Consider the following 129,922-nt stretch of genomic DNA (forward strand, 5'->3'; position numbering starts at 1 on the left):
ATGGAATGGAGTGGAATGGAATGAAATGGAATGGAATGGAGTGGAGTGGAGTGGAGTGGAGTGGAGTGGAGTGGAGTGGAGTGGAGTGGAGTGGAGTGGAATGGAATAGAATAGAATAGAATAGAATAGAATAGAATAGAATAGAATAGAATAGAATAGAATAGAATAGAATAGAATAGAATAGAGAAAGAGGAGAAGAAGAGAAAGAGGAGAAGAAGGGAAGAGAAGGGAAGAGAAGGGAAGAGAAGGGAAGAGAAGGGAAGAGAAGGGAAGAGAAGGGAAGAGAAGGGAAGAGAAGGGAAGAGAAGGGAAGAGAAGGGAAGAGAAGGGAAGAGAAGGGAAGAGAAGGGAAGAGAAGGGAAGAGAAGAGAAGAGAAGAGAAGAGAAGAGAAGAGAAGAGAAGAGAAGAGAAGAGAAGAGAAGAGAAGAGAAGAGAAGAGAAGAGAAGAGAAGAGAAGAGAAGAGAAGAGAAGAGAAGAGAAGAGAAGAGAAGAGAAGAGAAGAGAAGAGGTTGTACAGAAGCTAGCATGATCATCTAGTCCAATTGCCTGAGCATTCCAGGGCAGACCAAGTTAAAGCAGGTTGTTAATGGCATTGTCCAAATACCTTATTCACTGATAGGGTTAGGGCACTGACCACTGAGATCCCTCAAAAGCCTGTTCCAGTGTTTGACCACTCTCTCACTAAAGAAATGCTTCCTAATGTCCAGTCTGAACCTCCCCTGGCACATCTTGAAACATTATCTTAGAAGATAATAAACTGTTGAAGTGTTGCATGACAAGCTCAGTATTTAATGTAATTTTGGTTAACAGAGAGAGTTTATTTCCATCCTAAGAAATTAGTCTTAGGAAAAAGTTAATTACACAGAGTTTCAGTAACACATTTCATGTGAGAAATACTATCTATATTTGTCCTTCCTTTTAGTATGGTTAGTCAATGTGATGGATGACAGACAGTTCTGAGCCAACCAGGAGTGCTGTCATTCACACCTACTCTGTAAGCATGATCATGTATGGCAGTGGCCATAGTTGTCTTTCAGACGAGAAAGGCTTTGAAGAATAGAAAGTAAAATGTCTGCAGAACAATGTAACTGCATTCAAAGCCCTCTCAAATCCTTACTTGGTCAAAGTGACCTTCAGAGTCAAGCACTCTAGCTTAGGTAGCAATTTTTCCCTGTGGGAAGTGTGCAGAAAATAATTACAGTTATAAACAGTTGTACTATGAAATAGATAATTGCTGCTTCTCACTTTATAAATGACTGTACAAGGAGAGATGGAGTAGAGAGTAATGGAGTAGAGAGCAACTACTTAATGCCACCTTTAATGAGCAGTTGTAGCACAGTGGCCCCTGTTTCCTAATCAATTGCTCTTTTTTACATCTGCGTGGTACTGTGGGGGTTTTGGAAGCAGGTCTTGATAGCACTGCTAGTAGTGAAGTGAACTGAGAAAGAAGCCTCCTCACTAGTCTTCCAAAGTATTAATATGCATGATGAAATGCATTGCATTGCTTGCCAGTCAAGAGCAACTTGTCAAGACTCTTTTCCTGGTGTTTTCTTGCGCTGTGCTATTCAAAGCTAAGCAACAGGCAGTATCTTGTTCTCTAGTTAAAGTCTGTGCCAGAAAGTTCTGCACAATCCCTGAAGTTCTCCAGAGCTTGCTGACACATTTCTTCACAGTTTAGCATATTTACACCACATCAAACCACATCAAACCCGAAGAAGACAACTTGTCCTTTTCACTGTTTATGTTTTCCTGGTGTGTGTATCACTTTCATGATAACCATTCCCTCAAAGATCATAGAAAATCTGGCTGAGATCTGAAGCAGGCAGTTGTCCTCTGTGTGGTTAAAGGAAATCCAGGAGGAATGATTTCACAAACCAGCTCTACCTCCAGCCAGATTTGCCCACCTTTATCTCTCTTCTTGCAAAAAAAAAAGCCAGATGAAAACAATATCCTATAAATAAATGTTGGACAGCAAATGTATTCCACCTTCAGAAAACTATACAGACTGAAAACCAGTTTAGTCTTTCTTTTCCTTCTTTTATTTTGCTTGGTCAGAGGTATGCAGATGTGTTGTACTTCTAAACAAGGCTGAACTGCACTGTAAAGAGCCAGGAATGCTCTGATCTGTGTTAGTGGAATGCTATGAAAACCAAGCTGCAACATGCATGTTGCTGTACAAATGCTAGTGGTGGTTTATCAGCATGATTTCCACACACTCATCTCCTCCAATCCACATCAACACTTGCAAACACCAAATACACATTGAGTTGTACTACTGGAACACTTGTATCTATGGGAACAGATTCTAGTTAGTGTAAGTTTGGCTTTAATATTATTCAGTAATACATGGTGAGACCCTGGGACAGGGTGCCCAGGGAGGTGGTGGAAGCCTCATCCCTGAAGATTTTGAAGCAGGCTGGATGTGGCTGTGAGCAACCTGATGTAGTGTGAGGTGTCCCTGCCCATGGCAGGGGGATTGGAACTGGATGATCCTTGAGATCCCTTCCAACCCTAACAATTCTCTGATTCTATGATTCTATGATTCTGTGATTCTCTGATTCTATGATTCTGTGATTCCATGAGTCTATGATTCTGTGATTCTATGATTCTGTGATTCCATGAGTCTATGATTCTGTGATTCTATGTTTCCATGAGTCTATGATTCTGTAATTCTATGATTCTATGATTCTGTGATTCCATGAGTCTATGATTCTGTGATTCTATGTTTCCATGAGTCTATGATTCTGTGATTCTGTGATTCTATGATTCTATGATTCTATGTACGTTTTAAATTCCAAAGGAGGAAGTAATTGTGTGAGTTATGTCCAAAATGCACTGCTCCTGCATAAAAAATACTTGGTTTCACAAATATGGGATGGGGAATGGCTAGGCAACAGCTATGCAATGTAGAATAAGCTTTTGAGGCTCATAAGCTAAATGGGATCTAAGGTTTTCAACTACTTCAGATATAATTTTGTGAATTTTTGGTTGCTTTATACTGCAACCCATTTGTTTCAGATTCAGAAGGGGAAGCATTTCAGAGTGAGGCTGCATCCAAGTGTTTACACCATCAAGGCTCTTCCCTTGCTGTTAAATCTCCAAAACATATCTGTCTTGGGTGCCTATCAAGACAAAGTGGTTGATGCCTGATAGCATCCTCTCTTTCTTCTCTGGATCCAGGCCAATTCCTATTGAAGTCACCAGAAAGAATCCCTCCAGCCTGAGCAAGAAGTTAAATTGGGCTTTCTTGAGCTTGTGGTATAGCCTTGGGCAAGACACAAACCCTCTGTCCTATAATTAATTTATCTGCATGCTCCCTTCCAGTATCACAGCAAGGCAAGTTAATACTGCATTTGGAGTGTGCACTTCTTTTATGGTGCATTTCAAGTAGTTCAAAGCAAAGCCTTATTTTAGGTACTTATATATCATTATAAACCTGAGATCATCAGATGCTAGAAGCAGATAAAATCTGCAGGGTGCACAGGGATATTACAGAGTTGTTGGGTATTGGGTTTTTTCTTCCTATAAGTTAATTAACTTTCTGTTCACTGTATCATCTGGGAAATGGACAGCATAAGACAGGGGCTTGTTAACAAGAACATAATAACCATTTCGATTGTATCTGCATTTTCTCCTAATGATGGCTTTAAAGTTGTGATACACAAATGCCATAATGCTGCATTACACTGAGTTTTTTAAAGGTCAGAGTAAATGAGGATGGGTTCTGCTTCTGAAACAAGAACAAATACCTTTTTGAAATCATCTCCTTTCAGTATACACTCAGTTTTAGGCAAGAAACTTTCCATTTCTGAGCAAATTCTTAGGAAAATTAAGCAATAAAATGTATACTTGCACATTTTGTTTCAGCTGGCACTTGGTTTGAAGGACAGAGAAAGGATTGGAACACTTGTTTACAGACCCAGGTTGAAGCTATATCATGCAACAATCAGATCAATCATAGCATCAGGCTTACTGGCCAAAAAGTACTTAATTGTTTTTGCAACATGCACCAGTTCTGAGTTGGGAGGATGTGAGAAAATTAGTAAAGGAAATATTTAACCTTTGTTCCCAAACACCCAAGGTAAGCATCATAACCAATCCCTGAAATGTAGTTAATGTGGGGAATTGTCTGAGAGTCATCTGACTAAATGAATGTTTACTACACCAACACAAACACCTGAGCTTAGGCTTTTTTAACAGTCAGCAGAGATCTGGCTCAGTTGCTGGATATGTCTCATCCTAAAGCAGATGCCTACCTTTGGTCAGATTAATTTTGTCCTGTGTGACACTGATCATATTTACTCACCTTCCACTGACTACAGATGGTGACTAGGTGACCCTGGTTACTTGTGTGACTGACTCACGTGGAGGCATCTACATGGCAGGCATTAAAATGTCAGATGAATTAATGCTGACCCTTGTAATAGCATGAACAGAATTTGTGTAAGATTCAGCTGCACGCTGAACAGATCCAATAGAAGAGCCTGGGCAAGACAGAACTTAAATTAGACAATGGATTAAGTTATTGTTTTGGCATAGGAAAGACCTTGGGACAAGTCTTTGTTCTCAGTTATTCAAAGCAAAGGACTGAAGTCAGTATATATTACACTCTATCAAAGTCTACTAACTTATGGGCTACTGTAGTTACTCTTGTGATGTGAATGGCACTGAAATTGTTTTATTATTATTCCAGGGGAGTGCAGAACTCATTTGAAAATCTCTAACAGTTCAAAGGGATGGGGAAGAAAAAGATTAAAATATTTTGCTCATCTCAGTTCCACACCTTTTTGTTGCTCCAGTCTGTGCCTCCAAGGCACATTTGAACATCTAACCCTTTTGATCCATCTGGTGGAATATATCTAAGCAGAGCAGGAGGAATTTAAAGGGGAGTTGATTTATTTTACACATTCATATAGCTTTCTGCTATCTGCTTACCATGGCACACCCCTACCCTGTCCCTTGGCACGCTCATTGAATCAGTGTCAGACTGCCTGAACATTTCTTAGCCTTAGACCCTGAAGGCTACATTCAGAGATGGTCTAGCAGATGAATATGGAATCCAGTGTGGATCTAAGGTGGTTTACCTGACTGGCAAATTAGCTGAACTTAGATCAGCACTACAGTTATTTCAGCTCACTACTACAGTTACTTTGAATTTACACAAAACTCAGTACCTGAAGGTGGCAGCACGATGAGCAAATCAATACTCAGCCATCGATGGCTGCAAAACCCACTCCGTGGCCCTGCAATTATTGTTAAGTGTTAATTTAACTGGAGTGCCACAAAGGGCCTTTCAACACGTGTGGCTGAGAGTAAGTTCTGTGGTAGCAGCTGGTTGGAGGTTGTGCACTAAGTGTTTGCCCTGTTTATCTCTGCTGAGCTGTAAGATTTTTTCAAGAGAACATCTTTTCCCCTGGATGCCCTTTTGGCAGGTTTGCTACATGCTCCAGGTTTGCATGGATTATTGTAAGCACCACACACCAGAAATGGTGAATTTGGGACATCTTTTTTTGGCCTTATTCTTTGTTTCACAAAGGTGAATTTATAGAACATAGGCACTGTAATCCATCATAGATGGCTTGCCTTCCCTGTCCAGTTTAAAGCCCTCTTCATAATCTGAACACTCTATGGAGTCCCTGCTTGTCTAGAAGGTTTTTTTGGTGGCTGTTTATTTTTGGAGGGGTTTTGTTTGTTTGCTTGTTTGTTTGTTTGTTTGCTTGCTGGATTGCTTGCTTGCTTGTGGTTTTTTACCTTCTTCTTTGCAGCTAAAAGCTCTGTGTAGGCTGGATGAGTATAGAGAAAAGAGGAGATGAGGGTTTCACTCACCACTGTCCCTGGGCATAGAGAGCCATGAATCACTCATCTTTACGTGAGCAATGTTTTTAAAAACTCCTTGGTAGCAAATACAAGATACTGAAATGAGGAGGGGGAAAGTTTCAGTAAGCTTAAGATTATGAGATAAACCTTTTACTTATCCAGACTCAAATCAGAAAAAGCAGAGAAGAGGCACAGGTTGCTCTTGCAAAATCATTAGGACAGCCAGAGGGAATCTGACTTCACCCCCAGAGGGACTCAAGCTTTACTACATCCCCATCTCCTCATCAAAAACAGGCTTGTCAGAGAGAGCAAGCCCAGCCTTTCAGACTTGGTTAACCAGGGTGAACCACCCCATGCAGGGTGGCATGGCTATGGGATGGTAAAGCAATATGTGGGCATGCTCCCCAAAGCTTCCTCCTGCAAGAAAGAATTTGCATCGGTCCTTAATAATGGCTACACCTAAATGGTGCCAACTAGCCCTTAGCTCTTCCAAGACATTTTCTGGTAGACAGAGACAGATTTCAGCCCAAGAGGACCCTCTTCCTCATGTAGTGCAGGCCTCTGGTTGTCAGATTCCTGGAGAAGAAACCTCCAGACCAGTATTTTGCTTTTGGATCTTGCTTAAGCTGGTGAGAGAGCAGACACCTCTCCCCGTGTGCTGCTGTCTCAGAGGCACCCAGGAACCAGACAGCTCTGGAAAGCACAGATTATCTAATTCAAAAAAGCATTTAGGAGAAAGCATGCCTTAAAAATGTTGAAATAGTATGAACAATAACTTAGCTTACCTGCTTGACACATGTCTTTTTCCACATGAAAATCCCACAGAAGGTTTGCCTCTGTCTTGCTCCATCTCCCATCTGTCAGTGCTGAGATGGGTAAAATGCCTTTTCTCTCATGTCAGACCTGAGGTTCTCCACATTTTCACATCCTCTGTCTTCTAAGGCACACTTCCCAAACCTGACCAAACTAGTCTAAGCTAATCCCACAGGGCAATACTTCAAAAGGCCATTTTTTTTTCTGCTTAATTTTAGTATTGCAATTTACCCTCATTATTTTTAGTTCCTACAGCAAGCATTCCTGCTGTTAACAGATAAGCCAGGGAGACACTAACTAACAGCTCTGTCAAGCTGTCTGTCCAACTTCAGTGCAGTCAGGAGAGCTGTTGCTGAGTGTTGAGTGCTTCTACAACATCTGCATTAGCACAGGAGAAATGACACTGCCAGCCTGATAGTTGTGCTAGGGTTTATCTGTTTAGAATGTTTTGTTGTCAGTTCTCTCTGGCAAAAATCCTCGCAGCTGTCAGAGATCCACTGCACTGCTTTTGGCCCCAGCTCTGCCAAAGCAGAGTTAGCCCAGCTCTGGTGTGGTTGTAGCTGTGGTTTGGTTCTCACCTGGGCCACGTTGCCCTCCAGATGTGCCTGGAAACTGTGATGTGGAGACAACACATCAGAATGTATTGCAAAGAGACCCAGAATAGCTCAGTGGGATTACCTCAGCTAATGGCAAGTGTTCCTGGCCTGCCATTCCAGATAAACAGAATAAAAATAATTGGTAGACAGAGAAAAAATACATAGAACAGAGGGCAAAAGGTAAACTGAGCAGAAGTGACTGCCTTCTGTTTCTGAAATGGACTTGGGCTTGCAGAAGAGCCCTGAGTGTTGCAGAGTGCACGAACTGGAGTATGCAGAACATAGTTCTTCCCGTGCTCCCTGTGCAATGGCAGTTTGTTTGTCTCCTACCTCTGTATCAATTCATCTCTGGTGACTGAAGGGCAGGAATCCTACCTCTCTACTCCTCACAGAATCATAGAATCATTAAGGTTGGCAAAGACCTCCATCAAGTCCAACTGTCAACTCAACAGCACCAGGACCATTAAACCATATCCTGAGGTGCCAAACCTACAAGCTGTTTGAGCACCTCCAGGGACGGCATCTCCACCACCTCCCTTGGCAGCCTGTTCCAATGCCTGACCACCCTTGCAGCAAAGAAATTTTCCCTAATATCCAACCTAAACCTCCCATGGTGCAACTTGAGGCCATTTCCTCTCATCCTATCGCTAGTTACTAAGGAGTAGAGACCAACACCCACCCCACTGCAACCTCCTGTCAGGTAGTTGTAAAGAGTCCTCCTTCCACTCCTTTCTCTCTAAAGAGCAGTACTTTCTGTTTTCCCTGTTTCTACCCTGTGCTTTCACCCAGACTATGACTAGATAAGCCTTTCAGATGCAGTTGAGTGATAAGAAAGGTTGTCTAATTATCTGCTGCCTGAAAGCTCTTCCAATGGTTGATTTAACTCCTTGTATTTTAAAATTCATTTAAAGTTTTGTCTATTTATGTGCCAGATGAAATTGTGTCAGATATTTTGGTGAATGGAAATGGATCTGGATTTGGAGGGGGGGGGGGGGAATGTGGAAATAAGTCAGTCCAACTGTAAATGAGAACCTTGGAGCCTTTCCAGCATTCACAGTTAAAGGTGTCCAAGGGTGTTTTATAAACCAGAAATGTACATGACCGCTTAGTCATAAGCAAAAAGTTTTACCATTGCTTCTGGCTGCTGCACCTCCAAAAACCATTCACAGTGTGTTTCTGACAGCGTGAAAGTGGCTGCAATTAATCTCAGAGGCTTTCCCCATTAAAATTATAAACAGCAATGCCTGATGAGCACAGATATTAGAAGTTTATTGCAGCCTTCATATAAAAAACTCCTTTTAATGCATGTGCCTGTGCTCAATGTTCTAATACAGAGAAACAGACACTTTCTATTGGTAAATATTTCCTTTTGCTAACCTAGAAGGACCAAGGAGCACAGCACAGGTATTTGTGTGCGCTAAAGCACATTTGTGCTTCTGCTTTTACGGACTTTACTCAGAGAAAGCCTCCAAAGGAGGTGTTTCTGTTGTATCCGAACCTCCAGTCATTAAACAGATATCAGGCTTCCATGGGAACTGAGAACCTCAGAAAAATTGTTTTTAAATCAGGGTGACTTGGCTTGGGAGTTTACATTGGCTTCTGTCCAAGCAGAAAGATCCAAGAGAGCAAATTACACCTCCACGCCCAGTTAGAAAGTCTGCAGGTATTAAGTTGTTTGTTAAGCAGAGTCATTGCGTTAGTAATTTTAGCTGTGTTTGTTCTTTGTGGAAGGCAACAGGCTCTTCCAGATCGTTTCAAAACACAGCAGGGCAAAACTTGATCTTATTAAAACTGAGTTTCTACACAAAGTGTTGTTTCTCGCTTCACAGGTTTCCTCTGCTCTGCTCAGCCAGAATGGTTGCTAATTTCTCTTTCCCTGTGCAGTGTGGTTTTTCACAAGCATTGCTTTCAGAACCTGCACTCAAATCCTTCTCTTTAGGGAGAACAACCAAGCTCACAAAGTTGACAGCAGACTCCTTTGCCTCGTGGCCCATGTCTTCTTATCCTTGTTATTACATATTTCTCCCAATCAGAGGGGAAACTGTGCCTCTCTCTTGCAGAAAAGTTGTGCTGCTATTTTCTTGTACATTTGACTGCTTGCACAAGGCCTGCAAAGCAGATAAATTATTTGTAAGCGTCCTGAGGCTTCTGAATTTCAAGGTTACAGAAGCTGTAGCTCAGTTCTTATCAATGGATGCCTCAGGATAGAAGCCTGGGCAGAAATATTTCTATTTTCTGAAGGGATTTGGACTCAGAAAGCAAGGATGACCAAATGATTACAAGAACAATTACACGCTTTACTTGGCAACTAGCTGTTGTGCTAGGAAATTACTCTTGGAACTCCAAAATGAGTGGAAAGGTCTAGAGCTGTTATCTTTCCTCTGTAACAGCAGTGAAACATCCTAGCTAGTTTCAGTGAAGTGCAAGACTTGCCCCAACTCACAGAGGTGTGACTGAAGGCAGAGTTTAGTTCAAAGGCTGATATACGTGGAACCTACAAGCCCAGCTAGTTCCTCTGGCTCTGTCAGTCTGCTCATTTGAGGAGGAAAAGCAGGATTGTGTCTTGCAGAGGGAAATATTGCTTTAACTCTTACTGTGTTAAAACACAACACAACAGAGAAAGTCTGCTCTGCAGGTGCCTCCAGTCCCTAGCAAAGATAAACTTCCTAGCAGAAGACTCCACTGCAATGCAGTGCCCTCGGTCTCCCCTATGTCTTTAGGGTGCCTGAAGACTACTGTCAAAACCTTATGAGAGATGTAGCTGTGGCAAGGGGACATGCAGCAATTGCAGGCACAACTCTCTCAATCTTCCTTGGCCTTGCATACCGCTGCAAAATTGCTGTGCAGGCTCCTGTCCCTCCAGTGAGGAGCTCAGCTGTCCCTCAGGCTCAGTGACAACTGCTGACACTTGCTAGGGAGGTGTGAATTATGCCAGCTCTCAGGGGTGATTCATCCTTCTTGTACCCATGTCTCCAAGCATGCTCCAAATCAGCATATTTCAATTCACATATGGCTTCTAGGCCAAAAAAAAAAAGGTTCAGCTGCCATTGTTGTGGATTGTACAGCTCCTTTCCAAGTTCAGGAGGCTGAATTGGTAATCTGCAAAGGACAGGAGAGCTTTTCTTTTGCCTTCCCCTACCTGTGTGGAACTTCTGATATATTCAGCTGCAGCACAGCCACTGGAGCTTGTTTTGCAGGCTGTGCAGAAGTGGGCTGGTAACACATCTAACCAGAGCATAAGCCTTGAGGCTTCTTTTCCAGCCAGCTGTCAAAGCTTTGAAACTATCATGTGTTTAAGGCACTGAAAGGGCTGTGCTGCATGAGCCTGATGGAATGCACGGTATTCATTTCTCTCTGCAAGCTGACATGTCCTGCTTGGTGAATTAGAGCTATGAAGTAAAAGAGAAAAGAAGCTGCAAAGGAGTAAGAGCCTCTGCAATTGTGCAAGCTGCTTGAAAGCTTGAATTCACCAAGCCAGATTTTGGGCCTTCATTGAAAAGACTTTCAGAGAAGAGCACTTGGTCTTTATTAGAATAGAATAGAATAAACCTTTATTAGAATAAACCAAACCAAGTTGGAAGAGACCTTCAAGATCATCATGTCCAACCCATCAACCAATCCAACCTGGCCAGACTGCAGCTCGATAGTGCTCAACTCCAGAATGATTAATAACCACCATTCTGAAAAAAAAAGAGTGTTTTCCATTTCATAGATAGCTTGAACACTGGAGCCAAAATGTGAGTAGATGTCTGACCCTGTGTCACAGAAAGTGTCACAGAGGGAATGAACCACGTGTACACCCGAAGCACAGAATCATCCTCCTCTCTCCTTAGGAGTCAGCTTTAGCTTTGTGCTCAGCATCCAAATCTGCAAAGGACTCTCTGACCAGTTTGCAGCTAATGCTGTAGGCAACGAGCTTGTATGGCAAACAACTTAGGAGTAAGGGCAGTTAATTAATTTTTATATTTGCTTTGAGTCTAGCCAAAATGACAATGTGATGCTGCAAGGTCATTGCAAAGGCTGCCGAAGAATTAATCTCAGCATCTAAAGACAAAGCTTAGAGCTGGACCTGCCATGCAGCTCACGTAAGTCATACAGCACTGCTTCTGCAGTCACACCATGCAGAGTAACTGCTGTAAGTGGTGCAGTGGATTTCTCCAGAAGGAGGGATGGAAAGCCAGCTCACTGCAGGTCTCTAGCTGATGCTCTGACTTGCTAAATGTCATCATTCTAAGCTCCCTCTGTAGTCACTGGGAGGAGATAAGCGTCTCTAGCAAGTAATTGAGATCTTGGACGCTCTGATTCATCTTCTGCAGATGACTTCCTCTCCACTGACTGCACTGCACTGTGTTTCTATTTGATATACACGAGTTGGGGGCATAAAGTCAAACGAACTGAAAGTTCCTCCAGACTAGCCAGGAGAATTCCAGTGTATGCTTCCTCTTCCTGTCTTGCTTCTCCCTAGTATCAAGTGACAGAAGGAGAGGAAATGGCCTCAAATTGTGCCAGGGGAGGTTTAGGTTGGAGATTAGGAAAAATTGCTTTCTGGCAAGAGTAGTCAGGCATTGGAATGGGCTGCCCAGAGACATGGTGCAGTCACCATGCTTGGAAGTGTTCAAACAAAATATAAGCATGGCACTTCAGGACATAGAATTAAAGTTACATAGAATTACATAGAATAGACCAGGTTGGAAGAGACCTTCAATAGTAGGCATGGTGGTGTTAAGTCAACAGTTGGACTAAATGATCTTAGAGGTCTTTTCCAACCAAAATGATTCTAGGATTACATTGCTCTATGAAAGTCTGCTGTCGGTGGTGTGCAATTGGCCATCTATGTATTCAGACCTAATTGCATAGTCTAGATGCAAAGAGATGGGAAACAAGGAGCTCTTGGTTAAAAGATGGAGACTGCTTTTGCAAACAGAGACTGAGGAAAACATCTTGCAGCCCACAACATCTTCTATGAGGAAAAGTGAGTTGTGACTGCTGCTGGTGTTACCACTTGTGGCTGGAAGCATGCACCATAACTATGGACACGAAGGGAAGGTTTTGGGCACATTTTGACATTAGAGGCTGGTTGGTTCTGTCGGGTTTGGTTTGTTTGGATTTTCTTTTTCCCCAGAAAATGAGATAACTCCCAAACTGTGCTTGAACAGGTGTAACCACAGCAGCTAATGTTTTGCCAGTGACCAAATCAAAGAAGAGTCAAAATGTTATCCACAGTGGAAGCTGGTTTGGATAGTTTTGTGGGGCTTTGTTTGGTTTTGTTCATTTTTTTTTCAAGCATTGCCTTTTTATTCATGATAAATCATGATTGAAATCTAACAGGATTAGGATTATGCCCTAATCTATGGCTTTGGTGTAAACTGAAAGAGCTCTGTTCACTGTTGAGGATGACAGCCTGCTTTTTTGCCTTCCTAGCAATTTCCATACCAAACTACTGGCTGTGTCACTGTCTTTCTCAGCAGTTTCCTAAATCCAGTTGGACCAGTTGAGTGAGGTTGATTTATGACTCTTCCTTGAGCTTTTTTGATCAACTGTTAAAAAAAAACCAAAAAGAAAAAGGCCTATCAGGGTAGTAGAATAGACTAGACTAGACTAGACTAGACTAGACTAGACTAGACTAGACTAGACTAGACTAGACTAGACTAGAATAGAATAGAATAGAATAGAATAGACCAGGTTGGAAAAGACCTTCAAGATCATCACGTCCAACCTATCGTCCAACACCACCTAATCAACTAAACCATGTAACCAAGCACCCTGTCAAGTCTCCTCCTGAACACCTCCAGTGATGGCGACTCCACCACCTCCCCGGGCAGTCCATTCCAATGGGCAATCACTCTCTCTGTGTAAAACTTCCTCCTGACCTCCAGCCTGAACTTCCCCTGGCGCAGCCTGAGACTGTGTCCTCTTGTTCGTATTTTACAGAAAGAGAACCAGCAGCATTCATAATCCAGCAAGTTCTGGGTAATGGCACCTGGTCCCATCATCCAGAATTCCTTCATTCTAACAGCTTCATTTCTTATAGATTCTTTGTGTGCCAGGGGAGGTTTAGACTGGATGTTAGGGAGAAATTCTTCACAGAAAGAGAGATTGGCCACTGGAATGTGCTGCCCAGGGAGGTGGTGGAGTCACCATCACTGGAGGTGTTTAAAATAAGACTGGATGAGGCACTTGGTGCCATGGTTGAGTTGATTAGATGGTGTTGGGTCATAGGTTGGACTCAATGATCTTGAAAGTCTTTTCCAACCTGGTTAATTCTCTATTCTTTGCATTTCTGGTTTTGTCTGCTGTTCCCTGCAAGGCTGGAATACCTGAGCAATCAGCTTAGAAGGGGAAAAAAAACCTTGTATTTCCTTCCAAGAGAGGCTCTGTTGCACCCCACACAAAGGTTTCCCTGTTTCCTTATTGCTATTATAATTTTTGGTGCCATCACTACTAATGTAAAACATTTAGAGTGCACTGTAGATTTTATCAATATGACTAAAACCAAATTCCCTTTGCCAAAGAGGCCTGCCATTAATTAACAAAATAGAGTTCCAGAATCAGTAAGGTTGGAAAAGATCTCTTAAGATCCTCAAGTCCAACAATCAACCCAACACCACCATGCCCACTAAACCATGACAGAGACAGTTACAGGCACATCAGAGGGTACAGAGAAGGGCAACAAAGCTGGTGAGGGGTTTGGAGAGTATGTGTTATGAAGGGAGGCTGAGGAAACTGGGATTGCTCAGACTGGACGAGACTGGAATAAGACCTCATTGCTCTTTACAGCTACCTGAAAGGAGGGTGTAGTGAGACCAGACTCTTCTCCCATGTAACTAGTGACAGGACAGAAGGTAACAGACTCAAGCTGTGCCAGGAGAGGTTTAGACTGGACGTTAGAAAGAATTTCTTTACTGAAAGGGTGGTCAGCCATTGGAACAGGCTGCCCACAGAGGTAATGGAGTCACCATCCCTGGAGCTGTTCAAAAAACATGTAAGCATGGCACTTTGGGAAAGGTTTAGTGGCCATGGTAGTGTTAGGTCAATGGCTGGACTTGCTCTTAGAGATCTTTTCAAATGCTAACGATTCCTTGACTCTATAATTCAAAGGTGAGAGGGCAAAAAGGATATATAAATACATAGTGAGCAGAGGGGGACATCTTTGTACAGTGTGCAGCATCCTGTGTATTGCTCCCTGGATCTCTGCAGTCTACCCAGTGCTTTGCTGAAGCACCTTTTGGGTTCATGGTCCTTTCTAAAGCTAGTTTGGTAGACCCACACTTCTCAGGTACACAGCTGAAACAGCAGACAGTTTGGCTTTCTGTCTGTCTGGAGTTTGGCTTTTTCACCTTAGGAGTTCAAGGGGGGATTGGACTTGGCACTTGGTGCCATAGTTTAGTAGTCATGAGGTCTTGGGTGACAGGTTGGACTTGATGATCTTGGAGGTCTTTTCCAACCTTATTGATCCTATGATTCTATGTGGGGTACAGCAAGTGCTAATCAGTGTCCCCCATGTTTTGGTAGGTGTGCCTGTATTGAGTGTGCTAGCAAACCACACCTCTCCATTTTCACCTCTCTCATTCCCCATCTAATTACATATGCATTACATACTCTTGAGAAACCAACTGGAGAACTTGCTAATATCATGACAACTCTTTCTTTTGCTGCTGCTGTTGTGCTGTTTGAGGCATCCATTTTACACCTAACAATGAGTAAGACTTTTTTTAGTGTCCAACCTTTGCTTCTCCTGACAGCATTCTTTATCCATCACAGTCACAAAGGTATAAACTGCCCATAATCATTTGCCTTTTTGTCAGAACTAGTGTGAAATCTAGTATTTGAAGACTTAGCCTTGTTCTTAATACCTGCTTGTCTCTTGTTGGCTTCACTTTCTCACCCTTTATCTTTCTGTATGAAGAAACCCAATTGGTATGAAAGTATCTTGTAACAGCCTTCTAGTACCTGAAAGGGGCCTTCAAGAAAGCTGGGGAGGGACTTTTGACAAGAGTTTGTAGTGATAGGACAAGAACAAATGGACTGAAGCTTGAGGAGGGCAGATTCAGACTGGACATTAGGAAGAAACTCTTTACAGTGAGACACTGCAACAGGTTGCCCAGGGAGGTTGTGGATGTTGCCTTCCTGGAGGTGTTCAAGGCCAGGCAGGATGAGCCCTTAAGCAACGTGGGCTACTGGAAAGTGTCCCTGCCAATGCCAGGTGGGCTGGAACTAGATGATCTTTAAGGTCCCTTCCAACCCAAACCATTCTGTGAATCTATGATCTTAGAAACTTCAAGTTGCCAATTTGCTAATTTGCAGCTTTTTCACAAGGTCCCAGTTCGGCACATCCCTAGCTGAGGAATGCATGGAGGGGGAAGCTGAGGAGTGGATGAGTGGATTCAGACAGACAGTTGAATATTGTCTGGAGTTACACAGGTGTCTTTCCATCATTAATTTGTGAATGTGTGTCCATGTACACTGTCATATTTCATGCTTGCATTGGGTTGATCAAATGATCATAAACAGCACCTAGAATTACCTAGGTATCTTCCACAAGTGAGGACACCAAACCAGAAAGTTTGGGTGTCTCTAGAGGTCTGGAGAGTGAAGATTCCCCATTACATGCACCAAGGAAGGACCTACAATGGTGGCAAATCTGTCCACCTGAGAGAGATCCCTCATACTGCCCCTGGGTTTGTGGGACAGACACTGATGAAACATGGTCACTTTTACATCTGTTTGGCTTAGGTCTGAGCCATTTTATCCAAAATGCCATGAGATCCAAAGCAGAAAAGTATCTGCTGGTTTCAAAATGTTTCTGGAGGCAATTTTCCAAGGCAAACCATCAGAAGTTTGGAAATAACAGATAAAGAAAATTGTCAACATAGACTCACAGAATGATAGGATGGTTTGGCTTGAAAGGGACCTTAAATATCATCTAGTTACAGCCCCTTTGCCAGGGGCAGGGACACCTCCTGCTAGACCAGCTTGCTCAAGGTCCCATCCAACCCAGCTTTGAACACTTCCAAGCTTGGAGCTTCCATAGCTTCTCTGAGTAACCTGTTCCAGTGCATCACCACCTCCATGGGGAAGAATTGCTTTCTAATGTCTAATCTAAATCCAGCTTCTTCCAGTTTGAAGCCATTACCCCTCATCCTGTCACTACAAGCCCTTGTCAGAAGTCCCTCTCCAGCTCTCCTGTAGCCCGCTTCAAATACTGGAAGTCTGCTGTAAGGTCTCCATGAAGCCTTGTCTTTTCAGGGATGGACAGTTCCAACTCTCTCAGACTGTCTTCACAGCAGAGGTGCTCCAGCCCTTTGATCATCTTTGTGGTGTCCTCTGGACCTGTTCTAAGAGTTCTATGTCATTCTTGTATTAGGGGCTCCAGAGCTGGACATAGTACTGCAGTGGGGTCTCACCAGAGAGCAGAGAGGAAGAATCACCTCCCTCTCCTGTATGCATGGGGAACATACATCTCTCCAGATCTTCCAGCACACATTGATTATCTAGTCTACCTAATTCTAGCAACTTAAAATAAGTAGGACTTTAAAAATGTGATGTGTCCTTTAGCTGACATCTGGCAGGGCAGATGAGCAGCTGGCAGCAGCTTTTGCAGCACTGTTAGCTGCCCCGTTATCATTGTGGCTTTGGGAGCTGTGGCCACTGTGGTGTGTGGTCTCTGTGAAAACTGAGAGCAGACAGCTCAGATTAAGGAGTTTAAAGAGGCACTAATTAAACTGGAGAGCAACAGAAACCCAGACGTTGCCTTTCCTTCATGTTACAGTGACCAAACTAGAAAACGGATCTCCTGATTCAAAGAAATGTTAAGGTTGAAAAAGACCTCTAAGATCATTCATAGAATCATGGAATCATAGAATCAGTCAGGGTTGGAAGGGACCACAAGGATCATCTAGTTCCAACCCCCCTGCCATGGGCAGGGACACCTCACACTAGATCAGCCTGGCCAGAGCCTCATCCAGCCTGGGCTTAAACACCTCCAGGGATGGGGCCTCAACCACCTCTCTGGACAACCCATTCCAGAGCTTCACCACTCTCATGGTGAAGAACTTCTCCCTCACATCCAGCCTGAATCTCCCCACCTCCAGCTTCATTCCATTCCCCCTAGTCCTATCACTACCTGAGATCTTGAGAAGTCCCTTCCCAGCCTTCCTGTAGCCCCTTTCAGATACTGGAAGGCCACAATTAGGGCACCTCGGAGCCTTCTCTTCTGCAGACTGAACAGCCCCAACTCCTTCAGTCTGTCCTCATAGGAGAGGTGCTCCAGCCCTCTGATCATCCTTGTGGCCCTTCTCTGGACACCTTCCAGCACCTCCATATCCTTCTTGTAATAGGGGCTCCAGAACTGGACACAGTACTCCAGGTGGGGTCTCACCAGGGCTGAGTAGAGGGGGAGGATCACCTCCCTTGACCTGCTAGCCACACTTCTCCTGATGCAGCCCAGGATCTGATTGGCTTTCTGGGCTGCAAGTGCACACTGAGAGCTCATGTTGAGCTTCTCATCCACCAGCACCCCCAAGTCTCTCTCCTCAGAGCTACTTTCCAGCCAGTCACTGCCCAGCCTGTATTTGTGCCTGGGATTGCCTCGACCCAGATGCAGGACCCTGCACTTGCTCTTATTGAACTTCATGAGGTTGGCTTGTGCCCACCTCTCCAGCCTGTCAAGGTCCCTCTGGATGGCCTCCCTTCCCTCCAGCCTGTCTGCTGCACCACACACCTTGGTGTCATCAGCAAACTTGCTGAGGGTGCACTCAATGCCACTGTCCATGTCACTGACAAAGATGTTGAACAAGACAGGTCCCAGGACTGATCCCTGAGTCCAACCTAACACCACCACAGCCACTAAACCATGTCCTGAAGTGCAATGTCTACAAAGTTTTTGAACACCTCCAGGGATGGTGACTCCACCACCTCCTTGGTTTGCCTCTTGCAGCACCTGAGCACTTTTTCAGGGAAGAAATTCTTCCTAATATCCAGTCTAAACCACCCTGGCACAACGTGAGGCCATTTCCTGTCACTCTATCACTTCTTAGGGTGACCAAATTACAGAAGTAATCTCCTGAGATCCCAGAAGAAAGAAAACCAGGTTGATTGTGTGAGAAAGACCTGGATAAAATTCAGACCTAAGTCCCTGCATTGTGTACACAATTAAGGGAAATTAATAGACAAATGTTTTTATAGGAAGTCTTTTAAAAGGGAAGCTTCAAAACCTGCCACAGTGGCTCTCTGCTTGCACGGAATCCCAGCTCTACCTGTAATCCTAGTAATTGCTTCCTTCTAATTAGACTTGTAATAGGTACCCAACCCAGTCTAGATGTTCTTCAGCAACTTGTCTGAGACGTCCATGGGCCACATTGCAACAGAAGCTGACACAGGAAGGATGGAGCAATGCACAGTGAACCTGTCCATCATGAAGTGACCAGTGCAGGGCTTGGTCTCATCCGCAGTTTGGGCACAGCTTGGAACTCAGGCCCAGATAAATCTCACCTGCCTGACTAAGCACCTGCCCATCAAAGGCAAAATGACAGAAAGAGAGTCACTTCAGATTTGTAAATGGCCAGCAAGAGCCATCTCTGGAGGCTCATCTTTGAGTAATCTTGGGCAGGTGGCACTTTATTGACTTTATTTGCGTTTGTGATGCAAATAAATGTGACTTGATAGGGTGCTTGGTTGCATGGTTTAGTTGATTAGGTGGGTTGGATTAGTTGATAGGTTGGATGTGATGATCTTGAAGGTCTCTTCCTACCTGGTCTGGTCTATTCTATTCTATTCTACTCTATTCTATTCTACTCTATTCTATTCTATTCTATTCTATTCTATTCTATTCTATTCTAGCCTAGCCTATTCTACTCTACTCTATTCTATTCTATTCTATTCTGTTCTATTCTATTATATTCTGTTCTATTCTATTCTATTCTCTTGGGCAGGTGATATGAGTTTAGGCTTTGGAGGGGTATAAAGGAAGGCTGGTCCACAAAGCAGGCAGAGTAGGCTGCATCATACCAATGGCAACCATGCAACTTATTAAATGCTACTCAGCCTCTAATGCTCCACAGTAGGCCCTGTGGGGACTTATTTCTCGGATTTAGGGATGTGAGAAGTCTCCACCACTTGTCCTTCAGCAGAACATTTGCAAGGCCAAGCAAGAGTGGCTGCTTCAGGTCTTGTGGTACAATATTCAAATGTGCCTGTGTCAGGAGCATAAATTAAAAGCATGATTCACATCATTTAGGACTCTGACTTCATGAATCTCATTCAAGCCTCTTGCAGAGGTATTTCTTGCTCTCCTTGATTATATAAATTGGGGAAACTCATTTCACCTACAGAAGCAGATTTTTCCCCTCATGGGACCTGTTCTAAAGTCCAGCAAACTCCAAAACATCGTTCCCCATGAATTCAATAGTCTCTGGGTCAGTCACTTCCCAGAGATGAAAGACAGAATCCAGAAGAACTGGAGAGCTAAAACAAGCTGATCTTTATTGCCAGCAACATATGTTAATCTTTAATGGTGCATAATGACTGCTCTTTACAGGGAAGGCTGACTCTTGATTAAAAGAGAAGTTTAGTAGTCATTCTTAGAAGGTATGCGCTTCATTTTGTTGTGTAAGTCCCCGTTGCTCAGTAGGATGCCACTGAATGACCTGGAGAAGGTGACTAATGAACAACGACTTGCTGCTTCTCATAAGAGAGTGCATTCAGTGAAACAATCACTCCTCATGTTTAAAACAACAGAAGGAAGAACTTTTATTTCTCGTTGCACACAACTAAATCCGAGGAACTCGTTGCCAGGGGATGTTTTGGTGGTATAAAAGTGTTAAAACAAATTAATGGAAGAAAGATGGGGCAGGTGTTATTGGACATAGCTGTATGGATGCAGTCTCCAGCTCATGAAGTTCCTAACCACCAATGACCCTTTTCTGAGAGTTCCTTTCTGGATCTGGCTGTTACACTAAGTGGCTGCCATTTGCCACTCTCAGAGGCAAGCTGGTGGGCTACAGAGAACTTCTGTCTGGTCTCACAGAATCACAGAATGTTAGGGGCTGGAAGAGATCATCCAGCCCAATCCCCCTGCCAGAGCAGGATCACCTAGAGCAGATCACACAGGAACTCATCCAGATGAGTCTTGAATGTCTCCAGAGAGGGAGACTCCACAACCCCCCTGGGCAGCCTGTTGCAGGGCTTGGTCACCCTCACAATGAAATAATTCTTCCTCTTGTTTCCATGGAACTTCCTATGGCTCAACTTCCATGCATTGCCCCTTGTCCTGTTATTTGGCATCACTGAGCAGAGCCTGGCTCCATCCTCTTGGCACTCACCTTTATGTATTTATAAACATTAATGTGATCACCCCTTGATCTCCATTTCTCCAAGCTGAAGAGCCCCAGCTCCCTCAGCCTGTCCTCATAAGGAAGATGTTCCACTGTTGGAGGTGTCTGTGGCAAGGGATGTGATACATTCTTATGTCATTATCTCCACTTAATAATTTTATGAAGATATCTTCTCACAACTTCAGTGTGCAGGCACAGACTATCTAAAGATCCTTGGCCAGATACAATGCTTCAAAGCTTTGTCTGAAACACAGAAAGGGTTCAGATGCCTACATTACTAGTCCTCACTAAAAAAAATAATGAGAAAACAACAATGCCATTGCATTAAACATGATGATGTGTGATGTGTTATGTAAATAAAATGTAAAGCTGAAGGATTACATTATGGAAAATACTAAAATACATATTTCAGCCTCACACTTGGTCATTGGCCTCTTCCCCAGACAGAGAAGGGCAATGAGGCTGGAGAGAGGCCTCGAGCACGAGACCTATGAGGAGAGGCTGAGGGAGCTGGGGTTGCTTAGCCTGGAGAAGAGGCTCAAGGGGAGACCTTCTTGCTGTCTACAACTACCTGAAGGGAGGTTGTAGCCAGGAGGGAGTTGGTCCCTTCTCCCAGGCAACCAGCACCAGAGGACACAGTCTCAAGCTGCACCAGGGGAATTTTAGGCTGGAGGTGAGGAGAAAGTTCTTCACAGAGAGAGTTGTTAGCCGTTGGAATGTGCTGCCCAGGGAGGTGGTGGAGTCCCCATCTCTGGGGGTGTTCAAGAGAAGATTGGATGTGGCACTTGGTGCCATGGTTTAGTGGTCATGAGGTCTTGGGTGACAGGTTGGACTTAATAGTCTTTGAGGTCTTTTCCAACCTTATTGATTCTATGACTCTATAATAAATGAAAAATTCTGGCATGGAAATATTTGGAAGGGGGGAGGAGGGGAGGATTGGGGGGCCTGGTGATGGGGGAATTTGTGCTCATTTCACCAAAGCTGGATGTTGAAATAGAAAGAACAGGGATCACTACTTAGGAACTCAGTCTTTCCTTATTGGTCAGAGAGTGTTAAAATACCACAGGTCTCCCTGTTCAAAGGGAAAAGGAAATAACTTAATTTTACTCAGTGACTTCCACATCTCATTATTACTTTTTGATAAAACACTGTCTTAGGGAAATGCTTTTGGCTTTCACTAGTTACTGTTGCCAAGGGGGATATTTTAGTGAGGGTTGCTGAACAGTATGGCTTCCCCTTTCTCATTGCCTCAACACTCACATGCAGGCTACACCACACAGATCTGCTCTGAAGAAAAAGACATGGGTACCAAAAGAGTTTGGAGGGGCAGGGCAGCTCCTGAAGTCATTGTCCATGCAGTGATGACTAAACCAGCAAAAACATCCCAGCAAACGGCTGCATCTTCTGGGGTTCAGTTCATACTTGAACAAGGCTGGATTCAGAAAGTCTTTGTGCTATTAGTCATGCAGTTCACACAGCAATCACTGCCTGAGCAGCCAGATCAGACAAGAAGCTGCATGCTTCGCTTGTGGCTCACATACCTGCTTTATAAAGTCAGTTGAAAAGAAGCTATCACACCCCCAGTAGTGTCATAGTGCTGTTTTGTCAGTGCTATGGAAGTGCAAATCCCCCCTGAGCCTCAGCAAAGGCAGCAGATGAAGCCCACTGCCCATGCCCCACACATACACCTGATCATTGCGATCTAAACCTGCCCTGGGAGTTCTGTAATCACCCTCATGCATAATCCATTAATGATACAGAGTGGAAGGGCTAGAAGGAAAAGCACTGGCTTCCTTCCTTTCCTCTGTCCTTCCTTTCTTCCTAGGAAGAAGGGGCAGTTAAAGGATTAGTTCTCCACCCACCACATGTGAGGGCATTGTGAGAAGCATCCGCCCAGCAAACCTCCTCTTACCTCTCCAATAGCTCAAGTGCAGTGAGAGCCACAGGCAAAGCATGCCTGTCTGTCTGTCTAATGTAATCTGTCCCTTGCATGGCTTGCAGATGGACATAGATGGCTAGAGCTGTTACACAGACTGGGAGGAAGAGCTATTCTTATAGTGTGCTAGAAATAGTGGTGGGACAGGGCACCATACCAGATAGCCTGGTCTGGTATTTTAAAACCAGAGCCAAGTGAGTGTGTACATATGAAGGGCTAAAATTGATAAGCAGTCAGTTCTGAGGTATGTCTGCTTCTAGCCAATGGAGAGTGGGATGAGAAAAGCTCATTAAAATGCCCTGCCTTTTAAAACCCACAGATGAAGAGCCTTAAGATGCCTCCTCTAAGCTGCTATCCAGTTAGGCAATACATGCCAGTGCCATTGAGGGTTTCACACAGCCTTCCTCAGACCCATTGTCTTCATCAGGTCTTGCCTTTCAGCACCCTCTTGTCTGCCCATCCCGCTCAGCAGCTTTCAGGAGGAAGGATCCAGGTGCAGAACTTGTGCATGAAGTTTCAGATAACACAGTCATCCATAGAACCAGGATTTTGTCTGAGCCAAAACGGGAGTGGGACCTCTCCTGGAAGGCATGGAAAAGAAATGAAAGTAAAAGTAGGATGACAGAGTGTGCTGGAGGGGTTTACTTGCCTTTGGATACCAAGAGCAGTAAGACTGGATAACAACAAAACATTGCTCAGCATTGAGAAAGCATGGATGCTTTAGGTACAATATATTTAAATTGAGATGGTGAGGTTCTCAGGTAGAGAGATCTCAGGTAGTGATAGGACTAGGGGGAATGGAATGAAGCTGGAGGTGGGGAGATTCAGGCTAGATGTGAGGAGGAGGTTCTTCACCATGAGAGTGGTGAAACCCTGGAATGGGTTGTCCAGGGAGGTGGTCGAGGCCCCGTCCCTGGGGGTGTTTAAGACCAGGCTGGATGAGGCTCTGGCCAGGCTGATCTAGTGTGGGGTGTCCCTGCCCATGGCAGGGGGGTTGGAACTAGATGATCCTTGTGGTCCCTTCCAACCCTGAATGATGCTATGATACTATGATAGGTTTCTTGTGTAATACTAGACATATATTTCTGGCTCATTTGGGGCTCATTGTGGGCTTGGCATAGAGGTGAGAGAGAGAGAGAGAGAGAGACAGGTAGATAGATAGATAGGTAGGTAGATAGATAGATAGATAGATAGATAGATAGATAGATAGATAGATAGGTAGATAGATAGATAGATAGATAGATAGATAGATAGATAGATAGATAGATAGATAGATAGATAGATAGATAGATAGATAGATAGAAGGAGGGGTGGAGGGAGCTGGGATTGTTTAGCTTGGAGAAGAGGAGGCTCAGGGGAGACCTCATTGCTCTCTACAACTACCTGAAGGGAGGTTGTAGCCAGGAGGGAGTTGGTCTCTTCTCCCAGGCAACCAGCACCAGAGCAAGAGGACACAGTCTCAAGCCGCACCAGGGGAAGCTTAGGCTTGAGGTGAGGAGAAAGTTCTTTACAGAGAGAGTCATTGGCCATTGGAATGGGCTGCCCAGGGAGGTGGTGGAGTTGCCATCCCTGGAGGTGTTCAAGAGGGGATTGGACATGGCACTTGGTGCCATGGTTCAGTCATGAGGTCTGTGGTGACAGGTTGGACTTGATGATCTTTGAGGTCTCTTCCAACCTTGGTGATTCTGTGATTCTGTGATGGATAGATAGATAGATAGATAGATAGATAGATAGATAGATAGATAGATAGATAGATAGATAGATAGATAGATAGATAGGATTTTTCACTGCAACTGCTAGCAAAAGGCCAAGAGCAGACACCTTTGGGTCTCACTAACATCCACATTGCAGAAGTGTGAAATGTCAGTACATGTTTTTCCTTTTCAGTTGAGAGAGCAAACTGACAATTGTACTGAGTGCCCAACAATCTAGCAGCACTGAAAGTCACTTAAATTATCCCTAAAGCCCAGGTAAAAAGATAATTCTCTTTACCATGTGCAAAGGTTAGCAAATCAGATGAGAGAGACACATTGGAAGAGAGAAATGCTCCAGTTTTATAATGTTATCCTTTATGCCCATGCATGCTTCTGCTCTTCCACTTGCACATCTGTGATAGTTTCTCAACATCTGTGAAACTATCACAACATCTGAAAGAGATACCTAACTTTGCACCATCAAAGCAGATTGGCTTTTGCATCGTGTAAGCATAGAGGTTCATGCTTTAGACTACCAGGCCAAGATTTTCTGGTTGTTTCATTTTCCAGTGGCTGTTGAATTTCAGTGCTTAAATTCATCTTCTGAAGGGATGCTGTGAGGCTCTTAACCAGCTTGGTTTTCTAGTTAGCAGGCCAGCACTAATCTGGTGATGTTTGACATCTTTGGAAGTTGTGCTTCTGAATGCATCTACAAAAGAAAGCACTGAGATGCTTGGACATGACTTTACAAGCCTTTTAGAAATGTTGCTTGAATTTGACCCTCCACTTGTCTCAGCACTGGACCTGGGTAGCTCCACGTTGCTCCTATACCTCCTTGAGTTTCTTTTTCTTGCTTTTTTTTTTTTTGGCTTTTTTTCCCTTCTTCCTTAAATCTAGACAGGCATCATCTCACTGAGCTACTTCATGACTGCATTGCTCTAATCATTCTAATTTCCACACACCTTATTTTTCTTCTCTACCTTCTCTTCCTTGCATCCTGTTTAACTTTTCTAGCTTTGTTCCAAGGATGACTTTCTGACTCTGTTCCTAGACATGATGACCTTTGAGGTCTCTTCCAACCTTGGTGATTCTGTGATTCTGTGTTTGGTCCACACATCTCCAGCAGCTCAGAAATGACAATGTTGTAATCACTGTTGTCAACAGTTACTGATAGTAAGGGGAGCTGAAATGAATAGGCTGCAAAAATCATCTGTTCTGAGAATGCTGGAAAATTGCCTTTGGCATAGTACCTAAATCAAGTTTGAACACTAAATTTCATACCAGACAGATGGGTTGATAATATAATAGATGGTGGTGTTAATAGGGCTGAGAGGGAAAAAAAAAGGAGAGAGATACTCATCCTAGAAACTCCTTTTCCTAGAGAGAACTTCTTTTGGAGTGAAATGGATGCTCAGCAGTCCAAAACAATCTGGAGAGACCTGTACTCCAGAAAAATGTTATCATAAAAGTGTTATCAGCAACAACAATGGTCCTGCTGATATCCAGATGAGATTCCCAAGACATATCAAAACATGACAAAACATAGACTTGTATATCATAAGCGTGGCAAAGTGTGCCTGTGTGCCTTACCTGGCAACTAATTCCCATGAGTTCTAGCTCCATAAAGGTAAAATAAGATATATCAGAGGTGAGTGCATTGCCACAAACCACATGTAAGATATAAAGTGCAGCAGGTGAGACCACTTTGCTGAGGTATTTCAGACAACTTGCTTCACCTTTCTGTGCCTTGGGTTCCTCATATTAAAATAGGGTGAATGGTGCTGAGCCATTGGGATGGGCTGCCCAGGGAGGTGGTGGAGTCACCATCCCTGGAGGTGTTCAAGAGGGGATTGGACGTGGCACTTGGTGCCATGGTTTAGTCATGAGGTCTGTGGTGAGAGGTTGGACTTGGTGGTTTTTGAGGTCTCTTCCAGCCTTGGTGATTCTGTGATTCTGTGACTTCTTCATCCTCTACTATGATTGAGCTAATGGCATTTCCCTTTTGCCTCCTCTTGGTGCTACAGGAACTCTCTTCTTTACCCTTCCATGAAGTCTGAATAGAGCATTGACAAAAGAGTTTAACTTTACTTTCCTGGGTGCTTGCCAGAGAAGAGTTTAGAAAAGTCTTAGGTTGGCTTCCTCTTTCAGAATGGAAGCCTGTGTTGACTTAGAAATGACAGGTCCTCCAGGCAAGTGCTGTGGAAACATGCTTCCTTTAATCATGATGGTAAAGTTACAGCAGAAAAGTTTAATTATTTAAGTTGCTGAGGTTTTTCACTTCCCACACAGGAGACTTTCACTCAAGGCTAAGTCTGAGACTGTGGTATTAGGGGGGTGTGTTCATGGTTATCTCATGTAGCTCCAAGCCTTTGCCAGAGCCCAAAGGGGCTGTCCTACCCATCCTCTGCCCCTGGCTTGGTACCCACAGCTTTTCCTCTACGCAATCATCTGCTCTAGGTGTTTAGTGTCTTGGAAAAATGTTTGGTTTACACCATTTGGGAGATCTAAAAGTTATTTTCAGCCAGTCACAAAAGTGAGCATGTGGATGTAATACAAAATTGTATAAATACATATATATCTTAGTTAAGGAGGAAAATGGGGGGAAAGTTAGAATTTAGAATAAACCAGGTTGGAAGAGACCTTCAAGATCATTGTGTCCAACCTATCACCCAACACCATCTAATCAACTAAACCATGCAACCAAGCACCCCATCAAGTCTCCTTCTAAACACCTCCAATGATGGTGACTCCACCACCTCCCTGAGCAGCACATTCCAATGGGCAATCACTCTCTCTCTGTAGAATTTCCTCCCAACATCCAGTCTGAACCTCCCCTGTTGCAGCTTCAGACTGTGTCCTCTTGTTCTGGTGCTGGTTGCCTGGGAGAAGAGGCCAGCCCCTGCCTGCCTACAACCTCCTTTCAGGTAGTTGTAGAGAGCAATGAGGTCTCCCCTGAGCCTCCTCTTCTCCAGGCTAAGCAACCCCAGCTCCCTCAGTCTCTCCTCACAGGGCTGTGTTCCAAAACCCTCACCAATTTTGTTGCCCTTCTCTGGACACCTTCCAGCATCTCAACATCTTTCCTAAACTGAGGGGCCCAGAACTGGACACAGGACTCAAGGTGTAGCCTAACCAGTGCAGAGTACAGGGGCAGAATGACCTCCCTGCTCCTGCTGGCCACACTGTTCCTGATACAGGCCATGATCCCATTGGCCCTCGTGGCCCCCTGGGCACACTGCAAATATTTAATATAAACTAGGGAAAAAAACCCACACATACAAAAAAAGTCAGAATTAAACTCCTCCTGGTTTAAAAAAAAAAGTAAAATAGAACAAACCAAACCAAACCAAACCAATGAAACCAAACCCAACCAACCAACCAACCAAAAACCCAAAACAAACCACACTAAAGTAAAACCAAGAAACAAAATGTTGCACTGAAAAAAACCCCAAACATTAAGATGAAAATAAAAACTGTACAAGATGTAACCAGTGTTGTAAAAGTGAAGAACAGAAGGGAATAAACCAGAATGGATAAATCTTTTCATTTAGGTCAATTAAGCCATCCCCATGAACCTGCTCTGGAAAGTCTCATACAAACCTGGTACGTTTATGCATAGGTCATTTCAGGGTTCAACATCCTAGGCTGTATTATGCTTACCTTTTAAAGGCACATTTAGCTCCTTTCATGTGTTTTCCTCTTTCTATCATGTGTTTTTTAACTGTTGAGTTAGAATTGGAAGCTTTAGCCTACATTAATGTTAGCCATGTAGGAAAATATCTACAACATATACCTGACTGAGATGCTCGCTCTGACTCCCCATTTCCCGGAGTAATTCCCACTTGGTAACCTCATCACATGTCCTGAAGGGAAGGAGTCTCGGGAGATGGAGATTAGCTCTCCTTCAGCAATGCCTTTTGCCAGCCTCCACGCTGAAGCAAGTTCTGGAGATGGATTTTTGCCAGCTGGAATTTTTTATCTGCAGTTCAGTTATGTCTTCATCGTTGGTGTGACTACCTCCTCCTTCACCCTGTGACACAAACATGCCAAAACAGATCAGAGAGTCATTAAGATTGGAAAAGACCTCTAAGATCATCGAGCCAGCTGTCAACCCAACCCTACCATGACCACTAAACCAGGTCCCAAAATTTTCCTGCTGTCATATCACTGTAGGATGCTATTGAATCTTCAACCCACCTGTGGTGAGAACAAGATTATGGGTAACATCAGATCATATCCATTCCATTTTCATGCATTTTGCAAATGACTGACAATAGCTTGGCCAGTTTTGTTCAGTCAAGAGCATTAATTTGTAGCAGCAATTGACAATCACAATGCTGCCTGAAATGTTCTCAGGTGAAGAATTTTATCCCATTTTGCCATCCAGCTGAGACACAGAAGATGTGAGATAGGGGAAAGTGTCTGTTGAAATTAAATGCACAGAGCAGCACTGTACTTTGTTATGACTGCTTTTGTGTGTATATTACACCACTCTCTTCTCTGCACATTTCCCTCTCACTGGGACATCTTACAGATGATATGGGAAGAAAAATAATCCTTGTGTGGATGACACCTGGCCAATTTATAGGAGGGCTGCCCTAGCACAGTACCTCTCAAAATATCAAAGTATGCTCTAAAAATGTCAAAGTATGAGGAGAATAGAATAGAATAGAGAGAGTAGAGTAGAGTAGAGTAGAGTAGAGTAGAGTAGAGTAGAATAGAATAGAATAGAATAGAATAGAATAGAATAGAATAGAATAGAATAGAATAGGAGGCTCCCTCAGCCTCTCCTCATAGGGCTTGTGCTTCAAACCCCTCCCCAGCTTTCTTGCCCTTCTCTGGACATGTTCCAGCAAGTCAACATCTAAACTGAGATTTAAGAAGGACATTGAGACACTTGAACGTGTCCAGAGAAGGGTAACGAGGCTGGGGAGAAGCCTCAAGCCCTATGAGGAGAGGCTGAGGGAGCTGGGGTTGTTTAGCCTGGAGAAGAGGAGGCTCAGGGAAGACCTTATTGCTGTCTACAACTACCTGAAGGGAGGTTGTAGCCAGGAGGGGCTTGGTCTCTTCTCCCAGGCAACCAGCACCAGAACAAGAGGACACAGTCTCAAGCTGTGCCAGGGAACGTTTAGGTTGGAGTTGAGGATAAAGTTATTCACAGAGTTGTTAGCCATTGGGATGTGCTGCCCAGGAGGTGGTGGAGTCACCGTCCCTGGAGGTGTTCAAGAGGGGATTGAATGTGGCACTTGGTGCCATGGTCTAGTAGTCGTGAGGTCTGTGGTGACAGGTTGGACTTGATGATCTTTGAGGTCTTTTCCAACTTTATTGATTCAATGATTCTATGGCAGCAACTGCCCCTGCTCTGGGGCACTTGCTCATTGATGACCTAAGTTAGATATTAGGAAAAAATGCTTTCTACAAGAGTGGTCAGGCATTGGAACAGGCTGCCCAGGGAGGTGGTGGAGCCACCATCCCTGGAGATGTTCAAGAATCATGTAGCTGTGGATATAGTTTAGTGGTCATGGTAGCTGGGTTAAAGTTGGACTCAATAATCTTGAAGGATTTTTTTTCCAAGTGTAATGATGCTATGATTCTATGACCACCTCCTCCGAGCCCTAGGACAGAGGCAGGTGTAAGTCAGGCTGGGGACTGTGCCAGGTGTGCAGGACCAAATCTTTTCCTGTGAGATGCTCAGAGAGTTGACTGAAGTGGTAAGGACATGGTTTAGCAGCAGACTTGGTAGAGTTAGATCATGGACTCGATGGTCTTCAAGGTCTTTTCCAACTGCAACAATTCTATGGTTCCATATGTGTGTGTATAGATACATTTGTGTGAGAGTAGGCTGCATCCCATAGTGATACAGAATACAGAATTAACCAGGTTGCAAAAGACCTTCAAGATCATCAAGTCAAACCTATCACCCAACAGCATCTAATCAACTAAACCATGGCATTAAGTGCCTCATCCAGTCTCTTTTTAAGCACTTCCAGTGATGGTGACTCCACCACCTCCCTGGGCAGCACATTCCAATGGTCAATTCCTTTTTCTGCAAAGAATTTCTTCCTAACATCCAGCCTAAACCTCTCCTGGAGGAGCTTGAGACTGTGTCCTCTTGCTTACACATCATTTTAAAAACTCTACTCAGGAACAGTGTTTTGAAAACAATGAGCCCACTGCATTAGGAAAAGGATGGTTTCTAAAGCACTCAGACCTGTTAGTTGCCTCATGCAAATGGAAGTCACTGGGAACTGGGCTCTTAGCTGCCTTTGCATTATCAGTAAGTGACTGAATATTCAGACAGCTCTCTTTTTTTTCCCCCCACTTAATCCAGAAGCAAATTTCAGATCACTGAAAATTCCCCAGGAAAGGGCAAATCTAGGTGTGATCCATTTAACATTGTCTGTCCCGCTGTGCCTCACTGACTCACTGCTGAGCACGCTGAGCTCAGTCCCAAATGCCAGCTGACAGCAGGGACACGCAGGAGTGGCTCTGACAGCCCCAACCAGCTGCAAGACAGCAAAGCCCCCGTGCCAAACAGTGTATAGCCATGGCTTGTTGCAAAACTGCTTACCCAGCACGGGGCCTCATCCCGAGAGGTGCTGAGCCCTCTTTTCCCAGCTTGCATTCAATCCTAGGAAATGTCCACACTATGGTGGGCTTGCAGGCTCAGGAGCAGTCATACTGCACTTCACTCCTAGTGGCAGAGTGGAAGCTCATTTCTCTTTTTCTTGCCCATTCTGTCATTTCTCTTTTTCTTGCCCATTCTGGGGCAATTCAGGTGTCCTGAGGGTGCAAGGAGGGACTTACAGCTCCTCTGCACCAGAAGCAAGGGACCTATTGCTGAGCAAAGTGGGGAATCCTCTTTGATTTCTCCGTCCCTCATGTATTTTATTTGTGCTTGTGCTATCCAAAATGAGGCCAGAAGGAGGCTGAGATGTTGATTTAAGCAGCTCTCCAGTTTCTCTGGCACAGGACATGTGTACATCTCCTTCTCCACCGTGCCAGTGAGAGCACAACCCATAGGAAGAGAAAGGTATGGCACAAGTTGGTGAAAACCGTCTGCTGCTTCTGCTTGAGATATTCCTATGATCTAATGAATAAAATCCAATATCCTCACCCTTCCCCCCCCCCCATTAAAGTTCCCACTTTATTGCCAGCCCCACTCTCTTCTGAGTGCTGCACTTCTGTGAGCAGCGTGCACAGAACTGACTTCTTCACGCCTGGAAGGAAACAAATGGACGTAGAATTTAACTCAAAGGAATCATTTCTTCCAGTCCATATTCTTCACACTAACACTCATTAAGCTCTTCTACTACACTTGGTGCAAGGAGAAAACTGGCAATTGCATTCAAAGCAATGATAAGTTACCACTTTTAATGATTCCTTCTGTTGTGAGTAATTTAGAAATCACTCCGTATCTTCTCGGCGGAGCTCGCCTTCTGTTTTTCAAACGTACCCTTTCGTATCCAACAAAGGGTTTCAGTGCAATAAGAATTAAGGTGTGTCCCTCAGCTTTTACCTGCAAGCAATAATAGTGTTGTCAAGCATTTCAGGTGAGACCAGCCCAGGATTTTGGGGTGGGGAAAGACACTGTGTTATACAGCATCTTCAGTGCTTCCCTCAGAGGGAGGCAGAGACACCTGGAAGGGCTGAGTATAAGGACATCTACCGAGTGTCTTTTTAAATAGACACCAGAGCCGGGAGGGGGAGGGGAGAGGGGAGCAGGCTTGTAACCATAACTCAGTTGGACTTGTATCCCAGAAGTCAGATGCCATGGATTGGCTCCCTCATCGAACGGCTGCTTTTCTGCTCCTTTTATTGGTAAGTCAGATTTTAGAACACTCTTTGCAAACTCGGTGGTGGTGCCTGTTGAGTCTTCCTCAGCAGACCATTGCATTTTACAGTGTAAACTGGCACCCTCCCCTAAAAAAAATAATTGTGTGAAACTTAGCATAAAACCCCAAAGCTGTGCTTGTTTGAAGCTGAACTTCTCAAGATCCTATACAAATAATCCAGTTTTCCTAGCTTGCTGTATGAATAATCTCGTCTTGCATTCAATGCTGACAGATGTGGCTTATCATTTCGGCTTTCAGCAGTCTGTTGGTGTTCAATATGTGACTTCTTCTGTTTAATGCTTGATTTTTCCAGGTGAATGTTTTCTGGGGTGACTATTTACGGAGTTACTGTCACCAGTAAAAAGTCTCATTATGGAAATCTTAGTAATTTGGCTGGGTAGACTTGGTTCTGTCTCTAGCTATTGTTTGATCACTTGAGGGAATATGAAGAGCAAAACTATTTTCTAAACAGATTAGCAAGAACTGACTAAATTCTACAGCTATATTCAAGAGGAAAACATGACATCTAGGGAGTCCTGAGCTGAGTTAAAATCAAGAGTTGGCCAATTATTTCATATTACAAAGAATTCCTGTCCTGTAGAGCCTTAGTGTCTGAGCAGCCATGTGCTGAGCAAGTGAACTCATGATGAAAGTGTTGCTCTCTGGGTTTGTTTTTCTCACTGTAATAGGAAAGTTGTGGTTAAGGTCAAGTGGTAGAGTTATAGAATGTGTTCATCAAGGGATAGAAACTACCCAAAAAGGACTTACAGGAATTGTGGAGGCTCTTCTGCTCCTGCAATCTGATTTTACATGGATTATTTTCACTCGTCTGTGCCACTGTTCTGAAACCAGGCAGAAAGTTTAAGGCCCTGAAGCTTGATAAGGGCAGGATTTCTGTTGTAGTTAAGTCCTTCTGTGGGTTTCACACAGTTTTACACTTTACACAATGTATCAGTAAGCTTAAAACTTTGTTAACTTCTCATTATTGGCCCCTCTAGGACAGTTACAATCAGGGAAACAGCGTTTGTTGTTAGAGAATACGAAATCCTAAGACTTACTTTCAAAAGATAATCCATTAATGTTAGGTGACAGCTCTGCAGACAGTAAAGTAGAACTAACCAGCACGGGGCAGCTGCCAAGCAAACAATGACACAACTTGGCAGAAGCCAGCTGGGCTTGGGATGAGTTTCTGCTTGTTTAATGCAGTGTGGAAGTCTCTGAGTTTGGCACACTGCACATCACACCAACATCCCGAACTTTCAGCTAACATTAGTGGCTATTTTACTCACTAACCTGGAGATGCATGCTCCTTGATGTGCTGAGCTTCAAAACCAAAAAGCTGACTCTCCTGTGTCTGAGATCTGACCATTCAAAAGTCATTTTACTGCTGTGCCTTTGCTCGGCCTCTCTGGAGCCCTTTTCATTCTTTGAGTATGTTCGTGTTACAGTTGTGACTGATGCAGGGTGTGTGTTGGGCCAAGAAAAAGGAGCACTTGTGAAAACTACCATTATCTTTGAATGGCTATCAAATATTTGAACTTTTACTACCCAGAGGAAAGAGCTGCTGCTGTTGTTGTTGTTATTATGCAGAGCAGTCTACATGGTGGCCTGTGCAGCTGAATAGCATCTTCCACCCCTTTGTACAAAGCTGGCGGGCAAACTGTAGAGGTTATAGGTTGGACTTGACAATCTCTGAGGTCTTTTGCAACCTGGTTGATTCTATGATGGTATGATTAAATCAGCTCTAAATGATGCATCTGATTTTAGTGTATTCTGAGAATCAGTCTTGGTGTCCAGCTTGACTAATCTCTCATGAAAACCACCTGTCTGAGCGGTGTGTCTGGTCGGGGTATCGTTAATAATCATGCCACATAAAAATGGCTGTGAAGTCACACACATTTTAGTGCACTTGAATCAAATAAAATACATAAAGGGGGAAAAAAAAAAAGAAAGGGAGAATAAAAGAGAGGAAACTTTCCAGCCCTGAAACTCCTCATTTTCTATCTGCATTTCACCATTGCTGGGACTGATTCTGCAACCCCTGCTCACGTGACTTCAAAGGCGTTATTCTCCTGAGTAAGGGAGTTCTCTCTGTGATACCTGCACAGACATGTTTTATGGAAATAACCTGTTTGGTCAGGTATGACTCCTCTCCTGCCAGCTATCATGTGACAGCTAATAATTGTAAATTCACCACATCTCTTATATGCACTTTTTGTCTGGCTGCATTTTCCCATGTGTTATCTACTCTCCTCTGCTGTTTTTTTTCCCTCTCCACTTGTTAGGCTATGGTTACCCCTCCTACTCATAAACTGGTTGCACACATTAAAAATTAAGGGGCTAAATCTTCTCCTTGCACATGCATGAGAAACATCTGCCAAGGTGAAGCCAGGAAGGTGCAGGCTCTTCTGCCAAAGAATTTTGTTGTAGGAAGAGAAACCAAAGCAATTCTGTATCCAGCAACTATCACCTACGATTAGGTTCTTCAGACTGCAGTTCTACATTCCTAAGTAAAAATGGTCCCTCAGTAAAAATGTATTTGCAGCTAGAGCACTCTATAAATGAATTCAGGTTTTACTGAGGAGATTTCTTGAGGAGACTTAGCATGACTAATTTGAACAACTGGAATTTGAATGATAATGGCATACACCCTGCATTGAAATTACTTTTCCATTCATTTTTTCTAATGGTGAAGCTCAGTTACTGTATGGAAATTCATTATCTCTGCGTGACTCAGTAGAACAGAAGCAATCCCAGTGGAAACTTCCCCAAAGTGGACAGTTCTTTGAATAAAATAAAGAAAACTTTGGAATAGATTCTTCTGAAGTGTTGTCATACTTCTGCTGAAATGGCAATGGGTTCTCTGTCCTTGGTGCAACACAAAACATTAATTCCAGATGCTAACATGGCCAGCAATAGAAGCACCTGACTTCTGCAACACAACATCAGAGAAATCAGCCTGAAAAAAAATCTTTCCTTTGAAACTGGAAGAAGAACATTGCTTAGTGACCTCCAAAATGAGAAGTGTAAACTAAAACACCTTTTTGGGTTGACTCAAGCAAGACCAAATGGCTTCTAGTTTAGAACATGAGGGTTTTGACCTGTGTTCCAGCTCTGCTTCTCTCTTCATATGACTTACCACTTTTAAAAGAGATGCAGGATGAGTAAAAGGAAGGGTTAGAGATTTCAAGCCTTTACTAGTCAGAGCTTTAGCTGAGTAACAAAGACCTTAAAGTCCCAAAACGCTGACACAACCAGAGCCACCATGGCACCCCAATGACTAATATAATGTGTGAGTTCTCAGCACTCCTCCCAGCCAGGCCAGGAACAATTCCGCTGTTGACTTCAAAGAGAGAGAAGCAGATCCTATATGAATAATGCTGGGAAGATGTTAAAGGTGTGTTCAGTCATTTAGATTCGAGTAGGTGGAGGAGGGAGGACTCCATAATTGCGTATAATATTGCTTGGCACTCAATTAATGATTAGTTAATTCTTGTTTGTAAATTGCTTTGAAGGTGCAGAGAACCATACACATCCTATGGGCCTCATTCTGTTCCCAGTTACATCAGAATATATCCAGAATAACTCCAGTGTGACTCTAAGGTGTCATTTTGGACACAAGGCTCAGACTCTGTATCATTGCAACAAGAGAGAAGCTTTCAGACAGGTCACTGTACAAATCACATTCACCTTAAACACATTTCCTGCCTCCACCTCTCCCAACCCACACAAGAAAGCTTGTGCAACAAGCCTCCTGCTTCTCTGCAGAGTTTCCATGATTTCACTGTCTCAGACACTAACAGGACAGCAAATCTTGGTGTCATTCTGACCAGCTTGCTTATCCCTCGGTCCTCAGGAGGAATTGCACACGTTCCAGTGGCTCCTATTGCTTTCATCATCATTAATCAGTAAACAGATGGAAAGTTTTGGATTTGGATAATAGTTTAGAAGGGAAATTTGTTCACTACCTAGAAGCATGTTGGAGTTAGCTGCTAGGAGGCTGTACTTCTCTGCTGGGAATAGCACTAGGATAAAAGGGGTTGTGCCACAAAGAGGTATTAGAAATAGACAACTGCTGATGATAGTGGAGAACCTCCATCCCTGGATCAAGCTGGACAGACGTCACTCCAGAACTGCTGAGGGTTAGCTGGTGAATGAGACAACTTTGTGTGGTGTCTGCCTGCCATCCTTCCATAGCAGTAACAGAGAGAGACATTCCAAGTGGAGACACGAAGTTCTTTGGGTCAGCCTTTTCAAATAATACCACAGACTGTACTACAGACTCTGGATTTAAACCCAGCAAGACTTCTTTCAAGAACCAGCATTAACACATAGCAGAGTGGGGGGGTTTCTCACTTAGTATGAGACAGATGTGAAAATACAGAGCCTAAATTTACAATCCCCTGAGTTACACATGAATGAGATCCTGACATTCCCATCATGGGTGCTCAATAACAAAGAATCAAACTCCAGTGTACAATGTGTATTCTTCACTGCTTCAAAACAGAACTCCCTATAGGCTGAAATCAAGTGGTTTATGAATATTCATGTCCTTTAAGAGCAGATTTCTTTATAGGCATAAGTCTTATTTCAGAATACTCAAGACAGCTTTGCAGTCAGCCCTGCTGAGTGTGAGGGTGATGTGACTGGATGTGAGAAGGGAGTTTCACTGTTAAATAGCAGAACAAGCCACAGGAAGCAGACAGCAGACAAGATTCACTGACATTGCTCTGGGATGTATAAACCATCACTTTTCTGGGTCAAGACAATTGCTTGCATGCCAGAAGAGATTTCAGCCCAAGGGTGGAGTAGATTTCACTGTACTTACTAAAGTAGGTACTCCTCTGCCCATGGGATGAGCTGATAAGAGACATTGGATCAGTGTTATTTCTGGTGGACTTCACCATTCAGGTTCTCTGGTGAGGGTGCAATGTGCCCCTTCTGCTCTCCTGTGTTTCCCCAGGCTCCAAAGGGCATTACAAAAGGACAGGTCTGAGCTGCACGAGTTCAAATCCACCTGAAGACATAAATAAACACCAAGACACAGGCTCAGATTCAAAGATGTGCAGATGCCTTTAGTTTGAGATGCACACGGTGTAATAATTTTCCTGCAGAGGACCTTTCTTAATCAATTCTGTCAATAGCTTGCTTAAAGAGACAAGAAAATAAACTCCTTAACTCTATGAATGATCCAATAAATGTTAAGGTGTATACACACCAAATGGGAAAACCCACAGCTAGAATGGAATGGAATGGAATGGAATGGAATGGAATGGAATGGAAGAATAGAATAGAATAGAATAGAATAGAATAGAATAGAATAGAATAGAATAGAATAGAATAGAATAGACCAGACCAGGCTGGAAAAGACCTTTGAGATCATTGAGTCCAACCTATCACCCAACACCATCTAATCAACTAAACCATGGCACTGAGCACCCCATCCAGGCTCTTCCTAAACACCTCCAGTGATGGTGACTCCACCACCTCCCTGGACAGCACATCCCAATGGCCAATCACTCTTTCTGTGAAGAGCTTCTTCCTAGCATTCAGCCTAAACCTCTCCTGGCACAGCTTGAGACTGTGTCCTCTTGTTCTGGTGCTGGTTGCCTGGGAGAAGAGCCCAACCCCCACCTCATTCAGAAGTAGATTAGGACAGCTACTATGTGCCAAGGTCCTGGAGAGTGCTCCAGGCATGATCAGAACGCTGGAGACATTGTTTTGTAAAATGGCAGACGGTGGACCTCTTACAGCACACTGGCAAATGGGGAAAAGAGGAAAGAGAGAGGAAGGAGAATGAAGCTATCCACTAATCTGTGGCATGTAAGAGGTTGTTTCAACATGAAGTGAGTGGAAGAAAAATTCTGTGCTCATCTTCCAGCCTTGACAAAACAATACAATAAATTTTAAGAGAGGGAAGGGCCATGAGGTAAAGCTACCACAGATAGTAAGATTGTCACACAGGTTTTATCCAAGTACAACTGACATCAAATCTACCAGACAAAACATGTCAGAGAAAATAATTACTGAACAGTACTGAAAAATTATAAGGACAGTGGAAAATGGGTAGCTGCAGCTCTTAACCACATTTGGTGAGAAAAGAGAAACTCTGCAACACAATTTGAGTCACTTGGCTCCTTTTTTTTTTCCCCTAATGATGAAGGAAGCAAGCATCCAGCCCTGCAAATCCCATACCCTTCATCTTTTATTGTCCAAAGAGACCAGAGGCAGGTTTAAGTCCAAAGGAGATGTTCTGGAGAGGTAAATCAACCAAGTGAACTTCACTTTGACACCTCATTCAGGAACAAGATTAACCATACTGTGACTTCTTTTAAAAAGGGGCTCATCAAGAAGTTGAGGATTTTCTATTGCTTTCAATGTAAAGATAATTGCATGTTGTGTCTGACCCAGCCACCTTTATTTGCTCCAGATTTTGGTTGCCCAGTTAGATCTCAAATCAAAGCCCACTGCACCGCCTGATGACTGAAGCTGGCTTTCTATCTTAGAGCTCTTCAGACCTCAGTGGGAAGTGTCAAGAAAACCTTTGCATTATTTTTGGTCAAACTACAGAGTTAAGTAATCCAGGTCTACTGTGGGCCTTCTAAATAAGAAGAAATAAAATAATGATAATAATAATAATAAATACTCCTTTCCTAGATTCCTTGGCACACTTCTTAATAGCAATTCTTGCAAACACTTCTCTTGTCAGCTGTGTTGGAACCTCTTAATCTGTGAAAGCTGCCTTCGGGTGCAGGTATAACTTGACATCTGCTGCGGCACATCCATTCAAACTCACAGTTCTGCCTCGAAAGACAGAATTAACTTTAAAGGTGTTAACTGTCAAGGAATTTAAGTGATGGATGTAGGGGGGGAGAAAAAAAAATCACAAAGTAGTTTCTGGAAATCCTGTAGCCATTGCCTAGATGGGCTCCTGGAGGAGACCTGAGAACTGGTACTGCTCCAGTCCTGCAGCACAGCAGTGTATGGCAGCTAACTGGGTTTGCTAACTGGATTTTACCCTGCACTTTTATATGCTGATCTTACTGTTCTTGCCTTGCAGGTGCTCTTGGATTACAGCAGAGGATTTCATGTAGAGGTAATATATATATATATATTTCTTCAGAAACCCATTTTTTTCCTGCTCAGATGAAATGTAATCAATGCCAAAATGAAATGGAAAATACTGAAGTAAGACATTTCTGACACATGAAGATTGAAAACAGATTTAAATATTAAACAGTTGCAGGTAATAACCTGCTCAGGAGAAGTTCTGAACCTAAGTGAGTACCTCTTACAAGGTAAAACAAGCATGAACAATCTTAAGAGTTTGGTACTTGCTAGACATATAAACCCACACACACACACAAGATCTCTTTTCTCCTTATTGCTGCAAATTCTGTGTGTCTGTATGAATTTAAAGCGGCTTGAGGTTACTTTTCATATGATACTGGAACTCTCTGTCAAAGGTTAAAGAGTGGAATGAAAATGGAACAGCAAGATGGAAAACTTTCCGAAGACAAAAACGTGAATGGATCAAATTTGCCGCAGCTTGTAGAGAAGGGGAAGATAATTCCAAGAGGAATCCAATTGCCAGAGTAAGTAGAAAGAAAAAGAACTGTTCACTGACAAGGAAGTTTTTCTACAGACAGACTGATAAAGACAAAGTGGTTTGAGAGTACGTTTGCTGAGAGTAGTCAAAGCAAGGAATGGAATGAAAGAAAGATGAGGCAACATTTCCAGCTCTGCTGAGAGTCTCACAAGGTGAACCCACAGGGCTGCTGAGGAGTGATCAAAGGCTTTTGAGAACATTGCCATCAGCCTGCTTCCTGAATCCCTCAAACCAGATTCTCTTCCTATGCAGCATGTGTACTAGATTGCAGTATTTTTCTTCTCTCTCCCACCCTGAGAAACCCCTGAGCAGAAGCCCAAAAGTAGTGCATGACTTCTGTGGGGAGCAGAGCAAAGTTGTCCTCCTACCCTCTCACCATGACTGTGCCCTTACTGAGGTCTAGCCAGAGTGTGATGCCCTTGGGGGTTTCTCTCTCCACCTCCCTGACAGAAGATTTAAGAGAGCTGGAGGTGTTCAAGTCACCATCCCTGGAGGTGTTCAAGAGGGGATTGGTCATGGCAATTGGTGCCATGGTTTAGTAGTCATGAGGACTTGGGTGACAGGTTGGACTTGATGATCTTTGAGGTCTCTTTCGACCTTATTGATTCTATGATTCTATTCTAGAAAACCTTGTGCAGCACTTAAAATGAGGCTGACTGTTTTGTAAGGAGCCTTCCACTGGTTCTGTCAACTGAACCTTGAGATAAGTGGCTGAGAAATTGAAATGACAGAGAGAAATTTTTACAGGAACTAATAATAAGGGGAAGGGGGAGGGGGGGTAAGCCTGCAGGTGTCCTCAGTAAACTGGCATCAAATCTTACTGTCTCTTATTGCAGATCCGATCAGATTGTGAAGAAAACAATCCAATCACATACAGCATCTCTGGAGTTGGAATTGATCGTGCCCCCTATGGAATCTTTGTGGTTAACCCAAGAACAGGAGAAATTAATATAACATCGATAGTGGATAGGGAAGTAACCCCAGTATTTGTTGTAAGTACTCCCCTCCTTCTTTTACCTTTAGAAGGATGGATTTGGGGTGGGGCAGAGAGAGCAGGAGACAAATTCATTTGTTTCAGATTGTACTTTGCCTGCTTCACTTTTGGTTTTAAAATGAGTCTATCTCTCCACCTAGATACGTTGCTTTGCCAAGCACTCCCTGACGGGTATAGATATGGAACCACCTCTTGAACTTCGAGTCAGAGTTCTGGATATAAATGATAATGCTCCTATATTTGCACAAACTGTGTTTACAGGAGCCATTGAAGAAAACAGCATGGACAGTAAGTAATGATGGTATTCCTGTTACACTGGAGCTGGTGAAGCTCCCAGAATACAGCTAATATAAACCTGGGGCGCTCGTTCTACTTTTTCTTAGGCTATGACACATATCGGTCAGGGCTACTGCAGAGGAAGGAGCAGCAGATGCTTCTTCAAGTGTTATGTGAGCTGGGACCCCAGCTCATTGCCTAAAATTAAGCAGTGATGCTTCCTTCCTCCTTTCCTCCCACACATAAACGTTAAATGCTCCAGTTTCTAGCCATACCATCATGCAAATTCTCTCAGATATGAACATTTAAAACAAATCCATTAGTTCCTTCTCATTAAAGGAAATTAACATTACATTTTATGCTTACATTTACACTGCCTTTGAGGGTATATGAAGTATGTTTTTTTCTCCCAAGGTGCCATGTCTATATATTTTTTGAACACCTCCCGGGATGGTGACTCTACCACCTTCCCAGGCAGCCTGTTCCAATGCCTGACCACTCTTGCAGGAAAGAAACATTTCCTTATACCAAACATAAAGCTCCCTGCCACAATCTGAGGCCATTTCCTCTTGTTCTGTCACTCAGTACTAGGGAGAAGGAGCCAAACCCCACGTGGCTACAATCTCCATTCAGGAAAGTGAGAGATCTCCCCTCAGCCTCCTCTTTTGCAGACTAGTCAACCCTAGTTCTCTCAGCTGCTTCTCACCAGCCCTGTTCTCCAGACCCTTCCCCAGCTTTGTTGCCCTTGTCTGGACCCACTCCAGCACCTCAATGTCTTTCTTATAGTGAGAGGCCCAAAACTGAACCCAGTATTCAAGACGCAGCCTCATCAGTGCTGAATAGAGGGGCATGACCTCTTCCCTACTCCTTCTGGCCACACTATCAACATTGATTTTTCTAATTCCCAGAAATTCTCATTTTAAGCTGTACAGCTATATTTCTTTTTCTCCCAGGAATATCTACAAGCTCAGTACCTACTGAATTTACATAGTTTCTATGGTGACTTGAAGAAGTTCAGTGAAAATCTGTGTTGCTCCATTTGACCTTCATTTTTGAATGCATTTTAAAGTCATTAACATTCCATCAGAATCTGTGCTACAAGGCTGAACTTCTTTTTTTTTCCTGAATGTCAATGAATTGATACCATTCTGCCATTTTTATACACCACGTTTTAGCAGTGCCTTGCTGTTGAGTTGTTTGCAGGAACAAAACAGATTTTATGGCTTGCTTTCTTAATTGTTGTCTTTTATTCTTAGACACACTGGTGATGAAAATAATTGCAACAGATGCAGATGAGCCTAATCACCTGAATTCCAAAATTGCCTTCAAGATAGAGAGCCAGGAACCTTCAGGCCCACCCATGTTCATTATGAATAAATACACTGGAGAGCTCCATCTTGCAAATTATCTTGACAGAGAGGTAATATTTCAATTTCCAAAGTTAAATAACATGATTCGGTGGGGGAGATGTGTTATGAGATGAAAAAGACAAGATGAAGGAAAAGACAATGGAAAAGACAAAGGAGTATAAAAAAATGAAGGGGAAAGGGAAAGGGGAAAGGAAAGAGAGAGGGAGAGGAGGAGGGAGAGTGGGAGGGAGAGGGGGAGGGAGAGGGCGAGGGCGAGGGAGAGGGAGAGGGAGAGGGAGGGGGAGGGGGAGAGGGGGGAGGGGGAGGGGGAGGGAAAGGGAGAGGGAAAGGAAAAGGGAAAGGGAGAGGGAAAGGGAAAGGGAGAGGGAAAGGGAAAGGGAAAGGGAGAGGGAAAGGGAAAGGCAAAGGGGAAGGGGAAGGGAAAGGGGAAGGGGAAGGGGAAGGGAAAGGGGGAGGGAAAGGGAAAGGGAAAGGGAAAGGGAAAGGGAGAGGGAAAGGGAGAGGGAGAGGGAGAGGGAAAGGGAAAGGGAAAGGGAAAGGGAAAGGGAAAGGGAAAGGGAAAGGGAAAGGGAAAGGGAAAGGGAAAGGGAAAGGGAAAGGGAAAGGGAAAGGGAAAGGGAAAGGGAAAGAAAGAGGAAGGAAAAGGAAAAGGAAAAGGAAAAGGAAAAGGAAAAGGAAAAGGAAAAGGAAAAGGAAAAGGAAAAGGAAAAGGAAAAGGAAAAGGAGAAGGAAAAGGAAAAGGAAAAGGAAAAGGAAAATGAGAAAAAGAAAAAGAGGAAAAAACAAGAAAAATTAAAAGAAAATAGAAAAGGAAAAGAAAAGGAAAAAAAAAAGAAAACTGAAAAAAGGAAAAATAAGAAAAAGAGATAAGAAGACAAAGGGAAAGGGTACGGGGTTTACAAAAAATAAGGAAGAAATGTATTGGTTTTCCATATGTTACAATAAAATGTCTAAGATAAATTCATGCCTTAGGAAATAGCAGCAAGTCCTGAGTATTTGCAGTGTTTCAGAGGTACAGGTGGTCCTTCTAACACGCTCATTTCTCTTTCTGTGACAGCAACACAGTAGCTACACTCTTGTTGTGAAGGCGTCAGACCGGGATGGAGCTGCAGATGGAATGTCCTCCCTTTGTAGCTGCAACGTTAAAGTTATTGATGTCAATGACAACTTCCCAACTCTTGCTCAAAGCTCTGTAAGTTTTTAACACTAAAAGGAGCATCATGCTTTCAAAACCCTCTTCCAAACCACAGCAGGGACACCTCATACTAGATCAGGCTGGCCAGAGCCTCATCCAGCCTGGGCTTAAACACCTCCAGGGATGGGGCCTCAAGCACCTCCCTGGACAACCCATTCCAGGGCTTCACCACTCTCACGGTGAAGAACTTCTTCCTCACATCCAGTCTGAATCTCCCCACCTCCAGCTTCAATCCATTCCCCCTAGTCCTATTGCTACCTGAGATCCTGAGAAGTCCCTCCCCAGCCTTCTTGTTGGCCCCCTTCAGACACTGGAAGGCAACAATAAGGTCACCTCAGAGCCTTCTTTTCTCCAGACTGAACAGCCCCAACTCTTTCAGTCTGTCCTCATAGGAGAGGTGCTCCAGCCCTCTGCTCATCCTCGTGGCCCTCACATTACGTTTCCTCACATTATGTTTCAGTGTTTTCTAAGATGTATTTCTCTGTCCTTCCAGTTTTCAGCAAGTATTTCAGAAAACTCCCTCAGTTCAGAACTGCTCCGAATACAAGCTCTGGATGCTGATGAAGAGCTTACAGACAACTGGTTAGCAGAGTTTTTCTTTATATCTGGTAACGAAGATAACTGCTTTGAGATTGTTACAGATCGAGCTACCAATCAAGGAATCCTTAGAGTAATTAAGGTATGGCTTATTGTGATTCAACTGCTGAAATAATGATCTTCAAAGAGTTTTCATTAATTCTTAACCAAATTAAATGAGCAGTAAAAACACTGTCACTCAACCATTTTAAGCAGAAAAAAAATTACATAATATTAAAGGAACTTTTGTTATTATCTAGTTCATAGATTCATAGAATGGTTTGGGTTGTAAGGGACCTTAAAGATCATTCAGTTCCAATTCCCCTGTCATGGGCAGTAACCCCTTCCACTAGACCAGGATGCTCAAGGGCCTGTCCAGCCTGGCCTTGAATACCTCCAGGGAGGGGGCATTCATGACCTCCCTGAGCAGACTGTTCCAGTGTCTCCCCACCCTCACTGTAAAGAATTTCTTCCTAATCTCAAGTCTAAATCTGCCCTCCTCAAGCTTCAGTCCAATCACTCCCATCCTATCACAACAAGCCCTGTTCTCTGTGGTTTATCTTTTAGGAACTGAATTACGAATACATCCAAACTCACTCGCTGATGATTGGTGTCAGGAATGTAGCTGCCTTTCACCACTCTGTTGCACAAGACTACAGAATCTCTGGAACACCTCTCATAGTAGAAGTGAAAAATATGATGGAACCCCCAAGATTTAATCCATCCTCAGTCGTGTTCACCGTCTCGGAAAGCACAAGAGCAAACTACGTTGTGGGAACATACACAGCCTTCGATGAGGACACTGGGACTACTGCAACAAATGTTGTGTAAGCTCTGCTCAGTTTCACTCCCTGGCTGGAATGATCCTTTTAATTGAGGTTTTAATGAGGAATAAGCATTTTTAAAGGGGGCTTTAAAGACAGCCTTAAAAATGTTAACAGATTAGCAAGAGAATAGTAGCAATAGAATAGTACGTTCTTCGCTGGCTGCTTTCATTTCCTGACCTACTTTCCTTCTTTGTGGACAAGGCAGAGAAAATATTTTTCCAACAGGCTGTAACTTCCACAAATTAGAATTTATTTATTCTTTTTTAATAACCTAACCTAAGAATATTTTTTTTTCTTGAAGTGTTTGCTACAAATGAGGAATTTGTTAACGTCTCTAAAAAATAGCAAGCAGAAACCCCCAATAATTGGCAATGTTATACAATCAGCAGAGGTCACTCCCAGTTCATTCTGTTCATTATTTGTAAACAAATAATGATTTCACTTTATTTTTTTTCTCCTGCAATTAATGCTAATTGATGGGATTCTAGCTTGTTTATTGGTCTATTTAGATATGAATACATCCCATTTATAAAGGTTTGAAGAGTTTTCATAAACCAGAGAAATATCACCAAGGTTGGAAGAGACCTCAAAGATCATCAAGTCCAACCTGTCACCACAGGCCTCATGACTAAACCATGGCACCAAGTGCCACATCCAATCCCCTCTTGAACACCTCCAGGGATGGTGACTCCACCACCTCCCTGGGCAGCACATTCCAATGGCTAACAACTCTCTCAGTGAAGAACTTTCTCCTCAACTCAAGTCTAAACTTCCCCTGGCGCAGCTTGAGACTGTGTCCTCAAACATAACTCTAGATGTAGCTGTGTTGGCAAACACAACTCTAGAATGCTATAGGAAGAGCTGTGGATTTAATTACTGATATCCATAGAGTTCTAGTAAAGGTAGACAAGGTCCAGAAAGATTTCTCTTAAGACCATGGTATCACTTTGAAAAGACAATAAACTTCTACACACTTACTTACTTTATATACTATGCAACAAACTTCTACACACACTTACATTAACTGTAATAACTTTTCTGGTCTACATCTTCAGAGGTCTACAGGAATCGTACTTGAACAGGGTGAAATGCAGCAGGACCTATTGCAGCCTAAAGGCAAAAATATTCCAAAGTGGCCAATATTATTTGCAAAATGAACAAGTAATACCTATGTTAAGAACATAATGGTTTAGTAGTCATGAGGTCTTGGGTGACAGGTTGGACTTGATGATCTCTCAGGTCTTTTCCAACCTGATTGATCCTATGAATTCTATGAATTCTGTGAATAATGCCTGAATATTTTTACTTTCCCAAACACAGGTATAGTATAGGCCGTGATCCAGGTGCCTGGTTCAGGATCAATCAAAACACCGGTGAAATCACGTTGAACAAAGTTGTAGACTGGGAATCAGTCTATGTGGTCAATGGGCAGTACAAAGCAGAGGTCCTGGCTGTCACCAGAGGTAAGAGAAGAGATTAAGCTTTCTGCAACAAAGCTCTCTCTCCCTCAATATGTCGCCCTGTTGCTTATGTTTCCACCCAAACTGCATTATTTATAGTATCAATATTCTCTTCTGACCACAAATATCTTCTTCCTCCAGGATCTCCTCGCTATACTGCTACTGGCACCATTGTGCTTTCAATACAAGACATCAATGACAACTGCCCACGTATTAATACTGAATTAAGGAAAGTATGTATGAATTCCCCATCAGTGGTTATCACAACGAGGGATTCAGACACTCAGTCATATGCTCTCCCCTTCACATTCAGCATACATGGTGAACCTCAAACTACATGGATCATCAGATCACTAAATGGTAAATTAATCTACATTTTATAGCAAAATAAGCCATAGTAAGAGATTACTATACCCTTTTAAGAAGCAACAAAGCAGTTCTTAGAATCTATTCTAATGTCACTTCAATGTGATTTTGTGCTCATATGGATCCTACAGGAAGGCTGGAGAGGGACTTTCCATAATGGTGTCTAGCCAAGGGGGAATGGTCAGGACAAGGGGGAATGGTGTTAAGATGAGGGAGAGTAGGGTTAGACTGGATCTTAGGAAGAAGTTCTTCAGAGCATGGGTGGTGAGACTCTGAAATAGGCTGCCCACAGAGGTTGTGGATGCTTCCTCTCTTGAGATGTTCAAGGCCATGTTGGATGAGGCCCTGAGCAATGTGGTTTACCTGAAAGTGTCCCAGACAATGCCAGGGGGGTTGGAACAAGATGATCTTCAAGGTCCCTTCCAGCCTAAACCATTCTATGAATCCATTAATATAAAAGCAGAGCAGGAGAGCTGACCTTTACTTGCGTGTAGCTAAGACAAGCATCCATACTTGTCTAGACCTAAGGAGGTAATTCAAAAGGAATAATTTCCTACCTTTTAATTTCTCTCCTATCTAAAAAATTCCAAGAACATGACAAAACTCTCAGGTTTATTCATCAGAGTATGAAGTTACTAGCTGGCAGAGCTTTACTTTTAAGTGAGGCATATGAATATGGCAAATAAAGGTTACAGCTTTTGCAGTTGATTTTACAAATTGTGCTTCCAAGGAGAATGTTTTAGTCAGTGCCCAGTGGAGCTTTTCCAGCTTTCCTCCAACAGGACACCACACACTAATGAATTAATCAAATCTCAGGCATCACTAAGTGACAAAACTTGCATAATTTACTGTATGCAGAGAAGACCATATTACACACTAACTACCACAGTTACAACTCACAGTATCACAGTATCACAGTATAACTTAGGTTGGAAAGGACCTCGAAGATCATCAAGTCCAACCTATCAACACAGACCCCATGACTAGACCATGGCACCAAGTGCCACATCCAATCTCCTCTTGAACGCCTCCAGGGACGATGACTCAACCACCTCCCTGGGCAACCCGTTCCAATGACTAATGACTCGCTCGGTGAAGAACTTCCTCCTCACCTCGAGTCTAAACCTCCCCTGGCGCAGCTTGAGACTGTGTCCCCTTGTTCTGGTGCTGGTTGCCTGGGAGAAGAGGCCAACCCCTACTCTTGTGCCTCTTATTAGTCCTAAGCAGATGCAAATGTGTAGCCTTGAATGCTTTATAACTACTGAGCAAACCTTTGGAAAACAACTAGAAAGTCCTTCTGAGACAGGGGGATGAAAAAAAGGCATAAAACTTGCAAATTGCTCACCATTGCACAAAAAAGGCATAAAACTTGCAAATTGTTCACCATTGCACAAATTAAAATCAGGAAAAGCAGCAGAAGATATAAAAATAAAAATAAAATGAAACTAAATGCCACAAAATAAAATAAATTAACTTAAATCATAAAAAATAAATTGAATGAAATACTTAAAAATCAATTGAATTAAATTACATTAAATTTAAAAAATAAATAAAATAAAAAGGAAATAAAATGAAACACAAAAAAAATTTAATAAAAAAATAAAATACAATCATAAAAATAAAAATAGAAAATAAACTAAAATTAAATTAAATAAGTAAAATAAATTAAATAAAAATAAATAGAATAAAAATAATAAACATACTTTTAAAATAAAATATAAAATAAAATACAATAAAATAACATAAAATTAAATTAAATTACATTAAATTACATTAAATTACATTAAATTAACAACAAAAAAAATTACATCTGACCTTTTTATACTTGTCATGGTAAAATGTGATGAATGAAGTGACCAAGGTCAAGTCTTCCAGAATAAAAAGCTAACACAGATGAGCAGCAGGAGTTTCTCCTTGGAATAAATGCTGTAGGCACATAAGTAACTGAACAACTTAGCATACAAATAGAATCACAGAATCATAGAATGTTTGGGGTTGGAAGAGATTTCCAAAGGTCATCGAGTCAAGCTGTGCCAGGGAAGTTTAGGCTGGAGGTGAGGAGAAAGTTCTTCACTGAGAGACTCCTTAGCCATTGGAATGTGCTGCCCAGGGAGCTGGTGGAGTCACCATCCCTGGAGGTGTTCAAGAGGGGAATGGACGTGGCACTTGGTGCCATGGTTTAGTCATGAGGTCTGTGGTGACAGGTAGGACTTGATGATCTTTGAGGTCTCTTCCAGCCTTGGTGATTCTGTGATTCTGTTGTGATTCTATGAGTCCAACCCTGCTACAGTGAGCAGGGCCAGCCTCCACTAGATCAGGTCGCCCAGAGCCCTGTGGAGCCTGCAAGCTAGCCTTCATTCTGCTCTATCAACATTGCTCACAAAATGTAATTTTCTGTACAGTGTTTATAGTCACTACCTTCCTCTAAATAATTTTTTCTTCTCTTTTTTCCTTCCCCCTAAAGCTTCCTCTGCAGAACTAGTGAATCAGAACATGGACTTTTACCTATATAGGATCTATGTCAATGTCAGAGATAGCCAAGGCCGACGCTGCCGTAAACCACACATCATTCCTGTGCAAGCTTGTCAGTGTGACAGTCGCAATTACTGCACCAGTGGGGCCACCAGGATAATTATCATTGGTGGCAGAGGCAGTGGTGCTGGTGGTGCTGGTGGTGGTGGTGCTGGTGGTGGTGGCGGCAGTGCTGGTGGTGGTGGCGGCAGTACCGGTGGTGGTGGTGGCAGCACCGGTGGTGGTGGTGTTATTGGGGGTGGTGGTGGTGGCGCTGTTGAAGGAGGCCAGCAAGCAGGATTTGGAACAGATACAGAAGGTGGTGGCTATGGTGAGTACAGACCTGCAGAAGATACAACAGACTGGCAGAGCTACACTTATGGATACGGTGAAGGTGGCGAGGGATATACTTCAGTCACTGACTATGGTTACGGAGGTGGAAGTTACGGCAGAGATCTCGAATCTGCTACCACTCTTAGTGGTTCTGCCATTGGCCTGATGTTCCTTGGTGGATTAATATTTGTCTGTAAGTATAAAATTAGGAAAACAACCTTATTAATTTTATAAAAGGGGTCCTTTTAAAATGCTTCTAAAATAAGGAAACTTTTCTACTTGGTTTTTAACACGTTGGCTGCCACAGGCCATTTGACAGTGGGGAAAAAAATGCCTTGTAAATTAAAAGAGTTTGCATCTGTTTTATAGTCTACATATTTATATACCTGTTTCATTCAGAAATAACTATTGCCTTCCTAAGAGAGTGTTGTTTTCCTCAGCTGTTATCCCATTCTCAGATGATCAGACAGGGTGAAAATGTTTAGTAGAAGGCTCAGAATACAAGAGGTGTCCCTGCCACAACTTACACTCTGCATTTCATACTTCCTTTACTTTGCTAAGAGTACCAGACAAGTATCACTCCAAGTTGGGTATGAAACGACGTAAAGACTAAATGTCCTTTGAACTCAAAGCCGCATTTCAGTAGTAGAACCATAAATACAACCATGTCACATTTTGGACCATTTGCCTATTGCTGCCAAACACTACATCTACTAAAACCAAGCAGTTATTTGTGGTAACAGGGTCAAAACTCATTCACATGTCCTGGCATTTGTGAAGAAGTATGAATTTCAAGATTAAGAATGACTCAAGATAGCAATTACTATGCAGTTTATGCAGGCAATTTTCAAGCCATCACAATCAGATGAAGTCATCTTTACTTCATGGCCTGGGCATCAAGCAGTCAACACCTAAAACTTCTCAGTGCAGGACTTTGATGGGTAGGAATCAACAAACACAACATTTTGAAGCTGCAAAAGGCTGCTTTGTTTGTGATTCCCAGGTAGTTAATGTTACAGGACAGACCATCTTTCTGCTTTTGGTCATCTCCTCTCCTAGTCAGTACCCTGGAGTAAATATCTCTACAGTTGTGCTGTGTGAGGTAGCACTTTGTACACTGTATATCCCTTTACCCTTTTCAGTTCCTTTTGATGATAAGCTGAGAGCCTTAAATGCTCTGCATAGTCTGGTGTAGACAACTCTCTCTCTCCATGCCCTCTGCAGTGGCAGGAGGCTACTAACTCGGCCACCTAGGTTAAGGAGCTGAAGATAACCAGAATGAATAATTCAATGTCTTTCTAAAATGTGCAGTGTTTTCAATGTGGGTGTTTAAGTCATCCAGCAGTTTGCAACCCTGAGCCCTTGAAACAACTCAGCACAACACAGCACCCTGGGAAATCTGACTCACTCTATGCCATCATTTGTTAAAAGTGGGGTTTGGGGGTTGCCTCTGTTATTACAAATCAAGCCTTACATATATGTGATGGGAAAACTTCAGCTAGAGCCTTACCCACCATAGGCAGATAGACCTCCTTCCACTGATTCTCCTACATCTATTATGGCTAATGTGTATTTCTTCCCAATTACAATATCTGAGGAGACAAATGCATGCTTACATACTAAGGATGATTATCCCTGAATGTTACATGTAGCAAGACTGGTTCTGTTAGTTTAATTTTCCTATGCAACTTGTATTCATTCAGCTGGGTTAGATCAAAGTCTGTTCCCAGGTGCACAGGCATAAATTTGGAGTAACAGCCCTACTCCACCCCCACTTTGCTCTGCTATAACTAAAGGTACAAATTATTCTGAATTTCCAAGTGCATGCATTTCCAGAAGCAGCTAATGATTCTGAAAGCCAGGCTTGCAGCCTGCTTGGTTTCAAACATGTTACAAGTTCTTGAGCACCTGCCCTCTGGGACAAGCAGCTATTCCTGTGAGGCAAAGATGTCCTAAAACCTTGCTTCCTATTTCTTTCCTGTTCAGTGATTCCAATTTTGATGTCAATGAGCGACTGTTGTGGCTGTGGACCTGGTGCTGCAGGTGGTGTGGGAACTGGATTTGAACCAGTACCTGAATGCACAGAAGGGGCAATTCATCCATGGGGAATAGAAGGTGCACAGCCTGAAGACAGGGTCAGTATATCCCATGCTTCTAAAACCCACAGCAACTCATGTTTGCTAGAAGCAGGAAAATGATGATAGCACTGTGTCATTTTCTGCTAGAAGCCTGGCATTGCCAACAGTCCCCAGGCAGATAGGAAAGGTGATTCTTTGTTCACATTTGCAGGTGGAGTTTGTGGGGTTTAAGCTGTGCTTGGTTAGCTTAGCCCAGCAGTTTGGTGTTACTATGCCCTCAGCTGAAACACCATCAAGTTTTTTCAGTGCACAGCAGGACAAACCAATACAAATCATCTTCAATGAACATAATTTACAATGAATAAAACTTTGATGGAGTCTTTTTTTGTTTTCTTTTCTTTTTAATGGAGACGGTAATCAATAGTTAACAGTTTAGTCTGCTAATTCCTTATATGCTTCATAAAGTCTTGATCTTCATGTGAGACTTTCAAAGTCATAATTCAAAGTGTCAAAATGTTGTTTTCCAGGATGTCTCACACATTCTTGGCCCAGCAACTGGTGCAGGAGGTGATTTTTGTGAACCCTCTGGTAAGCAGATCCTAACATTTTCTGTGTGCACTCTCATAAAGCTATCTTTCAGAACTTCAGGTCTTTTGATTCAAGGAGCACTTTGGTTTCTCAGCACAATCCAACTTCTCCAACTCCCCATCTCCATACTCCAACATCCCCATACTCAAACTGATGCTAGTAGGACTTCCAGTATGACTAAAGGATCTGAGGTTTAAGCAGATTTGAGCAGATTCATTTCTGCAAACTGCATTTAGTTTTAAATTCCTGCCAGGGCTTTCAAAACTTAGGCAGATTTTCTATCATTCCAGCTCATAAATGGACTCCAGTTTCAGTACAAATCAGTCATGAGGCCAGAATAAACAACTTTTCTTTTACATCTTAGGTTTAGTTCTTCCCAATTTCCAGGAAGTTTTCTTTTATAGCTCAGTGATGAGAGGTTTAGGTCTTCCCAATTTCCAGGAAGTTTTCTTTTACAGCTCAGTGATGAAAGAATAAACCTTTATTAGAATAAACCAAACCAGGTTGGAAGAGACCTTCAAGATCATCGAGTCCAACCCATCAACCAGTCCAACCCATCTAAACAACCAACCCATGCCCCACCCCCATCAAGTCCCCTCCTGAACACCTCCAGTGATGGTGACTTCACCACCTCCTTGGGCAGCCCATTCCAATGGGAAATCACCCTCTCTGTACAGAACTTCCTCCTAACCTCCAGCCTAAACCTCCCTTGGTGCAGCCTGAGACTGTGCCCTCTTGTTCTGGTACTGGCTGCCTGGGAGAAGAGACCATCATCCGCCTGTCTACAACCTCCCTTCAGGTAGTTGTAGAGAGAAAAGAGTTATGTCAAAGGTTTAGGTCATCCCAATTTCCAGGAAGTTTTCTTTTATAGCACAGTGATGAGAGGTTTAGTTCTTCCCAATTTCCAGGAAGTTTTCTTTTACAACTCAGTGATGAAAGGTTTAGTTCTTCCCAATTTCCAGGCTCTGCTTCCCATAAGGGAGAATAAGACCTGCCAAGAAGTCAGTTAATTACTCACCATTTGTGCAGACAGAAAGCTGGTGCACAGCACAACAAATTTACGCTTCTGAGATAAGATTCCCGCAAATAATTCAATGACCTCAATGACTCTGCAGCACCACTTTCTCTTTTCCCCCATTCCTTCCTCCCCAACAGGAAAGAAAGATGCTAGCACAGATCCATTTTCACTATCTTCTAACAGGAAGAAATGTCCCCCTGCAAGACAATTTCTGCTATGAGTGCTGATTATTCAAAAATGTTCTCATCCTTAAGGTAGAATCAAAAGAGAACATTTTAGGGCATAAATATGAATTGAGAGTCTACATTCTCAGGGAAGTTCTGCTGCTATGACAACTGAGAACTTTAAGACTTAGACACAGGTGATTTACTTTATTTCCACTGTTCAGCACCACTGTGGGGAAAGCCTCTGGTTCAACTGAGCCTAACAAGATGAAATGAAACAAACAATATCATTTAGCCTATGTTTCTTAATGCAATCAAAATTGCTGCATGCAATTGGCTTATTATGTCACATGTTAGTATTTAAGACCACTCATTCCTTGTTCTCATATATGGGGGGAAAAAATCTGGGGAAGATTAAATCCCTTAAGCATGACTTTATAATTTATTGTAAAAGTCACTTTCATTACACATTCTGAACACTGCTGGCTTCTGTGATAGTTGCTGTTCTCCCAAATCCCCCTTAACAATCCAACAACTAGAAAATGTGAAAGGAGTTACAAAGAACACCAGAACAAGAGGACACAGTCTCAAGCTGTGCCAGGGGAGGTTTAGGCTGGATGTTAGGAAGAAATTCTTCATAGGAAGAAAGATTGGCCATTAGAATGTGCTGCCCAGGGAGCTGGTGGAGTCACCATCACTGGAGGTGTTTAGGAAGAGACTGGATGGGGTGCTTGGTGCCATGGTTTACTTGATTAGATGGTGTTGGATGATAGGTTGGACACAATGATCTCAAAGGTCTTTTCCAATACTCTATTCTAAAGCCATTTCTTTTCTAAAAGTGTTGAAGGCAGAAAAATTTGGATGCCAAAGTGAGCATAAATATACATTTATGTGTTTGCATAAATACCCAGACTTGATTGTCTAATGCAAATCCCAGGACATCACACATGTCACACCAGACAAGGGAATCTCTCCAGCTGATTAACACAAGTAAATCCCTGCTTTTCCAAAGCACATAAGCACAGGCAGCCTTGCCCCAGGAATAAAATCAAGATCACAGAATCACAGAATTGTTTTGGTTGGAAAAGACCTCAAAGACCATTGAGTCCAACCATCAACCTAAGACCACCATGGCCATTAAACCATGTCCCAGAGTGCTATGTCCACACATTACGTGTGCTAATGTGGACTTATTTTTTATTGATGTTTCATTGCTTGGCAGATGTGCATGGATCTATGATTTTAATTGGTCTAAAAGACCATCAGCAGTGTTTGTGAAACAACTTTTAAATCCTAAGTAAATTTTTGCAGAGCACAGGAAGGACAAATTCTCCTTTTTTTTTGTTTTCAGACATCTATACAAACACATATGGAGGAGGAGGAGTAGTGGCTTCTGGTGTTGAAGAAACTACAGGGGTTGGCTATGGCACTGGTACTGGTTATGGAACAGCTGGAGGAATTTCTGGAACAGGGGAAGTAAAAGGATCAGTTGGAGGAACAATAAAGGAGTATCGAGAAGGAGGGGTGAACATGGCCTTCCTAGACAACTACTTCTCTGAGGTAATTACTGGGTCTTCTTTGCATTATATCTGTGAGCCTACTGTTCAGTTCTCCTCCCCAAGTTATGTGGTTGAAATCCCACATAACCCCACTCAGACTGAAACTTCTCTGATATGACTGATGTAAGAACTGTCCTGCTCAAAATGCATTTCCTTCTGTGCTCACCAAGCTTTCTTCACTGTGGCAAATCCTCCCTTCCACCCGCTCTGTCCTGGCCTCTCCATTACTCTCCTCACCATCCTGCTTCTCTCCTCTTCCTACTGCTTCATCCAGATGCAGCTGCCCGAACAGCACATTCTTTTCCGCTCCCTTTCAGCCTCTTCCTTCACCCCACAGTCAAACCCCCTGACAACACAACACATTAGAGAAGCCAAATGTTTCCAGAAACAAGATTAAAATATCAGTAACCTTTAATAAAACTCATTTCAAGGTTACCAAAATGTTGATATAATTTGTCCACTTGATGCCCTGTTTTTCCAGTCAGTTGGGCCTGACTGTGGTTTAGGAAACCTTTAACTGTGTTTTGAGTCTTCATGGTTAAAAACCTGATGAAAAAAATCACACTGTTCTATTTTTCTCTTTTCTTTTCTTTTCTTTTTCCCTGGTTTTTGCAAACTCCAGAAAGCATTTGCGTATGCAGACGAAGATGAAGGCCGGCCAGCAAATGATTGCCTCTTAATATATGATCACGAAGGAATTGGTACTCCGGTTGGCTCTGTGGGATGCTGCAGCTTTATTGGAGAAGACATAGATGAAACATATTTGGATACGTTAGGTCCAAAATTTAAGACCCTGGCAGAGATCTGTCTGGGCAAAGAGATCGAACCTTTCCCTGATGCCAATCCACCCTGGCCAGGCCTTAACATCAACTTTCCCAACACTGAAAGCGATCTAAACCTCCCACCACCCGGAACCACCATCGTTGTCAATGGATGTGCACCTATGCCCCCCTCGGTCGGCACCACCACGGTTGTTACAGAAAACACCTACACATCTGGGACAACCATCCAGCCCCCGAGGCCAATGCCGGATCCTTTGCTCCACGGCAACATGACGGTGACTGAGACCTACACCTCTGGCTCGTCCGGTCTTTGCGTTGACCCTCTGCGCGCATCCAACGTTGTTGTAACCGAAAGAGTTGTTGGTCCCGCATCTGCCTCTGACCTGCGCGGCATGCTGGACATCCCCGACCTCACCGACGGCTCCAACGTCATCGTCACCGAGAGAGTGATCGCACCCAACTCCCGGCTCCCCGCCTCCCTCAGCATTCCTGATTTGGTAGATGGCTCAAACGTGGTGGTGACAGAAAGGGTGTTCAGGCCTGCCTCTGGCATGCCAGGCAGCTTAATAAATATTCCCTCAGAGTTATCGAACACCCACAATGTAGTGGTCACCGAGAGGGTAGTGTCAGGGTCTGGGATGAGCAGCCTTGGGGGGACCAGCCTGGGCGGTGCAAACATGGGGAGCCTGAGCAGCACCGGTCAGATGCTCAGCGCCGACTGTCACCTTGGCCAGGCGATGGGCACTGCATCCCCTGGCACTTCCCGGAGAAGAGTGACAAAGTACAGCACTGTGCAGTACTCCAGTCAGTAAGGGCTCTGCCGCAGCCCTTCCTGCTGAAGCCACCGTTTGCACCAACGCTCGTTAGCTGCCACCCACCAGGAATATTGTTGTTATTTATAACTAGGAAATAGCGCTCAGCTTTCAGGGATTCCTAACTTGGGTGAGGATCCCCGAAGGGTGCCCCATTTCAAGGCCAAACACGACATTGTCAGTGAAGGGTAAGATGAAGCTTAACTTTCAATTTATTCCTTTCTCTCTACCTAGCACCAAAAGTGTTCAAACAGATCTTTATGTTTTGGGGGAGAGACCCAATTACTGAGTGGAGCAGTGGGAAGGGATCCTTGCGTGCATACAGTCTCAGTCTGAATTGATGCCACATCAAAACGTGTTCAACTCCTGTACTGCTGAGTGATCTTGCACAATAAGCAGATTTGGGTTAACAGCCCCTCACTGACAAGACTGGAAAAGAATGTAATTAATAATTAGTCAACTCAAGACTAAATAAGCACTTTCAAAGGCATCACTTTGCATGTAAATCCAGAAGCGCTAAAAAAATGGCACTTTCAGTCATTTCTCCCATCACCAACAGTTATGAGTAATAATCATATAAACACAATACATTTTCTTTGCTTTTTGAAGTTCTCAGTACAACAAACACTCTGCCACGGCCTGCCATGCTCTTATTGTCACGGTGAGGAGCATGACCAGCAGCGTGCTGCAGTCAGCACTGCCACATTGACACTGTCACCCAGGATGGTGTTGGCTTCATCTTTTCTCCATTACTTTTACAGCTTTACCTAAACCTCAAAGGACTTCTGTGCCAACCAGGAGCATTTAGTCAGATTTTTGTGCCAAATTATGACTACCATTCAAAAGTCCAATGTCAGGTTATATTAAGAGGGCTGTAAGTTCTCTTTTCCAATACTGACAAGTGGAATCATAGAATCATAGAATGCTAGGGGTTGGAAGGGACCTCTGGAGATCATCTAGTCCAACCCTCCTGCTAATGCAGGTACTCCAAGATCAGGTTGCACAGGAACACGTCCTGGCAGGTTTTGAAAGCCTCCAGAGAAAGAGACTCCACAAACCTCTCCGGGCAGTCCCAGTGCTCCATCATCCTAAAAGTAAAGAAGTTCCTCCTTAAGTTCAAGCAAAACCTCCTGTGTTCTAGTTTGTAAATAAAGTTTTAGAAGCTCTGTGATGTGGGGAGACATTAGCAATAATTGTATCACTGACACTGGCCACTGAAGTCCTTTATGAAAAGCCAAAAAAACAAACCCCAAACCTACACTTGGGAGCAGGATAAATTTGCTAATAAGCACTGTGGAGAATTGTTGGTTCATATGTCAATGTATTTTGCATTGATATTTTGAAAGTTTCTTTGAATGTGTTAATGGAAACAAAAAAAAAAAGTCTCTATGATTCTATAATCTTAATTAAATCTGGCTTTTATTTTCCCACAAAAGCAGCTCTACTGGACTCTGTTATTCTAGTAATACCTTAGCATGGCTTAGAATAAGGTCTGAAGGAGCAAAAGACTGAAATATCTCTCTCGTTTTACTTTTGTATCATATGTATAGTAGCCATAGTGTACACATCACTTCAGTGTAAATATGACAGAGTTATACGAAAGGACTAGGTTATTATTTTTCTTGCTGGACCACCAAATTGGTAGTTTTCCCTTTAATTTTGCTTCCTCAGCTTTAATGGAGAGGTTAGCAGGGAGTTTAAGAGTTGTCTGTGAACCTCCTGCTCTAGAAAACGGAAAAGAAACTTTCAGTTGTGTGTCCAGATTAACTTATCTCTGAAGAACCGGAGGACAAGTTCCTGAGTCTGATGTCAGGAAAAGGCTTTTTAAAAGATGCTTTCAGAAAAGTGACTACTGTCAAAGACAGCCCACAGGACCCTCTGAGTCAATGCCACTGCCATTAACAGCAGTAATCCCCAGCAGTCACGACCAGATCCCAAGGCTACCTCAAGAAAGGTCTTTTCTGTGACTTCAAATTCTTTTCTGAGTGTGTTAAATGCTCTCCCCACAACACCTCAAGTATTGCTATTTTCACTTCATCCTGTAGCCTTGCTTATCCCAAGCACCACTAAAACTGCATTGACTTCAGTGGGATCAACCTCTCCTATACATTATGTACCAACTGGAGGTATGGTTTCTGGGCATGTGTTTTGAAAGGAGCAAAACAGGTGCTAATATACAAAGCTGTGTCCTTTTCTGTCTGGGGAACCTGTGCTGAAATTCCCTCAAATGCTGGCAAGCTCCCTTTCATTTTGCTAACCACCTATTGACATATAAAAAAAGCAAGTATTTGATGTATGGACACTCACAAAGCCTATGGGGTATGGACACTCAGAAAGCCTATGGGGTATGGACATTCAGAAAGCCTATGGGGTATGGACATTCAGAAAGCCTATGGGGTATGGATATTCAGAAAGCCTATGGGGTATGGACACTCAGAAAGCCTATGGGGTATGGACATTCAGAAAGCCTATGGGGTATGGACACTCAGAAAGCCTATGGGGTATGGCCACTCAGAAAGCCTATGGGGTATGGACACTCAGAAAGCCTATGGGGTATGGCCACTCAGAAAGCCTATGGGGTATGGACATTCAGAAAGCCTATGGGGTATGGATATTCAGAAAGCCTATGGGGTATAGCCAAAGCTCACTAGAGATTTTTTTTTAATGTAAAGAAAATTAAATAAAATAATGAAGTTCTGTGTAAACAATTCCATAATCATCTTATGCAAATCAGAAATATTCTTCCTAATTGTGCCTGAGAGTAATAAAATTAGTCTTTGGGAGCACACGTTGAATTCTTTGTGACCCTCCTGAACCAGAATGCTGTGTGAAATATGAGTGTCTGGGCTACCTGTGGTGTCTTGCATGTCTAGAAATAGAAAGGGGAAGACATAATAGAGAGAAAATGATTTTTTCCCAAGTAGAGTTTTTAGTTACTGTAGTGGTTGTCTACTTCTAGCACAACCTTTTACCAACTTTTTTACAGGTAAATAGCACATTATTTAATACAATGCCTTGAAAGGTTTCTAGCATCTTTACTATTGGTTTCTGACACCAAACAGCAGTCACATTACTCCTCAGAGCACTTCAAGTGCATTTCTGAAGATGAATTTCTATCGCTGTTTAATTCCTACAGACTTCCTTCCAATTCTTTTCTCAGTGAGGTGTGGATATTCTTAGGTAACTACAAATTGTGGGGGGGGGAAATTGTCTCTGAAGATGTGAACAAATACTTGGTTCATTAAAGTTCCTGTGTAAATTCCTTTCTTAGCTTTATTCTTAAAGGTAGCATAAAGTTTAATCCTGACTAGCAGACATTAATTTTGTTTCTTTCCCTTCAGTTGTAACTTAGAAGCCTGCTTGCTGTCTGCCTTTAATCATACTGTTTAATAGTGAAGAATAAATGGTTTTCAGGAAAGAAAGATAGATTTGAGTAATGTTATCAATCCTGCTCTAAACCATTCAAGCAAGAAAAAAAAACCACTTAGGAAAGTGTCAGCAGCACTCAACACCAAGTCTACAGACTTCTTCCTTGGGTTTTGTGGAGCAGGGTCCTACCATTTTACACAAGCTCATTGAGATCTTGGCATCATGAAAAGTATGCTGTCATGGAAGAAAACAGAGCCACAAGATGAGGGTCTCGTGAGATTTCTGTCTTGGGAGCACTGTCTGAACTTAAATTGCAGTTTTCGATGCTTTTTATTCTGTCCTGATTTTTGTGGTAATAAATAACACATTTAAACTGTTGTGAGCAGCACTTACTATGTGCAATATGACAAGACTGCACAATTTAAGCCAAAAATAGCCTCCTGTTTTGCCTGAATTAAGATACCTGAATAAATCAGATGCTCCTCACTACTGAGCAACAAAATGCATCATTTTCACTCTATTTAAAATCTACTTAACATTGCAGTGTTACTGTGTTTTCATAGACAAAAATATTAGAGATTTATTTGTAACTATTTCTGAATGGCACTGACAAAAACACAATAAATGATCATTTGGAACATCATGTTTTAAGTAGAGTGGCTCAGGAATTATTTTTTCCCATTTATCACTGGGAAATGTAATTTCCTTAAAACTTGGTTTGTGCAGGAAAACTCTAGTTTTCCTCCTCTCCTCTCCTCTCCTCTCCTCTCCTCTCCTCTCCTCTCCTCTCCTCTCCTCTCCTCTCCTCTCCTCTCCTCTCCTCTCCTCTCCTCTCCTCTCCTCTCCTCTCCTCTCCTCTCCTCTCCTCTCCTCTCCTCTCCTCTCCTCTCCTCTCCTCTCCTCTCCTCTCCTCTCCTCTCCTCTCCTCTCCTCTCCTCTCCTCTCCTCTCCTCTCCTCTCCTCTCCTCTCCTCTCCTCTCCTCTCCTCTCCTCTCCTCTCCTCTCCTCTCCTCTCCTCTCCTCTCCTCTCCTCTCCTCTCCTCTCCTCTCCTCTCCTCTCCTCTCCTCTCCTCTCCCCTCCTCTCCCCTCCCCTCCCCTCCCCTCCCCTCCCCTCCCCTCCCCTCCCCTCCCCTCCCCTCCCCTCCCCTCCCCTCCCCTCCCCTCCCCTCCCCTCCCCTCCCCTCCCCTCCCCTCCCCTCCCCTCCCCTCCCCTCCCCTCCTTCTCCCTCTCCTCTTCTCCCAGAAAAATTCACACCACCCTGAGGAAACAGTCTATGGACTTTAGAGCAGCCTTGGTTGCTATGCAGAGGAAAACAACAAAAGAGTCGCTCAGCCACTCCTTGTTTCATGCCCGTAACAGAGAGTATTTCATGCTGTCAGATGGTAACAAAACGCCAGTGTTCAGGGCAAGGATCTGCTCTGGCTTTTCTGTGGCTCCGCCAATGCCACAGCGCGCAGCTCGGCTTACTCACTCCTACAGCTGCAGCTGGCACCTGAAAGTTAAACAACCTGGCCACGCCAGAAAAGAAAAAACAGGCAGGCTGCAAACAAAAGAGTGGATATATGGGAAAGAACCGAGGAGAGAATGATAAGGAGAAAGCAGCTGAGTGAGCAGTAAGGCAAATGAAAGGCACAGGATTATTCCCAGGGACTAAACAGCTTGAAATTAAGGAGCACGATAGGAGACAGAGAGAAGCAAAACTAAAGTTAACACTCAGGGGAAAACCAACGACTCTATTCTGACAGCACGAACTGTTTACTTAAAATATGAAAACCTGTTGCTAAAGTTCTCTCCCAACCCTGTTCATTTATCTCCACAAGGGCCCTGGTCTTGCCAGCAGTATGAAGCTGGTAACTGCACCTAACGTGACCGCTCCAGATCCAATACCTGACTAGGGGTTAGGAGCTCTCACTGTAACGTGCTTATTTTCCACAGAATATGCATTATCCATTATGAATTTTGAACAACTAGATCTAATTTTTGTATATTCAGGCACAGCCTCCATTCACTGCTTTCTACTGGGACCTTTTCCCAAAAAAAAAAAACCCAAGTGGCAGCTGGGACCACAGCCCAGTAAATAATCTTTAAACAATGCAGAAAAGATTAATTGCATCATTTCAGACAATGTGAAACATTTGCATAATGGCTTCATCTGAAGCATACATTAATTTCAGCATTTCCTTACTAAGACTCTACACTGGAGTTTCCACCTTAACACCATTTGCTAGATACTGCACTTGTCTCATTTGATTGAATCTCTTGTCTAAAAGAAGAAATGGTACTCTTCTAGGGAATAAAAGGAAAAGAAAAAAGCAAACAGAGAAAAAAAACACAGCTGCAGTAAAGTTATCTTTGCTTTTGAAAAGAAGCAGAGGTGGACTCTGCTGGTCTGCTCTAAGGACTGTCTATCTTTCTCCTCCACCCCTGGGAAGCCAGTAGCTGCTTGGCACTGCTGCAAAGCATTACTCAACATGAGTAGGGAGTGGCAGGCAGAGAAGGCAAGGCAACGTTTCAAGAGAGTCACCAAGGACAAGCCACAGTCCCCTACACTGAGGCCACCTGGCATGATCATAAAAGATCAGTTGTTTTCAGATGGTAATTTGTTTGCTGTTAAATTATCAAGGGGATTTAGACAGATGTTTGTACTGTGAGAAGAGAGCAACCTGGTACTTGCCTTACACCTTGGAAAACCCCTTTCCTCACCAGGCACTGAAGAAGTGTTCAGCTGCTTTTATGGTTTGAAAAGCAAAGATGAACTTCCTCTGTTCTGTGTTGTCTGGTGAACCCTGAACTGCTTTTGCTGTATCCAGACAGAAAACAAAGATCTAATGCTCCATGGATCTTCCTGTGCAAAGCGGTTGTAGGGGAAGAGCTGCGGTTTGGTTGTGGGAGGAGGGTTTGGCAGCTGCCAGGTTAAAATGGAGGAAAGGCCAAAGAAGTTTGACTTCAGTGGTTGGTGTCACAGCTACTAGCAGTGTTAGAAACAAACTTCTACTATATGACATAGCATCAGACAAATGATTTCTGTAAAATACGAATAACTTAAGTTTTCCACACAGTGCAACTGAGGAACCTTCATAATATTTAAGTTATTTGTGTTTTGATCAATTAAACAAATGGGAAGAAAAAAAGGCCCAAGTTTGGGTTTTTTGATGATGACTGAGTGCCTTGTCAGGTGTGCAAGACATTTAGTTGACCCACATGAAAGTTCTAGGCAACATAAGAATAGACATCTAAGCTCTAACAAAATAATTTGCAGAACAGCTTCTGTCTCTCTGTGGCTACTGAGCGCTGTGAAGATGAGATGGTTCTCCTCATTCCTCCCATAAGCACAGAGGTAACTTCAAAGGGAAATCAGTGCTGAGGAGTTTTCAAAGGAAATTAAATTAGCTTTATACTCTATTTTTTAAAATGGCAGATGGGTCTAAATATATATTTTTTTTTTAACTAGCACCTCATTAGCAATGCATTGGATAGGCAACCAAAACCTTTCCCAGAATTCCAGGAAGCTAACTTCCAGATTAAGAAGCAAGTCACAAATCAAGGCTCTCTTCTTGCAGCCTTTGGATGTAAAGAAATACTTTCAAGTTATGCTTAACCATCAGGCTAGGAAATGCATGATTCTATAATCCTGTGAGTCTGTGCAATACACATTTAGAATCAAAATCTACTTCCAAATCCCCAAATTAAAAGTAGTGTGATATGAAGCCTCTTTGAGGCCTGCCCTGCCACATTTGTCTCATGTGGGGATTACTAGAATTTCACATTATTAATAGAATAGAATAGAATAGAATAGAATAGAATAGAATAGAATAGAATAGAATAGAATAGAATAGAATAGAATAGAGTAAATAGAGTGGAATGGAATGGAATGGAATGGAATGGAATGGAATAGAATAGAATAGAATGGAATGGAATGGAATGGAATGGAATGGAATGGAATGGAATGGAATGGAGTGGAGTGGAGTGGAGTGGAGTGGAGTGGAATGGAATGGAATGGAATGGAATGGAATAGAATAGAATAGAATAGAATAGAATAGAATAGAATAGAATAGAATAGACCAGACCAGGTTGGAAGAGACCTTCAAGATCATCGTGTCCAACCTATCATCCAACACCACCTAATCAACTAAACCATGGCACCAAGCACCCCATCAAGTCTCCTCCTGAACACCTCCAGTGATGATGACTCCACCACCAACATTTTACCAACATTACCACCATTTTACCAACATTAGCAACATTTGCTGTTAAGCCTGTACCAAGTGACACTCCTGCCCTTGAGACCCTGAATATCACCCAGGATCTCAAAGTATATTCTTGTGCAAACAACCACACATACACATTTCTGTTCAGTTCCAAAGTGATCAGTCCAGCGCCATGACTCAGTGACAGAACCAAGACACAAGGTAGAAATGCTTAAATTCTGTGCATTTATGTGTACTGCTTTCAGTGTTTCTTCCTTTTGTTTTCTTTACATTAACAAAATTATCCTAATGCAAGGATATCAGCAAACACCATGAATTGTGATATTCTAGATACACATAACTCCTCAGTAACTTCTCCTCATCCCCATGTAAATGATAAATGCTGTGACTGACATCAAGCATAATGTGAAATCACTTCTCATACATTATTATAACAGTAATAAAAGGATATGGTGTAATTGGTAAGAGTCCCTCAGGGCTGATTCGCTTGCACAGCCCTAATGGTATCACACATAGTACCCAACCAGCCACTTCAGAAATTCAGGTAGGGGTAGGTCTCTTCCCCATCGTAACAAGTGATAGGACAAGTGGAAACGGCCTCAAGTTGCACCAGGGGAGGTTTAGGTTGGCTATTAGAAGAAAATTCTTCACTGGAATGGTTCTCAAAACACTCGAACAGGCTCCCCAGGGAGGTGGTTAAATCCCCATCGCTGGGAGGTGTTGAAAAGAGGCAGAGATGAGGTGCTGAGGGACACGGTTTAACACCAGCCTTAGTAGAGAGTGTTTGGACTACGTGATCTTAAAGACCTTTTCCAAACAGTTCTGTGATTCTGTGATTTTATTTATGACAAATGAGTGTGATCTTAGAAAGGTTCATTGGGAAGGTGTTTCAAAGAGGAGAGGAGGTACGGGAAGTGTGTGCAGTTGCTTCGCCATCATAAAGAATCAGTTATGCCTTCCTAAGCACCAATTAATCAGATGTATCCAGGAAAGATCTCTGCCAGGTGAAAGTAGGAAGAATATAGCTTGGAGCACATCAAAAAGAAGATCACAGGGAAGGTTATGATTTAAAACCTTACAATTTTATTTTCCCACGAGACTGTACGCGCCCCCATCAAACTACTCCTCAGTGTATCCGTTTGTTGTCGCAGTCGCTTTGCATGGCTCCTACCCGCCCCAGCTCGCCTTCCCTGGCGGAGGGGACGGCGGTGGGGGATAAAAAACAAACTTGAATAAAACCCGAGCTTTGCAAGCCCCAGGATAATGGCGACCGCCCGTCCGACGGGCTGCACCAGCGGCACGGCCACGGCTTCGGCAGCCTCCGCGGGCGGGTCTCGGTGTGGGGGACGGGGAACCCAGGCGGGGCTGGGGCTGGGGCCGGTACCGAGGAGGGCCGGGCACTACCTGCCCCCGCCCGGCACACTCCACCCACCCACCCGCGGCTACTTGTGCGGCCCTCGACGGGCCGCCTCCATTTCCCTTGGCTGGTGGCCTGGAGAGGTGACCCCGTCCCAGGCAGAGCGCGGAGAAGGCGGCCATGTCTTGGGGCCCCGCCGCGGCGGTGCGGCTGCTGGCGCTGCTGGTGAGTCCGGACCCCGACGGGAGCTCCCGGTGCCGGGGCGAGGGGAAGGTGCTGCTTTGCCGGGGCAAGCGGCGGGTGGTGTGTTGTGCGGAGCTGTGCGGGAGGGCGGCGAAGGCACTACCCGGCCGCGGGGAAGAGTTGTCCCCCCGGGGGCTCGGCAGCCCTCTTGCCGTCGGCTACTGGTGGCTGAGAAGGGGTTTTCTCCTTTTTGTTGGAAAGTAGATAAAAGCAATGGGCGTTTGCTATCCGAGCGCAGGTGAAGGTAGAAAACCCCGATAAGAAGGGTGGCTGGCAGGGGTGGGGTTTGGTGAGGCGCCGGGAGCAACAGGAATGCAGTGAAGGGTTCGTGCCGGTGTGGTCCTCTTGTTCAACGTATCGTCTGCATTAATACATTGCGTTACCCTTTTGATGGAACAGTTCCAGGACGAAAAATAGGTTATAAAGTACGATTTAATGGAAGTGTTTATTGCCTTGGAGAAATTACACCAAGCCTTAACAAGCAAAGACGTTTCAGGCTTTCTGCCTTCCTGTCCTCGCTCTCTTTTTTAGCCATCACCCTTCAGACCTCCCATCCCATGAAACGTCTTTCCAGGCTAAAAACGAGGAGTAATTCATGGCAGAGACTAAGCCACCAGGTTTGGTTGACTTGGACTGCTGCTTTCTGACTGTTTCACATTTGCGGCATTGTTCTTTAGCTTTTCACCTTCGCAGGCTGGCAAAGTGCCTGCGGAAGTCGGGCGGCCGCCGCCGAGCAGTTGAAGGCAAGGGTGGAGACCAGGCCATGGGCTGCGCCAGGGAGCCGCCAAGGAGCTGGGCAGGGTTCAGTAACGGCTTGTGGCATAGCCAGGCTGGCAGGTGCCGTAGATTCGGACCTTGCTTCCTGAGCTGGAGATCCTGCAAAATCGGCTTTGTTAGCTGGAGACGTGTTGCTTGATAACTTGATAATACAGACTTGTGGTTGGCCACAAGTCAGCCAGCAGCAGCTAACCTGCTCTTTGCAGCAAGCTGGGAGTTGTGGTTTGGTTGGGAAATGCTTTATCCTTGGGGAGTGCTACTTGTGCAGAAGTTTTCACTGATTCTCTCTGTAACACCTGAAGGAACACTGTGATATGTTTTGGTGAGCTTGCACTGGTCTCAGGATACTGTTGGTTGGGCCTGAAGAAAAGAGGCGGAGATGGGGTGAGAATTGTTCTTCTCAACCCTCATCATCCCTAAAGCTGGGGGAGGGTATGGCATGCTAAGAGTGAAATAAGTATGGTGTCTAAATGCCTCCTTGGATGGAATGCTAAAGAAAATAAAGCTGCCTCATCTGGTTGTTACCAGGAGAGACAGAGGCACCGGTGGGTCTTGTCTTTTTCATGGGGCTTTTGGTTTCATGATTTTTTGATTTAATTTTTTCTTTTTCCCCAATCTGGACAAAGCCATTCATGTGGAGGAAAGTCTAGTTGCTTGACAGCATCCAACTAGGGTCATTTCTATCTGATGCCATGCAAAGGTGGCACTGATAAGAAACTCCTGAAAAACAAGACATCTAGAAGTGGTGTCACCCCAAAGCACCTTCTACTTTAGAGGCATCAAGAGCTGTGAGTTGTTCTTCCTGTTTTACTGAAGGATCTCTGGTCATCTGGGCCCTCTGTGCCAGTGGGCTGCATCCTGATACCATAGAATCAGTAAGGTTGGAAAAGACCTCAAACACCATCAAGTCCAACCTGTCACCCAACACCTCATGACTACTAGACCATGGCACCAAGTGTTCACGTCTAGTCTCCTCTTGAACACCTCCAGGGATGGTGACTCCACCACATCCCTGGGCAGCACATTCCAATGGCTAACAACTCTCTGTGGGAAGAACTTTCTCCTCACCTCAAGTCTAAACCTCCCCTGGCGCAGCTTGAGACTGTGTCCTCTTGTTCTGGTGCTGCTTGCCTGGGAGAAGAGACCAACCCCCTCCTGGCTACAACCTGCCATCAGGTAGTTGTAGAGAGCAATAAGGTCTCCCCGAGCCTCCTCTTCTCCAGGCTCTGAGGTATCTCTGGATACCTCAGAGGCCAAGGGAGCTTTCCCCATGTCCCTGCCTCCAGTCCTTTTCCAGGAATATCCTGGTGTGCTGAACAGTAGTGCAGCCGTAGGGTTGGGTTTGACTTGGGTGTGTCCAGGGTGCACACCCAGGGCTGTCTGGCTGCTGGGCAGGTACGGCTATCGAGGACATTAGACTGGGAAGTTTCTTGGTTGTTTCTGAAGGGTGTGGACATCGTGTGTTCAAGAAGTCAAATCTTAGAACACCTCTTACTTCTCAGTCAACTTTTCTTTCCCTCAAATGAATCTTACTGCATGAATTGTAAAAATTGTGGTGTTTTTTCTCTGAAAGTCTTTCCAAACTGTACAGACCTTGACAGGCTGGAGAGGTGGGCACAAGCCAACCTCATGAGGTTCAACAAGAGCAAGTGCAGGGTCCTGCAGCTGGGTCAAGGCAATCCCAGGCACAAATCCAGGCTGGGCAGTGACTGGCTGGAAAGCAGCCCTGAGGAGAGAGACTTGGGGGTGCTGGTAGACAAAAAGCTCAACATGAGCTCTCAGTGTGCACTTGCAGCCCACAAAGCCAATCAGATCCTGGGCTGCATCAAGAGAAGTGTGGCCAGCAGGTCAAGGGAGGTGATTCTCCCCCTCTGCTCAGCTCTGCTGAGACCCCACCTGGAGTACTGCCTCCAGTTCTAGAGCCACTATTACAAGAGGGATGTGGAGGTGCTGGAATGTGTCCAGAGCAGGGCCACAAGGATGATCAGAGGGCTGGAGCACCTCTCCTATGAGGACAGACTGAAGGAGTTGGGGCTGTTCAGTCTGCAGAAGAGAAGGCTCCGAGGTGACCTAATTGTGGCCTTCCAATATCTGAAGGGGGCCTACAGGAAGGCTGGGGAAGGACTTCTCAGGATCTCAGGTAGTGACAGGACTAGGGGGAATGGAATGAAGCTGGAGGTGGGGAGATTCAGGCTGGATGTGAGGAGGAGGTTCTTCACCATGAGAGTGGTGAAGCCCTGGAATGGGTTGTCCAGGGAGGTGGTCGAGGCCCCATCCCTGGAGGTGTTTAAGCCCAGGCTGGATGAGGCTCTGTCCAGCCTGATCTAGTGTGGGGTGTCCCTGCCCATGGCAGGGGGTTGGAACTAGATGATCCTTGTGGTCCCTTCCAACCCTGAATGATACTGTGACACTTTGATGATTGTGGTATTAGTCTTGGGCTGGGTATGATGAAATTCAGTCCAGAATACATTAGTTCACTGTTGTAATGTCAGAGCCCCAGTAGCAATTACCTTTGAAAATTCATAGAAACAAGTTAAATTTAAGCATCATACTGGCTTTCTTCTTTAGTTTTAGAAAGGGCAAAGGTGAGATAACTCAAAGCAGCCCAGCTTCTGTTGCCAGTAATGTGGTGAAACATGATAAAAGTGCTTACAGGCATCTGTGCATTGATTCATCAACCTAATATGGTCCCAGAATGGGGGAGAAACGGCATTCTGGTGAGATAGGAAAGCAAATGAACAATGCATGAGATCCAATGTTTTATCCTTTGTATTGAAGTGTAGTGCTGTATTATTTTGTACAGCAGACTGCAGAATAAAGTGTGTCTGCCCAGGAAGGACTAGAGGAAAGCAAACACAAAAAGAAGAAATTCAGGAAATTCAATGTTTTGATTCTTGAAGTGAAATTGAAGGACTGGAAACTGATTGAAACAAATCTTCAAAGCATGTGAATCTGATCCCTCCTGGGTGAAACTGCTTTGAGTGATGCATCCATCTGCTCATAGGTGTTTGGTCTGTGGGACCAGGCTAATTCTAGCACCGAGTTAACCACCAAATGTGGGTTGTGTAGTGTTGGGTTTTCAACAGCAACTGATTTGCTTTAGAAACTATCTAGGATTGGCCTTGAAAATAGACATGGCTGCAGTCGATGGAGTCCAGAGAGAAGCAGGAGATGTGGGTTAGCTTTGGGGAGAGTTGAACTGCTCTGATCTTTCAGCTGTATGTGTGTTGAGTATAACAGGAGTTTAGGCACTTGGTGCGTTCATTTAAGCATAGGAAGTTGTATGCCTTAATTTGAATTGTGGTTTAGTCATGAGATCTGTGGTGACAGGTTGGACTTGATGATTTTTGAGGTCTCTTCCAACCTTGGTGATTCTGTGATTCTGTGAAAATTAATCTCATCCAAACAGCAATATAATCAACTTGCAACGAGCCAAAAATGAGGATAAATATTAACAATGATTTTTTCCATCTGTAAGGTTAGCTAGGGAGACTGTGGGACCTCTATCGCTCCTTTTTAAGAATGGGTTAAATAGTTGTCAGATTGTCCTGCCCTGGGGCCAGGAGATGAACTAGTAGGTAATTCTGGATAGTCCTTTCAGCCTGCTTCTCAAAGTGTGGAAGATCTTTGCTTGCCCATAGCCTTCAGCACCAAACTGACTCACAGGAGGTGAGAGATCCAAAACTCCTAGCAGACAGCATATGTGAAAGACCACAGTTGCAGGCATTACTGTTTCCGTGTAACAAGCACAGGCACATACCTTCTTACTTAGTCTCCATCTTTCTGTTGCAAAATGAAGCTGTGTTCAAATCCTGTCCTTTAGTCACTTCTTGACTATATATGAACATGGATTGGGGCAAGAACAGCCTTGCACTCACGACAGTCACACCCTTCTTTCTCCTGCTCCCTCAGCTACTCCTGCTGTGCCTCTCTGGTGTTTCATTCCATTTCTATTACTTCAGGCCTCAGGTTTTCCACCTTGCTTTATGTTATCGTCTGACATGCCTGCCCAGCTCTGTGTCATCAACAGATCTCATCAGTCGCTGTCTTATTTCTTGTACTAAGGCCAAGATTCACCTCAAGGGACAGGCAGGGCTTTTATACTCTTAGTAAGCCATTTAATAAACAACAGCTCTGGGATATTAAGAAAAGGGGAAATTCAGAGTTTAACACCTGTTGGATATGTGAGTTTGCTCTTTGTCTTGAAGAAAATGTCATTGAAAAGCAGCTCTGATCCTTTAAAAATTTTCAATGACAATGCAGAAAGTCTTCATGTATTAGTTCCAAATGTGTATTGTGCACCTTGTGAATAAAATTGCTATTCTTAAATACCCTTTGCTGATTTCTTAAGCTGACAAGCAAGATTGCCAGTGGACTGCAGATTGAAAAGTACAGAAGCAAAAGGTTTTTTTCCCCTGTCTTGGCAATAAACCAGAATGGTTTGATACTGACTAGCAGCACTAGCAAACAAATTGATTTTTTTCCCTCTTAGTTACCTTAATGGAAGACTTCTTGTCTATAATCACTAGTGTGAATTTTTCCACTTTCTTGGTATGCATTTCAATGGAAGAGCTGCTTATTCTTGAACTTCAGACACTTTTGTTATGCTGTGCTGCTTGGGTTTCCAGTACCAGGAAGCTTCTCACTTTGTGCACCCTGTCTCTGTTCAGTATTGAGACATTCACAGATTGCATCAGGTTAGAAGGGACCCTCAAAGGCTCTCTTGTCCAACCACCCTGCAGGCAGCAGGGGCACCTCCAACTAGATCAGGCTGCCCAAGGCCACATCAAGCTTGATCTGGAATCTCTCCAGGGACAGGGCCTCAACCACATCCCTGGGCAGCTTATTCTACTGTTTCACCGCCTTCATTGTGAAGAACTTCCTCCAGGTGTCCAATTTAAATCAGTCCTGCTCCAGTTCAGAGCCATTGCCCCTCATCCTATCACTTCATGCCCTTCTAAACAGTCCTTTTCCAGCCTTCCTGTAGGTCCCCTTCAGATACTGAAATGTAGTTAGAAGGTCTCCTCTGACTCTCATAGAATCAATAAGGTTGGAAAAGACCTCAAGGATCATCAAGTCCAACCTGTCACCCAACATCTCATGATGACTAAACCATGGCACCAAGTGCCATGTCCAATCCCCTCTTGAACCCCTCCAGGGACGGCAACTCCACCACCTCCCTGGGCAGCACATTCCAACAGCTAACAACTCTCTCTGTGAAGAACTTTATCCTCACCTCCAGCCTAAACCTCCCCTGGTGCAGTTTGGGACTGTGTCCTCCTATTCTGGTGCTGATTGCCTGGGAGAAGAGACCAACCCTCTCCTGGCTACAGCCTCCCTTCAGGTGGTTGCAGAGAGCAAGAAGGTCTCCCCGAGCCTCTTTTTCTCCAGGCTAAGCAACCCCACCTCCCTCAGCCTCTCCTCATAGGGTTTGTGCTCGAGGCCTCTCCCCAGCCTTGTTGCCCTTCTCTGGACACGTTCAACTTCTCCTCTCTAGGCTGAACAAACCTGATTCCTTCAGCCTGTCTTTCTTTATGTCCCTGGTCATCTTTGTGTCCCTCATCTGGGCACACTCCAGCAGTTCCACATCTCTGGTATTGTAGTTCCCATAGCTGGACACAGTACCTCAGGTGAGATCTCACCAGAGCAGAGTGGCAGAATCCCCTCTCTTGATCTGCTGGCCATGCTGCTTTTGATGCAAAAACAGGAGCAGTTTTCCTTTCAGTTACCAGTAAGAATAAAGAAGGGTGGTCATGACATCTTGACAGCTGTGCACCTTCCACATGACTTGCAGCTTCTGTTGGAAACCACTGACTATAACCCCAAATCCTCTTGTCACTTTTGCTGGCACAACCTCACTAATCATGAAAACAAATCTTAAAAATCCATATAACTAACAAAACCAAATAAGGTTAAGAATATTCATGAAAATAACTTGGTCTGAGGTGCAAGATTAGGTCGCTCTCCTAATGCATCTCTTTGGGGGAACTTAATGGTCCCTGGTTTGTTGGGTTTTTTTGGTGTGGTTTTTCTTTTGTCTTCAGAATATATACATTGCGGGGGAAACTGCCTTTTGGAAGACAGTTCTGTTGTGCAAGTTGAAACAGCAATCTGCTGCATTGCTCAATGTTGTCCACTGCATTGTGTGGGAAAGAGATAAGATCTTTAAAGGAAGAAAAAAAAAGCTGTCATCAATACCGTGATGAAGGTTGAGTCATAGGGATGGAGAGGGAGAACCCAGTCAGCAGCTTAGAAACCAGTCAAGAGAACACAAAGAAGTAATCCCTGATTTATCTCCTTAGGAGAGCCCCTTTTCTGTGCCTGCTTTGCCCTCAGGCATTAGCATGAAAAATAGGTATATCAATCACCTAAGATGCAAATTGTAGGTAGATGTAATAGTTCTGGGGACAAAGTTTTCTCTTTCCTGCCCAGTACAAAGCTGAAAAGCTTTTTTATACATGGTAATAACCTAATCCTTGTGGTTCCCCAGTGCCTACATTTGGGGACTGTTTGGGCGGGGGGGGGGGGGTAATATGTGCAGAGTCTGTGAAGAGTGGATGTAAACAAAGGGTCTCTCTTTGGCTGAGGCTCCAGCTCCTTCCAGCTAGGACACCTAACTGGGGTGTTAAAGGACATACATAGCTATCCTGGGGCACAAAGAGCAAATGTTGGTATGTCAGGTTTTGTCAAAGCAAGCATGTCTGCTTTCTCTAAGGGATGGATGTAAGCTGTTTAACCCTCCCTGCACTAAAGAGAGAGCTGCTTGTGTTGGTTACACTTTAGCAGATGTTTTGATTTAGTCCTTGCTTTTAAACATCCTTTGACCTTGGTTTGGTCTCTGATGTGGGTGGTAATACAGCACATTTTGCCCCAAACAGGGAGATTCCTCAGAGTGCTGCTGGCAACCATCACATACTTCAGTCAAGGAGACTGCAAGTTCCATGGGTTTGGAATGATGAGGCCTTATTCAGCACCAAAATAATGGTTGTTTAAAGATGACTGTAAAGCCTGCATTTCTTGGGGGCAGGGGATTAATTACTTGTTTTCTATTTCCTGCTATTGATTCTGTATTATGTGTTTCCTCCTAGGACAAAAGTGTAAAATGTAATAATTGTGTTCAAAATATACACTAGAACGATATCAATGGCTCTAGGGGAATTTTTTGGAAGCTGTTATGGGTGGATAGTAAGTATTAGTTGATAGGGGAAGGATTCATAGGATGGTTTAGGTCAGAAGGGATCTCATAAAGATCATCTAGTTCAAACCACCCTGCCATGGGCAGGAATAGCTTCCACTAGACCAGGCTGCTCAAGGCCTCATCCAGCCTGGCCTCAAACACCTTTAGGGAGGGGGCATGCACGACCTCCCTGGGCAACCTGCTCCAGTGTCTCACCACCCACATTGCAAAGAGTTTCTTCCTAATATCCAGTCTAAATCTACCCTCCTCAAGCTTCAATCCCTTCCCTCTTTTCCTATCACTACAAGCCCTTGAAAAAAGTCCCTTCCTAGCCTCTTCCTTATGGTTTTGCTGCTCTTATAAGGGAGGTTGTGTCAGTTAAGTTCTAGTGCTGCTGAAGTAACATGGTTGTTATAATAATCATTATTCATTTTATTGCAGATCTGTTTGAATGATGGAAATGGACTCCATGTGAAGGTAGGAAATAAGGGAAAACTATTTTCTTTATCAGTGCCTGAAGAAAGGTTCTCTGAGCAGAGGGTCAAAGGCAAATATCTTGAGTTTCAGCATTTTGTGAAACAGGGAAGCTCTGTAATGAGTAATGAAAGCTAAAATGCAAGTGAATAGATTCCTACATCCATCAAACTGAGCAACATTCAGCTTTGAGAAACTTTCCCTAAAACATGAAGTTGTAGATATCTTCCTTTAGCCCTCTGTAAATGAAATGAGCTGCTGTTTTATGGAAGGTATTAATTGGAAACATTTTCAGATGTTAGTCTGGAAGTTAACAGACACAGTGGGGGCTGGGATGAACAGAAAGATGAAGGGTGTCATGCAGAATAATGGGTAGTTGAGCAAGGATAGCTGATGGGTTGAACAGAGGCCTGCTGTCTCATGTATTCTGTTTTGGAGAGAAGGTTGTGTACAACAGGATAATAAGGTAGAAATCATGGTTCAAAAGGGCCTTAGTGCCAAACTTTGTCCTGCATCTAATGACAAGCGCTTGATGGTTGGACTCAATGATCTTAGAGGTCTTTTCCAACTGGAATAATCCAATGGGTCTATAAATCTTCTAGGACAGGTGGTGCTTTCATAAACCCCAGATCATTAAAGGTTGTCTTACCTGATAGTGTTTCGATGAAACAACTAGTGTGGTATCCCTCCTCACACAACTGGAGGAGCGTGTGGCTCTTAGATTGTGTCTCGGGAGGCTAACGCTGCTCTGTGATTTTGAAGTGAGCAGCTACTGAAAGAGCAAAAGCTTGTTCAGGACCCTGGGCTACAGCAGCAGTAAAGCCTTATCTGAAATGGCTAAATGTAATGCTAGCATTCCACCTTCTTTCTTCACAGCTTTACAGTCAATATGGCAGCAGTGGCATGGTGGCTCATCCCCACAGCCTGGTCAGGCAGAAGCGAGAGTGGACAGTCCCTCCAGCTTTCATACGGGAAGAGGAGGACAACTCCTACAAGAATCCAATTGCTAGGGTGAGCCCAGCTAGCAGATAGATACAGGATGCAAATGACAATAGAGATGAGAATGTAAAGCAAGAATGTGGCTGCCCTAAACACAAATATTTCTTTAGTTTTAAAGCACTGTTCAGTGTCAGTTGAAGATTGGCACATTTCTTTGCTTCCTTCCTTCAGCAAACGAGTTACTCTTGCAGCCTGATTGTGCACAGTCTCTCGTGGTTTCCCAGCCACCAGTTTTCATAACACTTTTCAGAGTGCAATGTCCTTGAATTTTTGTTTATGTATTTTTCACTTCAGCACCTCTGCTCAGTTATATTTGAACTTGGCAAGTGTGTCCCAAAGCTGCTGCTGGTGATTGGGTAGAAGGGTGCACGTGGAGTATGGTTCTGTTCCATGTACGAGAAGCTGAAACATGATTATAATTAGGTGACAGAACTAAAAATAACCAAGGTGTTATCCTTTGTGCAAGAGTGATAGGCTTTTGGTTCAGCACCAATGTGACCCCTAGATTCACCACTCCTGTCACTTCAGCTTGTAAGGTAACTGCAGATGGTAGCAGGCTCTTGCTCTTTGCTTAGACTACCCCTCAACAGTGATGCTGGCACAAAGCACAAATGCTTTTCAAGATGTTTCAGTTATTTTGCTGACAGCAGAGTATGATCTCTAATCTGTGCAGCCTTTTCTACTTGTTCCTCTCCAGACCTGACCTTTCTTCCTCCACCCTATCACTTCCTCAGTCCTTGTCACACTCACTAGCTTAGGTCTAATCTCCCTTAAAAAGTTGTCATGTTTTATTTCTAGGCCTTGCTTAAGTAATTAAAATCTCCTCTGCTCAACTCATTGTCTCAGGCTACCTTTCTGGTCTTTCTCCACATTTTATTTGTCCCCATCCATTTGACCAGCCAATTTCTATCTTTCTTCACTCCAGCTTTTTACCTTGCCACAGTGGTTTTCCAGCCTTTCCTTGCATTTGTACAAGCAGTCTCAATTTTCTTCTCTCACAAACCTCTCTGCTCTACAGTTCCCAGCTGTTGCACTGCCCATCTTATTATTGGAGACTTGATGGGGTGCTTGGTTGCATGATTTAATTGATTAGATGGTGTTGGATGATAGGTTGGACACGATGATCTTGAAGGTCTCTTCCAACCTGGTTTATTCTATTCTACTCTATTCCTCATCTCCCTGCACCAAAATCCTCCAACAGAACCTGCAATCATCTCAACATCTCCACACTCAAAGGAGTGCATTTGATACTAAATTGTATTTATAACAAAAAGGGGGAAGTAGTTTTTGTTTCATTCTTTTAAATGTGGTTTTATTCATGGAATGCTATTTAATCTCTTGTGTTTTTGCTAGATACATTCTGATCTTGAAGATACAGGGGTAGTGGTGACTTACACCATATCTGGTCAAGGAGTAACAGAACCCCCTTATGGATTATTTGTTATCAATGGAAAGACTGGAGACCTGAATATAACAGGAATAGTTGACAGAGAAAAGACTCCAATGCTGCTTGTAAGTTTCTTTTAGGTGCCTTCCTATCCATTTTTCTTTGTACCTTCAAATGTGTTTGCTTCAGTTTGTTTTGAGGTTTCTGGATATTCATGTGTGTATGTGTACCTAAGCATATTAGGATGATATAAATGCCTAGAGTTTGTGATACTTGTATGCATTTTATACATGTGTGTTTCTATTTTGCCACAACAAGTTGCTTATTGTTTCTGTCTTATTGCAGCTCAGAGGTCATGCATTAGATAAGACTGGAGCAAAACTGGAAGAGCCAATAGACCTCCCAATTAAAGTTGTGGATATAAATGACAATCCTCCAGTGTTTTCACATGAAGTTTTTGTTGGCTCAGTTGAGGAGTTAAGTGAAGCAGGTAACACCATGATTTTTAGAGTTGTTTTTATTTCATTTAGCTTCTCCCAGCACGTGCAAGGGCACAAGTGTTTTTGCAGCAGCACATCTGCAGTAACAAGGATGCATTCTGCTTGCCTAAGAGAGGTGATCCAGATGTCAGTGCCTGTGTTTATTCTGGGGTAGGCTGTATGGTGTGGTTAAGGGAGTGTCCACCTAAAGGCAGCAGGAAACAGCACTTCCTCTTGCAGCACCTTTGCTTTGGTGTTGGCTACCACAGATCCAAGGAACAGAGTCCTTCAGCAGGTACTGCTTGAGAAGTGCACTCTACCTTCTGGGCTAGCAATGCCAGCCTATTTGGAAGGGACTTGCCTCTGCCATGTTCATGAAAAGCTCTGCTTTTCCTATGGGCTGGAGAGATACTTTGTTGTTAAGCATGTGGCCATGACCAAACCCTCAAACAATAGTTTTCTTACTGATGTCAGTAGACATAAGCCTGACAGATTATTTCCCAGAAGATGAGAAAAGATGGAATAAAACAACCTAATAAACATCTAACACTGTGTCCATTTCAAAGTCACAATAATCTGAAGAAACAAATTCTTGACCACCCACTTAAGTAACCGAGGTGTTGGGTTGAGGTGTTGAGTTCCTTCAGCTCTTTCAGGTCAGTAGCAGCCATATGGTAATTGCTCTTTGCCTGCATTCCAGCTGGTGTTCCAATCTGGGCACAGAACACTGTGGCACTTTCCCAGAGGACAAAGCCCTGTGCCATGAGATGCAGAATCATAGAATTGTCAGGGTTGGAAAGGACCTCAAGGATCATCTAGGGGCACCTCCCACTAGATCAGGTTGCTCAGAGCCACAACCAGCCTGGCCTTCCAAACTTCCAGGGATGAGGCTTCCACCACCTCCCTGGGCAGCCTGTTGCAGTGTCTCACCACCCTCATGGGGAAGAACTTCTTCCTAACATCCAATCTGAATATACAAGGGGACAACTGTGTATTTTGAGTAAAGCTGTTGGGAGTCATCAATACAGAGCCAATTGTTGTTCAAGTAGAGGAGGTAGTGGTGCTCCCTCTTGAATAATGGGAGAAAAATGTAGCTTGTTCAAAGTGTGTTTCTTCTCTGTGTGATACCTAGAGTTTTCTGCCAGTGTGTTTGAGAGAATTCAATCTATTGTTTAACTCTGGTGCATTGAGTTCTGTGAGTTACAGATCTTTTTGTTGCTAGAGGGTAGACTTTTAACACACACGTTCACACTCTGTTCATTAAAGGCAAGAGCATCAGGAAATTGTGCAGTGCATCTGCAAGCATGTTCCTCTCTGTGACACTACAGGAACAATGCTTGCCAGTGCATGGCTGTGTGAATAAACACTGCATTTTGTTTGCCTTTTTTTTCCCAGGTACGCTTGTACTGAGGATAAATGCAACAGATGCAGATGAACCAAATAACCTGAATTCCAAAATAGCTTTCAGAATTGTTTCCCAAAGCCCCAGTGCTGCATTCAGTATGAATAAGGATACCGGCGAGGTTCGGGTAGCAAAAATAAACCTTGACAGAGAGGTAAGAAGCCCTTCCAGTTTCAATCTATCAACAGTAGCCTGCTGATGTCTGTTGTCACCTGCAGCCCTGCCTGCCAGGGTGAAAACTTGTCCATTTCACCTTCCTCCACCTCTTTTGGGATTAAAGCCTCGTATGGTTGAAGCATGTTCTCCAGGGAGTGGGGTGGTGATGGAATTAAGGCTGTATTCCATCTGTGGCTGTTGCTTTCTATCCCTCCCAAGCAGCTAGGCCAGCAGGTCCATGAAGCAAGAGGTCATTTCTTTCTGCTGCAGAGCATATGGCAAAGAGAAGCCAGGTCATGATCTGCAAAGCTGTTGATTGCAGTGAGATTTGTGTAGCCTGCTATGTAAATTGAGATACGGAGAGCTGGGAACAGGAACTGCTGTGAAATAGCTTTGAAAGCCACACTCTTTGCCTGTGCCTGCATAAATTTTCACTGGCCAGCAGATGGTGATCTGGATTGTTGGCTCTCTGCAGCTGAGGGCAACGTCTCTGCCTCTAGCTCTGTCCTGACATGCACATGTTGCTGGTCTTGTCCTTGTTTATGATCACTGACTTGTAAGTACAGCCTACCTCTTTGTGGGGGAAGCCCAAAACTCCCAAATCCTTTTCAAAGCCTCAGCTCTATTCTAGCAACCTGTTGAGGTAGCTGTGTGTGACATTTACTACTAGCTGGAGAGAAAAGGAGCTATAATTTGTCATGAGAGAGAAAAACCAAGACATGATAGAAGTAATAAAGGCAAGGAAATATTTGGTGTGGTGTGGACTCTTCTTTCTCATTGCAGACACAAAGCAGCTATTCCTTGGTGGTGGAAGCCAAAGATCGTGGTGGTGGCCTAGGTGGGAATGCTGCAACATGTTCTTTAGAAATCAAGATTTTGGATGTCAATGACAACCTGCCTGTGGTACAGAGTGGTTCAGTAAGTCCACTTACTCCTATTTGGCATGTGCCCACACCTGCCTGTGCCCCACTGCTTAATAAGAGGTGGTGCAAACTGTCCTGCACTTGGTGAAACGAGGTACATGCTGACACCTTTTATAGAAGGCTGTTTCTCAATTGCAGTTGGAAGGAAGCATTGAAGAAAACAGAGCAAATGTGGAAGTTCTGCGAATAAAAGTGTTTGACAAGGATGAAGAGTTTTCTGATAACTGGCTGGCAAACTTTTCCTTTGTTTCTGGTAATGAAGGTGGCTTTTTTCATATAGCAACAGATGCCCAGACAAATGAAGGCATCCTGACTGTCGTGAAGGTTGGTATAGCCTTTGGAGAGTCTTCTTTAAAGATGCCTTTATTCACTTTCACATAGACATTAATTGGATTCAGTCAGGATGTAAACTGTGAATTTACAGTATCACAGTATCACTAAGGTTGGAAGAGACCTCAAAGATCATCAAGTCCAACCTGTCACCACAGGCCTCATGACTAGACCATGGCACCAAGTGCTACGTCCAATCCCCTCTTGAACACCTCCAGGGACGGTGACTCCACCACCTCCCTGGGCAGCACATTCCAATGACAAATTACCCTCTCAGTGAAAAACTTTCTCCTCACCTCGAGTCTAAACTTCCCCGGCACAGCTTGAGACTGTGTCCTCTTGTTCTGGTGCTGGTTGCTAGAGAGAAGAGACCAACCCCCTTTATTTTTGTTCCCCCCCTTTATTTTTGTTCCCCCCCTTTATTATTGTTCCCCCCTCCCCCCCCCTTATTGGTTTCCTCCCCTTTATTTTTTGGCCCCCTTATATTTTTTTCCCTTTAAAAAAATTATAAGCATTATTAAGTAAATTAATAGGGTTTAAATAAAATAATTGGAAGAGTCAAGTAATAGTGAGCCCTGCTTCACTGAAAGTAAAGAATATATAAGTAGGAGTTACTGCGACTACCTTCAGTTAGTTTAAATTCAATAAATTAGAGAAGAGTAGATTTAAATTGGATGTTAGGAACAAGTTCTTTACCATGAGGGTGGTGGAACACTGGCACAGGTTGCCCAGGGAGCTAGTTGAGCTCTATCTCTGGAGATTCTCAAGGTCAGGCTCAACAAGCCTCTGAGCAACCTGATCTAGTGGAGGGTGTCCCTTCTTACTGCATGGGGTTAGACTAGATGACCTTTGGAGGTGCCTTCCAACCCAAACCATTCTATGATTCTGTGAATATAAAGAGAGACCCTGTAGTGCCATCCATTAAAAATCAAGAGTAATCTTCCTTATGTATTCTTCTATTTGAAGAGCTGAAGCATTATGTACTGAGAGCAACAGTTCTCTGCATCCTCATTATTTAAGTAATAACAAATACTGATTTAATAGATAGAAATGTATGATTTATATACAATAATAGTTCTATTATTTCAATACTAACTCTATGAATGTTTTCTAGACAGCAGATCCTGAGTGACTGTTTTAATTACTACTAATGTGCTTCTCTTGTTCTAGGAACTGGATTATGAAAAAATGCAAAGCCTGAACTTGGGCATCGTCGTAACAAACAAAGCGGAGTTCCACAAGTCAATTAAGTACAGTTACAAGGCAACACCAATTCCAATCAAAATTAATGTGATTAACGTGAGGGAAGGCCTCGTTTTCCCTGGTGGCACCAAAATCATTGAAGCAAGTGAGAAATACCAGCTAGGCCAGGTCATTGGGAAGTATCAAGCCATTGATGAAGACACAGGAAAAACAGCGGAGCGCGTTACGTAAGAAGCCTTTTTATGACCGTCGTGGCTTGAGTGTGGCAGAAATCATTCCTTGCTCTCAGAATGTGAATTGAACTGAAATAACTTTAGACAGTATAATTTAGACTGTATAATTCACACCTAAAATTCCATCCTTATCATCATCTTCAATTTTCTGTTGTGCAGAAAGCAGCTGGCGTGAAAGTCCTGCTGGTTCCGTTGCGTGTGCTGAGGCAGGAGTGTTTGTTCTGAAGTTGCCTGTGCTTCTATGCTGTTGGTCATGCCTGTCTGCTTTTGAAACTGATTTACTCAGCTAGAGTAGAAATGGGTAAATTCAGATTGGATGTTAGGAAGAAGTTCCTCCCCATGAGGGTGGTGAGACACTGGAACAGGTTGCTCAGGGAGCCTCATCCCTGGCAGTTCTGAAGGCCAGGCTGGATGTGGCTCCAAGCAATCTGATCTAGTGTGAGGTGTTCCTGCCCACAGCAGGGGGCTTGAAACTGGATGATCCTTGAGGTCCCTTCCAACCCTAACAATTCTATGATTCTACCTACTCTATTGTCATTAGGAGGAAATATGCAGAAACATCTAGTAGTGAGACAGTGTCTACACGGGGCTACCAGAAAGTTGGGAAGGGACTTTTTACAAGGGCTTGTAGTGCTAAGGCCAGAGGGCAGGGATTGAAGCTTGAGGGGGGCAGCTTTAGACTGGAGACCAGGAAGAAACTCTTTATAGTGAGGGTGATGAGACACTGGAACAGGTTGCCCAGGGAGGTCATGGATGCCTCCTCTCTGGAGGTATTCAAGGCCAGGTTGGATGATGCCTGGGCTAGTGGAGGGTGTCCCTTGGCAGGGGTATTGGAACTAGATGATCTTTAAGGTCCCTTCTAACCCAAACCATTCTATGAACTGCAGCTTTTCATCAAAAACATGGATCACCATCATGGCTTTTACAAATGGTGCAGACTAGCAGAGGCACACACCCAACATGTACCACTCTCACCCACTCCTGTAGCAGACTCTCTCCCAGATGCTGCTGGGAGCAGGGATGGAGAGCAAGAGGACCACAACCAGCAGCACAGCTACTTTTCCTGCTCCCATCTCACTCCCTGAGTGTTGTTTTTGTAGTGATCTCTACACCTAGATCCTGGCTCTGGAGGGAAAAACAGGTTTCAGTGTTACATTCTTGGATTTATAGCTGGAACCAATTCCAGTGGCAAAAGCATCAGACCTAGGGATTTGATCTCTGCTTTAAACAGCGCAAACATACCCTGAAGCTGCTTTTTCTGCTGCTGGCTGTCTTCCTGGTTATTAAATGTGTACATCTTTGTGTGCAATTTCAATCAGGTACCTAAAAGGAAGAGACACAGCAAACTGGATCACCATAGACTCGGTCACAGGTGAAATTAAACTTGCCAAAGAACTCAATTATGAATCCTCTCATGTGGTAAATGGTACCTACACTATCACCATATTGGGTGTAACTACTGGTAAGTTGAGAGGGGTTTGGTTTCACACTAAATGGTTTTTTAGGGTTTAGTTTGCCTTTATACAACTATAATTGGTTTAACCTCCCTATCTGTAACTGCCTAAAAGTTAGACACCTAGTGCAGCTTCCCACAAGCTTTGCATTTGAAGGACAGACATGGGTAATTCAGTGGAATTGGATGACCCTTAGAGTGGGCTCCTGAGGTGCCTGTTGTTCTCCTTTGACTCACACAGGTGAATGGTTTGTAAGTTTTGCAAGATCCAAGTCTGATAACAGCATCCCTTGGCAAGATGGAAACTGCTTGTGCTAATCAACAGGCTTCAGAGTCCAGCAAAGACTCCCTGAGCTTCTTTGTGTGTAATCAAAATGTGCTTATTGTCTGTGTGTTACTGTGTAAACATACACAGAAAATATGTAATTGATTTAAGTCAAAACAGTGAAGCATCTTGCCTTCAGGAGATTTTTGCCATTGTGTTTAAAGTTGGGAATGAAATCCTCCTCCCATGAGCTCCAGGGAGAGCTTTTTCATTCAGAAATGTGTGTGGGTTTGGAAAAGGCTGAGGTGGTTTAAGTTAACTTGAAGTCTTTGCACTTCCCAAACCAATTTACTTCTTTGCATTTTCAAATGTTAGATTCTCCTAAGAAAACTGCCACTGGCACAGTTGTGATTCAGGTTCAAGATGAGAATGACAACTGCCCAGTGATTGTGAACCCTGTGCAGACTGTGTGTTCAGATGCCAAGCTGGTTGATGTGACAGCTAATGATTTGGATGGCCACCCAAACAGTGATCCCTTCAGCTTTACTGTCATTGACAAGCCAGAAGGGACAGCAAAGAATTGGATAATTGTATCCACTAATGGTAAGGAAAAAGACATTCTTAATTGCTTTCATTTCTTTGGAGTCTTACTTTTGTTCATTCCAGTCAAGTTGACAGTTTGACTGATCCAGAAGGGGGGGGAAGAAACCAACCCAACATACTTAGGGAGTTAGGCAAGCAGACACATCATTTGCATTCTGCTGCCTCCAATCTAATGGCTGTAAAAGCAGTCATGTCTCCTGAGGCCTCTCACCTTCCCTCAGTTGGACCATCTTTGCCTAGCTTGATGACCCATATGTGGTGAGCAGGATTTAATGGGTAATGCTGGGATCCAGCTATGTCTGTCTTCCCACAAAAAGCATGCAGGGATGGAGAGTGCTTTCTGCTAAAACTGAGCTTGGAGATGTGGTTGTGTCACTGGCTGTAGAATCATAGAATCAATAAGGTTGGAAGAGACCTCAAAGATCATCAAGTCCAACCTGTCACCCAAGACCTCATGACTACTAAACCATGGCACCAAGTGCCACGTCCAGTCCCCTCTTGAACACCTCCAGGGATGGTGACTCCACCACCTCCCTGGGCAGCACATCCCAATGGCTAACAACTCTCTCTGTGAAGAACTTTCTGTAGTTGCTCTGGCTTACAGATCAATCAATCTTTCTGCACAGTGGGCCTTGAAAAGGGGAAATGCAGTGTGAACTGAGATAGTCCAGCATGGTAGAAACAAAAATAAGTCAGAAATCATAAATAAGTATTTCAAATGAGATCAGTATTTGCTTGATGTATTTCTGTTCATAACAGCCTGGGAAATACTTGAAAGAAATGCTTCAGGTAGATTGAAGGCACCAGGAAATACCTTTTTCTTCTCAAACTGATTCTATTCCCCATAATCCTACAATATAACAGTGCAAAGCAGTCAGCGGAGCCATCCTCATGGCCGGGTTTAGGACCTAGAAGGAGTTGTCTCAGATTTCCTCACCCCACCTGCAGCACCACCAGCAGTCACTGTGGGGATCACAGCTTTTCCAAGACAGGTGTTCCCCAGCTGGGAACACCATCTGGGCATCTCTTGTCTAATTATGTCCTTGGCATGGCATGGCCACAGGAGCAGCTGGTGTGTTGGCTCCCTGGTCTCTGTCTATTGCCTGCACCAGGTGTGAATCCTCTGAAGAGTGAAGCTGTGTTTTGGGAATTCAGCCTTTAGCTATCCAGATGACATAAAGGTTAATGCTATATCAATGGTTGGGTTGTCTTCCATGAAAGCTCTTTTCAGTGGTGAGCAGGGATAGGACAAGGGGCACTGGGTACAAACTACAATGCAGGAAGCTTTAAGGAGACCACCTTTACGTTCAGGGTGGCGGAGCAGTGGAAGAGGCTGCCCGGAGAGGTGGTGGAGTCTCCCATCTCTGGAGAATTTCAAAGCCCCCCTGGACACGATCCTGTACAGCCTGTACCTGCATTAGCAGGAGGGTTGGACTTAGATGATCCCCAGAGGTCCCTTCCAGCCCCCAGCATTCTAGGATTCTCTGATTGGACTGCAAGCAATCATGGCTGCTTTGTTACCAACATCAATTGCCCGCCGAAAGTAAGAGGACATATGTTGTAGCTGTAGCTAATTAAACTGAATTGCACTGCATTGGCTGAACTGAACTGGAGGGGGCTTGTTGGGAGGCTGTGAAGCTTTTATTTCCCTTAGTTTACAGGAGTCAGCTCTGCACTCCTTGCTTGTATTACCTTTTTCTTTAACCCCCCTTTTTCTGCTGCAGGCACCAGCATACAACTGGCACCACAGAACCTGAAGCCAGGCAGAACTGATGTTCCCATCCTAATAAAAGATTTCCAAGGGCTCAGCTGTGCTCAGGCCCAGTCTCTGCAGCTGAGTGTCTGTAACTGTGGAGATGAGGGCATCTGCAAAGAGAAGTTTGTTGGTGCCAAGTCCGTGGGGCTGGGACCAGGAGCGGTGGCACTGATCATCTTGGCCTTTTTACTACTGCTGCGTAAGTGATTGCTCCACCTTATCTCAGAAGCACTACAGGCATGGGCTGTGAGGCATCAGGAAGGAAACAGTGACTCCCAGGCTTTATCATCTTGATTGTTCTGGTTTTATCATCCTGATACATTTAGTGTAAACTCCTAGGGTGTGTGAAGTCATGGCAACTCCCCAGCTGCTGTTGCTAACATCAGCATTTCCCTGTCCATTTTACAATTAGTATGTACAGCTTTAATACTTGTTTATGGTAATGCAAATAACAGCTGGGGAAGCAGTGGGGAATGCTTTTTGGTGTTTCCACACCTCCTCATGTGAACCCTAAGACTTCCCACTCAAACCACAGCTGTCTCTCCACTATTCTCACTGCAGGCCTAGGTCTGGTGCCTTGCTCTGAGCACTAGGTGACATTGCTCTTCATTGAGACAAAACAGAAGCTTGAAAATAAGAGAGTGCCTCTAGCCAGATTATGGCCATATGTACTGCCAATAGTTTGCTGCTTCTACTGGTAGCAGCCTACACTTTGCTCCTGGAACTGGGTTGTTCTGAGATCCCCAGACAGTGCTCTAGACCTCTCATAGGAGTGATAAGGTGGGATTCAGATGATGTTGTTTAGTAGTGAACACAGCAGGAGTTAGAAATGCCAAGGTTGTCCAGTGACATTGAGGGTTTGGGTTTGGTATATGAGGTCTTTGATAGAAGTGTAGCCATCACACATGTGGTCATCTGCAGGACTGAGGCCCTGACAGGTTAACTGTCAGTTTACTTTCTAGGAAACCAGTCTGGCAGGTGTTTCTAGGAAATAGCTTGGATATATGGAAACCTGTGTTCATTCTTCATCAGCCCTTATACTGATCCATTAGCTCACTAATGATCAATTTCGATATGGGAGCTGGACAGGCTTCAGTATTGATTATTGGCATGCTTGAACCCTCACAACCACATAGTGAGTGGCAAACTTTTTGTTTCCTGTAGTTCTTCCCCTGTTGCTGCTGCTGTGTCCCTGTGGCTCGGGAGCAAAGGGATTTGCTACCATCCCAGACTACAGCGAAGCGATGCTGCGGCAGTGGAACAGCGAAGGAGCAGCTCCTGGGGAGAAGGCATGTATCCCTGACAGCATTTCTCTTTGATTTCTCTCCAAGTGCTCACCTTGGCTCTTGGTGCCTCATCCACTTCACAGGCTGCTGTTTCAAAGCTCTACAGCAGACTTCAACCACACATGAATGTTAATTAAAGTTAACCCTGTGAGGCTCAGTGAGGGATCTGTGGAAGGTAGATTCCACCAGCTGCTCTAGAAAAAACCAACCAGAGTCTTTAAATCCCCAAGTAAAGGGAAAGCAGTCAAGCAAGTGTTGATGGTATCTGAGCAGCAGATAGGGGTGTGGGAAAAGAGTGAAGCATTTGCATTTGCAAGCCTGGAATGTTCTGCACCCATTTGGAAGCTTGGTAAGGCAGAGAAAGACTGAGTTACAAAGCTTAGCTTCTCAATGGTTTAAATGTTCAGGCTGTAGTTGAAATTACTTCCCTGTGTATTTGCCTTCCTAAACAGAGGAAACTTATCATTTAAAAACAAAAATAGTACAAATATGTAAAGGAAACAGTGACTGCCAAGAGGAGTTTGCACTTTTCTTGTTATCCTAAAAAGCCATTTTCAAAAGAAGAAAAAAGGCATGGCACTGGCACATAGTCATAGAAAAAAGAAGCTGAAAGACTTTGATTTAGGGCCAATGCTCAAACCAAATTCTTGTTGAAAAACAATTGCCAGGGAAGCTGAGCTGCTAGGAAAGAAATAAGGGGCAAGCTATGTCATAGAGGCTGCAGGCAGTGTCCACTCCCCCACGTGGTGTCTGAGGCAAACAGGGCACAGCCTTCTTGGGACCCCCGAGCTCCCTGCAGTTTTGCAGGCCTTTATTTTGGTGGGTTTTATCTCCATGATTTCACTCCCAACTCTTTGAGCTTTAAGTAAACAACGATCCATAGATACATATCCACTCTCCTCCTTGGCAACAGCATTGTGGAAGCTGCACCTTGTGTCAGGAGAGCTTTCACTCTCTGCAGCAGCACGTAGAAGTGCAAATTCAAACATGCTGTAAGATGGCATTCTCCCAGGTCCCACCCAGCCCTGCTGCTGGTTTGGTGAGTTCCATGTGCTAGACAGTGCAGCTTTCATGTCACATCCTAATTTGTGTTCTTTATGTAGCCAGTGCTAAGCTTCATCCCACCCACTACACTGGAGTACTCAAAAGGAGCAGCCAGCGGAGCAGTGACAGCAGCTGCAGCTGCAGCAGCAGCAGGAGGAATGAGCGGAGAGGACACTTCAACAGGAGGAGTCTCTGCCTCTCATGTCAGAGAGCATCAGAGCACCATCACCAAGGAAGGATGGGAAGAGCAAAGACATCTCCTTTCTGGTGCTGAGTATGGAGCCATGGCAGCTAGAGGGGCTGGAAGCATGGCAGGTGTAGAAGGCAAGACAGTGATGGCTGGAGCGCACACAGTGGGAGCGGCAGGAGCCATGAATGAGGAGTTCTTAAGAGACTACTTCAATGATGTAAGCAAATGACCAAAAATAAGTGCCTTGTTATCTGGTGTTGGGAAATGCTGTTCATGTTCTTGCAAGCACAGTTGGGGAGATGTTTGTGTGTAAACAATCCTGATACCATGGTCGGTGTTGGGGCATTAAGGATTTTTGGATTAGGCTCCCATGTGGGACTTCAGAGCACGACAGTGTTTCTGTCTTACAGCACTGGGTGCTTGCAAGGTCTCCCACAATGAGATTCTTCTCTTGAGGGAGGTACTTGGGGATGGGATTCAGAATATTCAGCAATGAGCAGGGAGCTCCTTGCCCAGAAAGAAGCCATGACAAAGATGTGATCTAAATCTCAGGGACTTCAGCACATTAAACTGTCCTGCAGGGAGGCACCTCTGACTCACCGTGAGTCACAGCCACAAACTTTTACCATGGAGCAGGTTTTTGAATGAGAAACCACAGATGTCATAGGGTAGAGGGTGGGTCTGCATTTTCAGAGTAGCTGATGAAGTGGTGCTGGACTTGTCTCTGCCTAGCAGCCTTGATAAAGGGCCTTGCATCAGAAGCTGTCGAGGCACATGTTGCAATCCCCTTTCTGACTCCTTTTATTGGTGACTTAACCACTGACCACTAGGCTGTTCCTGCTCATTGCAGCTGTTCCTCTTTGCATATCTCACATCATTAGACCTTAGGCTGGTGAGCTTCTTACAGTGAAAGTGCCAGGATATATGCCAGGGGGTGTACAGATTGTCTTTCACCTCTACAAACAAAACAGTTTCACACCCTACAGCTGCCTGATGATGGGTTCTGCAGGGGATTAGCTGTGCAGGTTTGAATCACAACCTCAGACCAGTGATGGATTTGATGTTAAGATATTTGCATGTCTCCTGAGTGCTCTAGCTACTGGTCCTTTAGGTGATCAGACATAACAGTAGCAATGCTGATTTCCTTCCACTCCTTGTGCTCCCTAATATGAAGACACCTCCTAAGCATAGTTGCCTGCTGAAGTCCTGCAGGAGGGCTTAGCAAAGGTTGTCCCTGTGGCACTCTCTACCACTTCTAGGAGGCTAAAATAGCTCAGATTATAGACTGAAAGAGCCACCCCAGACAAGTAACCAAACCCCAAATAGTTTCAGATGTGTTTTGCAGAAGTATCTTGTGTAATGTGCCTGCTTCTAGGCTCAAACACAGATAAGCAGAGTCCATGTGAGTCTGGGTATACACCACATGACACAGGTGCCTCAGCTAATATGCACTCCAGAAGTTCAGATGTGGCAGAAAAGTGGTTCTGAGCACAAGCTAGCAACTGTATAAAGCTAGTTCAGCAGGCCCAGAGGATTTGGCTCTCCTCAGTCCTGGAACTGGAGCTGGTGCAAGCATCTACACAGATATTTGTGCTTGAACCAGCAGCAGCTTCATTGCTTTCAGACTGAGCTGGCCTCAGTGGCACTACAGTCAGAACTTGTGTGCCCTCCTAGTTGCAAAATGGCCTGCACAGCACCTGAAAGTATATGTGCTGGCCTGTGTTCCTGCTTAACTTTGATTTGTTTGCTGTTGGGCTCCTTGGGTGTGATCTGCAGGCTGTGGCAGTGAAGAGGGCCATGGCAGGTGATAACATGTCAGTGTGCACTCATTAAATGCATGTTTAAATGTTAGCACATTCCCAGGCTGGGCTCTGGCACTCTCCTACAAACACCTAGGTAGAGGTGAAGTTTATTCCCTGAACCTAAACAAAAGCAATTTCTTTGTGAAGATGGAGCAGGATCTCAAATGGCATGATCCTGCTGGCAATAGCAGCAGGTGGTGATAGTGTCCAAGGTTTTCCATTTAAGCTGAGCTTTTGCTCCTCAAGTACAGAATAACTTCAGAAAACACCATAAGCACCTTTAGTTACTGGCCTCACTTGGTTGATGGTTTCTGTGGGTCTAATTTTAGTCTAAATTTTTTGACTGAGCATTCTTGATTTGTCATGTCTGGTGTGGAGTCACCATCCCTAGAGGGGCTCCAAAAAGGATGGGACGTGGCACTTGAAGCCATGGTTTAGTTAGTCATGGGGTGTTGGGTGACAGGTTGGACTTGTTGGGAAATACCTTAGAGATCATCCTTATTGATTCTATGATTTGTGAAGTCCAGAGCTGACACTAATGAACTCTTGCTTGCTTTTGTCTCCTGTCTCTAGAAAGCTGTCTCTTTCGCTGAGGAGGATGAAACCCAAGCTGCCAACGACTGTCTCCTGGTTTATTCCCAGGGAGAGTCAAGCTCCCCCCATGGCTCCATTGGCTGCTGCAGCTTTATTGAGGGTGATCTTGATGACCATTTCCTCGATGATTTAGGAGACAAATTCAAGACTTTAGCAGAAATATGCCTAGGCAGACCAATCAACATGAAAGATGGAGGCTCCAGGAGCGAGTCAGGCTTCGGTCTTAAGGACACAAAGTCACAGGTCATAGATCAGCGAAGTGCATCCAGCTCTGAACAAGCCTTTGCCTCCAGCAGCCGCCCCCAGCCAGTGCATGCAGGTGGGGCCACAGGAGAAGACACACTCTCCAAGGAGGTGGTCACAGAAACAACCTTCACATCCCACTCTGGGCAGCACAACACCCAAGCCCTTCCCTCAGCCCACACCCAGAGCAATTTCACTGTGACAGAAACGTCCTACTCTGCAGGGGCTCCTGCCCACTCCACCGCTGTCTACCTCGACCCCCAGTTCAAGGAGAACGTGGTGGTGACAGAGAGAGTGCTGGCACCTGCCTCAAGTCTGCAGGGCATGGTGGAGATCCCTGGTTTGCCACATAGAAGTAACGTGGTGGTCACAGAGAGGATGGTGAAGTCGGAAGGTGCCGTGCCAGGAGCCCTGATGGTTCAGGATCTCCCAGATTCCCAGTACGTTGTGGTGAGGGAGCGGGAGAGGGTCCTTGTCCCTGCCACAGAGCACAGCTCGCTCAGCATCCCCGCTGCAGCTGAGGGGCACAGCGTGGTGGTGAACGAAAGAGTGGTGACAGCCTCGGGGGCACAGAGCAGAGCTGACCATGCAGCTGGCCTAGGAAGACAAGAGCACGTGTTGCTCACAGACTCCCTGCTGAGCCAGGCAGGCTCCAGCTTGGAGGGGCCACCTTCTGCCAGCACCACACTGAGCAAGTCTTCCAGGGTCACCAAATACAGCACTGTGCAGTACAGTCGGTCGTAGCCTGGCCCCCTGCAGTGGGGGTGGTGTGCAGCACCCTTGTGCCTGCCTGTGTCTCACCTCAGCTCTTGAGACACAACATTTGCTGGAGCTTTCAGAATGACATGGACTTGATTGCAGTAAGGACTATGAGCAGGAAGGTGGAGTAAGGAAATCTGCTGGGTTTATGCTGTAAGGTTGGCAGCAGTGCTTCTGAAGTGGAAAGCCCTGGGAACTACTCTTTGTTTCCTTGTTTGCTATTTTTGTAATCATATTTTATTGTTCAGTTAGTGTAACAATGCCAGGTAACTACAGCTGCATAGTTATGGGACAGCTAGGGCAAAAGAAGTCTGAAATCTAGGTGATGGGCAATGGCATGCCAAGCACAAGGTAGGTTTATGAATTGCTGTTTGATGTATCTGCTGAAGATATGTTGTGGGCCAGGGCAGCTCCCTCTGAGCTGCAGATCTCTGCACCTTGGTGAGTTGCTAAGAGATCTTCCTGCCCAGCTTCCAAAGCCAGTACAGCCTCAGGGGAATGGGGTGTTGATCTCCTGGAGGGATGTCATAACTCTGGGTTATCAGCATTTGTACCTTAAGCAATCAATACTTGCAGATTAACACAGGGGTTAGAGGGAGCAAGGAGCAAAAAAGCTGAGAACTGCAATTTTTTGGTACCTCAGTGTAAAAAATCCATGACTTGGGGTGGATCTAGGCTCTGACATAGACAAGCAAGCAGTGGCATTGTCTAGGTTTTTCACTGGCTTCTAATTGGTCCTTTAATGTATGAAAATGAACCAAACTTAGAGCCAGAGAGCTTCAGTCAGTGCCTTTGCTAAGCAGAGTTTATGGCCCTTAGATGTCTGTAGGATCTGATTTGCAAGTGCAGGTAACTAAGTGATTTTAACTCTGTTTGTGAACTCAGAGATAGAAGCAGCTGGCTGGGGGGTGGGGAATGTCTGTGAGGTTCTGGCTGCAGTACCAGAGCTGGAGTGGGCTGTGCAGTGCTGTGTAATGGCAGCTTTCCTTAGGTGTCAGAAGGCAAGAGAAAGCTCCCTTGGAAGCCTGCAACATTGAAGATTTACTTCACCCCAAGCTTCATGGGAAGAAACAGCAGAGGACAGAAGTGCAGTGTTTGGCACTATGCATGAAAGCACACCACAGTATCGCCAAGGCTGGAAGAGACCTTGAGGATCATCAAGTCCAACCTGTCACCACAGACCCATGACTAGACCATGGCTCCAAGTGCCACATCCAGTCCCTTCTTGAACACCTCCAGGGATGGTGACTCCACCACCTCCCTGGGCAGCACATTCCAATGGCAAATGACTCTCTTGGTGAAGAACTTCCTCCTCACCTCCAGCCTAAACTTCCCCTGGCGCAGCTTGAGACTGTGTCCCCTTGTTCTGGTGCTGGTTGCTGGCAGTAGTTGTGTGCAGTTGGAAACATTTTCAAGTGAATTTTATAAAGGCAGAACTGTCAAACACTCCTCATGCTTTCTCAGAGCAGAGAGAAGTATTTTAGGGTAGGGAGTGGTGCTGTGTTTATCTCCTACCTGAAAAACCAGCAGGCTGCCCAGAAGGTACTGCACAGCCTCTGCAGCTGCAGAGCTTTCTGGTTGGCTCTGTCTCTCCTGGAGTTTTTCCTGCAGCTGCAGTGTGGTGTTTTCCACTGCTGTGTTTTGCCTCTGACTAGAAATGCTTCTGGTCTGTCTGATTTTTACTGATAAGGGTGTGAAACTTGAGTCATAAATGGAGGACTGCTGGCTCTGCTCAGCAGGCAGCTGGGCCACTGCAGGAAATGGAGGAGTACTCCTAAGCAAGTCAGATGACTGGCTTAGGCCTGTTGGTTATTGCCAAACTTGCTTGGACTGCTGGTTGTTTATCTCTTCAACTTCATCTGTAAAGTGTGTGTGTGTGTGTGTGTTTCCTTTTAAGCAAACATGCAGCTGGAAGTGGTCACCACTTTTTCCTGCAGCTAGAGGGAGTCAACTTATTTCTGACTATTTAATGAAATATTTCTGGGGGTTTAGGCAATCTTGAAATAAAAAGCTCTGCAGTCCCTCTTTTAGACTCCTTTCACTTGTAGGAAGGCTACCCCAGTGACAACACTGACTTTCCTCCTGGAATTAAGTTTAAAGGTAGAAAGAGATGCAATAAAAGCTGATGCCCTGCTAACTTAGAGAGTTTGAAAAACATGTGATGATCTTTTGAAGTCTTTTACAACCTCATTGAGTCTATACTTCTGCCTCCTCCTTCTGCAGGAATTTGATCCAAGACAGCAGCAGCTCCTTCAGAGGCTTATTGGGCTTGGGGTCAAACTTTTCTAATCAGTTTATGCTTTCCAGCAACATGAACATTAAATAGTTTTCTAGTTATTAAACCAGGGTTGTTAACATCCAGAAGATTATGTAAGAGCCAGGACTGTCACAGCAATCCTGACCCTTCCCTGGGTATTGTTTATAGATAAACTTTTATCCCACACGAGCTTGTGCTGTAAAGAGTCTGTTTGAGCAGAGGTACAGAGAGTGAATCTCCCTTCTTTTGGCTTAGCTTCTGAAGCCTTGGTACCAGACTATCAGCATGTGACAGTGCTGGCAGAACATCCATCAGATTGTCACTTCTAATGGAGCTGTGTGTTTTAAATGGGGGTGGCTGTGGGAGGAATGTACAGACCCAAACTAATGGAAATGCCTGGTTAGCATCTGACCACCAGATAACCCCCAGAGCAGGACCAGCCCTGGATGCTTATCTTGGGGAGTGATGCCTCATTCTGACTTCAGAAGTGAAAACAGTCTGTCATTGTCTTATCTAAAAATAACAGAGCACATTCATGCTGAAATACCAGAGGGGCAGGGACTGGCTCCATGCTGCTGTGCTGTGATTTGTGTTTCCTGTGCATCCTCACTAACAACAGCCTCCAGGAGCATGAACCAGCCTGGCACAGCAAGGGCATGGCTGTCCCCAGCAGGAGGGCAAGGGGAGTACCCTCAGTGCCCAAGAGAAGGTATTTCCTTTGTCATGCCTCAGCATACACTTGAAGCTGGGCTATGCTTTGCAGGACAGGGTGAGCTCTTCAGGCTCCATTCCTTCCTGGGAAAGCTTGAAGCTTGTGGGAGGCAGCAGCAGTAACTCGGTTTTTAAAAAGTTCAATCAGCTGCTTTCTGCAGGAGACTGATGGTGTTTATGGCCCTGAGGCATCCTAGAAATGCATCACTCCTTGTGCTTCTGGCTGTCACCTCTCCCTCCTGGGAGCTGGAAATATAACAGCCATCTGCTGCTTCTACCTTGTGAGCAGGAAGGTTACCTCTCTCTGGTCCCAGTGCAGGCTGTCAGCTGCATTCCTCTAGCTGCACCAACTGGGGTGAAAATCTGAAGGGGAGGGCAAAACACACACCACCACCAATACTTCAGCAGATGAGAGCATGAAGCTGGGCTGAGCAGGATCTTCAGGGACTCAGAGTGGCAGTTAGGTGTAGGCTTTGAGCCCATCTTACATAGCACACAAGCGAGGAAGCTCAGCTGCTGCAAGTGATAGAGTGTGCATGGACTCCAGGTACCAGTGCATTAAGAGCAGCCTTTGGAGTTACTGTGTACACAACAGGAGCTTCCAGCTCTGGGGAGAAGCTGATAGCTGAGTCTTGCTGTGAAAATCCAACTCCATAGCCATCCCCTTGGGGTGAGTGCTGCCTATGGTATGCTAGATATGGACTCAGCATGGTGCAGGAGAGACTTGAGGGCAAGGGAGACCAGGACTGCAGCCCCCTGAGGCAAAGGGACAAGAGAGCAGGGAAGGGCTGTCTGAGGAGAAACAGTGTGGTGTTTTTCCAGCAATCACTGGAAAAAAAACCAGCTGGCTTTTGAAATTACCCTGAAACTTGGTACCTGGAAGTGCATAACAGCAAAACGTGTCTTCAGCTGGGCAGTGGCAGTAGCTCCAGAAGGGGTTGTGGATGTGCTGGGGAAAAAGCACATGGCAACCAGCTTGTTCTGCAGGGTGCTGGGGGTGGGAGGGTTTATAGCCCTCCCACATCAGCTCCAGGCTCATTTCTGACCCAAGATTTGGATGTTTCATCAGAGTGTTTCTCTTAGATCTCTTATCTCTAGCAAATAGAGCCCAGAGATGAGATACCACCTTGCACTGACTAAGCATCAGACTGCATCGATTCCCTGGCTAATGATTAGCTAAGCTCCAGAGCGCCTGGATAAAGTTTAAACCCTGAGGGAGTGCAGAGGTTGGAGAGGACAGTGCTGGTACCAACTGCTAGGTCTCCCTCAGGCCTTGAATCCAGCCTCCCAAAGCAGACAGCTACCTGCTGGAGAGAGGATAACTGGGAGCAGCTGTGGGACACACAGGATGGTGGCACCCACAGAGCTGCTAGGATTGGCAGTGACATGGCATTGGGCAGCAGGAGGGCATGGGCTATGATACCATCCTTGGGCAGGGCTGAGACAGCCTCCCTCAGTGACTCCCAGCATGGCTGTTGGCTTCTGCTGCCTTCCACCACCCATGCTGGACAAACAGGTCCCTTCCTTGTTTCTCCTCCTCCTCCTCCTTCCCCTCATGGAAAACTCCCAGCACTGCCTCTCTGTCTAATCTTGGAGCATCACCAATTAGTCCTTTTATGCTTTTGTGAAAAGAAAACTAGAAGCAGAACTTCCAAGCAGAAGGAATTGTGTACCTATGGCATGGGCTTTCAGGTGGAGCCAAATCACATCTCCCACTGACACCTTGCACCTGATGTAACTCCATCTGACCACTCAGCCAGTGCTGGCAGGGGCTTTGCTCTGTGTCCAAGGGCACTCACCATTTTGCCATTTACCCTCCTATCATCCACCAAATGCTGTCATCCTGCAGCCACCAAGCTTGACTTCTGCAGCAGCAGGTACAACAGAAAGCTGCTCCCACTCCTCTTGAATCAGGACCACAGAGAGGCACTGGTGAAATGAATGAACTGCTAGAGGAAAGGTTCCTGGTCATCCATCCTCCCTTTGTTTAGTTCCTGTAAGCAAGAGAGGGGAGAGATGAGGTACAGGTCCCTGTCAATATTTAGTTTTCCATGGTCCTGGTAACTTGGAGAAGGAATAAAATCTTCCTCCCTAACACAATCCAACCAAACCCTTTGGAGGTCTGGGTGAAGTATTTCAGGCACGTCTTAAAACAGACAGAGAATTATACTTAGTGTCAGACGGGTAAAAGTGTGGCTGCCCTCTAAATGCCCCAAATACCTTTCTCCAGCTTGAATACCACCCTAAGGGATGGTGCTGGTGGAATTCCTGGCTGAGCTTACTGCACCTTGCCTGCCAGATGGGGCCCTTGAAGCCCAGACCACAGCAGTGCTCACAGGAGTGACTGTCCAGGACATGTGCTGAACAAGGGGTGGAGGATCATTCTGACACTCCTGTTCTTCAGATTAATGAGCATTTAAATATTTGATACCATGTGAAACAAGTCCAAGCAGAGTGACCTCAAAGCAGCCTTGAAGCTTGTTAGGTGGGAATCTAAATGGAAGATAGAATGGGACTGCAGGTGTCTCATGGCTAGATTTCCCTTACAAACTTCATGGAGACAGCCATCCTTATAAACTCTGCTCATATTACTTCATAAGGTAAGTTCAAAATCTTTGTGAGACATTCAGAATCAAGCTTATATTGAAACATTAGGTTAGGGGGGGAAAAAATAAGCTTACCTTAAAAATCCTTGCCCCCTCCTATCATGTCCAGTTCCAGGCTCCTCAATTTAAGAGGGACATTGAGACTCTTGAATGTGTCCAGAGAAGGGCAATGAGGCTGGGGAGAGGCCTTGAGGAGAGGCTGAGGGAGCTGGGGTTGCTTAGCCTGGAGAAGAGGAGGCTCAGGGGAGACCTTATTGCTCTCTACAACTACCTGAAGGGAGGTTGTAGCCAGGAGGGGGTTGGTCTCTTCTGCCAGGCAATCAGCACCAAAACAAGAAGACAAAGTCTCAAGCTGTGCCAGGGGAAGTTTAGGCTGGAGGTGAGGAGAAAGTTCTTCCCAGAGAGAGTAATTGGGCATTGGAATGTGCTGCTCAGAGAGGTGGTGGAGTCACCATCCCTGGGGGTGTTCAAGAGGGGATTGGACATGGCACTTGGTGCCATGGTTTAGTAGTCATGAGGTGTTGGGTGACAGGTTGGACTTGATGATCTCTGAGGTCTTTTCCAACCTTACTGACTTTATGTTCTCCTTCTTCCAAGGAAAATCCTGCAAACTGGTTTAAAATTAAAAGGACAGAAAGGCTCTTGCACCTCTTGAGCACAACACAGGTGGGAGGAGCTGGGAAAGCAACCACAGTACCACTGGACTCATAAATTAATCCAGTCAGCACAGAAGCATTAGCAAATCTAAAGGAGGCATTTAAGAAAACATTCTGCTAAAGAGCCCTGAGCACTCAAGCCTTCCACCCACCCCCATCTTTATAAGAGCTATTTTAGTAAATAATACACCCAAGATGTCACCACTTGGTTGTGATCCACTTCCTACAAATCCTACTGGGAGAATAGATTAGAATCCCAGTTCACAGGATCACAGGATGTTAGGGGTTGGAAGAGACCTCCAGAGATACCAAATCCAACCCCAGTGCAGCCTGGCATCCTTCTGTCCCAGCTCTGGCCAGGGCAGAGTTAATTTCCTTCATCACAGCTCCTATGCTGCTGCAGTTGGAGCTTGTGACCAAGCCAGTGCTGACAGCACAGGGATGTGTTAGCTACTGCTGAGCAGTGCTTGCACAGCATCCAGACCTTTTCTGCTCCTTACATTTGCCCTGCCAGCAAGTAGGCTGGGGGGTGGGCAAGCAGTTGGGAGGGGACACAACCAGGACACTTAAAACCACAGTGCAAAATCCTAAAGGAAGGGCAGGACATGGTGCCCTTCTTTAAATGATGGCTCCTCTTTACCTGTTTTTCAGATCTCCTCAGTGAAACACATGAGCAGGACAAATCTTCTGCCCCATGACAAAACAAAAAGCAAAACACTTTTGAAGCACCTGACTGGAATTCAGTGTGCAGCCAGTGTGAATTCATAGAATCACTTCAGTCTGAATCCCAGGAGTTCACCTGAATGTTTCATGTGATCTGAAGCAAGGAAATAAATTGAGGTAGAAAGCTCCAGAGCAGTGAGGTTCTTCTGCAAGCGCAACTTTAGGCTCCTGAAAGCTGATTAGCTGCATCAGGTGAAGTTTGAGATTAGCAGCAAAGGACAGTGTGACACAATAGGTGATGGCATGGAAGGAGGAGAGAAGCTGTTGGATAGAGAAGAATGTGTGGAGCATACCACTCAGTCTGAGCTTCAATTTATCTGCTGTATGTTGGAGAGGAATAATCTGTGAGGAATGCTTGCTGCACTGCAAGGAATGCCTACCACAAATAAATCAGCAGTCAGGAGCACCAGGGCTCATTTCAGAGAGAGCTGCTTTTGAAAAGCCCTGCCCCTCAGATAACCTCTCTGTTCTCCTCTCCCACATCCACCTTTTCCTGCTGTGCTCTGTAGCCAGATTAGGGGATCAGGAGGAATCAAAATTCTCCACTGTGCCACCTACTCACTCAGCAGACTCAGTGGGTTTGGTGCAGAAGAGTTGGACAGTATCTGACCTGAGTGCATGAAGTTTGTTTGCAGAGCACTAGGAAATGAAAGCCAGGCTTTCAGAGGCAGGGGAAATCTGCCTGCAGCAATTCTGTGCTCTTTATTTACTTTAGTGACAGAATTAATTTTAGGTTTTTATGGCTGGCTCTGCCTGCCATAGCAGATAAGCTGCTGAATCACAGCAGGAGAGGAGTGGCAGTGTCATTGAAGAAAGACTTGGTTATTATCTTTATTGCCAACAGCTGGCCAGCTCCTTCCCTACAGGCACCCTGAAGCAGCACAATTTAATCTTCCCTTCTCTAGTGCATCCCAAATACTGGGTTCAGTTTTGGGCCTCTCACTACAGGAAAGACATTGAAGTGCTGGAAGCAAGCTGGTGAGCAATCTCCAGGGGTTATGATGAGCAACTGAGGGAAGTGGGGTTGTTTAATCTGGAGAAAAGAAGGCTTAGGAGAGACCTTCATGCACTCTGCAGCTACCTGAATGGAGGCTCTAATGAAATGGGTGTTGGTCTCTTCCACCCAATAACAAGCGATGAGACAAGAGGAACTGGCCTCAAGTTGCATCAGTAGAGGTTTAGGTTGAACATTAGGAGAAATGTCTTCCCCAAAAGGGTTGTCAAGCCCTGGAACAGGCTGCCCTGGGCAGTGGTGGAATCACCAGCCCTGGAGGGATTTCAGCATCATGTAGATGTGATGCTGAGGGACATGAGGCTGAGAGAGCTGAGCTTGTTCAGCCTGGAGAACTTTCAGTGCTTAAAGGGGGTCTGGGGAAAGAAAGCTGGGGACAGACTTTAAGCAGGGCCTGTTGTGGTAAATTGGGTTTCAACTAAAAGGAATATTCAGACAAGACAGAAGGAAGAAATGTTTTATCCTGAGGGTGGTCAGGCACTGGCCCAGCTGCCCAGAGAGGTGGAAGATGCCCATCCCTGGGTGGTTGGGGCTCTGAGCAACCTGCTCCAGTTGGGAATGTCCCTATTGACTGCAGAGAGGTTGGACTGGATGAGCTTTAGAGGTCTCTTCCCAGCCAAATGAATCCATGATTCTATGATGTAGTGGTGCCCTGGCAGTGCTGGGTTAAGGGCTGGACTCAACAAACTTAAAGGTCTCTTCCAACCAAAGGAGCCCACGACTGTGATTCTGTTCCATAGAGAGCAGGACGCTGCTTTCCCTGCTGCCCCCTCCCGCAGCCGCTCCGGGGGCTGCAGGCAGCACCCTGGCAGCTCCCGCCCCGTCTCCTGGGAAGAAAAGGCTGTTTTCCTGGAGCTGGGGGAAAGCATCCCGGGATCGGGATGTGGAGGGCCGTGGGTGGCCGAGGCCAGCAGGTGGCGCTGCGGTCGCGCCGGTCCCCGCATCCCGGGACAGGGGATGCTGAGAGAGGCTCGGCCAGGGCCGGGGGTACCCAAACCCTGCCCTCAGGCACCTCTGAAAGGAAGGGCAGCAGAGAGGCTGGGAAAGCAACCCTCGCACCCAGCAGCGCCAGGAGACAGCCAGAGAGCCTTCTCCAGCTCCACTGCATCTGAAAGACCTTTGGTTTGCTTAGAGAGGCATCTTAAAATCACAGAACAGGTTTGTCTGGAAAAGAAGTCTAAGATCATCAAGTGCAGCTGTCAAGCCAACACCACCAACGGCACTAAACCATGTGCCAAAGTGCCATGTCTACACCTTCGGGGTTGGTGGCTCCACCACCTCCCTGGGCAGCCTGTTCCAGTGCCTGACCACTCCTGCAGCAAAGAAATTTTTCCTAATATCCAACCTAAACCTCCCTTGATGCAACCTGAGGCCAGTTCCTCTTTGTCCTATCACTTGGGAGAAGAGACCAACCCCCAGCCTCATTGCCCTTCTCTGTACACATTCAAGAGTCTCAATGTCCTTAAACTGAGGGGCCCAGAACTGGACACAGTACTCAAGAAGAGCTTGAGACACACACACAAAATGCACAGGCTGTCCCCTCCCTCAGAAAGCTCAAGTCTTGTTCCATGCTACACAACATAGGACATCCTTTACCCTGCTCCTCGATCTCCACTTCCTAGGTTTTCCACAGAAAGCAGCTTTTCTTCTGCTGGTGCTTATTTGTGTCCTGCCTCATCCTTTCCATCCAACCATGCTGAAAGAATCATAAAAGGAGACCAAGGCTAAAGCAAAGCTATGACGAAAGAATTACACAAGCTCCTCAGGAAAAAAAAGACAGTGCATATCCATTCCCTCTAAAGTTTGAAGCTCCCCCCCCAAAAAAAAACCCCAATGCCTCCTTTTCAAGGTGCTCTGTAGAGCAGGATGCCCACCAGACACAAGGCACATGGGGCAGCACATGCTCAATGTCAGCTACAGCTTAAACACGGAGACTGCCCCAGAAAACATTTCAGCCTTGGTTGTTTTGGGGTTTTTTTGAGTTCCCGTTTCCCTGGGAGACTCAGGCATAAAAGGCACTGAGAGCCCCAGGCCCTAGGAGAGCAGGCATGCAGAGCTGCCCACAGAGCTGCTTGCCTCTGCGTTGCTACTTTGTGTGTTATTCACATGACAGTCTGTGGCCATCACCTCCTGAGAGTGCATCCTTTTGTTGACCTCTCCCCCCTCCGGACATCCAGCCCTTCTGTTGGCTTTGCAGCTCTTGTTTCTCACCATCCCTCCATGTCAATCCTACCTTTTGCTTCCATTTTAACCAAGCAGTTCTCCTTCTCCCCTTCCTTGCTCCTGTGAAATATTTGGCTCTCGTTTCTTCTTGCCCTTCAGTCCCCTGCACAGCTCTGCCCTTTCTCACATGGTTCTCCTGGGTGCAGCTTTTCTACTTCAACATCATCTCCTCTTTTCTGTTTTTCCTTTTTGACTGCTCTCCTACACAAGGAGGCTTTTGCTCCTCAAGCTTCTGTGAATGCGTATGCTGTGCATCACCATCCTCTCTCCCCAGATGACAAATTACATCTCCTCCTTTCCAGACTCCCTGTCTGCAGCCAGCTCTGCTCTTTCCTGACTTTCTGTGCCCTTTTCACTGCTTCCCTCTCAAACCTCACTCTAAGCAACTTCTGCCAGAGGTTCACCTCTAACATTTACCTTGACCACTCAGGTTTGTTTCTTCCTCCACTTTCTGAAGCGACTTGACCACTTTTGCTTGAGAGAGTGGCGCTGCATTAGCTGGGAAAAGAGAAGAGGAAAAAGGGACATTTCTCAATGACAGAAGCAAATCATAAAGTCTAGAATGCATCAGGTTGGAAGGGACCCTTCCAAGGTCACCTTGTCCAACCACCCCCACCTGCAGTGAGCAGGAACATCTTTGACTAGATCAGGTCACTCAGGGCCCCATCAAGCTTGACCTTGAATGTCTCCAGGGATGGGGACTCCACCACCTCTCTGGGCAACCTGTTTGAGTGTTTCACTACCCTCATTGTGAAGAACTTCCTCCTAATATCCAGACAGATAAACTCTGACAGACCTGAACCCTCAGGACTGCTTTATAGACCCCTTCCTGCTTCCCCCCCTGCCCAAAATCCCCAACATTCAGAGGGAGTAGGGTAGGACTTCAGTTCCTAAACAGGGACACTTGGGGTGCCCTAGGAGGCAGAGCCATCCCAGGGTGCAGAGTGTGAGTGTGGTAAAGAAGGGGCAGTTGTTGTTCAGGATCCTGATCAGCCTCTGAGGATAACAGATCCGTGGAGGGCTGAGGGTGGAACAGGAGCGCAGCAACTACAAAAGCAGTCCCCAAGCAAGCAACAGAAATGTGTAGCTACACAAAAGCACTGAGCAGAGGTTTCTGTTAATCTGTGATCCCACAATCTTCTTTTGTTGCCACTTAGCAACAGAATTGCAAACTGAGGATGGAAAGCCAGGGTGACTTAAAATTCCTCTCTTTGCTGAGCAGGGAGGAGAAATGATCCCTCTGTGGGCAGGCACAGCAGGATTTCCAGGGACTGGCACTGTTGTGCCTTTCAGCACTATTATGCAGACACCTGAACTTCAAATTGCCCAAAGTCCAGCTCAAAAGGGCAAATCAAATTGTTTATAAGAATTAGCAAACTTTCCTCACAGAAACCCAGGAATAATCCAAACAAAGGCATCCATGGACTGCATTAAGGTCATGTGCTGTAGGCAGGAGGAACATAGAAGGGACTGGCGAGCCAAAACCACTTCTTCACTGGAAATTACCTTTAACTGGGGGATAAAAACAAGACATCAGAACTTTGGGGGATCTACCATGCCATAGAGAAGCTCAGAGACTGGGGCAGAAGGGTGTGACCCTACTGCAGCCACCCCTACCTGAAGCTATTGGTCTTCATCATCTTATCTTTGAGGGAAACCCAAGGCAGTACCTGCTGACCTCATCTCTCTCCTAGGTTCAGCTGCCTTCATGAACGTCACAAAGTGTTAGATTTACCTGCCTACCACCATGCTCTTTACATCTCAGCCTCTTCTTTTTTCCACCTCCTCATCTTTTTTTGCCTCCTCCTTACCTTTTTCTTCCCCCTCCCCCCTTCTCCTGTGTTTTTAACCCAAGAGCCTGGAGCAGCCAGCCAAGTCATCATCTTCAGCAACATTCCTGTGGTTCTGGGGGCAGAGGGAGTTAAAAGATGCGCTATGAGCTGCCTGACAGCCAGGCTCAGAGCAGGGGTAAGGCTGCATGAACTGCTTGCCATTCAGCTGATCCTGCCCCACAGTCCAGCTCAGATGCCTTTTTCCTTTGCATGTGCTGTGACCCTCAAAGATAAGACTCCAGCAACCACAGCTTCTTCCCACCTTAAGCACTTTGTTCCCTGTCCTGCAGAAGGCTTGGGCTCCCATCCCAGCAGTGCTGCCCAGCAGCAGAGGGGAGAGGGAGGTATTCCAGCCAAAGGGCAACAGACTCAAGGGTGCTGTTAAAATGGCAGTTGAATTTAGTATTTACATTTTCAAAGGATTCATTTGTTTTGCTGCCTTTGTTTATCTTCAGCCCAAGGACATGGCCTTTTTTTTTTTTTCTTTATTTTTACAGTGAGGTTTTGCTCTGAAACTCAGCAGCCAAGACCTGCCTATGCCAGACCCATGAACCCTGCTCAACAGTCACTTTGTACCACAACAGGACTCTGCTACAGGCTGCTGGAGTTGTTTATTCCCCAGCCAGACCAACCACAGTGGGAAGGGCAGAAGGTCTCCACCTCTCTACATTTTTGGGGTGGTAGGGTGTCAGGTAATGATAGGACCAGAGGGAATGGGGGGAAAATAGAAATGAGCAGATGCAGATTGGATGTTAGGAAGAAGTTCTTCACCATGAGGGTGGTGAGACACTGGAACAGGTTGCCCAGGGAGATGGTGGAAGCCTCATCCCTGAAGGTTTTGAAGGCCAGGCTGGATGTGGCTCTGAGCAATCTGATGTAGTGTGAGGTGTCCCTGCCCACGGCAGGGGAGTTGGAAGTGGATGATCCTTGAGGTTCCTTCCAACCCTAACAATTCAGTCTGGAGAAGAGAAGGCTCCGAGGTGACCTAATTGTGGCCTTCCAGTATCTGAAGGGGGCTACAGGAAAGCTGGGGAAGGACTTCTCAGGATCTCAGGTAGTGATAGGACTAGGGGGAATGGAATGAATCTAAAGGTGGGGAGATTTAGGCTGGATGTGAGGAGGAGGTTCTTCACCATGAGAGTGGTGAAGCCCTGGAATGGGTTGTCCAGGGAGGTGGTTGAGGCCCTGTCCCTGGAGGTGTTTAAGCCCAGGCTGGATGAGGCTCTGGCCAGGCTGATCTAGTGTGGGGTGTCCCTGCCCATGGCAGGGGGGTTGGAACTGGATGATCCTTGTGGTCCCTTCCAACCCTGAATGAAACTATTAAATTCTATGAGGGGAACAGCTCGAGGAAATCTGTCTTTCCAAAGAGCCCAGGGGGTGTTTCCTCAAAGCAGTCACATCGGTCTAAACAGTTGTGTACAGGGATATGTTAGAATAGAATAATAAACCAGGTTGGAAGAGACCTTCAAGATCATCATGTCCAACCCATCAACCAATCCAACCCACCCAAACAGCTAACCTATGGCACCAAGCACCCCATCAAGTCTCCTCCTGAACACCAATGATGGTGACTCCACTGCCTCCCTGGGCAGCCCATGCTTGGACTAGATGACCTTGAGATGCTTTCCAACCAGGCAATTCTATGAGATATGTTACCAGAGTATTCATGGACCTCTGCAGGAAATAACTCACCATCCACAAGCCAGTCACTGAAGTGCATGTCACCTTAGGTAGAGGGAGGAAAAGGTCTGATAAGCCATATACACCCCAGCATGAAGGACATGGAAGCTGCTGGAGTGGGTCCAGAGGAGGCCATGAAGATGATCAAAGGGCTAGAGAACCTCCCCTACAGGGGCAGAAAGAGAGTTGAGGCTGTTCAGCCTGGAGAAGAGAAGGCTCCAGGGAGACCATACAGCTGCTTTCCAGCCCCTGAAGAAGCCTACAAGAAAGCCAGGAAGGGACTGTTTGCAAGGGCTTGTAGTGATAGAATGAGAAGGAATGGATTGAAGCTTGGAGAGGGGAGATTTACACTAGAGATTAGGGGAAAAGTCTTGCTGGTGAGGGTGGTGAGACACTGGAACAGGTTACCCAGGGATGTCATGGATGCTCCCTCCCTGGTGGTGTTCAAGGCCAAGCTGGACAGGGCCTTGAGCAACCTGGGCTAGTGGAACCCCCTATGGCAGGGGGTTGGAACTGGTTGATCTTCAAGATCCCTTCCAGCCTAAACCTTTCTATGAATCTCAGTGCTTCCATGCAAGCTTTCCCCAGATTCTGCATGCCAACCCTGGGCTAAAAATAATAACCAAGTATATATATATATATTAAAAGACAAATTGCTGAACAGAAGAGAGTGAGAGTAGCAATTACACACTTCTCTGCTATTTACAGCCTTCCTCACACAGCAGTACAAAGAAGGAGCAAAATTAGTACGTGTTCCTCTTTTTATGTGACTGTTTGTACTTTGCAGAGGAACTTCAAGAGGCTCATCAAGCTGCTGCTAATAAAAGCTCCACAATTCTGTCTGTAGTCAAATATTCCCCAGATGATAGTCGTGGGCTGGAGTTATTTGCTGGTTTTGCCCATTTTAGGCTATGCTGCTTTCATCATTTTTTAAAGACTAAAGCACCCACTTGCTGAGCATCATCTCTAAAGGAACAGCTGAAGTTCTCTTCTGCCCTGTCACCAGGAGTCTGAAAGCTGATGGTGTCCAGCTCATGGGAAACCATCAGTATAAAGCAGTAGCTGGTAGTGTAGAGGAGTCTAATCCTGAGGACAGAAGGAATCTCTTAAATCACTTCAAGGAAAGCAGAACAAAGAACAACATCTGGAGTGCCTTTTGTCCTCTGATTGGGGGAGAATGCTCGTTAACAAGGGTGGAGAAGGATTTTGAGCTGACATTTCAGGCATTCTGGGGGATCCAACCAATCCTAAGGTCTTCTCTGCATGGCCACATCTGAGTTAGTTAAGGCAGAATGTGAACACAGAGCAGAAACTGCTCTGCTAGGTGCGGACAAGCTGCTGGCCTCGGTGCCTTCTCTGGCCTGCAGGAAAGGGGATTAAAATTCCCTTGAAACACACTCTAAGGGAAAAGCAGAGAGATGAAGGGGATTAAACTCATTTAGTTTACCAGGACATATTTCTCTGAGCTCCACTGGCTCAAACATTATGAGCTGTGATGCAGTTCAAGGAGGACATGGGATGCTGTGCACAGCATCGTGCAGTAGCAAAGGGACCATGGTGATGCCCTAGAACAGGAGCCCCCAGATAGCTCTGCATGAACGCTGGAGCGATGAGGAGCAGGAGTGCTCCATGAATACTGGTCTGGGAAGTGCTGTTAGAAGGGACAGTACATCAACCACAGTTCATATTACAGACCCACAGAATCAGCAAGGTTGGAAGAGACCTCAAAGGTCATCAAGTCCAACCTGTCACCCAGCACCTCATGACTAAACCATGGCACCAAATGCCACGTCCAATCCCCTCTTGAACACCTCCAGGGATGGTGACTCCACCACCTCCCTGGGCAGCACATTCCAATGGCCAGTAACTCTTTCTGTGAAGAACTTCTTCCTAACATCCAGCCTATACTTCCCCTGGCACAGCTTGAGACTGTGTCATCTTGTTCTGGTGCTAGTTACCTGGGAGAAGAGACCAATCCCTACCTGGCTACAACCTCCCTTCAGGTAGTTGTAGACAGCAGTAAGGTCTCCCCTGAGCCTCCTCTTCTCCAGGCTAAGCAACCCCAGCTCCCTCAGCCTCTCCTCACAATCTCTCCCCAGCCTCATTGCCCTCCTCTGGACATGTTCAAGAGTCTCAATGTCCTCCTTGTTATTATATTGTAAGGACTGAAGAGTTTCTTGGATTGTTTTAGTCAGGCAACACTGAATTCCTCAGAGATTTGAAGACCCAAACCTCAACCTCTAGAGCAAAAAGCGTCCCAGAAGTTAAAACACAACCTAGTTTTGTTTCACTGGTACATTCCACAGCATAACCTGCATTATATATAGGCTTCACAGATTTTTAAAGCCAACCAAGGAGAAAAGTTCAGACTAGTTGCCTGAATATTAAAGATCTGTGGGGGCTTATATTGAATTAATTTGCATAATGGCATACAGTGGACAAACATCCAGCATCAAGGGACCCTTTGGACAGCTCTGCTACCAGCTTGAATGATGCAAGCAAGGAAACCCACAGAATATATCTGGTTGGAAGAGACCTCCAAGATCATCCAGACCAACCTTCAACCCAGTACTGCAGGGTCAACATTAAGCCACTTCCCTAAGTGCCAGGTCCACATACTGCTTAAACACCTCCAGGGATGGTGACTCCACCACTGCCCTTAACCTTCACGGAAGGTTGCTCGAGACCTCCACATCTCATGACAGCATGCAGCAGGAATTATTCACCCCACTTGCACACCGAGGTGATTTGAGGCTTTTTTATATAGCATTGATAAAAAATAAATGAATCACTGTGTGGGCTCCAGGTTTGTAAAGCAAGCTGGGGGAGTCAGGAACTCGAATTTCCTCTCTCTCTCTGACTGGAGCACAGAGATGCATCTCTTCTCCTAACTGGTCTGACTGGCTGCTGTAAACCAGCTAGTGTTTCACCCCCAAACTCTACATACTGCATGACCCATGGATCTGTTGGCTGCTGTCCTGCTTGAAGGCCAGCTACCTGAAGGGAGGTTGTAGCCAGGAGGGGGTTGGTCTCTTCTCCCAGGCAAGCAGCACCAGAACAAGAGGACAGAGTCTCAAGCTGCACCAGGGGAAGTTTAGACTGGAGGTGAGGAGAGAGTTCTTCACAGAGAGGTTGTTAGCTGTGTAATGTGCTGCTCAGGGAGCTGGTGGAGTCACCATCCCTGGAAGTGTTCAAGAGGGGATTGGACGTGGCACTTGGTGCCATGGTTTAGTCATGAGGTCTGTGGTGACAGGTTGGACTTGATGATCCTTGAGGTCTCTTCCAACCTTGGTGATTCTGTGAGTTTGTCCTGAACTCACAACAGGTCCCTGCTTCATTATTGTTGTTGACAAAGCAAATCCTGGCATGCAGAACAAGTCCTGAACAGTCCAGCAATGGTATGTGGTGACCATATTATATGCAGATCAAGAAAGAGAAGTAGTATGCTCCCTAGAAAGAGCAGCCACAGACAAGGGGTAAAATCCATACTCCAACTGCAAAAAGCAGGTTTCATAACTGGAGGTGTTTAGGAAGAGACTGGCTGGGGTGCTTAGTGCCATGGTTTAGTTGATTAGATGGTGTTGGGGGATAGGTTGGACTTGATGATCTCAAAGGTCTTTTCCAACCTGGTTAATTCTATTCTAGATGTAAAACAGTGGCACAATGGCCAAACACACAGCTAGGCTGTAGCCTTAGCTGATGTATATTTTATTTTTGTGCTGCAAGAGATGTTCTGAACCGAGCTCAGAGGCAGGGAGCAAAGGAACTGCTATTTTTATCCTCAGCAAGTGTTGCACTGCACTCCTCAGAAGCTCACACTCTATAAACCTGAGCATGTACCTGCCATGTGATTAGAATTCAGTCTTTCAGCCTGGCTGGCAGTAGGGAAAGGGAGTTCTAACCACAAAGGCTGCACCAGGGAAAAAAAAAGATAATATAATCACAGAATCATTAAGGTTGGAAAAGACCTCAGAGATGATCAAGTCCAACCATCAAACCAACACCACCATGGCCACTAAACTCATGTCCTGAAGAGCCATGTCCACCTGGTTTTTGAACAGCTTCAGGGACGGCAACTCCACCACCTCTCTGGGCAGCCTGTTCCCATGCCTGACCACTCTGGCAGGAAAGAAATCTTTCCTAATGTCCAACCTGAACCTCCCCTGGCACAAACGTACACATGTTGCCTGTGTTCTTCCACTTCAAGCAGCAATCTGTGCTTGCATTTCTGTAAGGCAGATGGCACTTCATGAGGAGTGCACCCTGGAGAGGTCCTGTGTTTATACACAGGAGAACATGCAGGAGCTGGATTTTCCCTTACAACATCCCAAGCCATGACTTCCACTTCGTCTCCTGTTGACTCATGTAGCCCACAGCCTTTCAAAATCCACATAGCACAGACCTAGCTCAATTTCCTGGCAATGTGCTGAGAAGCATCAGGACCCTCAGAGCCACTCCTCTTTTCCATAGTATGCCTTCAGCAAGTGTTTCCTACCTAGTTTTCACACAGCAGTACAACCAGCAACAACTTAGGCTCAGGTAAGCTTGTCTCAGAGCAGTGGCTGGTCTGCAATGGCTGTTAACTCTTCTGTTTACACATCTCACTGTTTGCTGCTTCCCCAGCATGGAAGTGCCCAGCCCTTCTGCAAGAGTTTTTCTTCTTATAGAGTGACAGAATCATTTCAGTTGGAAGACATCTTTAAGATCATCCAGTCCTACCATTCCATAACTCTACCAAGACTGGTGCTAAACCATGTCCCTCAGCACCGCATCTCTGCCCCTTTCAAACACCTCCAAGGACAGGGATTCAGCCACTCCCCAGGCAGCCTGTTCCAGTGTTTGAAAACCATTTGAGTGAAGAAATTTCTTCTAATGCCCAACCAAAACCTCCCTTGGTGCAACTTAAAGTAATTTCCTCTTGTCCTATCACTTGTTACTTGGAGAAGAGACCAACAGCACCTTGCTCCAAGGTATTTTCAGGAAGTTGTAGAGAGCAAGAACATCTCCCCTCAGCCTCCTTTTCTGCAGGCTATGTGCAGTCTTGAAATGCTGCAGTGTACTTCATTCTTGTTCTTAAAAGTTGAGGAAGGTAAAAAAAAGCAAAAGAGAATTCCAGATGTTATTGCTGGACTGCTCATGAGGGTCAGAATGTGTCCTGTTCCTATCCCTTTTGAGATACCTCCATTTTTCTGTCCTTCAAAAGATACCAGGTTGGCTGTTTCAGATCCATTTTCAGACATTCCAGGTACACATTGGTTTTTGCCAGACCAATAACACTGGCAAATACACTTAGGGTCTGATACAAGAGTTCCATGAAGCCTGCAGTAGATACAGGGACAAGGTTTAGGGGACTCAGCATTTCTTCCGAGCTTCTGGCAGGAAGCAGGCACCACTTCTATCCTTTTCTTTTGATTAACTGAGGTGTGACTGCCACTTGGTAGCTTCCCACTCAACAGCACTTTATTCCAGGACAGCAGTTCACATCCAAGCTGCATCCAGATGAATCCAAGTGGTGATGGCCACTAAAGAAAGAACTGAGAATCTTGAGTGCCACTGTGGGATGATTAGCCCTTAACCAATGGCTGACTGGGCCCTGTGCAAATTTGAAGCAGCCTTTGGAGAGGTACCCAGGTGCCTGCTGGTTAAACAGGCATTTCCACACACCTGTTTGCATTGGGTACCAGAGTGAAGTGCCTTAGACTCAGCATTTTTACAATCTTGACCAGCAAGATGCTGAGCAAAGTGCAAAGCTGCAATAGCTTTAGCAAATAGATATCTAACCTAAGACAAGATTATGAATTAACTCCACAGGCTCTTTTTAGGGGTTATTTTAAGCTAGAGGAGTGTAGATTTCGGTTGGACATTAGGAAGAAGCTCTTTACTGAACTGGGGGTGGTGAGACACTGGAACAGGTTGCCCAGAGAAATTGTGGACACCTCCTCTCTGGGTGTGTTTAATACCAGGCTGGATGAGGCTTTGAGCACCTTAGTCTGGTGTGAGGTGTCCCTGCCCTGGCACTAGATGAGCTTTAAGGGTTTCTTCTAACTCAAAGCATTCTATGATACTATGATCACAGCTAGCCAAGGTTTTCATTGTCATGTCTGATCCAATTATTCATTTAGCATCTACAGACAACTGAGAATAAATTGAGATCTCATGGAGATTCCCTTCAAAAATGCCAGGTCCTCCCCAAAGAGCCTAGCCAGGGCCCTAAGAACATAGTGGCTTCTGTTAGGGCTTTCTGCTATCAGAAACATTTGCATCACAGTGTGGGTTCATTGTGTACCTCTTGCAACAAGAAGGGGACAAAAATAAGTTTATAAGCATCTAATGATTTTGCTAACAGGGAAACTGACCTTTAAAAACACTGATGTCAGAGCTAGCTCCAAGCATCTTTCAGCAAGAGGAAAGGTTAAGGTGTCAGGGCTAGCACAAGGTTATTCAATTAGCTTTGTGTTTCAATTGATCTGGTTTTGTCTAGACTGATGGATTAGTGTGTAGAGGTGAATACAAGCTACAGCTGAAGAACAGAAGTTTGATTTAGAGGGCTCACAAGGAATATAAGGGAAGCTAATGAAGAAGGACTTCACAGACATCAGTTCCCAGTGCCCTTGGAGCTTCAACATTTCAAAGCCAAAGCCAGCTGAGATGAGCAGGTGCCAGGTGAATTCACACAAAGCAACAATCACCCATTTAGATGCTTCTGGTTTTGGACTCTGGGCTATGTCCCAGGATGCTTGTGGGACATAACCTTGAAACAATCAAAACCTGTGACAAATCCCTGAAGATCAAAGCAACCGACTTGTCTCCTAGATGATCTGTTAACAGTTTGCACTTCCTCACTGTAAAACTAACTGCGTTTGATGTAGAATACAAAATAAGGCTGATTTCATTATTTTCTCTTCAACACCAGTAGCGTTGCCTTACTGGCCCTTAAAATAACCATTGTTAATGAACAAAGAAACCCGAGAATGGCCATTGAAGCCCTGAATACAGACATCCTCCTCAGAGAGAAGCAAAACGGGCAGCAGGCTGACAACAATGCACACACCACACACACCTGAAAGGCCATTTTTCCTTAATGCTTTCCTTTGCAAATAGAATAGACTAGACTTAACCAGGTTGGAAAAGACCTTCGGGGTCATGAAGTCCAACCTATCAGCCAACACCATCTGATCAACTAAACCATGGCACCAAGCACCCCATCCAGGCTCTTCCTAAACACCTCCAGTGATGGTGACTCCACCACCTCCCTGAGCAGCACATCCCAATGGCCAATCTCTCTTTCTATGAAGAACTTCTTCCTAACATCCAGCCTAAACCTCCCCTGGCGCAGCTTGAGACTGTGTCCTCTTGTTCTGGTGCTGATTGTCTGGGAGAAGAGACCAATTCCCACCTGGCTACAGCCTCCCTTCTGGTAGTTGTAGACAGCAATAAGGTCTCCCCTGAGCCTCCTCTTCTCCAGGCTAAGCAACCCCAGCTCCCTCAGCCTCTCCTCACAGGGCTGTGCTCCAGACCCCTCCCCAGCTTTGTTGCCCTTCTCTGGACACCTTCCAGCAACTCAAGCTCGAACATGAACCTCCCTGAGCACAGCTTTTAATTAGAAAAGTATTATCCCTGGCTTCACAGGGTGGGGAAAAGTTACTTAATGAGCAAATGGTGAAATCAACAGAAAAAATCTCTGGCTGGCTTCAGCAGGTAGCATACTGAGCACTTGCTGAGCTGCCAGAGCTCTGCCCACAGCCACTCAGTGGCACAAAACTGAGGCAAAATCCAAAGAATCCTTGGCTCTAGTTCAGAAAATTCAGGCAAGCTTCTTGCAGAGGCAAATCTGAGGTTTTTTTCCTGTAATCCCTTCTGGAATGTTACTCCAGCAAAGTGAAAGAAGGTGTCACATTCAGCTCTCTATACCACAGAAAGGATTTTTTTTCTTTCAGAGCTCGGGAATTCATTAATTCTTTGGGAAGTGCTAGGGAACTCGATCCAGATTACTGCAGGGCTTACCATCTATCAGTCCCTTTCACCCCAGTGTCACAGGAGCGGCTTACAGGGTTTTATGGCCAAAGTCAGGTATCCCAGCTTGTCTGAGCACTTTGTCTTGTAGAAGCAGGTGGCTCTCTCAGTCAAATGAAGGAGAAGGGCATGGGGCAGAGAGTAAGGAGCTTATCTGTGTAAAACAAGCCAGAGTGTGTGAGCCTGGATGGGAGAGGGAGACAGACTCTGCAGGACATAAATGAGAGTATTAGCAGGATGTGTTTGTTCTTGACCTGCACACTGTAATGCCTCCACGCAGGGAACATGCTTTCATTAAAAACAGGCATTCATTCTAATTCTTCAGAGCTGGACTTCAACTGATTTGGAATTCAGATAAGCCTTAGAGCATTTACATATTTGAGGATTATCTGAATATTTCCATAACCTTGGGGGGGGGTCTCACACTTCTTGGCTTCCATAAGCTGAGGTTGCTGTGCATACCAGGGGCTCTGCTTCTCTCTCCTCTGGCCCCCTAATCACTCTGTGTCTAGGTAATCACCCCTTCTTCTGGGGTGGTCCCTAGTCCCTGGGTAGCTTTATGTATAGCTCTGCATTAGCTGTATAACCTTACTGTTTCCTCCACACCAGGAATCCTAAACATCTTGTTCTGAGAGGTTTTCAGTGTCTCCATTTGCTCTTTTCTTACAGAAGGGCTTTTATGCTTCCCTCTGTGTTGCAGCACTTCCCTGGTTGCATGCATCCTGCTGGCAGTCCCTGGGAGCTGCCCTGCTCCCTGTGCTTCACAGTGGCTTCCTCACTCCTTCAGATAGCTTAGAGTTTCACAGCCACACTTCCTCCTCAGTGCTCAGCCTCTTCGAATTTCACTTTCACATGCATTATTTTTTGATCTGGGGTAAGTCACTCACAGAATCACATCATTGCCTAGAGGGGAAAAGATCTTCAAGATCGTTGAGCCCAATCATTAGCCTAACACTAAGTCCTCAACTAAACCACATTCCTAAGCACTACATCTACACAACTCAAATACCTCCAGGACTCCACTACCTCCTTGGGCAGCCTGTTCCGACTCCTGACCACTCTTTCAATGAAGAAATTTTTCCTCATACTCAACCTAAACATTCCCTGGTGCAACTTGAGGCCATTTCCTCTTGTTTTATCACTTATTACTTGGTTAGACAGACCAACCCCTACACCTCCACATCCTCCTTTCAGGGAGTGAGGAGATCTTCCCTGAGCCTCCTCTTCTCCAAGCTAAACCACCCCCAGCTCTCTCAGCTGCTCCTCACCAGACCTGTTCTCCAGACCCATCATTGTCCTTCTCTGTACACACTCCAGCACCTCAACATCCTTCTTGTAGTGAGTGCCCTAGAACTGAACACAGTATTCAGTACACAGCCTCTCCAGAGCTGAGCTCAGTTTGTAAGCTTCAGACTCCAACTGCACAGAAAAGGTTTAAGAACCACAGACAAACAACAATCAGCACTCGTTGGATGCTCAGCAGTTTCCCATCCAATTCCTTCCTTTTTCTTTCACAATGGTGTGTTTGGATTCTCCTCCAGGGTGACAAAATTCAGCTCACCAAGCTTGGTACATTCTGTGAAGTATGAGAGTTCATCTGGATGCAAACATAGAACACTGCCAGTACCAAGCAAACACAATCAAGATGATGGTGGCTCTAGAACCACCACATCCTCCTCCATTTATAGATGCATGATTTGGGTTGGAAGGGACTTAAAGATCATCTAGTTCCAACACCCTGTCATGGGCAGGGACACCTTTCACTAGCCCAGGTTACTCAAGGCCCCATCCAGCCTGACCTTGAACACCTCCAGGGAGAGGACATCCACGACCTCTCTGGGCAACCTGTTGCAGTATTTCACCACTCTCATTCTGAAGAGCTTCCTCCTGATGTCCATTCTAGATCTGTCCTGCTCTGGTTTCAAACCCTCACCTGTAAATGTCCTGGGACTAGCAGCTCTACAACAGAGCAAAGTTCTGGAGTGATGGCAGAGCAGTAGGAAGCTAAAATCCACAGCTCTGTTGCAGTGTTGGAACAAGGAAAATCCAGGAGCTCTTTTTCAGGGGAGGTGAGTGCTGGCCAAAGCAGGAAGGGTCTCCAGAATACAGAAATAATACAGACTTTGGAGTTTCTTAACCTTCTCACCAAATCCACTCAGAACATACAGCAATGATCTTGCAGTTACCTGCAAAATGGGTGAATGGACATTCATGAACACACAAAGGGTGATTTCCCTTCAGAACAGTGCTCCTGCTAATAACAAAGGATCCCTGCCTGTCCTTTGGGACACAGTTTCAAGCTGTGCCAGGGGAGGTTTAGGCTGGATGTTAGGAAGAAATTCTTCACTGAGAGAGTTGTTAGCCATTGGAATGTGCTGCCCAGGGAGGTGGTGGAATCACCATCCCTGGAGGTGTTCAAGAGGGGGCTGGATGTGGCACTTGGTGCCATGGTTTAGTAGTCATGAGGTGTTGGGTGACAGGTTGGACTTGATGATCTCTGAGGTCTTTTTCAACCTTATTGATTCTATGACCTTGAAGGTCTTTTCCAATCTGGTTAATTCTATTCTAAGTATGGGATGGGGAGAGCTGAAAAAAAGCAAACAGTAAATGAAGGGCAAGAAAAGAAAAAAATCTCCTATTTGAGGCTGGAATTTTCCATGCTCCTTATCCACTTTGACAACCAGCTGCCAAAATGTCAATGTTATAAAAGAGAGAAGTGAAACAGATAAAGTGAGCAGCTGAGATGTGCTATCCCTGTAGAGCTGAGTCTCCAGAAGCTGCTCCTTCACCAGAAAACCTAGGGAAATTTTGTGGTTTTAAGTTATTCACCTGTAGGAGAGGAGGTGCAGGCAGGTGCCAGTATCATTAGCTCCTCAGCATCATTTCCTTGCAGAACAGCTGGCAGCAAAGGAGTAGAATAGACCAGACCAGGTTGGAAGAGACCTTTGAGATCATAGAGTCCAACCTATCATCCAACACCATCTAATCAACTAAACCATGCAACCAAGGATCCCATCAAGTCTCCTTCTAAATACCCCCAACGATGGTGACTCCACCACCTCCCTGGGCAGCACATCCCAATGGCCAATCACTCTCTCTATGAAGAACTTCTTCCTAACACCCAGCCTAAACCTCCCCTGGTGCAGCTTGAGACTGTGTCCTCTTGTTCTGGTGCTGGTTGCCTGGGAGAAGAGACCAACCCCCAGATGGCTACAACCTCCCTTCATGTAGTTGTAGAAGGCAGTCTGCTTGCCCTGGGTGCAGATTTCTGTTCCTGTCATGCAAAGCCTTACTGTGTCAGAGAAATATTTACAATGGGAACAAAATAAGGAAGTAAACTGCCAAAGCACCAATCTAGGAGCAGTGTTTATGGCTCCAAGATCTGAACACATCCTGCAAGCATGACTGTAGCATGAGTTGCTATTGCTGGGCACCTTGAACTGACTTTCACATGCATGCAAAACGAGCACAGGAGTTACCTGCATATTTGTCTGGTCTGCTGTAAGTACAAAGGGCAGTTTGAGCTTGGATCAGGACACAACTGTAGATTTTTGTCAAAACCCAACTTTGCCTGAAGAGCACAGCAGCATGAAGCAGCCTGAAGGCATAAAAACCCCTGAAGCATACCATCCATGACTCCATCCCAAGATCCTCATCATAATCCTGTTCAAATTAAGAGGTAAAATTGGGTTTTGTTAGAATACTGTGAACTCTGCACCAGCTTCTGTGGGCTCAGAGTTGTTTAGGACATGGGGGAAAGGAAACACCCCAGAAGGCTGTTTCTTTCTCTCTCAGCTAGCACAAGGTGCAATATGGACAACTTGTATGTGATGGAGCTGGAGAAAGCCATCTATACCACATCTATTCCCCCAGCTGGCATCCTCTCCCTTCCTCCTTAGCCTGGGGCTGAGTTCACCCCTGAAAAGCCTCTTCCCCAATGTACATTTCAGAGCACAACAGTGACATTTCCAGTACAAGAGGCAATAAGAACATTAGCTAGATGTTAACTTCAGCTGTGCTGGTTGCCTTGGCTCTTTCTGGAGTACACAGAGCAAAAAAAAAAAAGACTCATTTCAACTTTCTTAGACCTTTAAACCTCCCAAGGGGACAGAGCCTTCCAGGTCTCTTCTCAGTGACTAAGAGGAAACCTCAATGTCTATCTGAAGATTAGGCATGATGAATCACAGAATATGAGGTTGAAAGGGACCCCAAGGACCATCTGGTCCAACTTTTCTAGGTGATAGTGCAGTTGAATCCTTACAAACCTCCGTTGAGAGGCATCCTGTTGGCAGACCCTATCTAAGTTAGAGTTCAAAAGAAACATTGCTCCTTTCAAACAAGGAAGGGAACTGCTTGGGAACCTGCCTCCCAGCATGAACACTGAGTTAGACAATGAACAAACTCCATCACCCCTAGGAGGCTGCATCTGCCTGGTCTTCAGAAGGCATTGAAGGCTTTGGGAAGAAACAGAGAGCAGGCACAAAAGCATTGAGGCACTATCATGCACAACCCGAGGGCAAGGTAAAGGAGATCTCCTAGAACTGGTGGGATTTCTGGGCAAACAAAGGTCATTTACATTATTGTGTGGAGAGCTTTCTACGAGCCTAATCTCCCCAGGCAAGGGTCATGTTTGTGTCCGTTACTTATTTTCTTTGCCCTAATGATCTTGCAGTCCCTCCATTGACTGCAATGGCAGCGCTTTACATGGGCTGCCTCGAGGATTGGCCAGTTTGCTAAGCAAATAATCAGAATCAGCAGATTTGGAGTCATATGGGCACCCAATAAGCAGCCTGTTTTGTTGTAGGGTCGGGTATAAAATCCCAAATCCTCTCAGCTCCTAGCTGCTGGCACCAAGGCTCTCTCACAGCAAACAGAATGGCCTCTCCCTCTGTGCTCCTTGCTTTCCTAGCTGGACTGGTATTTCTCTCTGAAGCTGCACCACTGGTGAGTCTCTCTATTCAAACTCAGTCCTTACAAGAATGATACTCTAGATTTTCTAGGTGACTAGCATCCTCTTCAACCATGACATTCTGTAACCATCAAGGCTTTTGCTGGAGTGTTATTTTACAACCCTTTCTTAAGCAGCTTCTTCAAGAATGCTGAATTCTAATTCTTTTTTTTTCTTGCCATCTACTCATTTATTTTAGTATATTATGAAAGGTTTGGGGATCCAGGAGGTGTGAGCTTCTCTGTCTTCTCAGTTTGGGACTTGCATCCCATATCTGACTATATAGAGAGGCAGTTTGACCCTCTTCAGCAAACAAGTGCTTGTCAAGGCACTAAGAAAAAAACCACAACAAAGCAGTTTTAAAACTAAGGACTCTGTACAGCACATTGAAATCTAAGGACCAGAGAGTCTTTCAGCCCCATGGGTATCACAGGCATTTCTGTGTTGAATTCCTAGGCTAACACTCTGCCTGCACTTCAAGCAATTTTTCCATCCTCTTATTTGTGAGCTCATTAGAAATGTGAATGTTATAACATTTGCCCACATCCAACCCTGAATATTTAATCAAGCAACCAGTTTGTGTGTGTGGAGGAAAGTGACCACTCTGAAGCTCTAAGATACTCTGCTTCAAGAAGCAGAGGTTTGCAGCCTAGCTTCGAATAGCCATTTGGCACAGAAATTGCTTTTAAGCCAAGATTAATTCTGCAGCAGGAATCCGTTCCTTCCATGAAAGAAGGTTTCTGCTGAACAGCTCCTATCCGACCTCTCCTGCTTTCCCCAAGGTCTCCCATGGCGCTGTTGATTCCAAATGCCCTCTGATGGTGAAAGTGCTGGATGCAGTCAGAGGAAGCCCTGCAGTTAACGTAGCCGTCAAAGTCTTTAAACGGGCTGCAGATGGAAGCTGGGAGAACTTCGCCACTGGGTAAGTGATGTGGGTTTTAGGGAGACTTTTGCAAGGTTCCTCGGGCAAACAATTGAGGAATAAAAGGAATGGAGCTCTGATTAAAAAAAAAATAATAATAATAGAAGGAAGAAAAGAAAAGGCATTGTCATAGAATTGTTAGGGCTAGAAGGGACCTCAAGGATCATCTCATTCCAACCCTCCTGCCATAGGCAGGGGCACCTCACACTAGAGGTGTTCTTCAGAGCCACATCCAGCCTGGCCTTAAAAACATCCAGGGATGAGGCTTCCACCACCTTCCTGGGCAACCTGTGCCAGTGTCTCACCACCCTCATGGGGAAGAACTTCTTCCTAACATCCAATCTGAACTTCTTCCTAACATCCAATCTGAATGTACCCACTTCTATTTTTCCCCATTCCCCCCAGTCCTATCACTCCCTGACACCCTAAAAGGTCCCTCCCCAGCTTTCTTATAGCCCCCTTCAGATACTGGAAGGCCACAATTAGGTCTCCTCAGAGCCTTCTTTTCTCCAGACTGAACAGCCCCAGCTCCCTCAGTCTGGCCTCATAGGACAATATCTAATAACACTATGATTGTTAACAGCACCTGAATTATGATTGAAAATCCATCCTATTCAAATGGAACTCACCCATAACTGAAACACATGCTAACTGCAAAACATATTGAGATGCTTCTCTTATCTTTGTTAAGACAAAGTTTAATGATTGGGTTTGTTCCTGCTACCTTCAGTGCAATCTTTCCTTTTTATAAAGGATTAAAAAACTAATAATATTTGAAGCTTCTTTACCAGAATTGGGCAGGTAATCCAGACTAGCTTACTATAGATTCATAGCATGTTTAGAAGGGAACTTAAAGATCATCTGCTTCCAAGCCCCTTTCCCTGGGCAGGGGACACCTTCCACTAGCCCAGGTTGCTGAAGGCATCATCCAACCTAGCCTTGAATACCTCCAGGGAGGAGGCATCCACAACCTCCCTGGGCACCCTGTTCCAGTGTCTCACCACCCTCACTGGAAGAATTTCTTCCTAATACCCAGTCTAAATCTTCCCTTCTCAAGTTTCAATCCATTCCTTCTCATCCTATCACTGCAAGCCCTTGCAAAATGTCCCTCCCTGGCTTTCTTGTAGGCATCTTCAGGTACTGGAAGGCAGCTATGTGGTCTCCCTGGAGCCTTTTTAAATCTCCAGGCTCCACATGCAATGGATCTAGAACTTTATTTGCAGCAGGCAGATACAAAATCCTCTCTGTAAGCTTTGTCTGTGCACATGCAAACAACAGGTGCACTAGCTGTCTTCTCCTGTGTAACAGAGATGCTGGTTGGAAGAAAGTCCTGCACCAAAAAGTTTTAGAGCCCCATTGTAACAGCACACAGAAGCACCATCTCAGCATTAGTTTGTGATCATCTCTACAGAATGACAGCTTGAAGCTCACAAAACATGCTCAGAGCATCCCTGAGGAGCAGGCAGCAATAGTTACATCCAGTCTGTGGGGAAGGTGTGGATATCAGAGGAGTACAGCTTACTAGAATTCGAATAGGTGAGGCACTCAGGCACTTAGGTTTCATTGTAACAACTCATTGAAGCAGTGTTTAAGTCAAGAGAAAATTCTAGTAACAGCAGGGTGTTCAAGCACAGAACAATAAGCACAAGCATGGGCAGGAGCCACCAGAGCATCCAACTGTCTTTCACTAGGACTTTTGTAGCATGGTTTACTGAAAAGCTGCAGAGGAGATGGCAAAGAAAGAGATACCTTCCTCTCCTTCTGAGAGGTTTCTTTTTATAAAGCTCAGCCCCCCCAAAAGAATACTTCTCCCCTCTGAAAAGGAACAAGAGAGGTTAGGGGATTGAAGGAGAAGCAAACACCCCCACTGCCAAATGCTGAGTGCTAATGTAGGAACAAAGGACTCTCAGAATGGATTTCTATACTTCAACCAACAGAGAAACCTCACCCCCCAAAAAATGGCATGGTGCTTTCAAAAGGAGGGAAGACAACAGTATTGTTTTGTCCTTCAGGAGTGCTTCTGAGCTGACTGAAACTCAGGTTACTTAAAATGTCTCATCAAGTGCTCCTGAGCAGGTCATACAAGTTGCAGTTTACAGAGGAGTAAGAGCCATGCAAGATCAGTGTTAAGGGCACTCACGTTTGGGGCATGCCAGTGTTTTCCCTGCTCAGTTTACAATGCTACTCTCAACCAGCCCAAGCAGACAGCTCCTGCAGTTCCCCTTAGTCAGCCTTTGTTGACACTGTACGTCCCGGGGGGATGGGGGGGGAAGAGAAAATCATTTCTTAAATCTAACTTGAGAAGACCAGGCTGGATGAGGCTCTGGCCAGCCTGATCTAGTGTGGGGTGTCCCTGCCCATGGCAGGGGGGTTGGAACTAGATGATCCTTGTGGTCCCTTCCAACCCTGACTGATACTATGATACTATGATAAGATTAATCCAAGGCAAGTGAGAAGCACTTCACTGGGGGGAAGGCAGTGGAGGAGCACTGAGCCACAATTATCATTGCAGGTACAACTTTTGACCTTTCCCTTGGGGTGCATCTTACCCAAGGCTGCTTTCCAAGATGCCACCGACTTCAGCTGATGGCACTTGTTTGAACTGAGTTTTCACAGGTGATTGTGTTTTGGGTAAAGCATCTCTGTTAAACCAGATGAAAGGCTGAATGCGATCAAGGAACACAATCTGTAGCTGCTCCTGTTAGTCAGCAATATTGTGCTGCTACCTTGCCTAGCAGATTGCATATGGAAGAGTTGCATTTTGCACAGCTATCTGTAAAATTGAGTCATTTGCCTTTGCTTTGACTTTGCTAACACATTGCAGGGAATTAAGCAAATGCACCCAGCAAGTGCTGCCCTGAGAGTAATGGCGCTTAAAGGCAGGATGAAGTTAGCATGGCAACAGCTGACTTTATCAAGGGGGGTTAATTCTAAACTAGTCTAGCCAAAACTATGCAAGAAGAGATAACTTGAGCCAAGATGGACCCTAAGGAAGGCTTTAGGTCACAGTGACCTGGGAAGCATTTAGATGTGGGCTCTAGGTGAGCTCCTCCAATAACTGGCTTTGAGATTCTCACTCCTCACATGTCTAAGTCTTATCATGTCGTTCAAGAGTTACATTCACCAAACAGTTCTCATGTGACCTAGATTAGAAATCATAAAACAAAACAAACACTACCTCCCCCTGCAGCATATTTGAAGTGGTTCCTCCCATACTCCTTAAAAATTAAAAAGGAAACAACCTCCAGAATAATAATTCATGTTCCTGAGACGTTTCCTCAGCAGCCTGCATCTGAGGGCAGAGTTTATCCCAGAGCAGTATGTGCCCCAAGAGTTCATCGATGTTCTTTCACAGGCAGGGTAGATTTAACCTGGTCCCAGTGCACAGCTGAGGTGCAGACAGTGAAAAAGAGGATCAGGGCTGCATTCTAGGCTATAGCTGGAGGAACTTAACCAGGGGATTGCAATTTTTTTACTGGAAAACCATAGCTTTTTTTAATGTAACATCCCTCTTAGAGCAGATGCTGACAGTCCACTTCCTATTAAGAATAAGCAACCACACTGTACTTATTTCCCCATTCAGCCAGAAATACAAGTGCTGCTCAGAAAGAATCACTTAGAACGTTTTGCTCATCAGGGCTGAACGTCCTCTGCCTTGTCCTAATCCCAGCCAGGCTCTGAACCACAGGCTGTCCCATGGGCTCTTGATGCTGAAGGCTTTGCTTGTGAGATCACTTGTACTGAATGGTCACCACTTAACAAGTCAAATGTAGAAAGTGCCCTTACCTCCTGGAAATGGGCGAGAGTCTTCAGCTGACCTCTTGCTTCCAGTTTCCCATCAGTTCTGGACAGTTAACATCTGCAGTCCTGGGTCAGCACCCGTGATGGAAAGCACCATCCCAGCTGCATCCAACCTCTTCTCAAAGTAAAAGTTAATTATTTGGCTGAACAAAGTTGTTGAGGCAAACACCATTTCTCTTCTCAATCCACTTCTGTCTGGACTGTCCAACTTATATCCAAGGAGGTGCCTGTGAGTTGCCAGCTTGTGCTCTGAGCACTTCTGCAGGACCTCAGCAATGCTCTTCCATGGTTTCAAGGACACACACTGGTGCCTTTGTTGTCCTCTTGCCTTTTGTTAAGACAATTTAGGGTAAGCCAGGATGTATTAATTAAACCAAAAAGAAACCAGGTGTATACCCTTCACAAATTGCCTGTGAGCCTCGTTTCAGCCAGAGCTTGGCTTCTCTGCAGGTGTGGTCTACCCTGGACACAGCTGATTTCACTTGTGTGGCATCAGTGAGACCTTTGTCAGTCTCCAATGTGCTGAACATGAAATGTAAGAAAACATGAACATTAGCAGGGGGGCTTCAATCTTATTACTTCTTGATTTAACCAATCAGACTCTTCATTCACCGGCGTTAAGCAAAGATGACAAATAAGATAAAGTAGGAGGCAGCAGCTGGGAATGAAAAGCTGCAACAGTACAACTGTCTGTCAGGCAGCATGTCACTGCTTCCTCCTCTCCCCCCTCTCTTCCTCCTCTCCCCCCCTCTCTTCCTCCTCTCCCCCCCCTCTTCCTCCTCTCCCCCCTCTCTTCCTCCTCTCCCCCCTCTCTTCCTCCTCTCCCCCCTCTCTTCCTCCTCTCCCCCCCTCTCTTCCTCCTCTCCCCCCCTCTCTTCCTCTCTCTCCCCCCTCTCTTCCTCCTCTCCCCCCTCTCTTCCTCCTCTCCCCCCTCTCTTCCTCCTCTCCCCCCTCTCTTCCTCCTCTCCCCCCCTCTTCCTCCTCTCCCCCCCCCTCTTCCTCCTCTCCCCCCCTCTCTTCCTCCTCTCCCCCCTCTCTTCCTCCTCTCCCCCCTCTCTTCCTCCTCTCCCCCCCTCTCTTCCTCCTCTCCCCCCTCTCTTCCTCCTCTCCCCCCTCTCTTCCTCCTCTCCCCCCCTCTCTTCCTCCTCTCCCCCCTCTCTTCCTCCTCTCCCCCCTCTCTTCCTCCTCTCCCCCCCTCTCTTCCTCCTCTCCCCCCCTCTCTTCCTCCTCTCCCCCCCTCTCTTCCTCCCTTGTTTCCTGCCCAGACAGCTACTCCTTGCCATAGGAAGGGAAAGTTCTAAAGCCAAGGCTTTCTTCATTTTATCTTCAACTACATCATGTGGTTATGAAGTTCTACATGTACCAAATAAATATTTTCAGAAGGAAAAGAAACAAACAAAACCCTCTTTGAAAAAAAAAACTCAGAAATAAAAGGAGGGAAAAGAGCTAAATGGGGTTTAAGATCCAAGTGTGTAAACAGCTGTCATACAATGCTTGCTGCCTCTCAAACAAATAAGGTGCAGTGCCAGCTGTATTTCCTCCTTGCCTCTGAACTTCATTCACCCACAGATTTTTTGACAGGAGCTGAGTATATCATCTTAGAGCTGGGAATCTCTATTGCTCATTTTGATGGCACCCAGAGGAAGAGGCCCCTGCTCTTTGAGCAGGCCACTGTGATTCAAATTAATACAATCTTGTGATGCTAAATTGCTTTTCCAAGGCAGGATCACTTAGGGTCATGTAAAACTGGACCAATGTATAGGGGTAGAACCTGTAGCCTCAATGCTGATAACTAGAGAATAAAATCCTTTCCTACTAACATCTCCCCTCTCTGTGTAATTATCATTTGAGATTTGGCATCTTCCCTTTCATCATGGCAGTCCTTGCTCACATCTAGCTCCAGAGGGCACTTGGTACAAGTTAAACAACATTTAAAGAGGGGCCTTAACTGCAGCCTCTGAAGAGAAGTGCCCAAAAAATCCAGCCAGTTTTCATTCCTGGTGTGTATGGATGAGTTTAGAATAAACTTTTATTTAGAATAAACCAAACCAGGTTGGAAGAGACCTTCAAGATCATCGTGTCCAACCCATCAACCGATCCAACCCACCCAAACAGCTAACCCACAGCACCAAGTACCCCATCAAGTCACCTCCTGAACACCTTGGTTGATACCAAGGACAGGCTCTGCTATTTAGAAACATGCACATGCAGCACCTCTGCTAGTTAATATTCCATCCTGTCTGTTTCTGCTTAGCACCAGAAGAAACCTCTTCCCTGAGAGGGTTCTCAAACAGTGGAACAGGCTGCCCAGGGAGTTGGTTGAATCCCTACCCCTGGAGGTGTTTAAAAGAGGCAGAGATGTGGTGCTGAGGGACATGGTTTAGCCCCAGCCTTGGCAGAGTTGGAGAATGGTTGGGCTGGGTGATCTTAAAGGTATTTTCTGAACAAAATGATTCTGTGACTCTGTGACAGCATAAAATATTTATGTAGACTCTTTACCATTACAGGAAAACCACAGAGTATGGGGAGATCCACGAGCTCACCACAGAAGAACAGTTTGTAGAAGGAGTGTACAGGGTTGAGTTTGACACCAGCTCTTACTGGAAAGGACTTGGGCTTTCTCCATTCCACGAGTACGCTGATGTAAGTACCTGCTTATGCACCTGATAACCCTTATGCTGTGCAGTGGCATCAGCTGGAAAGAACAAATGCAGCCCTTTCATACTGCAGGAGCAGCAGCACTCACTCAGATGGTTCCCTGCCACAGAACACTAGGCAAATAAAGGCAGTAGATAGCTGACTAAGCCAAAGAGTTGTCAACTTCCCTGCAAAGACTGACACAGCTCTTCCAAAGTGGAACTGCACCCATTCAGACCAGTAGGGGACTTTTGTCCAGAAAGAGCTACAGTAGGGGAAAACTGGGAAAAGAAAGAAAAAACTTTTAAAAATGGGGGGGGGGGGGGGGGGGGGGGGGGGGGAAGTAGAAAGAAAGAATGAAAGAAAAGCAAGAAAGAGAGAGAAAGAGAAGAAAGAAAGAAGGAGAAGAAAGGAGAGATTCTGTGAGAAAGAGAAAAAAGAAAGAGAGAAAGAAAGAGAGAGAGAGAATGAAAGAAAGAGAGAGAAAGAGAATGAGAGAAACAAAGGGAGAAAGAGAAAGGGAGAAAGAAAGAGAGAAAGAAAAGGAGAAAGAGAGAGAAAGAAAAGGAGAAAGAGAGAGAAGGGAGAAAGAAAGAGAGAAAGAAGGAGAAAGAAAGAGAGTAAGAAAGAGAAAGAAAGAATGAATGAAAGAAAGAGAATGAGAGAAAGAAAGGGAAGAAGAAAGGGAGAAAAAGAAGGAAGGAAAGAAGGAAGGAAAGGAAAGAAGGAAGGAAAGGAAGGAAGGAAGGAAGGAAGGAAGGAAGGAAGGAAAGGAAAGAAGGAAGGAAAGGAAAGAAAGAAGGAAGGAAAGGAAGGAAAGGAAAGAAAGAAGGAAGGAAAGGAAGGAAGGAAAGGAAGGAAGGAAGGAAAGAAAGGAAGGAAGGAAAGGAAGGAAGGAAAGAAAGGAAGGAAGGAAAGGAAGGAAGGAAAGAAAGGAAGGAAGGAAAGGAAGGAAGGAAGGAAAGGAAGGAAGGAAGGAAAGAGAGAAAATGAGAGACAGGGAGAGAGAAAGAAGGAAAGACGGGGGGGGGGAAAGAAAGAAAGAAGAAAAATGAAAACCAACCTGCTTTTATTATTGCTGAAGGCATATAGAGATTTGAAAGCCTTAATTTTAGAGGAAACAAGGCATAAAATATGAAGAAATAACCATAGTGGGAAAGGAAAAGTTGACTATTTCATCAGTACTCAAACTTCGTAAGCAGGGCACCGAAAGAATCTTGTCTTGTGCCTCCCGTTGCTTTCAGCCCTGCACTAACTCATTATGTGCTCTGTTCTATTGTATTTATTTAGCAGTTCCAACAACAACAAAAATGCCACCAACCCTTGGTTTAAATTCCTCAGGTTTAATCTGCCACTAAATTTAAGTTTCCCCAAAATTAAGTGGTCTGGAATGGCTGCAGGTCGTGTGTTGTGGAACATTTTCAGCCACAAGTTTATGAAGCTTTGTGGAAGACTAAAACAAATGACTGAGGCTCAGGTCCATAAAAGTCTGAGGGTATTTAGGTGAAATAAACACTCCTCAAAAATATTCCTAACAGTGTGGATGTCCAAAAGTTGCTGAGGCCCATGGAAGGGCTTCACCTCAAAAGGTGGTTAAGAAGTGCCTGGTTGAGGCTGTTCCACCCAGGCTCTTGAAGGAGCTTTCCTTTGATGTAATAGCCTGCAGGTCAACAAATGAGCCTGAGAGGTGGGCAAAGTTCAATGGCTGTGCACAAGGTACTGAAGGTTATGGTCCTCATGTCCCAACAGCTGAGACTTTGACAGGACCAGGATATAGAAGGGAACTCTCCAATCCTCTAATAAAATGTTCTTCATAGTTTAGATCAAATATGAGGCTAAAGTGAGCCAAAGAAGTGGGAGGTTTAACCCAGGTGCTGACACTCTCCTGGGAGCTGGGTGTCCCAAGTTGCAGGGACTGATTGGAGAGCAGCATATTTGAATTAGGACAAAGGTCTCTCCTTGCTCCAGCAAGTCTAGCCACCCACTTCATGATGCAAGAACTGGCCCATCACCAGCAGTGTTAAAACAGGAGTGAGGCACTGAAGAACACAAAGCAACTTTGGGCTCCAACTGCCTAACCTTGTTTGGACAACTGACATTCGTGTTCACTAGATGGGGTTTCACCTCTTCTTTACTGGTTGTTTGAGATACCTTCCCCCCACATTCCACATCACAAAGTAGTTTGCTTGACTCAGGTGCAGGTATCTCGATCTAGCTTCACCCCAGCGGAGGCTCATTGTGGGTATCAGCCAAAATCACAAGGTGACTGGGAGCCTTACCCTTCAGAAGGGGAAAATCTTTGCTGGGACAGCCCTGGCTGTGCAGAGGAAATGGAGTGTGCTTCCTGACTCTTAGTAAGGTGGATTTGAACATGTGTTGTTGATGGTGACCATGAGTCTTCTCTTTTCCAGGTGGTGTTCACTGCTAACGATTCTGGTCACCGCCACTACACCATCGCTGCTCTCCTCAGTCCTTTCTCTTACTCAACCACTGCTGTTGTCACTGATCCCAAGGAATAAGCATGTACTGCCCTTACACAGACACCCTCTTCCACTAGAACTATCTTAGGCTTTTAGGAGGAAGGTTTTTCCTACTGCTAATGTGTAACTTTTTGCTCCATTAGGGTTTGTTTTTGTTTTGGGTTGTTGTTTTTTTTCCCATTTTGTAACCTGGCAAACTTCAGGCAAGTCAATAAAATGTTACTTCTTTAAAAGAGTTTGGATTGTAGTGGTGAAGCTTTATTGTGGTCTAAGGTGTCATGATTCTGAGCAACCTAATCTAGTGTGAGGTGTCCTTGCCCGTGGCAGGGGGGTTGGAACTAGATGATCCTTGAGGTCTCTTCCAACCCTAACAATTCTATGACTCTATGTTGATTCTGTGTTCAAGGGCAGAGGGCATCTGGAAAGCAAGCATGGCATGGCACTGGGTTTGATTCTGTTAGTCTTCCTCCACTGCCCTGAAAAAGTCTGACCAAATGCAGTGGCTTGAAATCTGAAAGTTATAGAAGTTGTGCTACCTCAAAAGTGTTGACCAAAACCATGCATTTAAAATAAGAAGGTCATCCATAGTTTACACACAGAAGAAACAGACCCACTGTCAACTAGGTCAGAGGGTAAAGAGGAAAAAATCATAGAATAGAATCATCAATAAGGTTGGAAAAGACCTCAAACATCATCAAGTCCAACCTTTCACCCAAGACCTCATGCCTACTAGACCATGGCACCAAGTGCCACGTCCAATCCCCTCTTGAACACCTATCCCCTCTTGAGCACCTAATTCTGGATACCTAGCAGCAGAGCAAATAATGCAGAGAGGCTCTTGAACTATACATATCCAGAGGGCTGAAAGAGTTCAAACCTCTGTAGTTTTTAACTTAAAACTTCAGGTAAACCTCAACACTTTGTAGCTTCAAGAGGAAACTTTGCTGCCCAGTCAAGCTAAGTAGTTCTGGAGCAATTTGGGTTCGCACCATTTTGACCACCTTTGATCCCCTAACCCAGCTGGCTGCTGTGTTCAGCTGCATTCCAGTTTTCTCTCTAATAAGCCAAGTCTCCAGCCATCATATTATTTGTTTAAAAGTCTTAAAATAGAAGCATTAACCTAATATTCTCTTTGCATTTTTAGAAAGGAGAAAAGGTTAAGCTGTGCTGTGGCTGTGGTTCATGTCATGCTGTTGATAAACTGACCAAAGACTCTGAGAACTTCAGCAGTGATTTTAGACTGATGGCCTGGTGCATCCTGAAGCACAGAACTGGTTTCTAATGGGAATGCAGAAACTACAGAGGTAGTTGCTGAAATCATGCCATTCAGGACCTATCAACCCTCATCTCCCACTGACCTTGGAGATTATCTCCACCCCCAGGGCCTGCTGGGATGACTGCACACCAAGTGAATTCACAGGTTACAAAAGCTTGCCTTTCACATCTCACTATCTGGTTACTTTTCCCTCTGATTTCTGGACAGCACCATGGTTACACAACTCTGGTAAAGCAGTGCAAATAGTTTCACAACTGCATCCACCTTAAAGCATGCACATTTCATGGGACCCTGCTACTACTGGGGCTTGAAAAACAGCAGGTTTGATGTGCAGTGGGCTATGCCCAGGGCTCAAAACAGGACATCAACAGGTTCATACAGGTATAGTCAAACAACAACAACAAAGCCCAAAACCACTCCTCTGCTAGTAGCAGTCATCCACCTGATGACAGGGCAAACCTACTAAGAGAGTGTACATAAAAGTGTCTAACCAAAGGCTAAACATAGATGAATATCATGAAGCATCACTTCTCTAAAATGAAGCAGGTGCTTCAGGTGGGAGCTGACTTGATGCTGTACTGAATCTAAGGGACAAGTAAAGCACTGAGACTGTGACTTAAAGCATTGTGCTTCACAAATAAGGGTGTAAGTATCTGGTTATTGTGCTGGAAAACAAAAGGAAAGTCTTTTTCTTCCAGGGGAGTGCTTCAGATACCTACACAGCCCACACACTATCCACTTAGCTTATATCAAGGTGGGGAGAAGGCCAGCACAAAGAACCATGGGTCAGGACAGTTATGCCAAGCCATAACCACAGAGAAAATCTCCCTGAAACTGTCGATTTGACCACAAATATTCATTGCTCTCAACGACAGGAGATCCTCAACAAAAA

The 129,922-nt window shown here is 44.9% G+C and overlaps 3 protein-coding genes and 1 long non-coding RNA gene across 4 annotated transcripts in view; 3 read left to right on the forward strand and 1 right to left on the reverse strand.

Annotated features, from left to right (window-relative positions):
- LOC137451322 (uncharacterized) overlaps nt 1–6,961 on the reverse strand; it is an 18,635-nt gene extending 11,674 nt beyond the window's left edge. The window contains exon 1 of the long non-coding RNA XR_010989785.1: nt 6,605–6,961. This is a non-coding gene — a long non-coding RNA (uncharacterized lncRNA). The remainder of the gene's footprint in view (nt 1–6,604) is intronic.
- Nucleotides 6,962–31,778: 24,817 nt separating this feature from the next.
- LOC137451334 (desmoglein-4-like) lies at nt 31,779–60,551 on the forward strand. The gene is made up of 16 exons (XM_068158745.1): nt 31,779–32,007; nt 39,082–39,117; nt 39,488–39,616; nt 40,467–40,622; nt 40,765–40,912; nt 42,157–42,320; nt 43,328–43,462; nt 43,959–44,144; nt 44,609–44,868; nt 46,189–46,331; nt 46,470–46,688; nt 49,159–49,731; nt 51,525–51,673; nt 52,144–52,204; nt 54,738–54,946; nt 55,568–60,551. The coding sequence occupies exons 1-16, from the start codon at nt 31,960–31,962 to the stop codon at nt 56,537–56,539; spliced, it is 3,588 nt and encodes a 1,195-aa protein (XP_068014846.1). The 5' UTR covers nt 31,779–31,959; the 3' UTR covers nt 56,540–60,551.
- A 5,038-nt stretch (nt 60,552–65,589) lies between these two features.
- Nucleotides 65,590–93,394, forward strand: LOC137451335 (desmoglein-2-like). Its single transcript, XM_068158746.1, has 15 exons — nt 65,590–65,700; nt 74,114–74,149; nt 75,023–75,157; nt 76,499–76,657; nt 76,878–77,022; nt 78,407–78,567; nt 79,353–79,487; nt 79,631–79,816; nt 80,993–81,252; nt 82,578–82,720; nt 83,352–83,579; nt 85,304–85,534; nt 86,500–86,628; nt 87,729–88,072; nt 90,231–93,394. The coding sequence occupies exons 1-15, from the start codon at nt 65,656–65,658 to the stop codon at nt 91,236–91,238; spliced, it is 3,345 nt and encodes a 1,114-aa protein (XP_068014847.1). The 5' UTR covers nt 65,590–65,655; the 3' UTR covers nt 91,239–93,394.
- A 24,401-nt stretch (nt 93,395–117,795) lies between these two features.
- LOC137451336 (transthyretin) lies at nt 117,796–127,989 on the forward strand. Its single transcript, XM_068158747.1, has 4 exons — nt 117,796–117,910; nt 118,697–118,836; nt 125,145–125,280; nt 127,686–127,989. The coding sequence occupies exons 1-4, from the start codon at nt 117,842–117,844 to the stop codon at nt 127,791–127,793; spliced, it is 453 nt and encodes a 150-aa protein (XP_068014848.1). The 5' UTR covers nt 117,796–117,841; the 3' UTR covers nt 127,794–127,989.
- Nucleotides 127,990–129,922: the final 1,933 nt, after the last annotated feature.

Source organism: Melanerpes formicivorus, unplaced genomic scaffold (genome assembly GCF_026170545.1).
Source record: "Melanerpes formicivorus ecotype bairdi unplaced genomic scaffold, bMelFor1.0.p_v2 SCAF_42, whole genome shotgun sequence".
NCBI classification, from domain to species: Eukaryota; Metazoa; Chordata; class Aves; order Piciformes; family Picidae; genus Melanerpes; species Melanerpes formicivorus.

Coding starts and splice junctions, on each gene's coding strand:
- LOC137451336 (XM_068158747.1), top strand. CDS start 117,842: ATGGCCTCTCCCTCTGTGCTCCTTGCTTTCCTAGCTGGACTGGTATTT. Junction 117,911..118,696: donor TCTCTGAAGCTGCACCACTG/GTGAGTCTCTCT, acceptor GCTTTCCCCAAG/GTCTCCCATGGCGCTGTTGA. Junction 125,281..127,685: donor CATTCCACGAGTACGCTGAT/GTAAGTACCTGC, acceptor TCTCTTTTCCAG/GTGGTGTTCACTGCTAACGA.
- LOC137451335 (XM_068158746.1), top strand. CDS start 65,656: ATGTCTTGGGGCCCCGCCGCGGCGGTGCGGCTGCTGGCGCTGCTG. Junction 77,023..78,406: donor TGAGGAGTTAAGTGAAGCAG/GTAACACCATGA, acceptor TTTTTTTCCCAG/GTACGCTTGTACTGAGGATA. Junction 82,721..83,351: donor CATATTGGGTGTAACTACTG/GTAAGTTGAGAG, acceptor TTCAAATGTTAG/ATTCTCCTAAGAAAACTGCC.
- LOC137451334 (XM_068158745.1), top strand. CDS start 31,960: ATGGATTGGCTCCCTCATCGAACGGCTGCTTTTCTGCTCCTTTTATTG. Junction 39,118..39,487: donor GCAGAGGATTTCATGTAGAG/GTAATATATATA, acceptor TCTCTGTCAAAG/GTTAAAGAGTGGAATGAAAA. Junction 39,617..40,466: donor AGAGGAATCCAATTGCCAGA/GTAAGTAGAAAG, acceptor CTCTTATTGCAG/ATCCGATCAGATTGTGAAGA.